The sequence below is a fragment of the Lontra canadensis genome, unplaced genomic scaffold (genome assembly GCF_010015895.1).
Source record: "Lontra canadensis isolate GAN:19392208 unplaced genomic scaffold, GSC_riverotter_1.0 scaffold77, whole genome shotgun sequence".
NCBI lineage: Eukaryota > Metazoa > Chordata > Mammalia > Carnivora > Mustelidae > Lontra > Lontra canadensis.
Genome location: NW_022631071.1, coordinates 1131099 through 1275277, shown reverse-complemented (window position 1 = coordinate 1275277; position 144179 = coordinate 1131099). Strand labels below are relative to the sequence as shown.

The following is a 144179-nucleotide window of genomic DNA, read 5'->3' as shown; positions in this document are numbered from 1 at the left end:
ACTCTTTCATTCCTGAAGGGTGTGGGCCATTAGTAGTCCTGCCTGGATTGGTTTGTTGTAGTTTTCCATCGGCTTCACTTTTTTTTTTTACCTGTTTTTATGAAACAATATTTATTACAAATGTTTACAACAATATGCATACAGAATATAATACAATTAGAAAATTCAGAATATGGGGGCGCCTGGGTGGCTCAGTGGGTTAAAGCCTCTGCCTTTGGCTCAGGTCATGATCCCAGGGTCCTGGGATAGAGCCCTGCATCGGGATCTCTGCTCAGCGGGGTGCCTGCTTCCTCCTTTTCTCTCTGCCTGCCTCTGCCTACTTGTGATCTCTGTCAAATAAAAAAAAAAAAAGAAAATTCAGAATACAACAAAAAATCCCACACATCCACCAAATAGCCTTATTAAATTTTAACTTTCCTTGTCTCAAATCCATTCTTTAACCAAAAAAATTGCATATAAAAACGAAGCCCCGTGTATTCTGATATCATTCCTTTCCTCTCTCCTTCCTTCCCAGAAGTAACCACTATTCTATCCTGAATTCTTTTATCAGCTTCATACATGTTTTAATACTTGTACTATAGAATGACTATATCTATGAACAACATATTAAAATTTACCAGACTTACTGGTTGTTTCTCACATAATTTCAAACTGTATCTAAATATTGGGCTTTAGGTAACCTTCTTTAACTTGTGGGGTTTTTTAAATTAACATAAAATGTATTATTTGTTTCAGGGGTACAGTTCTGGGATTCATCAGTCTTACACAATTCACAATGCTCACCATAGCACATACCCTCCCCAATGTCCATCTCCCAGCACCCCCATCCCTCCCACCCCACTCCCTTCCAGCAACCCTGTTTCCTGAGATTAAGAGTCTCTTCTGGTTTGTCTCCCTCTCTGGTTTCATCTTGTTTCATTTTTTTCTCTCTTCCCCTATGATCCTCTGCCTTCCACTGACTTTAATCACAAGGCATGGTTATACTAAGAGACATCCTAACAGAATGACTGAATTCCAGACATAATTACCCTAAGTTCCCTTGTGTAGTAGTAATCCAATTTCCCCTTGATAATCAAAAACAATCACCCCAGGCAATGCCATAACTCCTTTCTTCGTCTATTGATTCAGAGGCATGAGGAGCCCAAAGTAGCCAGGTGGCAGTCTTAACCTTCAGCTCGTTGGAATCATTGTTGTGTCTCCCAATAAAAGCTTTCCTCCCTCTGACACCAAAACCTCTAGGCCAGCAGAACACAATATCATGAGAACGGGAAGCAAAAATTTTGGTAGTCAGTCACTATGATAATAGTGAGTGATGCACTTTCATTTCTACCCCTTGATTCCTGGACCTGTGAATCCTGGCTATTGGAAAACAGCACCATATACTGGACACTTATTCAGAGCATCTACAGTTTTCTGGAGAACCCTACCCTGGGCCTGCAAGGTATTGCCACCTAGCTGGTACTATAACTAAATCTTAAAAAGGTCATTTCATTGTTATATTAAGCAAGCTGCTTCAAGATGATAGGGAATAGGGGCGCCTGGGTGGCTGAGTCCATTAAGCACCTGCCTTTAGCTCAGGTCATGATCCCGGGGCCCTGGGATGGAGCCCCACGTCAAGCTCCTTGCTTGGTGGGAAGCCTGCTTCTCCCTCTTCCCTCTGCCCCTCCCCCCAAAAATAAATAAATAAAATATTTTTTAAAAAGATCTTAAAAAAAAAAGATAGGAAATATAGTAAGACCAGTGAATTCCATAAGTATGAGCCCACTGTCATACTTCTTTTGCTGCGAAGTGAGTTCCTTGATCTGCAGGCAATCCTCTGTGAAATACCACAATGGTGGATAAGGCATTCCTTAAGTCCACAGATGGTAGTTTTGGAGGAACCACTGCATGCAGGGTAGGCAATTTGTATCTAGTATGTCTATTCCAGTAAGGACAAATGTTGCCCCTTCCATGATGGGAGCAGTCCAAGGTAATCAACCTGCCACCAGGTAACTGGCTGATTATACCAGGGAATGATACCATATCAGGGGCTCAGATCTGGTCTCTACTGTTGATAGACTGCACACTCAGTGTTAGCCATAGCCATGCTGGGCTTAGTTAGTGGAAGTCCATGTCACTGAGCCTATGTATAACTACCATCCTGCCACCACAGCCACTTTGCTCATGAGTCCACTGGAAATGACAGAAGTGGCTGGAAAAAGAGTTGAATGGTATCCACAGAATGGGCCATCCTACCCACTTGATCATTAAAATATTCCTCTGGTGAGGTAATCAAACCATTGGTGAGCACTCACACAGGCTATAAATATCTTCACATCTTTTGCCCATTCAGACAGGTCTATCCACAGACCTCGTTCCTAAATTTCTTTATCACCAATTCTTTAATCATGTTCTTTCCAAGTCCCTAGCCCTTGGCCACAGCCCAGGAACTGGTATATAATCACATGTCTGGTCATTTGTCTTTCCAACATAACTGAACAATCAGAGGTACTACCTGAAGTTCTGCCCACTAGAAGGATTTCCCTTCACCAATGTCATTCAGGGATGTCCCAGAGAGGGGCCACAGTGCTGCAGCTGTCCACTTTTGAGCAGTACCCGCATACCATGCAGAACTATCTATAAACCAGGTCCAAGTCTTCCTGCCAATTGATTGTAGGGAACTACCGCATGAAGCAACAGATATAGGCTAGGAGGAAGAAGGCAGTATAGCAGGAGTGGGGACCATGGGCATTTGGGCCACTTCTTCATGTAACTTGTGTCTTTAGGGCCCATCTGGGCCTGATCACATATATATCACTTCCATTTGATGATGGAGCATTGTTTTGCATACCCAGCTTTAAGGCTTGCTGGGTCAGACAACGCTCAAGTTCATGAAAGGCAGCTAAGGTCATGTGGTAACTTGGTGGCCCATGGTCAAGTGTTCAGTCTCAGGCCCAGTAGCAGGTCAGAGCAGTTTCTCAAAAGGGGAGTTATTTCCAGATGATGACAGGGTCTTGCTCCAAAATCTTAAAGGACTACACTGCAATTCACCTAGAGAAGTCTACCAAACTCTTCAAACACCATCTCTGTCACTAACACTTCAAGCACCTATTGGATCTTCTGGATCATATGGCCCAAGTGCGGTACACCTTGCTAAGTAGCCTGGACTGCTGCAAATCCTTCTCTTGTTCTAGATTTCAGTCAAAACTAGCAACTTTCCAGGTCACTCAGTAAATGGGCTAGAGTAACACACCCAAATGAATATGTTCCTTCCAAAATTCAAAGAGGCCCACTAGGCACTGTGCCTCTTTCTTGGTTGTAAAAGGGACCAAATACAATTTATCCTTCATCTTCGATGTCTCAGCATTGGTGCCCCACACCACTGGAGCCCTAGAAATTTCAGACAGAAGACCCCTGAATTTTAGTTCAATCTATTTCCCACCCTCTGAGCACAACTGTATCACCAATAAGTCTAGATCAGTTGCTAATTCTCACTCACTAGGTCCAATTACCATAATGTCATCAGTACAATGAAACAGTGTGACATCTTGTGAAAGGGAAAGGCAATCACATTCCCTGCAAACTACATCACAACATAGAGCTTGACAGCTGATTTACCCTTGAAGTAAGACAGTGAAGGTACATTGCTGGTCTTGCCAGCTGAAAGCAGACTGCTTCTGGTGGATCTTATGGACAGGTATGGGGGACAAAAGTGCATCTGCCAAATCAATAGCTGCATACCATGTATCACATAATCTTAATTTGCTCAAGCAATGATACCACATCTGGTACAGCACCTGCAAATGGAGCCACTACCTAGTTAGGCTTAAAATAATCCATTGTCATTCTCCACCTGTCTTCTGCATAGATCAAAGATATAGAAGAACTGAAGAGGGATGTGGTAGAAATCACCACTCCTGCATCTTTCAATCTTCCATGGTGGCACTAATCTCTGCAATCCCTCCAGGAATGTGGAGTTTTGTTTTTTTTTTTTAATTTATTACTGAAGTATTTTTGATTTATTATTTCCTAAGTAGAAGCAGTTCTAATGGCTTCTACTTGGTCTTTCCCACCATAGTAGCCCTCACTCCATAGATCAGGAAACAGCTGGGATTCTGCCAGCTGTTATGTGTTTCTATTCCAGTTATATATTCTGGAACTAAGGAAATAATCACAGAATGGGTTTGAGGACCCACTGGACTCCCTGTGAGATAGACCTGAGCTACAACTCCATTGATCACCTGATATCCATAAGTCCATATTCTGACTGCAGGACCACAGAAATCTTTCAGGCCTCCTAGAATTAGTGTCAGTTCAAATCCGTGTCCAGCAGTCCCTAAAAGGTCTGATTATTTCCTTGTCTTCAATGTGCAGTTACCTCAGTAAAAGGTTGTAGGTTCTTTTGTACAACAGAATAACAGTATAAATTCTCAATAGTGTATGGGGGTCCTTCCTCAAGAGAACTGGCCTCTCCTTCCTTCAAGAGTTGTGGGCCTGGGCACATGGGTGGCTCATTTGGTTGAGTGACTGCCTTCAGCTCAGGTCATGATCCTGGAGTCCTGGGATTGAGTTCCACATCAGGCTCCCTGCTCAGCAGAAGGTCTTCTTCTCCCTCTGACCTTCCCCCTCTCATGCTTACTCTCCCTCATTCTCTTCTCTTTCAAATAAATAAATAAAATCTTTAAAAAAAAAAAAAAGAGTTCTGGGGCTACAACCTATCTCAGTGTGGGAATTTACTGAGAAACTGTGATTCTTGGCTTTAGGATTTGAGTTAGACTTTAGTTCATGTGACCTAAAACTTTTCTGTTTATACAGATCAAATAAGAATCTAGTAGGTTTTCTATTTATTTCACTTTTTAGAACACAATAGCTAGCCAGTGCCATAAGTCTGCATGAATCAGAAAAATCTGCTGTTTCGATTATACTGCCCATTACAATAACCACACCCACCTTTGGTGTTTGAGTGCCACCACTTGGCCCCCAGGAGTCAATTATTCCCATTACATTTAGTTTTTCCAACTGAGAGGCTGTGGTTCCCACTATAAGGTCTGGCCCACAGAGAAGAGCAATCACAGAGCTCTTTGAGGATGCTAGGGCTCCACTCACAAAAGTATTTCTCATAGTATTAGTAAATTTCTCATAGTATTAGTAGTATTAGTAAAATTATTTCTCATAGTATTAGTAAAAGGTAGGTCTTCTGGACCCTCCCAGGATGGATGAGTACATCTTAAATGACAAATCCACTCTAATAGTCTAATCTCTCTAAGCCTTTCAACTCCTTCCTCTACATTAAACTAAGGGAGATGGGACATTTCCAACTCACATAAGGTGGGCCATCTTTTGGTTCATATTTCAGCCAACCAACCAATTAAAGCCCTAATTTCCCAAGCTACATCACACTACAGAATTACATTACATGCAGAATCTCTGCTTAGGGAGCTGTTGGAGGTCATTGAGAGGATGTGACCACTGGTTGACACATGAACTAAACCCAAGAAATCGGATGCACAAAATTGTAACTAATTGAAGACTTTTAAGATTTGTATTTGCCCTTGATGAATAATCTTATGGAAACTATACACTACATTTTGGGGAAGGAAGCTTCAATAGCAGTCGGTATTTTAGAAATTCATCTGTTTCATTCTCAACCACAAAATTCTCCACTTTGTTCTCCTCAATTTCCCAGTGATTCCACCTCTTAATGTCTCAAACAAGCACTCAAACTTTAAGCCATGGCAGTTTGTGTCCTCCTGGCTATGCAAAGGTCTCCAACTTCTTATTCTGCTCTCCTACCTTGTCTGCTAGCCCCAAAGTTAGTTGAGTAGTGAATAACTCTGGTTAACATCCTTCTCTACCTTGGCCCTTCTGCCAACTTTCTAACTGGAGCTTCAGCTTCTAATTGGGCTGAAATGCTTACAGTAGAGACCAGCTCAACATAGAAGTAATCTGTTTCCTTTCTTTGCTGCAATGCACTGTGAAAAGTTTCTCAAACAAGCACATCAAAATAATGAGCATTTTTAGAAGTCTCTGTACTTAAGCAGTGATCAAGCATCTAACATACTACTCCCACACACAAACACACAGGTTGATGGCCAATTCAGGACTCCCCACCCCCAAAGATGCCTCTTTCCCAAGACCCATTTCTGCAGTCTCCTGGCTGGCTGACCAACCGTTTATTCACAAATGGGCCCCATACACAGAGGACTAGGAGAGAACAAAGAAAAAGACCATTCCAGACTAGTATGTAGCAGTTTTAATAAGTGAGGGAACTTACATGTAAGACTTGTCCTGGGCAGTCACAAGATGAGTAAATCTCTGCAACCAACCATCAGAGCCTTACAAGTTTATTTAGTTAACTGCATCAGTCACATATTCCCTCCAGATGGACTCAGCAACACACTGCTCTCTCAAGGCTGCATCCTTGAAAACAGCTCCTACTGTGAGAATGGTGAACCGAATGTACATTCCAATGATAGGGGAGGAGGTAAGGAGCCGCTAATTGTCCAGGTCCAGTTTGTGGGTTAACTGGCAGTCACGTCCTCTCAATTACCTCCTCCTATAACAATTCTAGTTATTTTAGAAGTGATGTTACAGTGGGGTGCCTGGCTGGCTCAGCCAGAAGAGCATATAACTCTTGATCTCCAGGTCATGAGTTCAAGCCCCACGTTGAGTGTAGAGATTACTTAAAGAAATGAGATATTTAAAAAAAGGATGTCACAGAAATAATCAAATTCCCTTGTCAAATGCATTATAATGAACTCTCATCAGATCTTTATGCACAGCCACTTGTAAGTCTTATGTCATTTGCGGACAGTTGTTTTACTCTGATGCTTTGCAAAAGTGTTCCTGCAAACCTACTTTATCCTTAAGGAAATTCATGGAAAAGGATCTGACAAGTAAAGGTTTTTGATAACTAAGATCATTCCACTGAACTAAGAATTTACAGAACTCTAATGGAAAAAAAAATTAGATGAACTCACTAAACTGCTAACAAAAGATCAAAAATTATATGGGACTAGAGAATGATTATGATTTTTATGACTTTTTGTTTAAAACATTCTTTGTGTGTGTTTTACACATTTAAGATAAACTTTTCCTCTTTTCTCTTACACTACTGGCAATTTGCCAAGATATACCTTTGTCAATAATGATAAAAACACTCGTCTTTTTCTCCCTACCTGATCTCTTTAGAATTCAGAAACTCTTAGTGATTATTCTTACATCCATGATGCTAACAGTTATTTGCCTAAGTTCCATGAGAACCTGTTCTCCTTATAATGGGACACAAATGGAAACACTGGTTATGTTACCAGGGCTTTGACTAGAATGCCATATTCCAAAATGTACACAGAATCAGATATGACTAGACAGCATTAAGGAACACATTATCAGGGTAATAACTTCCCTTCTTACCAAGTGATGGATTGAGAATATAGCCCATCAACCCACCTCTAGATACCCAACACCATGAAAGTGTATAATGGTATGGATCACAGGAGATATCCATTGTCCAGATTCTTACCATGGATCAGTGTGCTATGCTGCTGAGAATACCATGCCCCACCATGCCTGGGAAAGGTGTTAACTACTAAAGTTTGCAATAGGACATCCCATCAAGATGGGTAAATTACTTTGCACCCCTGGTTCACAGAGAACTATTCAATCTCCACTGGAATCTCATTGCCCTGGTACAAGCTGGACCTACTGAAACACCATACACCTGTAACAGAACATGCACCGTTAAAAGAGTGGTAAAGGTGGGAATTCTGCTGTGGCAGATCCCACCCCAGTCCCTCTCTTCACACCTGCCAGTCCTGCCTCCCCCCGCCAATATGTATGGTATGTACAACCAGGTCAAATTCCTAAAGCTGCACTCACATTAACATCTGAGGTTCATGCCACAAGTATAATTCTTATAGAAGGGGAAGACCTTCCCATACAAGTTCCTACTAAATATCTGTCTTTTCAACCTTAGATTTCTGCTGCTTCTGTAGGATCCAGTCAGTGGATGAGCACATTCTGTTTTCTACCGATACAATCATTTGGCCACTGTCTATATACCCTCCATTGGCCTGGAGGACCTTATAGCACACATAGAAGCCCTCATTAAATTCACCCAATAAGACTTAAATGATAGACAGCAAACCTATCTTCGTTGAACACTGAAATATTTGTAATAAGAAAAACTGTCCTCCAAAATAGGATGGTCTTGGGACATTATTACTGCCTCACAAGGAGGCCTCTATGCCATTATCAAAACAGAATGTTATATGTTCATATCTGATGACTCTGCTCATGTATCATCTTTATTAAATGACTTGAGGACACAAGGGAATGTCTGAGTGATCCAACCCCTAGCCTAGGGGACTTAAGAAATCAATGGATTATGTTGCTCTTGGTAGAAAAAAAAAAAAAGATGTTATCACGGGCTGTACCTGGACAGTCAGAGGCTCCTTACCCTGTACTTTGGATATATGTTCTGCCCACCATTCCCACACTAGATGCCACTTCAAGGATGCAGCCTTGAGATAAGACCATCTGGAATGTGTATGTGACTGAATTCCATTAAGAACTCTATATAAACTTTGAAGATTCTAGTGGATGGGTACAGAGACCTACTCCTCTTGCAGCCATCCAAGACAAGCCTCATAAGTAAGTTTCCTTGCTTATTAAAACAACCTCCTGCCAAAACTAGAGCAGTCTGCTGCTTCAGTCTCTCCAGGCCCCCCCCGCCCCAGTTCCAAATTTCACCCAGGAAACTCCCAAGGTTCGAACCAACATGAGCCTGTATCAATAAATTTGGACTGATCCAACTTTATATTCTTTCCACCATTATTCCATACTCTGAGTACACATTCCCACAATTTCCTTGGATTTAGGCATGTATAAATTACTTGAAAAAACTCAAGTACTTCATCTGAAGTACAGTGCACCACCCCATGGATCACATTTTATACCACATCTTTAGAGGCTTGCTGGGACTTGAGTCTATTTATAGAAGCAGTGAGGGGGGTGATGAGAGTGGATCCTAAGTCTCAGTATTGTCTTACATGGAAACTGCCTCTGGGGAAGCCATTGCCATTTCCTCAAGCAATGCAGTGTTAACCCCCATAGACAGGTGGAGAGGTCCACACCACTATGACTAGGGAGGTGGCTGCTACTGAGGGTAGGGAGGACACTTCTGCTGTAGTTGAGGGAAATACTTTTCCTGGGGCTGGACAGGTTGGTTCCACTGGGAGTGGGAAGACCTCTTCCACCAGCAAAGAAGTTCCTTCAGTACTTAGAAGCTCAATGTTCCTAGCCTCATCAAGATCTTCCTACACATCCTTATCACAATTTACAGGATCCCATTCTTTCCCAATCAATGCCCCTACTTTAACAGAAGATATCCTGCAAGGTTGAGAGTTAAACTTATGTTGTAACTCAGCCAATTACAAGGTGAGGCTCTATATTTGAGTGTCAGCAATTTCAGCGCTGCAGCTATGAAATAAGACTCTCTTTCAAGGCACACATAAGGCTCCTAAGTCATTTACAGGGCATTTGAGCTGGGAATTCAAATCCCTGACCTCATTCCTTTCTTTCACCACTCTGTCCTACAACATTAGGAGCAATGTCATTATATTCCTTAGTTTTCAAAAAAATGTTTAAAAGTATCATATTCTGAGTCACTTAGCTCCTTGCTTCTCAAGAGTGGTTGGTTAGGAGTATCTGGTGCAGAGATTTTGCAAATCTCTACGAATAGTTCCCACCATGGACTATCAGTGTTCTCTGCCCTAATGGAAATAGAGTCATTAGTGTCTTTTTTTAAAGATTTTATTTCTTTATTTGACAGAGAGAGATCACAAGTAGAGATCCCAGGACCCTGAGACCATGACCTGAGCCAAAGGCAGAGGCTTAACCCACTGAGCCATCCAGGCGCCCCCTTTAGTGTCTTAAAATCTAATCAGATTAGAGAGCAAATTCCAGAAACAACAAAACCAAATCCGAAAACATCCTTAAATTTCTATTCCTCTGGAACCACTCTTGGTTCCAAATTCTGCATTGGTCAAGGTTCTCCCAGAAACAGAATAAAACGGATATAGATAATGACATGGGGAGAGTCAGAAAGGGAGGGAAGGAGGAAGGAAGAGAGAGAAGAGAGATTTATTATAGGAATTGGATCACATAGTTATGGAGACTGAAAAAACCTACTTTTGGATATCTGCACTCCCCATCTTCATTGCAGCATTACTTACAAGAGCCAAGACATGGAAGTCACCCAAGTGTCCACCAATGGGTAAAAGAAAGAAAATGTAGTAATACAGAGCAATTCCTCCTGAAGAACTGAGGGCTGACTGAACAGCAAAACAAAGGATAAAGGGACCATACTGAGAATGGCAGGAGAGAAGGAGGCACAGACATGTTAACAATAAAATCCCACCCCCGATGCTGCAAACTATGGTAGGGAGAGTCAGTACTGCAGAAACAGGAGCAGATTCAGTTGCCCTGGAACAGAGAAAAAAGATGCAATTTAGAAGGACAACAGCAATGAAAAGGAACTAACCCTCCTCTAAATGGTGGGAGGCTATTGGAACTCTCTTCAGCGGGGGCTAGCCAGCACCACCTTTTACATCCCCCCTCCACATTTTAAGTGCAGACAGGAGCAGGGTCCAGGTGCCCCAGTGGACTCACTGCCACAACAATCCCCAAGCCCCTAGAATACACCAGCTCCAGACACCTTGAAGTACAGGGGAAAAAAGCTGTGGTTTAAAAGAGCAACTGATGAGCACCTGGGAGGCTCAGTCTGTTAAGTGTCTGCCTTCAGCTCAGGTCGTGGTCTCACGGTCCTGGAATCAAGCCGCGTATCAAGGGAGTCGGCTTTTCCCTCTCCCTCTGCTCCTCTCCCCTGCTTGTGCTCTCTCCCTCTCTCTTTCGCTTTCAAATAAGTAAATAAAAATCCTTTAAAAATAGTAAAAGAGCAATTGAAATATCAAGGAACAAGTCCTAAAACTCAAAGAGCAGGGGAGCTGCAGGAACTCTCTAAAATCAAAGGGACTGGTGGCTCCACTTTATATTCCCCCTCCACCTTAACAGTAAAGATGGGAACAAGGTCCAGGCACCTGAGCCACCTGCTGCCTCAACAAGTAGTGGCCCTTAGCCCACACCAGCCCCAGCTTACCCCCAAGGTGGCCCCACTGCCTCAAACCATCCTGAGCTCCAGCCATCCCACCAAGACAACCCCAGTGGGACACACCCTGGGACACTCCTACTAGACAGTGACCACTACAGCTCCAGCCAACTGACCAAGGTGACACAAGTACAAAGAACCCTAGAACATCCCAGGCCCACACCTAATTCAGCTCCAGACCACTTGCCAGGTCAATCACTGCATGAAGCACCATGAAACCTCCCAGCCCACACCCACCTCAGCTCCAGTTACCCACCAGGGCCCCTATTCGGGAACATCACAAGCCTCCCAGCCTATAGCCACTTCAGCTACAGCCATTCTGCCAGCGTGTCCCATGTACACAGTACCCTGAAATCACTCAGCCTGCACCCACTTTGGATCTTGCTATCTTGCCAGTGTCCACTGTGTGGAGCACCCCAGAACCCTGTGGCCCATGCATGCTTCAGCTCCAGATGCCCTGTTAGAACACCCACTGAGTGGAATACCCCAGGATCCCCAGGCTGCACCCACTACAGCTCCAGCCAACCAGCCAAAGCAACCAGGTACACACAGTCTATACAGGGGCTGTCCCTACACAAGACCATTCCTTCAACTCTAGAAGTAGCTAGTCTGCATAATTCACAGAAAGAATCACAAAAAGTCAAACAAAATGAGGAGAAAGAGGAATATGCTCTGACAGAACAAAATAAAACCTCAGAAAAAGAACTAAACAAAGTGGAGACAAGCAATCTACCTGACAAAAAGTTCACAGTAACAGCCATAAAGAAATTCACTGGATGTGAAAGAAAAGTAGACGAACTCGGTGAGAATTTCAACAGAGAGAGAAAATATAAAAAGAACCAATCGCACCTGAAGAATATAACCGAAATGAAAAATACACCAGAGGCAATCAACAGCAGATTAAGATAAGGAGATCCAGGGGATGCCTGGGTGGCTCAGTCAGTTAAGCATCTGTCTTCAGCTCGGTCTTGATCTCAGGGTCCTGAGATCGAGCCCCACATGGGGCTCTCCACTGAGCAGTGAGTCTGCTTCTCCCTCTCCCCCTGTGATCTCTCTCACTTTAGCTCTCTCTCAAATCAATAAATAAAATCTTTAAAAAATAAAAGATAAAGAGGAACAGATTAGTGATTGGAGGCCGGGTAGTGGAAACCATGCAAGCAACACCACAAAAAAAAAAAAAAAAAGAATTTTAAAAAACAAGGACAGATTATGGGAGTTCTGGGGAAACATCAAGCATACTAACATTCACATCATAGGGGTCCCAAAAGAAGATAGAAAGGGGCAAAAAACTTACTTGAAGAAATAATAGCTTAAATTTCCCTATTCCAGGGAAGAAAACAGACATCCATATCCCAGAAGCAGAGATGCTCAAATAAGATGAATCCAAAGACATCCACACCAAGACATGTAACTATGAAAATTATCTAAACTAAAACATAAAGAGAAAATCTTTAAAAACTTAAGAGAAGAATACTTACATACAAGAGAAATCTCACAAGATTATCAACTGATTTTTCAACAGAAAGTTTGCTGGTGAGAAGAAAGTAACACGAAATATTCAAAGTGCTGAAAAGAATCTACAACAAAGAATACTCTACCCAGCAAGGTTATCCTTAAGAATTGAAAGAGAGAGGGTGCTTGGGTGGCTCAGTGGGTTAGCGTCTGCCTTCGGTTCAGGTCATGATCCCAGAGGCCTAGGATTGAGTCCCATATCAGGCTCCCTGCTCAAAGGGGAATCTGCTTCTCCCTCTCCCTCTACCCCTACTCTCTGTTTGTGCTCTCTCTTTCTTTCTCTCTCTGTCATATAAATAAATAAAATCATAAAAAAAAGAATTGAAAGAGAGATAAAGAGTAACCCAGAGAAACGGAGTTCATCACCACTAAACTTTCATTATAAAAATTGTTAAAGGGACTTCTTTATTTTTTTAAAGGGACTTCTTTAAGCAGAAAACAAAAGGCAATAATTAGAAGTAAAATTATGAAAGAAAAAAAGATTCACAAGTAAAAGCATGCATACAGGAAGGATGGTAGATTAATCAATTATAAAACTAGTATGAAGGGGGGAGCACCTGGGTGGCTCAGTGGGTTAAGCCGCTGTCTTCGGCTCAGGTCATGATCTCAGGGTCCTGGGATCGAGTCCCACATTGGGCTCTCTGCTCAGCAGGGAGCCTGCTTCCCTCTCTCTGTCTGCCTCTCTGTCTACTTGTGATCTCTGTCAAATAAATAAATAAAATCTTTAAAAAAAAATCTAGTATGAAGGGTGGGTGCCTGGGTGGCTCAGTGGGTTAAGCCTCTGCCTTCGGCTCAGGTCATGATCTCAGGATCCTGGGATCAAGCCCCACATCGGACTCTCTGCTTCCCCCCCTCTCTCTTCCTGCCTCTCTGCCTACTTGTGATCTCTCTGTGTCAAATAAATAAAATCTTAAAAAAAAACTAGTATGAAGGGTAAAAGACAAAAGTAGTAAAATCAATTATAACTAAAAAATCAGTTAAGGGACTCATAAAATAAAAAGACGTAAAATATAACATAATATACATAAAATATGGAAAGGAAGTAAAAAATGAAACAGACTCTTAACTATGGAAAACAAAGTTATGGTTACCAGACAAGGGTGGGGGATGGATGAAATAGGTGATGGGGATTAAGGAGTGCACTTGTTATGATGAGCACCAGGTGATGTATGGAATTTATGAATCACTATATTGTAACCTGAAACTAATATGTAGGTTAACTCTCCTGGAAATAAATTTTTTTAAAATGAAGTTCTTTTAATATGTGTTCAAATTTAAAGAACCATCAACTGAACACAGAATACTATATACTTAGGATATTATATATAAACCTCATTATAACCACAAACCAAAACATGTAATAGATATGCAAAAAAACAGAGATAAATCCAAGTATATAACTAAAAAAACTCATCAATCACAAGGGAAAAGAGTAAAAGAAGGAACAGAGAACAAAACATCCAGAAAAGAATGAATTAAATGGGATTAACTACATACCTATCAATAATTACTTTAAATGTAAATGGTCTAAATACTCCACCAAAAAAATATATGGTGAATGAATAAAAAAAGCAAGATCCATCCATAACATGCCTAGGAAAGACTTCAAACTGAACAACACATATAGACTGAAAGTGAAAGGATGGAAAAACATAATTCCATGCAAATGGTAGTGGGAAAAAATGTGCAGGTAGAAATACTTAGATCAGGGGCGCCTGGGTGGCTCAGTGGGTTAAGCCGCTGCCTTCGGCTCAGGTCATGATCTCAGGGTCCTGGGATCGAGTCCCGCATCGGGCTCTCTGCTCAGCAGGGAGCCTGCTTCCCCCTCTCTCTCTCTCTCTCTCTCTCTCTGCCTGCCTCTCCATCTACTTGTGATCTCTCTCTGTCAAATAAATAAATAAAATCTTTAAAAAAAAAAAAGAAATACTTAGATCAGACAAAATAGATTAAAACAAAGACTAAGAGGCTGGGAAGATGGCAGAGTAGGAGGACCCTAAGCTTGCCTCCTCCCAAGATACAACTAGATAACACTTAGATCAGTGTAAATAACCCAGAAAACAACACAAAGATTAACAGAGCAGACTCCACAACTAAAGACAGAGAAGAAGCCACACAGAAAAAGGGAGGAGACAGAGTCTGGGAGTGAAACAGACTATGGAAGTCTACAGTTGGAAGGGAGCTGAGGGCACAGAGAAGGACAGGAAACAGACAATAACACTGCGGAATACACATGAGAAGAATATACCGTATATACATGGTTTTGAAAGGAAGAGGGGCCAAATTTCCTAAGTTGTTACAACGAGCGAGACTGAAGACCTGGAATTCTAAAAATCAGTGAGCTCTGCTCTAGGAGTACACAGAAGATGTTAAGAAGCTGAGCCCCCTCCATGGGGTGCCTGGGTGGCTCAGTGGGTTAAAGCCTCTGCCTTTGGCTCAGGTCATGATCCCAGGGTCCTGGGATCAAGCCCTGCATTGGGCTCTCTGCTCAGCAGGGAGCCTGCTTTCTCCTCTCTCTGCCTGCCTCTCTGCCTCCTTGTGATCTCTGTCTGTCAAATAAATAAATAAAATCTTAAAAAAAAAGAAGCTGAGCCCCACCCTTACAGACACAGCATGACAAACACAGAGATATAGCCTATGAGGCACATTTAAGGGAGAGTGATTTACTCATCTCAGAGCTTGTGCTAGCGAAGCAGGAATCACAAGAAGCCCCCTCCAGAACAAAGGAGCTGGAAGGTACCATGTCCATACCCCGCCCCTCAGCATAAACACACAGCCACCTACAGGAGTCAGTGTGGTGCCAATACTCTTCCCTAACTTGCTTGCACAAACCCTGTGCCCTCAATTGACAGTCTGCCCTTTTGAGTCATGCTGGCCTCAATCTCTTGCTAAAAGGCCCCTCCCCCAGAAAAACCTTGTCAAAGACAAACCTTGTCAGCCTCCCATCCCATATATTTTGTGGGGCCTCAATTCTGATGATGGCTACGACAGCAACTGCCACTGCAGTTAGCAGGCCCTACTGAAGCCTGAGGTATGCCTTGTTAAGGTTGCACACATGACCCATATGGACTTTGCTGATCCCCTTAGCCAGCCCAGTCCCAGCAGTGGGTCTCATTTCAAAAGCAGAGGGGCAGGTAACTTGTTAAAATTAACCCAACACAAGCCAGGGACCAAACACAGCTCGCACAAAAGACAGCTACTGCACACAACTGGACTGAATGAAAACGTGTCCAGGACAAAACAGGGAACTCAGAACATACATAGGAGAAACCCCTGAAGTGCCAGGTCCTGGGGAACAGGGACATTGCACTGTGGGCACTACAGGACCTCTACTTCATAAGGCCATTACCTTCAAGAGGAGGAGACATAGGTGACTTGTCTAACACAAAGAAACAGACGCAGAGTTACACAAAATGAAGAGACACAGGAATATGTCCCAAATAAAAGAACAGGGGGTGCCTGGGTGGCTCAGTGGGTTAAGCCTCTGCCTTCAGCTCAGGTCATGATCTCAGGGTTCTGGGATCGAGCCCCACATTGGGCTCTCTGCTCAGCGGGGAGCCTGCTTCCTCCTCTCTCTCTGCCTACTTGTGATCTCTGTCTGTCAAATAAATAAATAAAATCTTAAAAAAAAAAGAACAGGAGGAAAAAAAACACAGTAAGGAACCTAAGCAAAACAGATATAAGTAATATGCCTGATAGAGAGTTTAAAGTAATGATCATATACTCACTGGACTTTAGAAAAGAGTGGAGGACATCAGTAAGACCCTTAACAAACACACAAAAAACAGCCAGTCCAAGATGAAGAACATAATAAATGAAATTAAAAATAAACTTGATGAGGGATGCCTGGGTGGCTCAGCCAGTTAAGCATCTGCCTTCAGCTCAGGTCATGATTCCAGGGCTCTGGAATCAAGCCCCATGTCGGGCTCCCTGCTAACCCTAAACCTAACCCTGGGATCGAGTCCCGCATAGCTTTCCTTACTCAGTGGGGAGCCTGCTTCTCCCTCTACCCTGCTCATGCTCTCTTTCTCTTTCTCAAATGAATAAGTAAAATCTTTTAAAAAATAAAATCAGAAATAAGACAATAATGCCCACTCTCACCAGTTTTCTTAAACATAATAGTGGAAATCCCAGCAGTAGCAATCAGAAAAATAAATAAATAAAAAGCATCAGTTAAACAGTCACTCTTCACAGATGACATAATACTATACAGAGAAAACCCTAAAGACTCCACCAAAAAACTATTAAAAATAATACATGAATTCAGTAAAGTTGACACAAAATTAATATACAGAATCTGTTCCATTTCTACACACTAATAATGAAGAAGCAGAAAAAGAATTAAGAAAACAACCCTGTTTATAATTGTACCAAAAAGAATAAAATACCTAGGAATAAATTTAACCAGAGGTGAAAGACCAGTACTCTAAGAACCATAAAACACTGATGTAAGAAATTGAAAAGAACACAAAAAAGGAAAGATATACACGCTCGTGGATCAGAAGAATTAATATTGTTAAAATGTCCATACTACCCAAGGTAATCCTCAGACTCAATACAATCCCTATCAAAACACAAACAATGAATCACAGAACACTACATCAAAAACTAATGGTGTACTGTATGGTAACTAACATAACCTAATAAAAAAAATTAATAGTACCTTTCACAGAACTAGAAAAAATAATGGTGAAATTTGTATGGACCACAAAAGACACCAAATAGCCAAAGCAACCCTGAGAAAGAACAAGAAGATTGGAGGTATACAATGCCAGACTTCAAGATATACTACAAAGCTAAAATGATCAACAGTATGGCACTGGTACAAAACAGACCAATATATAGATCAGTAGGGCAGGACAGAGAGCCCACAGAAATACACCCACACTTATATGGTCAATTACTCTATACAAATGAGGCAAGAATATATAATGGCAGAAAAGACAGTCTATCCAATAAATGGTGCTGGGAAGAGTGAACAGCTACGTGTAAGAATAAAACTAGACCACTTTCTTATACCATACACAAAAATAAAGCCAAAATGGATTAAAGACCTAAATATAAGACTTGACACCATAAAACTCCAAAAAGAAAACACAGGCAGTAATCTCCTGGACATCAGCTGTAGCAACATTTTTCTGGACCGTTCTCCTCAGGTAAGGAAAACAAAAGCAAAAAATAAACTATTAGGACTACACCAAAAAGAACAACAAAAAAAACCACCAATAAACAAAAAGGACACCTACTGAAGATATTTGTAAATGACAGATCTGATAAGGGGTTAATATCCAAAATACAAAGAGAACTTTATTCAAGTTATCACCAAAAAAACTCAAACAATCCAATTTAAAAATGGACAGAGGACCTGAATGGACATTTTCCCAAGGAAGACATATAGATGGCCAAATAGACACATAAAATGAGCTCCATATCACTAATCATCAGGGAAATGCAATCAAAACCACAATGAGATCACTTACACCTCTTAGCATGAAGACAAGAAATAACAATTGTTTGCAAGGATGTGGAGAAAAGAGAACACTTGCATTACTGGTGGGAAGTAAATTGGTGCAACTACTGTCGAAAACAGTATGGCAGTTCCTCAAAATGTTAAAAATAGAAACATCATATGATTCAGTAATTCCACTAATGGGTATTTACCCAAAGAAAATGAGAACACTAATTCCAAAAGACATATATGCCCCTCTGTTTATTGTAGCATTATTTATAATATTCAAGATATGGAAGCAACCTATGTGTCCATCAATAAATGAATGGATAAAGGAGATGTCATACACACACACACACAGAGAATAGAACATTACACAGCCCTAAGAAAGAATGAGATCTTGCCATTTGCAACAACATGGATGGACCTAGAGGGTATAATGCTAAGTGAGAGACATCAGAGAAGACAAAAACCGTGTAATTTCACTTATATGTGGAATGTAAAAAACAAATGAACAAAGAAAACAGAGACAGAATTGTTAAGTACAAAGAACAAAATCAGGTTTGCCAGAGGGGAGGGGTTTGGAGAGATGTGTGAAATACATGAAAAGGATTAAAGAGTTACAAACTTCTAGTCATAAAACTGGTAAGTCACAGGACTAAAAAGTATAGCATAGGGAATATAGTCAATAATATTGTAATATTGTATGGTGACAGACGGAGATGGTAACTACACTTTATCATGGACAGAATTATTAAATCACCACTGTACACCTGAAACTAATACAACATTGCCCATCAAATATAGTTCAAAACAAGGGAAAGAAAATATGGTAAAATATTACAATGGAATGTAATTCAGCCATAAAAAAGAGGAAATCTTGTAATTTAGGATACCATGCATGGACTTTGAGGGCATTATGCTAAGTGAAGTAAGTCAGACAGAGGATGAAAAATACCATATGATCTCACTTACATGTAGAATCTGGGGGCGGGGTGGAAACAAACTCACAGAGAACAGATTGGTGGTTGTCAGAGGTGGAGGTGGGCAGTGGGCTAAATGGGTGAAGGGGGTCAAAAGGTACAAACTTTCAGTTTTAAAATAAATAAGTCATTGGATATAATGTATAGCATGGTGACTACAGCTAATAATACTGTACCGTATATTTGAGAATTGCTAAAAGAGTAGATCTTAAAAATTCTCACGAGAAAAAAATATAATTATATGTGGTGACAGACATTAATTGGACTTAGTGCGGTGGTCATTCTGCAACTTATACAATTTAAGTGCTTATGTTGTACATTTGAAACTAGTAATATGTCAGTTACACCTCAATAAAGAAAAAAGAAATGGGCAGAAGTAGCCAAAGGCCACCAAAAATACTTGCAAAAGAAACATTTGATAAGGATTTTAACCCTGATCAAACTACAGGTCAGAGACCTAACAGACACCTCACCAAAGACACACATACAGCACATGAGCATATGAAAGAAGCTCCACATCATATGTCACCAGGAAATTGCAAATTAAACCAACAAATATATACCACTACATAACTATTAGAATGGCCAAATTCTAGAGCAGTGAGTGACAACACCAAATGGTGGTGAGAATGTGGAGCAGCAAGAACTCTCTCATTTACTGCTAATGAGAATGTAAAATGGTATTTAGCCTCTTGGAAACAGTTTAGTGGTTTCTTTCAAAACCATGTATGTTTTTAACCATATAATCTAGCAATCACATTCCTTGGTATTTACCTAAAGAAAACTTACGTTCATGCAAAAACCTGCACACAGATATTTTAGGACCTTTATTCATAACTGCCGAAACTTTGGAAGCAATAAGATGTCCTTCAGTAAGTGAATGGATAAACAAACTGTGGTACATCTAAATAACATAGTATTATTCATTGCTATAAAGAAATGGGCTATCAAGCCATGAAAAGACATGGAGGAACTTTAAATGCTTATTACTGAGCAAAAGAAGTTAATCTGAAAAGGCTACGTGTTGTGTGACTCCAACTATATGACATTCTAGAAAAGGCAAAACTATGAAAACAATTAAAAAAGAGATCAGTTAGGGGTTGCAAGCAGGGGTACCGAGCAGACATTATTTTTAAGGCAGCAGAAATACTCTGTATGATAATATAATGATGGACATGTATAATTCCATATGTTTCCAAACCCAAAGAATTTACACAAGAATGAACTCTAAGGACACCTGGGCGACTCAGTGGGTTAAGCCTCTGCCTTCAGCTCAGGTCATGATCTCAGGGTCCTGGGATTGAGCCCCACATCGGGCTCTCTGCTCAGCAGGAAGCCTGCTTCCCCCTCTCTCTGCCTGCCTCTCTGCCTACTTATGATTTCTCTCCCCATCAAATAAATAAATAAAACCTTTAAAAAAAAGAATGAACTCTAAGGTAGACTATGAGGTTTGGGTGATTATAGTGTGTCAATGTAGATTCATCAATTGCAACCAAAGTACCACTACGGTAGGAGATGTTGAAAATGCAGGAGGCTATTTAAGTGTGGAGGCAAGGTGTATATAAGAAATCTCTTCACCTTTCTCTCAATTTTGCTGTGAAGCTACAACTGCTCTAAAAAAACTAAGTCTTGGGGCGCCTGGATGGCTCAGAGGGTTGAAGCCTCTGCCTTCAGCTTAGCTCATGATCCTAGGGTCCTGGGATCAAGCCCCGCATCAGGCTCTCTACTCAGCGGGGAGCCTTCTTCTCTCTCTCTCTGCCTGCCTTTCTGCCTACTTGTGACCTCTGTCAAATAAATAAATAAAATAAAATAAAAATCAAGTCTTTTAAAAAACCCACAGGATAGAAGAAAATAATAGCAAATAAGGGTAAAAAAACCCACAGGATAGAAGACAATAAGAGCAAATAAGGGTCTAGTATCTATAATACATAAAGAACTCTTATAATTCAACATCAAAATGACAACCCAGGGGCACCTGAGTGGCTCAATCAGTTAAGTGTCTGACTCCTGATTTCGGCTCAGGTCATGACCTCAGGGTTGTGAGATCAAGCCCCGTATCAGGCTCCACACCAAGCCTGCTTAAGATTCTCTCCCTCTCCTTCTATCCCTCCCACCCAGATCACACTCTCTCAGAAAAAAAAAAAAGACAACCCAATTAACAAATGGACAAAGGACTTACATATTTTTCAATGAAGAATTACATTATCTCCAGTAAGCACATGAAAAGGGGCTCAACAGCATTATTAGAGAAATGCAAAATAAAATCACAAGATACCACTTTATACCCACTAAGCTGCCCAAAATTAAAAAAAAAAAAAACCCAGAAATGAGTATTGGTGAAGATGTAGAGAAAATGGAACCTTTGTATACTGTTTGTGGGAATGTAAAATGGTGCAGCCACTTTTGAAAGTTTGAGACTTTGTTAAAAATTGAAACACAGAATTACCATATCACCCAGCAATTCCACCCCTAGGTATATACATAAAAGAACTGAAAACAGGAGTTCTAAAATTATCTAAAATGACTAACAATTGCATGTGTCTGTGATTATAGTAAATATTATTGAGTAGTTTACTATTTTTTTTAAAGATTTACTTCTTTAGAGAGACAAAGCCACTCAGGCACCCCTGAATTATTTTTTGTGAATTATACAGGGATAATATCTGAAAATAGCTGCTATACCCATACACACACTCTCACACATGAATACAGAATGAAATACTGACATATGCTACATCAATGAACCTTGAAATCATTATGTTCATTCAGTTAAAGAAGCCAGTCACAAAAGACCACATTACATGATTCAATTTATATAAAAAGTCTTTAATAGTCAAATATACAGAAATGAACCAATACATTATTGGTTATCCAGGGCATGATGGAATGGGGAATTGGGGTGATTAGAGCTAAAAATTACAGAGTTTCCTTGTGATGTGAAAAAATACTTTTAAACTGATGGTGGTATTGGAGAGGGCACGGATTGCATGGAGCACTGGGTGTGGTGCAAAAACAATGAATACTGTTACGCTGAATTTAAAAAACAATAATATTAATAATAATAAAACAACTCCCCCCCAAAAATAGAAAAAAAAACTGATGGTGGTGATAGTTCCACAGTTCTGTGAATATACTAAAAACAACTGAATTATATACTTCAAATGGGAATTATATGACAATAAACGGTTTTTCTGTAAAAGAGAAAAAAAGAACTGAAGCAGATTACTAGGAGATAAGGGGCTCAGAACTTACACTGAGATAACAAGTTAAAGGTGTCAACTACGGAAGCTCATTCACACATGGAACCCTTGTGCACAGGATTTACCTCCTCTAGTCAACTAACGGACAGGGATAATCTGCTCATACAGTTCGGATCCAGGACTATGTGATCTTATATGGACAGCACAGGATTTTACCACCTGAATATGCAGGATCTGTGTCTTCCATAGTTTAGTGTGCACTTGGATGAAGAATGGCAAAATGAGTTTCTTCAGATCAAACCCACCTTTGCCACTCTAGCTTGGCTACTGCCAGATTTCCTCACAGAAACGCTGGTAGCCTTGTATTTCCAGTGGTCATTGATAATTTCCTAAGGATAATGACAGTGTTTCTCCATCTCTATTTCCCTGCTTCCATGAAGATGGAGATCCTTCCTCAGGAAAGATCCCACAATTTGGTGGACACGCAAAATGCCCCCAGTTCTGATACAACCTTTAACAGGCAATGAACCAACCTTCTTCAAAGTGAAGGACCAGCCCCAGAATTACCCTATCAGTGATGTGCAACAGTTTCAGCTACAAGAGGCATAAAGAAATGAAATGAGGAACAACAGCTGTATTATCAAGTGGGACACAGCCATAGCAAAGCAAAAGAAAACAACGACTACCTAGATTTTCCCAATTATCTTTATCAGTTGTGTATACTGAAAAGAAGAAAAATAAATTCTTCCACACTTTATTCTGTAGGAAATGATGACTCATCCTTTTTAAAAGAATTTATTTATTTGACAGAGAGAGAGATCACAAGTAGGCAGAGAGGCAGGCAGAGAGAGAGAGGAGAAAGCAGGCTCCCTGATGAGCAGAGAGCTCAATGCAGGGTTCGATCCCAGCACCCCAAGATCATGACCTGAGCCAAAGGCAGAGGCTTAACCCACTGAGCCACCCAGGTGCCCCAATGATGACTCATCTTTCATGAGTTTTCACTTCGACTTATTACATTTCTCACATCATTTTCCTCTCTAATTTAAGGCAAGCAATACACATCTTTAAACAGTTTTAAATTCCTAAAGTCCCATACTTTTATTTCTACCACTTTATTATCTTTCTGTATTGGTTCCAGACCTTGGCTTCCTACCGCATCCCCTTCCCCCATCCAATTACATGCAAATAACTTCCTACGTTGTTATCACTGAAATTCTGAGTAAAATCACTCAATATAAGAGCAGTACTTTGTACAGTGAGATGATAAAGGCAAACAATAGAGGTGGTCTGGTTTTATTTTTGGAGAGAAGGATATTTTCTGACTTTACTGTAAAAAGTCACTCCAAATTATCAAACGATGTATTTCCCCAGCACTCACCTGTTACTCTCAAAGTATATTTAGCACCAGTCTGCTACTCCATCTACCTCTAGATTTTTTTCTCAGCGTAGCTATGAGGATTCCAATCATAGCCATAGAAGGCAGCACAGCATGAACTGGGAATGGCAATGTAAAATAATCAATCTCCACAGATTAGACACTGCTTGGTATTATGGACCCCAAGTGGCCAACCATTAAAAAGGTTCCAAGTTCTAAGACTCAGAAATAGCAATCTCCTTGAGGGAACACCTCGCTCTGGACTGAGTTGGAAGTTAATCTCCTATAGTCACAGCCAAGGGATTAAAGAAGGCATAATGAAACTGACTATCTCAGATTTAAGAAGTCCCTTTATTCATATTTGTAGATGACTATATTCGAGAGCTACTAGAAAACGTTTATCTTCCTCCTGATTATCAATAAGCAGATACTTAGTACTATCTTGACTGGGGTATTTACGCACATGTTCTTCAGGAAGATGACAGCATTAATACAAATATTTAGAAGATATATAGGAACATAACCAAATGTTCAACACTTCGAGTATTTACACCATATACATATCAAGGGCCAGTACATTCTAGAGGATAAACAGCAGTGTTCAAAAGGCAGTAAACAGGGAGGTATTAGCACTCCTTGTATTACTCCAGGTGGCGTTTGAAGTTATTTGAATCATAGTCTAGTGAAGAAAAAGATGAGAAAAGAACATGTCATGCACGAAAATCATGGGAGAAGGTTCACAGGTATAAAAAATATGGCAATTTTATGGGGATGCCAACACTCAGGAGGAAGATTTTGGACAGTGCCCGTAGTGAAAGAGGAAGACTCTTTAGGTGAAGAATCACATGATCAAAAGGAAGATAATTTCTTCTTTAAGGAATCACTTAAAGAGCTCCACTAACAAGGATACACTAAATTTGTTAGGAAGATAATAAAAAAATTTAATTCTATTACAAAAAGAGATTGGGGGGTACCTGGGTAGCTCAGTCAGTTAAGCATCTGCCTTCAGCTCAGGTCACAATTCCGGGGTCCTGGAATCAAGCTCCACATTGGGCTCCCTGCTCAGCAAGGGAGTCTGCTTCTCCCTCTCCTTTTCTCCCTCCCCCCACTTAAGTTTGCACTCTCTCTCTCTCTCTCTCTCTCTAATAAATAAATAAAATCTTTTTAAAAAAGAGATCTGATGTTCAGTTCACATTAATATGAATATTTTATATCCGAACAACACAATTTTTTACGGTCTTAAAGAAAAACATTGATAAAAACTCAAGAGTGAACTGAACCTGAATATGGATCTGAGGAAGAGATAACTAGTTAAAGTAAAAGGTCCCTAGAACTGTTATCTACATACACACCCACACGTGCTTCTCCAGTACGAGGCAGTGATGCCACTTGCAACTTCCCTGCGGTGATCTCAAAGGAAAACACACACTGGGTCACATCAGAAGTATTCCCAGGGAAAGAAATACAACAAGGGGGAGCTGAGCAAAAGAGGCATCAAACAAAAATGGTAAGGGTTCATAGTTGTTCATGACATTAAAATAGCTAGTTCAGAGGAGTAAAGAAATAAGACTAGTAACAATAGCTAACATATGAATGCTTACTGCGTGCCAGGCACAGCAAAGCATGTGCTTTATATTATTTAATCAAATTACAGATGAGGAAATTGAGGTTCACAGACACACAATTAAAAATGTCAGAGTTGGCATTTAAACCTAAGGCTTCTGACTCTTAGTTTATGCTGTTAAATTACCTCCGATTGTAAACTACCATTCAGGAGAAAATTGGATTACGACCCTCTGGCTTTCTCTTCTTCTTTGGTCTTGTTAACCACCTCCTATACATATATACCCTTCCAAATGAGTTTTCATTGGCTACTACAATCTATTAGACCTTTCACATATTCTGGAAGACATCTTGATTTACTAAAAGGAACCACAGCTCTTTGGAGAAATGACTGATTCTCCAGTGGCTGAGGCAAGGAATATACAAAATAGGCATCCTGTAGTATAAGAAAGTAAGGAAAGTGCACAAAAAAACACAACAGTGAGGGCATGCCAAAGGGACATAGGGACCAACATGAAAGAGCTTCCAATGGACAAAGCTGAAACAATTGGAGAAACAAAATAAATAACCTACAGAAGAATGTTAAATAATTTATGTAGTCTCTGCCTCTCCAAGAAGTAGAGCTTAATTTTTCCCAATCCTTCTTAACTGTGGTATATGAAGCAGAAAAAGTAATTTTACAGAGCAGAAACCTGTCCAACACTACCTTGGCCAGCTGATCAAGGCCTTGACATGACACAATAAGAATGGTCTTCCTCCCAAACACCCATAAGGCAGTCTAATCATGAGAAAAGCCATCAGACAAATTCAAATGAGGCACAATCTACAAAATACCTGAGTGGTATTCCTCAATACTGTCAAGGTCATCAAAACAAAGAAATTCTGTGAAACTGCCACAGTCAACAGAAGCCAAAGGATCCATGACGAGAACGTAACATAGTATCCTAGACTGGGTCCTAGAATGGAAAAAAAAATAGATTAAAAGTAAGAAAATCTGAATAAAGTATGGACTTTAATTAACAATAACATACCAGTATTGGTTGATTAATTGTAACAAACATAGCATACTAAACTAACATGTTGATAAAAGGAACAACTGTGTAGGTCAGAGGGTGGGTGGATATGGAAACTCTGTACTATCTTTGCAACTTTCTGGTAAATCTAAAATTATTCTAAAATACAAAGTTTATTTTTCAAAAAAATCAAAAAGACTGGAAAAAGAAATATAGTCAAATCCCAGCCTTTATCCTTATTAACTGCATAACCCTGTTCAAGTCACTATCTGGAGCTTTGGTATCCCTGTTTATAAAATAGATACTCTTTTTAGGGGACATCTGCAAGTTGGCAGACTAGGAAGGTCTGTCCAGGCCTTCCATCCCCCACCCACACTGACATTAAAAAAAAAAAAAACCTCGAGGAGACAAGGAAGATGACAAAGTAGGAGGATCCTGGGCTCACCTCCTCCCACAGACACACTAAGGCAATGACTTCATGTAGTGCAGTGCACTCTGAAAACTACCTGAACACAGGCAGAACAGACCCTCCCAACGCCAATGACATTTAAAAAAAGGCGGGGGAGGCTATATTGAGAAGAGTAGAAGGGACAGAGACATAGCCAGCAATCAAATGGCTGGCACAGTGACCCACAAGTAGAAGGTATATCACAGGCATGGAAGTCCTCTCCTTCGAGGAGTGAGGGGATCAAGACCCACACTGGGCAGCTCCAGCCCTGGGGAGCTACAGCAAAAGGAAGAGCTTCCATTATATCTGTCTCTGAAAAAGAGCAGGACTCAAAACTGCAAGACTTGAAAACCAGCAGGGCTTGACTCCAGAAGAGCCACAGGGCTATAGGAAACTGAGACTTCACTCCAAAAGGGCCAGTACTCTCTATCACTCAGTCTGACACTCAAGCACAGAAGCACCAGTTTGAAAAACACCTGTGTTATACATGAAGGAGATTTACTAATTTTAGGTATGTGCTAGAAATAGGGATCTACTGGAACTTTTTCCAGGAAAGGGGATGTTAGTGGGCAGCACCATTTTTCTTGCCCTCCTTTAGTTTAGCTGGCCCAGCACTGGCGGACACCAGTTCTGGCACTCTTTGCCCTGCCTCAGTGTTCCCCTGCAAACCCATCCCCGTGGGAGCCCGTCTAGAGCAACTACTACCTCATCATACCTGGTGGGCAGCCCAGCCCAGGACAGGCACCCCTACAAAATGACTCCTGCCCTGGGGAGGGAGGTAAGATTCCTGCCCCATCTACAGCATACCCATAGCCATTGTGGCCAGCCAACTCAACCAGCTGTACCAAGAGATGGTTGCACCCACTAGCAAGCCACCAGCATCTATAGCCCTGCTTCTCAGCCAGCTACAATGGGAACTAATTCCACCTACCAGCACACCAACAGCAGTTATAGATGGGACTCTCAACCAGCTGTGTTAGGAGCTACCCCACCCAGCAGAAAGCCAGCAACAGCTATATTTGCACCACTCACCAAGGTGCACCAGGGTCCAGCTCTACCTACCAGCATGCTCACAGCAGTCATACCCAGGTCACTGCTGACAACAGGGCTGATGGCCAGCCAAGCCCACAAGTGTACCAGCAGCAGTCATGGCCAAGTCACAACAAGACATATGTTCCACAGAGTGGACACTCCCACAGTGGCTGGTTCTGTTGACCAGGGAGACTGCACTACTGAGCACCACAAGGTGCCTTTTCATAAGGCCACTACTTTCAGGACCAGAAAACATAGATGACCTACCTAATTCAAAGAAACAAACACAGAGACGCGGACAAAATGAGGAGACAGACGAATATATTCTAAACAAAAGAACAATAAAAAGCTTCAGAAAAAGAACTAAATGTAATGGAGATGAGCAATCTATTTGATAAGGACTTCAAAGTAATGGTCATAAAGATATTCATCAGATTTGAGAAAAGAGTGGATGAACTAAGCGAAAACAGCAACAAAGAGATAGAAAAATATGAAAAAGAACCAAATAGAACTGAAGGATAAAATAACTGAAGTGAAAAATATGCTAGAGAGAATCAAGAGCAGATTAAAAAAATGTAGAAAAACAATGAAGCAATCTGGAAGACAGGGTAGCGGAAAGCATCCAAGCTGAAGAACAAAAAGGAAAAACACTTTTTAAAAATGGGGAGAGGTTAAGGGACTTCTGAGACAATATCAAGCATACTAACATTCACATTAGAGAGGTCCCAGAAAGAGAAGACAGAGGGAAGGGGGCAGAAAACTTATTTGAAAAAATAATAGCTAAAATTTCCCTAACATGGGGAAAGAAAAAGACATCCAGGTCCAGCAAGCTCAGAGAGCCCCAAACAAGATGAACCCAAGGAGGTCCACATCAAGACATATATTAATTAAAATGTTCAAAAAAATTAAAAATAAAAGGAGAATCCTTAGAGGCACTTGGGTGGCTGAGTCAGTTGGGTATCCACCTCTCTATCTCAGCTCAGGTCATGATCTCAAGGTTGTAAGATCAAGCCCTGTGTCAGGCTCTGTGCTCAGGTGGAGTCTGCTCAGGATTCTCCCTCTCCCTCTCCCTTTCCCTCAAATAAGTAAATAAAGAGAATCTTTTAAAAAACAAGAAAAAAGTAAATAGTTATGTACAAAGGAAATACCATAACCCTATAAGTTGATATATTAGTAGAAAATCTGTACGCCAGAAAGGAGTGGCATGTTATATTCAAAGTACTGAAAGGAAAATACCTGCCACCAAGAATATTCAACCCACAAGGTTATCATTCAGAATTAAGGGAGAGATAGTTTCCCAGAAACAAAATATACTAGTACATCACCACTAAAACTGCCTTACAAGAAGTGTCAAAGGGAATTCTGAAGTGGAAGAGAGAAAGCCACAACTAGAAGAAAATTATGAAAGGAAAAAATTTCACTGGTAAAAGCAAACCAAATAAAGGTAGTAAATCAGCCACTTATAAAGCTAATATGAGGGTTAAAAGACAAAATCAGTAAAAACAATTGTATCTACAAAAGTTGGCTAAGAGATGCACAAAATAAAAAGACATAAAATATGACATATAATACATACAATGTGGAGTGCGGGAAGTAAAAATGTAGTGTCTTTAGAATGTATTTGAACTTAAGTGACCATCAACTTAAGACAGATGGCTATATATATGCCATATATACATATACATACATATATATATGTATATATAATGTTACATATGAACCCCATGATAACCACAAAAAAAACCTGAAATAGATACACAAAAAGTAGAGAGAGGAATCAAGCATAATACTAAAATCATCAAATCACAAGTGAACAGAACAAGATGAAAGGAAAAGAACTATAAACACAACCAGAAAACAAAAATGGCAGTAAGTACACACCTGTCAATAATTACTTTGAGTGTTAATGGTCTAAATGCTCCAATCAAAAGAAACAGGGTAAATTAATGGATTTTAAAAAGCCCATCTATATGCTGCCTATAAGAGACCCACTTCAAACTTAAAGATACATAAAGACTGAAAGTGAAGAATAGAAAAAGATACTCCACGTAAACAGAGACGAAAAAAAAAAAAAGCTAGGGTAGCAATACTGAGATCAGACAAAACAGACTTCAAAGACCATGACGAGAGACAAAAAAGAGCATTACACAATAAAGGATCAATCCGACAACAGGATATAACAATTGGGTACAGGATATATGTACCCAATAGAGGGGCACCTAAACATATAAAGCAAGTATTAACAGACCTAAAGGGAAGGATTAACAGTAATTCAATAAGAGCAGGGGTCACCCACATACATCAGTTGATCACCCAGAGAGAAAATCAATAAGGAAACCATGGCTTTGAACAACCACCAGACCAGCTGGACTTAACAGATATATACATAACATTCTACCCCAAAATAGCAAAATACACATTCATGTGCCCATGGAACATTCCCCAGCATAAATAACATGTTAGGCAACAAAACAAGTCTCAATAAATTTATGAAGGCTGAAATCATATCAAATATCTTTTCAGACCACAGTGGTATGAAACTAGAAAACAATTGCCAAAAAAAAAAAAAAAGGGAAAAACACAAACATGTGGAGGCTACACATGGTACTAAACAACCAACAGGTCAACTACAAAATCAAAGAGGAAATCAAACATACATGGAGACAAATGAAAATGGAAACACAGCTGTTCAAAATCTTGGTACACAGCCCAAGCAGCTTTAAAAGGGACATTTACAGGGTGCCTTGGTGGCTCAGTCATTAAGTGTCTGGCTTTGGCTCAGGTCATGATCCCAGGGTCCTAGGATTGAGCCCTGCATCCAGCTCCCTGCTCAGCAGGGAGCCTGCTTCTCCCTCTCCCTCTCCCTCTGCCCCTGCTTGTGTTCCCTCTGTCACTGTCTCTGTGTCAAATAAATAAATTTTTTTTTAAAAAAGAGGGAGAGACGTTTACAGCAATACAGGACTACCTCAGTATGAAAAATCTCCAACAATCTAACTTTACACCTAACAGAACTAGAAAAAGAACAAAAAAAAGTCCAAAGTTAATAGAAAGGAGGGGGAAAAAAAAGATCAGAGCAAAAAATAGAATTGATCCTTCAACAGCATGGATTTGAACTATGCAGGGCCACCTTCACACAGACTGTGTTTTGTGTGTGTGTGTGTTTTTTAAGATTTTTTATTTATTTGACAGGGAAAGAGAGAGAGAGAGAACAAGCTGGGGCAGCAGCAGGCAGAGGGAGAGAGAGAAGCAGGCTCCCCACTGAGCAGGGAGCTCAATGTGGGGTTTGACCCCAGGACCCTGAGATCATGACCTGAGCTGAAGGCAGAAAATTGACAGACTGAGTCACCCAGGTGCCCCCAGATTTTGTTTTATAAAGTATAGTACTGTAAATGTCTTTTCTCTTCCTCACAATCATCATTTTTTTAAGATTTTATTTATTCATTTGAAAGGGACAGAGACAGAGAGAGCACAAGCAGAGAGAAAGGCAGAGGCAGAGGGAGAAGCAGGCTCCCCGTTGAGCGGGCAGCCCACTGTGGGGCTCAAACCCAGGACGTGGAGATCATGACCTCAGCCAAAGTCAGATGCCTAACCATCTGAGCCACCCAGGCGCCCCTTCCTTAAAATTTTCGTAATAACATTTTCTCTTTAGCACACCTAATTGTAAGATTAGAATACATACATATTAAATATGCGTCAATCAATTGTTTATATTCTCAGTAAGGCTTCCAGTCAAGAACAGGCTATCAGTAAAGCTATGCAGGAGTAAAAAGTTGTATGCAGATTTTCGACTCTGCAGGGGTTGGGGCCCCTAGCCCCCACAATGGTCAAGAATCAACTGTAAGGGACGCCTGGGTGGCTCAGTGGGTTAAGCCGCTGCCTTCGGCTCAGGTCATGTTCTCAGAGTCCTGGAATCGAGTCTCGCATCGGGCTCTCTGCTCAGCAGGGAGCCTGCTTTCCTCTCTCTCTCTCTGCCTGCCTCTCTGTCTACTTGTTATCTCTCCTCTGTCAAATAAATAAATAAAATCTTTAAAAAAAAAAAAAAAAAAAAAAAAGAATCAACTGTAAATGATGGGGTGCCTGGGTGGCCCAGTGGGTTAAAGCCTCTGCCTTTGGCTCAGGTCGTGATCCCAGGGTCCTGGGATGGAGCCCCAAGTCCCCCCACGGGGCTCTCTGCTCAGCAGGGAGCCTGCTTCCCCTTCTCTCTCTGCCTGCTGCTCTGCCTACTTGTGATCTCTCTCTCTGCATTAAATAAACAAATAAAATCTTTGAAAAAATAAATACAATTAAAAAACTTTTTTTAAAAGAATCAACTGTAAATGAAATAGAGCCCCCAAAACAATAAAAAATATAATGAAACTCAGTGCTGTTTTTTTGCATTTTTTTTTAATTTAATTTAATTTTTTTTCAGTGTTCCAAAATTCATTATTTATGCACCACACCCAGTGCTCCATGCAATATGTGCCCTCCTTAATACCCACCACCACACTCACTCAAACCCCTACCCCCATTCCAAGTTTGTTTCTCAGAATCCACAATCTCTCATGGTTTGTCTCCCCCTCTGATTTCCCCCAACTCACTCTCCTCTCCATCTCTCAATGTCCTCCGTGTTACTCCTTTTGCTCCACAAATAAGTGAAACCACATGATACTTGACTCTCTGCTTGACTTACTTCATTCAGCATAATCTCAGCACTGGTTTTCTGAAGAGATAAAAGTGATAAACCTTTAGCCAGACTCATCAAGAAAAAGACAAAGAAAACTCAAATAAAATCAGAAATTAAAGAGAAGTTACAATCAACACCAGAGAAATACAAATGATTTTAAGAGGCTGCTACAAAAAATTATATGCCAATAACTGGACAACCCACAAGAAATAGAAAAGTTCTTGGAAATATACAATCTTCCAAAACTGAATGAAGAAATGGTAGAAAATGTGAACAAACCAATTACTAATAACAATATTCAATCAATAATCAAATCCCAGCAAAAAAAGTCTACAACCACATGCTTCACAGGTGAATTCTACCAAACATTTACAGGAGAATTAATCACTATCCTTTTCAGGGGCACTTGGGTGGCTCAGTCAGTTAAGCATCTGCCTTTGGCTCAGGTCATGATCCCAGGGTCCTGTGATCGAGCCCATGTCTGGCTCTCTGTTCAGTGTTCTCTGGCCCTCTCAAATAAGTAAATAACATCTTTTTTTAAAAAATGCAATGGAATACCACTTCACACTCATTAAGGTGGCTATTACTCCAAAAATAAAAATGTAAATAACAAATGCTGGTAAGGATGAAATGGGAATTCCCAAGCACTACTGATGGGAATGTAAAATGATGCAGCCACTGTGGAAAATGGTATGGCAGTTTCTCAAAAAATTATACAAAGAATTACCACATGATCTAGCAATTACACTTTTGGATACATACACAAAAGAATTCAAAGCAGGAACTCAAACAGGTATTTGTACTCCTATGTTCATAGCATTATTCACAACAGCCAAAAGGTAGAAGTAACACAATTGTCCTTTAACGGACGAGTGGCTAAACAAATTTTCATGTGTACCTACAATGGAATATTATTCAACCTTAGAAAGGCAGGAAATTCTAACACATGCTACAACACAGATGAACCTTGAAGGCACTACACTAAGCGAAATACACCAGTTACAAAGTAAAAACAGTGTTAAGATTCCACTTATATAAGGTACCTAAAGTAGTCAAATTCATAGACACAGAGAGTAGCATGGTGGTTGCCAGGGGCTGGTGGGAGAGAATAATGGGGGATTAATATTTAATGGATATGGAGTTTCCATTTAGGAAAATAAAGAAGTTCTGCAGATGGATAGTGATGATGGTTGCACAATGTGAATATACTTAATGCCACTGAACTATACACTTGAAAATGATTAAAATGGTAAATTTGGGGGTACCTGGGTGGCTCAGTGGGTTAAAGCCTCTGCCTTCGGCTCAGGTCATGATCCCAGGGTCCTGAGATGGAGCTCCACATTGGGCTTGTTGCTCAGCAGGGAGCCTGCTTCCTCCTCTCTCTCTCTCTGCCTCTCTGCCTATTTGAGATCTCTGTCAAATAAATAAATAAATAAAATCTTTTAAAGAAATGGTAAATTTTGTCATGCATACTTTGCTATAATAAAAGAATACAGATAGCACACTAAAACAATCCCCCAGGTTTTGTGAGACTGAAGATCTATGTAGAAAAGCTTTGTAATCGATACAGCCCTTCACAAATACCAGCTCTTTTTAATCATTATCACCCTGTTTACACCAACCTGATACCATTACCTGCATGTTCTGTCCAGCCCTGTTCACCCAGCAGCACACTGTTGGAGTTTTAGTGTGGTACAAGTGATATCCACCTTTGTTTTGCTAAACCCTGGATTCCACACATCACTGCAATAGTTTCCCAGAGTTCTGGTTCTGAAAAAGAACAAGGCTCCCCAAAAGACAAGTTTTAGACAAGCCTGATTGGATTCTAGAGAAAAAAAACTCAGAGACTTCCTCCTCTTACCCAGTTCTCCCCAATGCTTGCTTTGGAAGCAGTCCTCATTTAGCAGCAAGAGATCACCATGCCATTGCCAAGATCAAAGAAAATCTTCCTCCAATTCAGCTAACCAGCTAACTCCCTGGCCTACTACCAAACAATGTATCTCATAAGGCAGCCCTTGAGCAGGTGAACAATCAGGAAACTTCAGGGTTCTAGGAAACGAATATAGGAAATGTATTCATTGAGTTTGAACTAAGAATGAAAGTAGTGAGATAAGAAATAAAAAATTAAGTTTGCCTGGGTGGCTCAGTTGGTTGAGTGTCTGCCTTTAGCTCAGGTCATGATTCCAGGATCCTGCGATGGAGCCCCTCGTCGGTCTCCTTGCTCAGAGGGGAGTCTGCTTGTCCCTCTTCCTCTGCCCCTGCTCACTCTCTCGCTCACTTTCTCTCAAATAAATAAATAAAATCTTTTTTAAAAAAGAAATAAAAAATGAAAATGCTAAAATCAAAAGACCAGAATGACCACCTTCAATGGACTGCACAATTGTCTATACTGTAGCCTCAGAGCTGAACCCTCAAAAACTCACAGAAAGTATAAATATTACTGCAGAACAGGTGTGATAATACAGTAGTGCAAAACGTAGGAGTAATGTTTCTTTCTAGAAAGCAAGCCAATTGGAACCTACACCCAGATACTGACCAGGATCTGTGTGGCCCTTCAGGTGCTCTCTGAGCTCCCCAAGTTTCCTTAGCTATTACAGGTGTTGTTCCTTGAGAATTTCTCCTAACATGAGTAATGCTACAGTGCCATCTGGAATCTTTTTCATGCAATGATGTATATCCAGGAGTTGCTGCCTTTGCAGATATTCCCTGGAGACCAAAGAGGGATTTTATTCCATGGCTCTGAGGAACTTAAATGTCGGCCAAACATGAAGTAGTACTTACCACAGCCTTTTAAGTTTGACTGCTATGGCCAAGTGTGCCCTCACAATCTTGAATATCTTCACTTGCTTCACTTTTACGTTGGCCAAGATTCTTGGTATCGTCAACAAGACTAAATAAGAACTTGGGACTTTTCCATGAAACTTTCTGCCAATGCCCCATAAATTTTGACTATGGTTTCCCAAATTCTTTGATTCTCCACCAGGTATCCTTTCTCTTCTATGCAAATCCCCCAAATAACACTTATTCTAAGTATAGTCCCACTTTTGTAGAAATGCATTTTTCCTAGTTCCCCCTCACACACCTCTTCATACTGCATTGATATTGTTAACTGAGGTTCAGTCATGACACCTACAAAAACACCATGAGACCCCCTACCTTCTGCCGTCATTTTGTTATAACCTATAGGCTAAAGATATGTATCACTCTGAGAGTGTTGCAGTCAAGGAAAACAACTCTGAGGGACAACAGGCACTGAGGCAGGAATCACTAGAACAGGGCCTATAAATTAAACCCAAATATACAAAAGCAAAAGCTTAGAAACCATCCCCTGCACACACCTCCTCCTTTATAACCAGTGGAGTAGGGTTGATGGAGAGACCAACAATCCATTCTCTACAAATGACTGATGACAGCACAAGTCCCTGGTTATAGGTGCCTCAACCTATTCCTGAATGGTTCGTTGTTATGAGCCACCGACCCAGTATCACCAAGTCAAATGCTCTAAGTTCTCTTCCAAAAATGGTAATAAAATATGCCGAGTCGCTCATATTCCCGCAGTTATACTGGGAGACAACAGCTACGGGGGTTAAACATTCAGTCTCCGAACCAAAGCAATCTGAGTTCAAATGCTACTTTAGCCGCTTGCTGCGTACCCCAATCAATGATCTTTTCTGATACCCCGCTAGCCTATGCCCTCCGCCAGCTCGCTCTTTCACCACCACCAAACATAAGGAGCTGAGGGGGGCTACACAAGAACAGACAGGAGTCTGTTCTCCCTTTACCTCCCCATCTCCTTGGCTATGGTGATGCCTTGAATCTGAGCGCTCCTCATTCTCTCATTCACTAGACTGCCGCGACTCTCTTTCCTCATATTGCTTGGTACACTCCAGCTTTTACAAACTCACCGGCACGCCGCTGGGGCGGGACCAAGCACTTCCCTTCCCTCATAGGGAGGAACTAAAATGTAAGGGCCAAGGTTGTTAGCAAATGACTTCCCCGTTACCACGGTAAAGCGGCTGCCGCCATCTTCATTGTGGCCGATGATTCTTCGTGTTGGTCTAAGCAAAAATGAATAATAAGGAACTCTGCAGACTAAAATCCTGCAGATTAGTCTAGGACCGCACAAGCCTAAATCGGAACCGAGTTATATTCCGGTCGCAAACCAGCCCGGAGTGGTTAGCTCTTGGGGATGGAGGGCGCGCCAGCTGCGGACGCAATGACGTCAGGGGAGGGGCCATGTGCGCGCCCTGCCCAGGTGCTTCCGGCTTACGCGCCCGTACTGAAGCGTGTTTAGCGCAGAGCTCAGGCGCCGTAAGGAAGTGTGCTCTGGCGCACCGGAAGCTGCCGGAAGACAGCGATGGCGGGTTTGACTGTGAGAGACCCCGCGGTGGATCGTTCTCTGCGTTCGGTGTTCGGTAAGAGGAATTCGTGGAGCCAAGCGTCGGGGAGGGATAGAAAGAGACAAGGAGCAGCAAGGAATACCCCCTGCACCTAATGAATTCCTGCAGGAGCTGGTGATGGGTCGGGCTTGCAGCTCTACCTGCCCGTCTTGTGGAACGGCCGCTCTAGTGGACTCGCGGGCAAAGTGAGGCTCCCTTCCCCTGAGGTCTCACAGCCTTTTCATGATGTGGCTGAGAAAGTTAAACTAGCGTTCAGTTTCTATGCGTTTCTCCTTTCATGAGCTTCTATTATTATCTAGAATCGAGGGCGCCTGGCAACTGTCCCGTACTACTCACTCCCTGTCCCAGAATACAGATTATATGATGAGTGTATAGAACGCTGTGTCCATTTCCCGCCCTCTCATAAGGACTTTCAGCCTCTGTTTTTTACTTGTAACATTTTGGTTCGATACTGGTAGTGGCCACCTAGAGTCTTAAAGTGGATTGTAAATGAATGAATGAACGAATAGATCTCGTCGAAGAAATTTTAAAGAGGATCAGGTCCATTCTGTGTAATCTTTTCACATGAAATAAGGTTTTTTAAATTTTTTAAAATATTTTATTTATTTATTTGACAGATCACAAGTAGGCAGAGAGGGAGGCGCAGGGGGTGGGGGGGAAGCAGGCTCCCTGCTGAGCAGAGAGCCCGATGGGGGGGACCTGATCCCGGGGGTACCTGATCCTGGGACCCTGAGATGACCTGATCCGAAGGCAGAGGCTTAACCCACTGAGCCACCCAGGTGCCTGGAAATAAGTTGTTTGTTTGTTTGTTTGTTTGTTTGAAGTCCGTGTGGTGATTTTAAAGCACCTTTTGGAATGGAATGGCCATAACAAAACAGTTCAGAATAATTTTTAAACATCCTTCACTACATTCATGGTTATTCTTTGAGTTTGTATGTATGTGTGGAAATATAGAAATAATATGCCAGTTTTTAAAATATCAAATACATTGGTATTTTTAGTAGTTGTCGATAAGACTTGCAGATCTTCAAGTAAATACCAATGCCAAAGTATTTATTTTCACCGAAGGTAAGGAAAATCATAACACTTGTAAGATAAGTCTGAGAACTGATATTTTGAAGTGCCTGTGCCTTTTATATTTAATCTTAGTAGTTTGTTTTGTAATTAAAGTCAGCAGACAACATTGAAATGTTATCTGAAATACCATGGAACTAGCAGTGTGGGAACACTATTTTGAGGTAGTTGTTACATTTTCAATGATGTAAGTACTGATTCGTTTTACTTTCTCACAGGGGAAATAGGTTACATACTCAGACTTTTAATCTGTTGTCTATTTTCTTCCATAGTGGGGAACATTCCATATGAGGCTACTGAAGAGCAATTAAAGGACATCTTTTCTGAGGTTGGACCCGTTGTTAGTTTCAGGTGAGATTCTCCTTTGATTACTTGGGGTTTTCTTTAAAATCACAAATTTGGCCTTTAGCAATAATAGCAAGGTTTTTACTGGTGATTTTTCACATGCATCCTTCTGTTTGTAACAGCTTTATTCCAGTATAATTCACATACCATACAATTCACATTTATTTTTACTAAAAGATACATTTTTTTAACTTTATTTATTTATTTGAGAGAGAGAATGAAAGAGAGAGAACATAAGAGTCAGGAGGGTCAGAGGGAGTAGCAGACCAGACTCTCTGCTGAGCAGGCAGCCTGATGTGGGACTTGATCCCGGGACTCCAGGATCATGACCTGAGCCAAAGGCAGTCGCTTAACCAACTGAGCCACCCAGGCGCCCTTACTAAAAGATACATATTTTTATTTTAAAATGTTTAAAAAATATTTCAGTGAAATAGTCAAAGTGATAAAGTTATTTGTCTTAGAGTGGACCAAATTAGAACATGCCCATGTTAGCAAGAACCCTATGTATATGTAACATTTGTGCCTGATACTTGGTTCTGCTTCTCCAGGTTGGTATATGATAGGGAGACGGGAAAGCCAAAGGGTTATGGCTTCTGTGAATACCAAGACCAGGAGACAGCACTTAGTGCCATGCGAAACCTGAATGGGCGTGAATTCAGTGGGAGAGCACTTCGGGTGGACAATGCTGCCAGTGAAAAGAACAAAGAAGAGCTGAAGAGTGAGTATAAACCTGATTTGTATGCAACATGAATTAGTAAAGATGTAACGATGAAGATGTTTCCATTTGTGATATGTTTTAGCACCTGTTAAAATGGTTAGCCACTTAGGTTCTTGACCCCGTTGAGGCTCCTGCATTAGGGAAGTATATATCTTTGAGAAACAAGGTAAAGTTGACTTTAGAAGTCCTTTAGTTACAAAGGAGTTGATTTACAGTTGAAGATGAATTCAGGCTCACCAAGCCATTAGTTGCACGAACTATGTCATTAGGTAACCGCTGCTATAACTGTTTGTCAGATCTGTAATTGGTGGGATTACTAAGGCATCCTGGCTTTTTTCATGAGGTACCAGATCAGGAATTCCATTCTTAATTAGCATCTTTTTCTGTTATTTTGTTTTTAAGATTAGCATCCTTATCTCTTGTTTCGCTTCTAATGACTTGTCAAAAGGAAATCAGTATGCCTCATCCCTAATTTAGGTTAACATTGTCTACCTATGTGATCCTAGTCCCAGCTTTCTTCTGAGAACAGAAAATACTTCTGTCACTTTCCTCTACAGAAATAAGAGACTTGCAGATCACTTACTTCTCAGTTCCAGATAATTTAAAGTTATAACAGGTCCTGGAAAGGAAGCAGCCCTGGAAAGTAGATACTTGAAATGATTTAGCTCATAATTTTGCCTCCTTAACTTTTTGTACTTTCTTCCCGATCAGGCCTTGGCACTGGTGCCCCTGTCATTGAGTCACCTTATGGAGAGACCATCAGTCCTGAGGATGCCCCTGAGTCCATTAGCAAAGCAGTTGCCAGTCTTCCACCAGAGCAGATGTTTGAGCTGATGAAACAAATGAAGGTGGGAGGAGGCATTAGGTTAAGAACAAATCAAATCACATCAAATTTTTGAGGAGTTAATCAAGTGAATGGAAATGATTCCCTGAACTCAAATATAAGGTGTGCCTGTTGACCACCATTTCTTGCACCTTCGATATGCCATATGTGCACAGCATATTTTATATTTTGTGCAAAGAGCTTTCCATTTTTTACACACAAACACAACTATACAATCTGGCTTTTTGTGGCCCATAGATATCAGATGTAGATCTTCAGATGTGGCTTTTCTCCTAAACGGTGGTATTATGGTATTTGAAATGCCTCTTCCTTCTCTTGCCTGTCATGACCGAAATTTTGTGTGCTATACAAAAACCGATGATAGCTTAAAAAGCTTCTTGAGTATTATATTTCTCAGATGAGAATGGCTCTAAATCACTATTAATTTCTAAGTATTAAGTATTGAACCTGATGATGAATCTCTTTATCTTCCCAGCTTTGTGTCCAGAATAGTCCCCAGGAAGCACGGAACATGTTGCTTCAGAACCCTCAGCTGGCTTATGCTTTGCTACAAGCGCAGGTAGTGATGAGAATTGTGGATCCAGAGATTGCTCTGGTGAGTGCTTCTTATTTGTTTATGGAAACACCATGGCATACCTTGAGTGGGGTAGGAACTGCCTGATTGCCTTGTTAAACAGACAACTCATAGATTTGTCTTTTCATTTTTTAGAAAATCCTGCATCGCCAGACAAATATCCCAACACTGATTGCAGGCAACCCTCAGCCAGTCCACAGTGCTGGGCCTGGCTCAGGATCCACTGTGTCAATGAACCAACAGAATCCTCAGGCCCCTCAGGCCCAGGCTTTGGTAGGGCTTTATCTCCTATAACGTTTCTTTTGCATGTTTTGAATGCCATTTTCATGTTAGGAAGATATACTGAAAGAAGAACAGTCAGGAGCTGAAGATGATAATTTCAGTTCCCAGGCATAAAAGCAGTTTTCATTTTGCAGAGTACATGGCATCTGAATGAACATAGATTTGGTGCCAAGTTTGTGAAACAAAGCGATCCTTCATGTGTGTCCTTTTATTTTTTTTTAAGATTTTACTTATTTATTTGATAGACAGGGATCACAAGTAGACAGAGAGGCAGGCGGCGGTGGGGGGCTGGTGGGAAGCAGGCTCCCTGCTGAGCAGAGAGCCCAATGCAGGGCTCGATTCCAGGACCCTGGAATCATGACCTGAGCTGAAGGCAGAGGCTTTAACCCACTGAACCACCCAGGGGCCCCTGTCCTTTTATATATAGGCTAATTTTGGTATTTATGTGCATGTGTGGTACTATGGTTGGCGCTTTGTTATTCTACATCCATTATCTCATCTAGGACTTACAGTAATTGTATGAGGTTGGCATTCTTACATCTCCTTACCAATGGAAAAAAGTAAAGCTTGCTTGCCAAGCATGACACAAAACTGAAGCCATAGAAAATCAGTACATTTGAAAACTGAAAAATTTCTGTATAGAGAAATAGAAATAAACCCCAAAGATAAATGACAAATTGGGAAAAAGTATATGCCACACACATGACAGACAACCGGCCGATTACGAGTCCTTGGTCACGTTCAAGAATGTTTATTGCCACATTATAATTGTGAAAGGTTAAAACATCCTAAATGTACATCAGTGGAATAATGGGGAAAATGTTGTATATTTATCCAGTGAAATACTCTATAGCAGTTAAATAAATTACACCTGTCGCCATGAATGACTTTCAAAAACCTAATTCCATATAGTAGTAAAGAGGAACTAGGATACATGGTGTAACACAGGTAACTCAAAAGTTACAGAAGTGAAAATGAGTGAATGTAGAAGCCTTCCCAAAATATGGCATATTTGTATTTGCACAGATCCCAAAAAAATGTTGAATGAGTAGCAAATATGTTTAGTACGTAATGATTTACATGCAATTTTTAAATGTCTGTAAAAATTCTTAAGTGGTTGTCTTAAGAAGGGGACACAGGATGCAGTTAGGGAAGACCAGAGGGCAGATTTCAAGTGTATATAATATATTTATTTCCTAAACTGTATGTTTATTTTCTTTTCTATACAATTTATATATCTGGAGCTTTTCATAATAAAAGTGTTCAACCTCAGGGTAAACGTAAACAAAAAGAACAGTAATCTACCATTTTTACCATTCAGATTGGTAGAGGTAAACAACTTGAAGTCAACCGTAGGTGCCACATATGGCCTCACAACACAGGTCAGACCTGTCAGTGTCTGCTTTTAGAGAACATGGTCCATCTTAATTGTGTTCTATATAACCAGGCTCATGTGTGTTGTCCAAAGGCATATACATACCATTTTTATTCTTTATATTTTTTTATTTTTTTTATTTTTGTTTTTATTTTTGTTCAGGGTGGAATGCATGTCAATGGTGCACCTCCTCTGATGCAAGCGTCTATGCAGGCTGGAGTTCCGGCACCAGGACAGATACCAGCAGCTGTAACAGGGCCTGGTCCTGGTTCCTTAGCTCCTGGAGGTATGTTTCCTTTACAGTCTCCACCATTTTGGTATTTTGCTAAAGTTTTGTTGTAGCAAATGGTATAATGTCACCAAATTATTATGTGGTAATGAGATCTTGATATAAAATTACATAGCTAGGAAGCATATATCCTAGATGGAGGGAATAGTTAGTCTCTTATACACAGAGAGAAGGGAAAAGGACCACAAAATGGAAAAGTGAAGTAAAACTTCCAAATTAGCAAGGGGGAAATGGAATGAATGGAAACTAGCCAACAAAGCCAGCAAATAGAGGGAAAAGAAAACAACATTGTGAAGTAAGTAATAATAAACGTAGAGTAAAGAGAAAGGAATAAAGTTTCACGTAGCCGTTACTCTGCTAAATGTGAATGGACTGAATTTTCCCACCAAAAGCCAGAGACTTAGATTAGGCTGAAAGGCACATTAAAAAAAAAAGATACCAAACACATAGTGACATTTGTTTTACTATATTTAATAGATATGAAATTGCATTTCATTAAATATAATCAGACCAAACAACAAAAGGAAAAAAGAATTTTTGAAACGGTACATTTTGATTGCAAGTATGTATGTAGAAATTATTAATGGGTATTGCTATTATGCTTTTGTTCTTTGTCATTCAACAATCATAACTAAGAGTTACTGAGTGAAATAGTGGTTCCCTATATGAAACTCCTATATGAACACATGATAGATATCAATATTTTAAGTTTTTATGCAACATATTTTCCTCTTGTTAATTAATCTGGGTTAGATTGACTGCAACACTACTCAGTGTTGAATCTCAATTGTTCTGTTTTGTAGAGAAACTGGTCTACAGAGCTAAGTTGACAAGGAATAGAGGAAGGGATTTTAAAAGAAATTTCAGCAAATTCATGATTTTTATTTACCTATAGAGTAAATATCTTTCAATGTATTGTATTTTATACATTTTTGAGTTATGGGTGCCTAATTTAAAAACCTTAAGATAAGGGTGCCTGGGTGGCTCAGTTGGTTAAGCGACTGCCTTCGGCTCAGATCATGATCCTGGAGTTCAGGGATCAAGTTCCAGGATCAAGTCCTGCATTGGTCTCCCAGCTCCGTGGGGAGTCTGCTTCTCCTTCTGACCTTCTTCCCTCTCATGCTCTTACTAGCTCTCTCTCTCAAATAAATAAATTCTTTTTTTTAAGGATTTTATTTATGTATATGACAGAGATCACAAGTAGGCAGAGAGGCAGGTGGGGGGCGGTGGGGGGAAGCAGGCTCCCTGCTGAGCAGAGCCTGATGTGGGGCTCGATCCCAGGACCCTAAGATCCTGACCTGAGCTGAAGGCAGAGGCTTAACCCACTGAGCCACCCAGGTGCCCCAATAAATTAAATCTTTGAAAAAAAAAACTTAAAATATCACAAGTCGAAATGTGGCCCCACTACACATGACAAGTATGCAACCCATGACATAGGCAGCTCATAATGTGAGTTGAAAAACACCCAAGTCATCTGTAGTCTGTTCAGTGACACAGGTGCCCTGATCATGCAATTAGATGTCACAGAAGCATCAAACTGCTGTAAAAGTTTCTAAGTGCTCTCCATTTCTGTACTTACAGTGTCATTAATTGTTAACATACAGTGTGTGGATCAACATTTCTGTGGACCACACTTTGAGTACCTTTGTACTAATAGATAAAAAATAAGTAAAAGATAGTGAATAAAGTAGTGGAACCAGTAAGCATGACTTATTATGGGAGATTTAGGTCTTTTGACTAAAGAATACACTTCTGCCCCCAAAAACCTTGGAACAGTTAAAAAACACATACTTGGGCATAAAATAAAAACAAGTTTAAAACGTAGAGATTTTTCAGGCCATGTTCTCTTATTATAAATCAGTAAAATTAGAGAAGTAATTACAATGTGACTGAAAATAACATTTACTTGGAAAAATAAGGGACATAACACTAGGTAATCCTTGAATTAAAGGGGAAATAAAGAAGGGATTGATAAATTATCCAAAAGGCAACAAAAAGTATACAAAAAAGTATGGGAAACAGTACTTAAAATGAATACCTTCAAATGCCTGTGTTATTAAAGAATAAAGGAACTCTAAGTACTAGTTTTAAAAGAACTAGGAAAATACTTTTTATAAAGAAACAAGATACCAAAAACAGGAAATTAATAAATATAGAAGTTGAAAGTCGGTGTGAAAGGAACTTAAAGTGATATTTTTATAAGTCTGTAGCATTTCTATTTCTGAAGTTATTAGAACATCAATCAGATGTTTGAAATACCCTGTACAAAACTCATTGACAGTTGGTGAGAAGGGGAAACAGCCTAGTAGCAAAGAAGGCAAAGAAAATGAGTAGGCGCTTCGTAGAAGAGCAAATCCAAATGGCAACAAAGACAAATGCATTTGTAGTCATGGACTTACAAATTAAATTACAGGATCTCACTTTACTTAAACCCATCAATCTGGCAAAAGTTTCAAAGAGAGATGACACTATTAGTGGGGAAAGTGGTATCATAACTTGTTACTGGAAATGTGAAATGTTTTAGCCTTTTAAGAAAGTAGTCTCACATTTAAAATCCATGTACCCTTTTACCCACCAATTCCACTTCTGGGAAGCTGAAAGTGAAAGTGCCATCGTGTGATAGTGTATAATATGAGAAATTATGCCCATATGTCCTTCTGCCACCACTTTCCTCAGATCCTAAATGTTTACATTGTTTTAGTGAATTGTCTGAATAAATCATAGAATGGTTTGTGATTAGAAGAGACCTTTGAAATTCTGTAGACCGGCAGTTCTCAAACTTTAATGAACACCTGAGGAGCTTATTAAAGTGCAGAAGCTGGTCCCCACCGCCAGACTTTGTAATGCAGCAGGTCTGAGGTCAGGCCCTGGAATTTGCAGTTCTAACAATTTTTGGTGACACTGACACTTCTGGTCTGAGCAGCACATTCTGAGAACCACTGGTTTAAACCAGCTCATTCACTTTACAGATGAGTAAGCATGGGCAAATGTTAACTTTATCAAATCACTTGTTCAAAATCACAGTTACTTAGTAAGGATGGGGCTAGCACAGGTTCAGGTTCTTAATCCATGGCTCTTCGGTACCTGGCATATTAAACAGACTAAGAGAATATAATGTGGGGGCACCTAGGTGGCTCAGTCAGTTAAGCATCAACCTTCAGCTCAGGTCATGATTTCAGGGTCCTGGGTTTGAGCTGCACGAGCCCTGCACGGGGCTCCCTGCTCAGCAGGGAGTCTGCTTCTCTCTCTCCCTCTGCCCCTCCCCACCATTCACGCATGCTCACTGTCTCCCAAATAAATAAATAAAATCTTAAAAAGAGAGAATATGATGTGTACTTGATCTTTTAGTTAAGTATTAATGAACTGCAAACAGCAGCTCGTCTTTTCTTCTTACATACAGCATATATATATAGTTCCTTTGAGGAAAAGAGAATTATTGCTATATAGAAAGGATGAGACAAGGACTTGTGGTACGTAATTATTCTTTGTATAGCAAAGAATACTATCCCAACTGGTTAGGGTAGAGCAGTGGTTCTCAACCCTGTTAGACCCTGCAGGCTCTTTTCATAACATTTTCATAACGTATTTCATAATGACTTTTTACTATCCTGGAATGAAATACACAGATATAACTTACTTAACATGAGTTCCCAAAAAAATATAATGCCCTTATTATAATATAAAGGAGAAATAAAAGGAAATAAACCTATAATATAAAGAATATTTTTAATATGCATGTGTTCAGGCACAACTAGACAAGAAACCAAAAGGTAGCAGTCAGATGTTTGCTCCTATGCCATCAGTGTAAAAGCTACAGATGCAGACAGATACAGGTATGGTGTTTTCGCAACTCAAATACCAGAGGGACTGTTGACATTAGTGTTATGATTTTCTCAGATGGTGGAAACTTTTGGTAAAGTTCTTAATGAAACAAAATGCAATACCTGTAATTGACTCAGTAATTGTATTTCTGGAGAATTCAGTTTATATGTGTACAGATATAAATAGGGTAAAAGAGCTTTTTTGTTTACAAGTACAGCAGACTTAGGTTCTAAGTTCAGATGAATGTAAACAGATTTTCATTTGTGCTAATGTTCACGAAGACATCTGAAAATTTTGCAAGACAAGATAATTCTGGATTATGGAGGACTATCTCAGACATTGGATTTCATCTAGTATCCCTGTTGGCTTCTCATGAAATGCCAGCCATGCCCCATAAATCTTTTCACAACAAAAACCCACAAATTTACAAAATACCTTGGAAACAATATTGCCTCCTCTGAGAGGAGTTATGTGGGCAAGTGCCATTGTTCTATATCACAGAATTTCTGCCAAGGTTTTAGTAACCAGGGTGATTAAATATTCTCATTTAACTCACTTTTCTATCACTGAACCCTAGAGTTTACTAACAAACTTTACCTTCTGTATAACTGCATTGTTTAGTGCGAGTTATGATATTTTTTTGTAGTTTTCTGCCTGTGAGGCAGAAGGGAATTTGTTAACTCAGCCACTGTCCTAATTTTTTCTCCAGTGTCCTAATTTGTGTTTTTCTTTCCTTCTCTTTATCTTCTAGGAGGAATGCAAGCCCAGGTTGGAATGCCAGGAAGTGGACCAGTGTCCATTGAGCGGGGACAAGGTAAATAAGTACTAGTATCTGGTTAATGTGGACTAGACCTGGAAATGTTGTATATCTGCACCGTTTTAATATGGCAGCCACTAACCATATGTGGCTGTTTGAATATTAAATTCACTGAAATTACGTAGAACTTAAAATTCAGTTCCTCGTTCCCACTAGCCACATTGCAAGTGCTCAGTGGCACATGTGGTTATGGCACCACATACTGGATATGGCAGATAGATAATATTTCCCTTATTGCAGAGTATTTTGTTGCACAGTGTTAGTCTAGACTTTCCATCTAGTGGCTCAGAGCCCAGCTCTACAAGAATCAATAAAGCAGATGGATCTTTTGTTTCTGTTTATGTCACCTTTTCATAATAATCTAATGACACTGCTGACATGTCCTCTCTCACTCTGTGGATATCTGTTGACTGATTAAGGAATTTTAATAATGAGCATATAACATGTAGAAGCCTAATCTAAACCACAGAGAAGACTGGGAGGGGATCAGAGGTCTGTGAAGCCTACTTGGTAAGGGTATGTTACACTGTGGCCGTAACACTGGCTACCACAACAATGGCCACTCCAGAATCTCCAAATTATTTCCCTCTGTTGCTAGAGTTTGAAGAAACAGAAAAATGCAGTGGTCTGGTTGAAAACATTAGGAGGAGAGAGTGAGAAAACAGAAGGAACTAACAGTAAAGTTGAGCACATGCTGTAGGCCAGGCACTTTAATTTTCATCAACAACTGTGTGAGTTAGGGGGCAGCACCTCAGTATTCAGATAAAGAGATTTAACCTTTAAATCTCAGTTTAAGCTCAGAGTTTTAAGTTATTTCTTCCTGGGCACATGGTAAGTAAATACTGCTGAGTAATGTGGACAGGACTTGGGGCACTCATCTCTCCTAGCTAGTAAGTGGCAGAGCAAGGTGCTGAAGTCTCTGACTAAAATCTTAACTCTTTCTGAAAATCCTTACCACCTCTATTAACTTCCACAAACACTCTTCAGTGTCTTCTGTTCTCAGTCATGTTGTCATCATGATGAGAAAGAACAGCTTTGGGCAGCACAGAGAAGCTTAAGTTACTTCTTAGCACATGGCCTATAAATGAAACCCATTTTTTAAAAACAAAATATTAAGATAAAGGCCTCTGTCCTATATTTTCTTGTCTACAGTTTGTTCACTAAGGTTGGGTGCTAAAGTGACAGAATGGATCATCTGATCAGATGTTTGACAGTGGAACAAGCTCTTGACCAAATGCCTCATCTAAGTAGCCTGTGGTTTTGTGCTGTTGTGCCCCAATGCCCTTGACCACTCTCAGTAGATTGTACGTGTACCCAGAGTATTGCTGCATTAGGGAGAAGGCATTGGGGTTCCAATCATATTTTTCTTCTTCCCAAGCCATCAGTCAATCAAACTTGAGCTGTTTAATATGTATTTCCAAAAGACCTCTTCTCTCCTGCTGTAGTTCTTATCACCTCTCTGGGTCCAAAGTTAGCAAAGGGAAATAACTAGAGTTTTGAAGATACATCAGGTGTGTCTTAAAGAGGTAAAGGAGATGAGTGTTCTTTTATAGTTTTTGTTCAGTACTCAGCAGAGGAAGCAAGAATCTTTCCACTTGTACCCAGTTTTCTTTCTTTTCCTGGAATCCATGCTTCTTATGCACATTTGTAATGGTAAAAGGAGACAGTGAGATTAGTTTAAGAAGACACTTCTTTGCTTCTGCCACCTCTGTGTAGTGTTGGCTCTCTTTTCATTTCATTAGTCTTTGTCTGCTGTTGTCATGGTGTTTGCTTATCACCAGAGACTCGTAGTGGCAGAATATTTTTTGAGGAGTGATGTTCTCTTTCTTTGTCTAAAGATCATTCATTGCATTTCCCACAGAGATTTTTGTGTAATAAACTACAGCAAAAACAGCACAGTCCACTTCTTTCAGAATAAATCTTGCCTTCCAGATTCAATACAGTGTCTTTCATGATTTGCTTATGAAAATACGTCTATGTTCTTTGCCTAACTAGAGATTCAGAACTGCCTTATTTCTTGTAACGGTATAAGGAGATTTAGATGGACTCCGTAGTAGCAGAGGTGGAAATTCAAAGTGGCTGAACAAAATCAGTGGCCCACCTGTTTCACTTTAGGAGGCAGTCTCATTACAGCAGAATAGTTTCAGATCCCAAAGAAGCTACTATGGTTTAGGAAGACTTTGTAGCACTCTTGGCTTTTTAACTTACATGTGTAAATCTTGAACGTCTGTATGTGTATGATTCTGTGTGTGGGTGTGTGCATGCTTGCGTGCGTGTAAGTTATTTAAGTGTCTGCTCTTTCTTCTTTTGAACTTACTGCTCACCTAGGAACCCTACAGCACTCGCCCGTGGGACCCGCCGGGCCTGCATCAATTGAGCGAGTTCAAGGTACCCATTGTATCTACGGGTTTCCTTTTGCTCGTGGTGTTCAGGGTGGGACGTTGAGAGGACAAGGGCTGCTTGGCAGTCATCCTCACGTTCGGAACCCAGAAGGGTAGCGTTTTGGGCTTTTGTTTTTAAATTTTTTTCCTGTTGGGGCCACAAGCCTAAGATTGACCTCTTCACACAGGGCAGAGAACATGGATGATATGGGCATCTGTCCGAGGCTGTACTCCCTCCCTACTGGTGTCAGGAGGCTTGGATGGAATAGCAGTCTGTAAGGAGACAGCAGGTTCTTGCAGAGCCATGGCAGTGTTCCCATATGCCAAGACCCTACCTCTCTTTTGTGACTCTGGTCCTTGAACTAAGATTGATTTTAAGGAAAACCAGGAGCATAAGGTTCTTCAGGTTGCAGTGCTAGTCCTCAGCAGGTTGCTCCCCACTTTGTTCGTTATATAATTCCATCCATACCTCTGACATGGCACAGATGCTGCCTACACCCTGCTTCTGTTCTTGAGCTGCAAGAGGAGTCTGCTGTGGTGAGGTTTCACCCGCTCTCAGGTGTCTGAATTATGTTGTCAGTGGTATATAGAGTCATTTCTTGTTTCCTGATGTGTCCTTCACAACAGTAACTCCCTGTTTGTTTCCCTGTCAGTGCCGATGCAGGACCCCAGAGCCGCTATGCAGCGTGGGCCCTTGCCTGCCAACGTCCCAACTCCTCGAGGTCTATTAGGAGACGCCCCAAATGACCCACGTGGAGGCACTTTACTTTCTGTAACTGGAGAGGTAGAGCCTAGGTGAGCACTAACAAAGAAGGAAAAGACTGGGGGAATCCAAATTTTCCCTTGGTCCGAGAACACCATCTTTCTGTACCTCTTTGCCTACTTCAACAGATAAATAAATATACGTGGCCACTATCTAAGACTAAGGAAGCACTTCTCCTTGGGAAGAACTGTATCTGTTGAGTTTGTCATTTTGAATGAACGAACTGTGGTTACCCAAGTCATATTTAGAAACTGGAAATTCTAGCACATGTCTAAACAGGAAAAACTTATATTGCTTATCGGTAGTGGCAGTATCAACAGTAGCAGTAATAATAAGATCATGATGACTGATATGAATGGGGATTATGCCTCTGACTCTGCTGTGAGTACTTTACTTAGCTCATCTCATTAAATCCACACAACAGACCTGTGAGAGTGACACTAATATCAGTCCTGTTTTACAGATGAAGAAACCGAGGCATAGAGAAGTTAACTAAATGTGCCCAAGATCACACAGCTAATAAGTGATAAAGCCTAGATTTGAACCCATGCAGTAACCCACGTTCTTAAGCGCTGTACTACATACTCGTTCTATACAATGGAATATCCGTTACCTTCTCCTTAATTATGAGTGCCCTGAGCAAATATGAAATTCTAGAATACATGCATTTGTATCTCCATAGCTTTTTTTTTTCTGCCTATTCAGTTCATTCTCCTTAGCATTTGTAGACTGATGTTTGCATCGGTTCTTTTTTTTTTAACTTACTGATCTTCTGCTTGGCATTTCTTTTATTGTTCTGTTTTAAAATATCACATTTTTCTCCATCTCTAGAGGTTACCTGGGACCACCTCACCAGGGTCCACCCATGCACCATGTCCCTGGCCATGACAGCCGTGGCCCACCCCCACATGAGATGAGGGGAGGGCCATTAGCTGAGCCCAGACCTCTAATGGCAGAGCCAAGAGGACCCATGCTAGATCAGAGGGGTCCACCCTTGGATGGCAGAGGTAAGGGGAGACCATGTCACAAGGCCGCCTGGTAGTTGTGGGCCGATAATAAACCCAGCTGTCTTAGGTTCTAATCTGGGATAAAGAAGGCTGGGGCAGTGGGGTTGGCAAACATTTTTAAGGTTTATCTGCAAACCTGTAAAACTGGGAAGGAGAAAGCAAAAGCAGTCTTGTTTACAGTTGATCCTTGAACAACACGTTTGAACTGCATAGGTCCACTTAGACATTGATTTTTTGTTATAAACATAGTGCAGTACTAAATGTATTTTCTCTTCCTTAACGGTTTTCTTAATAACATTCTCTTTTTTCTAGCTTACTTTGTTATTAGAATGCAGAACATAATACATACAACATACAAAACAGGTGTTCATCAGCTGTTTTATTATTGATGAGGCTTCCAATCAGCAGTAGGCTACGAGTAGTTAGGTTTTGGGGGAGTACTCCAATCCTCACCTTGTTCAAGGGTCACCTGTAGTTGGGGGGAGATGTGACCAAAGGAATAGATTTCTTTCTTTGATCATTGGTTCTTTTCGCTGTGAAGATGAGCAGCTACACAGTGGTTTTCTTACAACTTTCTTTACAGGCGGAAGAGATCCCCGAGGCATAGACGCACGAGGAATGGAGGCACGAGCCATGGAGGCTAGAGGATTAGATGCCAGAGGATTGGAGGCCCGTGCAATGGAAGCCCGTGCGATGGAGGCCCGTGCGATGGAGGCCCGCGCGATGGAGGCCCGCGCGATGGAGGCCCGCGCGATGGAAGTCAGAGGGATAGAGGCCAGAAGTATGGATACAAGGGGCCCAGTCCCTGGCCCTAGAGGCCCTATGCCTACTGGAATCCAGGGTCCCAGTCCAATTAACATGGGGGCAGTTGGCCCCCAGGGATCCAGACAGGTATGTGCGATAACACACTTCTTGCTTCTACTTGAAATCTTGATCTATTCAGGAATTGGCCCTTGAGCCTGGCTGTGAGTGCTTTCTGATTTGGGCTATTTCTCAGCTTGTTAGAACAGGAAGATCTCCCTTTTTCTAGTTTATCTGTCCCTTAAGATGGTTATTTTCTGGCCACCAGGATTGTAGCAATCTTATCCCACAATTTAAGGAGTTGTTCCATTCAGAGCAGAGCCCCTGCAGATTTAGGAGGCAGTGTATATCACTAGAATCTAGGCATGGATAATTTGAAAACCTCCCCCAAGTGATTCTAATGTACAACCGTAGGAACTGCATTAGAGCATATGAAGAACTATTAGCAGTCATTTCGATAATCTTAGTTTTGCAGAAACCTATTTTAATTTACTTTCATCATGTAACCTAAGTGAACGGTGGAACATGAAAGGCAGTTTTTACTAACGTTCACCTTAAAACCTGTGCAACTGAATTATCTTTTCTTCTTATTTGGCTCTCTCTAGCTATGTGTATATGGCAATCTGTAATCACCTCTGTGTTGTCATCTCCCTCTTCACACACAAATGTTTGTGGGGAGATGGTATGTGTGTCTCTTCCCTGAATTTGTATGTGCTGGCACCTTCGTCTCCCTCCTGCTCCTCCTTCCTCAATGTACTACTTCTGTCTCTCTTCGCTCTTCCATATGTTTATGTGTCTTGCTCTCGTTTGTGTGTGTGTGTATGCGTGAGAGGGAGAGGGAGAGTGTCACTGGAATGGAACATGTTAGTCATCCAGTTCTCTCATTTTATAGGTTCGGAAACTGAGATCCAAGAATTCAGGTGACTTGTCCAAATTCACACAACTGAAAAGTGGCAGAGCAAGGAATAGAACCCACTGTTTTTTTCAGTGTACCACTCAGTCCTGTTATCTGCACATCATGTATGTGTATATGTGTATCTGCCTCCCCTTCTTTAATAGGAAATACGAATATGTTGTTTTCTGGTGTGTAAAAGAAAACTATTCTCTTTTTTTCAAATTGTGCTTTTTAAAAATGTGTCTGGGGGCCTTGATGTTTATTCTGCCCTCTAGGATCAGTAGCCTTAAAATAGAAACAGTTTTTATTCATTTATTTAGTCAGTCAGCAAATATTTATTGAGCACCTATTGTGTACCAGAGAGAGCTCTAGGTACTAAGGATATAGCAGTGTGAAAAAAACAAAGTCCCCGCCCCCACGGAGCTTGCATTCTAACTAGAGAGACTGACAACAAATAACTACCTGATGTCGTTATATAATTCTATCAATAGTTTTGTGGAGAAAGACATTGAAAATAAAGGTTGGAAGACCATTTCTGGATAATGTCTTGCTTTCCTGTCTCTGCTAGTGCTTAAACTCATTACTCTGTAATATTAGGTTTATATAGTTTTCATTCGTAGATTGTATAAAGCGTGTTAGATTTGAGTGAAAAAAATAAAATTTTTATCTTCAAATCTTTTTTATATTGTTTAAATTAATATGTTCACTCATATGTAAGAGATAGACAGTGGGAACCCTGCTTCTTCCCCTGTATCTGTCTCCCCTCTGACCCCATCCCCTACAGATCATAGCTTTTATTCAATTTTTGATGGATTTTTCTAACAAAGAAGAATATATTATTAGAAAAAAATGCATCTATATTTCCTTTCTCTCACTGTTCTGTGCTTTGTTTGTTTTTAACTTTATAGTATATCCCTAATTCATAATTTTAAATCATATTTTAAAAAATTAATTCCAGTTTACCTAGTTGGAAACTTGTTAGTTAAAAGGCTTATTATGGGGCACCTGGGTGGCTTAGTCATTAAGCGTCTGCCTTCGGCTCACATCATGATCCCAGGGTCCTAGGATCAAGCCCTGCATTAGGCTCCCTGCTCAGCAGGAAGCCTGCTTTCCCTCTCCCATACCCCCTGTTCGTGTTCCCTCTCTCGCTGTGTCTCTCCCTGTCAAATAAATAAATTAAGTCTTTAAAATAAAAATAAATAAATAAAAGGCTTATCATTACTAGGGTGATTATGTGACTTATCCAAACAGGGACATGTTTGCAAGTGAGAGTGCTATTAGTTACTCTGGGGCAAAAGCATAAACTGGGACTATCTTGGGCAAATCGTGACCGTGTGGTCACCTGTATTGTGACTTGTCTGCCTAGAGCAGGCATTCCTGGAAATTTTAAATGGCCATTATTGAATGTTTAGCTCATGATATAATACTTCAAATTAGTATTAACTGTGAAGCTTCAAACTTGTTATTTTCCTAATGTTTCAGATCTGTAACGTAACATTAAGGTTCAGACTGGTCTCTAGATTCAGTATTGATAAAGAACAGAAAGTGATAATAAAGTGTACTGTGCTTTCTTCCCTTTTTAAACAAGATAATGAAAAATGATTTTTTACCATTTTTGATTACTCAGGGTCATCATTGAATGTGCCTATTATATGTGCTATAATAGAAAGTGTAGTTATCTCCTGTGTGGTTTCCAATCTCCTTCACTATAAGGCTGTCGACTAGCTATTCACGTTGCTGTCATGGCATCTGTTCTTAACAATGTATCCACATTTCTTTTTGTGCTTTGCTGCTTCTGATCAGCTGGGGAAGCAGGTAACTAAGCTTGTTCACAATTTGTGTTTCATAATAGTACCTAAACTCTGGGTGAATGCCTGAGTGTGAACATAATGTAAGGACCTTTAGCAGTTATTCTTGGTGCTCTGAGGCCTTTTCTTTGGGTTCTGATAGTCTTCCCAAAGATCAAACTCACCGAAGATCATAAATAAGTATGTTATAACTGCATTTTGTTCTTTTAACTTGGGTCAGTCCTATTTCTTGCTCTGTATTTAGCAGAAAGCATCTGTTGCATATTTTCTCTGGGAAGGTATAAAAAGCAAATGTTGAGCTAATAGCATTCTTTTCCCCAGAGGCCTTCCCCTCTCCTTCTGCCACTGCCATTATGATCATCTCTGCCTTACTTGTGGGATAGGGCTCTTTGGGATGAGCTGCCTATGTCTGATTGAACTAGAGGTAGGCAGTATCTCTGTGAATGTCGCTTCCCCAGTGAACCAGCATACATTATCTCTAGAATCTGCTGGCTTTCATTGCTGTTTCCACTGAGCACTAGTTTCTAGGATGCTCTCAGTTTTCTCTCTGCTCATGCAGCTGGATTTTGCTTGATTTGATGGTACCTGATTGAGCTGTATGATATTTGTTAATGATGCTAGAGCTGCTATAAGCAAATGTGTCTAACTCTAGTTGATCTCTTGCTAAACCCTGCCTTCTGCCATTGCTAATGGTAGAAAGTGATCTTCAGAGTCATTAATTTGCTTTTTTTTTAAACTCCTATCCATAATCAAACCATATCTTTCACATTGCTGCTATTGGATTCTGAATACTATATGAGAAGTTCTGAAAACTCTCTCCTCTCTCTTTGTGCACATAGGTCCCAGTCATGCAGGGAGCAGGCATGCAAGGAGCAAGCATTCAGGGTGGAGGTCAGCCTGGGGGCTTTAGTCCTGGCCAGAACCAAGTTACCCCACAGGACCATGAGAAGGTAAGCTGTCTGTCTCCATAGCCACACATCTTCTGGATTCCTCTTTTATGATGTGGAGGTCCTGGGTCTTTGGAGTTCCTTTGGAACTGATGTTTACTCTTACAACTCTTTATGATCTTGTTATCTGAAAATCTGTGGGCCTGGTCTTAAAATTCTTGAATGGATGTATATAAATGGCAGCTTATGTTACATTTCAGACTCATCAGGTGATAACGGTTGTTTTCTGCAGACCAGATTGACCTGAAAATCTGATTTCCTTTTTTCCCTCTCCCCTTTCTGCTTTATCCCTAAAAACATAGCAGATTCCCCATGAGTACATCTGTTTCTATATTTGACCATTGTGGGGAGCTCATATCTGATGGGAGGACTAAAACTTTTGAAAAAGATTTTTAAAAGGGGCGCCTGGGTGGCTCCATCCGTTAAGTGGTTAAGTATCTTTCTTCAGCTCAGGTCATGATTGCAGGGTCCTGCTGGGATCAAGCACCGCATCAGCTTCGGGCTCCCTGCTCAGCATAGAGTCTGCTTCGCCCTCTGCCTTTGCCCTCCTCCACCCACTCACACTCTTGCGCATGCTCTCTCTCAAATAAATAAAATTTTAAAAATCTTTAAAACAGGATTAAAAACTGAAGACTTCCAAGGTTCACAGATAGCATGTTAGTCTGTAAGAACTTTGGGTTCGTGCAGGCGTCTGTCTGATTTGAGTCTCCTAATCTTCGGTATTATTGTATTTGAGCTTTTCATTGTGCCTTTTCTTGCCAGCTGGTTTGGGTTTGATTTGGTTTAGGGTGGGTTTTTCTGCCTGTAGTATTCTATGTGTGAAGTATCCTTCCTTTTTGGACGGAAGCTGGTGGTGGTTTCTTAGCCGCCATCATTAAAACTCATTCCCCTTTTTTTTCTTCTCTTCACAGGCTGCTTTGATCATGCAGGTCCTTCAGCTGACTGCGGACCAGATCGCCATGCTGCCTCCGGAGCAGAGGCAGAGTATCCTGATCTTAAAGGAACAAATACAGAAATCCACTGGAGCACCTTGAAAGGTGAGCAGACTTAACCTGCCTAAGTCAGATGATCTCCTTGTGCATTTGGGGTATTAGAGACTTTCAGCCTTAACCCATGGCCCTCTCAGCTGATCTATGAAGACTGTCCAAGGCCCACACTCCCTTTGGCTAAACTCTTCACCCTTCGTTAGGTCAGCTTCTGTCAGGATGGGGAAGACAACAGGGTATCTGTTCATTTGTTGAGTTGGTTGTAAACTTTTTTAACCTTTCTTTCCTAATGGCAAAAGTAACATCACTTTTACGAATTTAATCAAATACAGAAATGGAGAAAGGTCGGAGTAGGAAGCTCTGCTTCCTTAATCTTCTTCCCGGGACAACCTCTAAATGTGGTTTGGTGTGTATCCTTCCAGGATCAGTGGTGTTATTTTATTCCAACTGTGCCATCAAAATGGTGAAAATATAAAGCATTTCAATAAAATATATAAATATTTTGGTTTCCAGTATTTATTTAATATTGACTCTTTTGATGTTAAATTGTTAGAGCACATATTCCAGGGTTATGACCATCCACTATCACCATCAGTCCCTTTACATTTTAGAGGTTGCTATACACTGCTGCCCTTTTTCTTTCTTACCTGTCAGATAAAATGGATCGTAATCATGGAACCATCTGATTCCGTGTATTGGCCTTTCTTTTAAAAACCATTTTCCTGGGGCACCTGGGTGGCTCAGTGGGTTAAAGCCTCTGCCTTCCACTTAGGTCGTGATCCCGGGGTCCCGGGATCAAGCCCTGAGTCGGGCTCTCTGCTCAGCAGGGAGCCTGCTTCCCCCTCTCTCTATGCCTGCTTCTCTGCCTACTTGTGATCTCTGTCTGTTAAATAAATAAATAAATTCTTTGAAAATAAATAAATAAATAAATAAAAACCATTTTCCCCAACATCTTGTATTTCATAAATAATTTTTTCTTGGGGCATCTGGGTGGCTCAGTGGGTTAAGTGTCCACCTTCAGCTCAGGTCATGATCTCAGGGTCCTGGGATCGAGCCCTGCATTGGGCTCCCTGCTCCACAGGGAGTCTGCTTCTCCCTCGGCCTCTGCCACTCCTGCTGCTTGTGTGCACTCTCTGGCATGCGCACGCACGTGCTCGCTCTCTCTCTCTCTCTCTCTCTCTGTCAAATAAATAATCTTTAAAAAATAAATAATTGGGTCGCCTGGGTGGCTCAGTGGGTTAAAGCCTCTGCCTTCAGCTCAGGTCATGATCCCAGGGTCCTGGGATCAAGCCCTGCATCGGGCTCTCTTCTCAGCAGGGAGCCTGCTTCCTCCTCTCTCTCTGCCTGTTTCTCTGCCTACTTGTGATCTCCGATGTCTGTCAAATAAATAAATAAAATCTTTTTTAAAATAAATAAATAAATAAATAAATAATTGTTTTCATTTTTCTTTAAAGATTTCTTTAGTTTCAAGTAATCTCCACCCAGCTTGGGGCTCAAACTTACAATGCTGAGATCAAGAGTCGTATACTCTACCAACTGAGCCAGCCAGGCACCCCAAAAATACTGTTTTCTAAAAACAACTTAAAATTTACATTGGCCCAATATCAGCTGGAATATCACCTTTTGAATTTTTACTTGTTACCCCATCTGTGTTATAATTCCCATCCATCTAATATCAGATAATAGTGAGCTCATTTACACTAATTAGAAGTCTTTACAAATATATTGTGTTTTAATCCATATTTGCAAAGTCATTAAAACATCCAAACTGGAAACATGCTTCATATCTGTATTTAGACTTTTTTTTTTTTTGGTAGGTGCTCAGGTTTATTTATTTATTTATTTTATTAACATATAATGTATTATTAACCCCAGGGGTACAGGTCTGTGAATCGCCAGGTTTACACACTTCACAGCACTCACCATAGCACATACCCTCCCCGATGTCCATAATGCAACCACCCTCTCCCTACCTCCCTCCCCCCGGCAACCCTCAGTTTGTTTTGTGAGATTAAGAATCTCATGGTTTGTCTCCCTCCCAATCCCATCTCATTTCATTTTTTCCTTCCCTACCCCCAAACCCCCCACACTGCCTCTCAAATTCCTCATAGACTTTGTTTTTTTAATAATTTTTTAATTTTATTTATTTATTAGAGAGAGAGAGCGCACAAGCAGGTGGAGCTGCAGGCAGAGGGAGGGGGAGAAGCAGGCTACTGCTGAGCAGAGAGCCCAACACAGGGCTCAATCCCAGGACCGTGGGATCATGACCTGAGCCAAAGATAGATGCTAAACCAACTGAGCCACCAAGACATCCCTGTATTTAGACTTTAAATGATTGGACTATAATGAGAAGCTGTCATAGATGGATAGCTAGCCAGACTTTTGGTATGACCAGTACTTTATCTTTTTAGTCCAGATACCCAAAGACATTTTTTTAAGTAAAAGTATAGACTGTTATAGTCAGAGCAATAGATGAAAAACTACGCCCCTCTTTTACTTTTTCTAATTTATTTATGTCAGAGAAGACATTCCCTACAATATGAGGAAATTACTGTTTCTAGATAGTGAAGAGAAAAATGTTTCTGAACGTTCTTTCGTTGTGTATTCTAGCTTGTAAGATAATTCAAAGCCTTTCACATAAACCACAGGGCAATGTTTTTTGTTTGTTTTATATTTTATTTTGAAATAATTATAAATTCACAGAAGGTTGGGAAAATAGTACAAAGAGCCTCATGTACCCTTCCCCCAACTTCCCCCAGAGATAACATCTTGAGAAGCTGTTACGCAATACCTTTTTGATCTGTAGTACAAAACCAAGAAACTGACATTGATACATTACTGTTAACTAGATTACAGACCTTTTTCTGTTTTCACCATTTTTTAAACCTACATTCATGTGTGTGCATGTGTGTGTGAGAGAGAGAGAGAGAGAGAGAGAAAGATGTGCTGTGTGCTTGTAGGTCTATACCGTTTTATGTGGCCAAGGTTTTAATGTGTATTTGTTGTTACTTGTACATAATATGGCCAAAATGTTGGCTCTCCGTCCATGCTATACCTTGCTAGTTGTGATCCATATCTGCTGTCACTTCTGACAGGCTTCTATTCTGTCAGATCAATGGTTCTCAACCAGAGGCAGTTTTGCTCCCTGTAGGACATTTGGAAATGTCTGGAAACATTTTTCATTGTCACAACTTTAGGGGATATGGTATATTATTGGCATTCAGCAGGTAGAGAGACCAGAGATGCTTCTAAACATCCTATAATCATAGGATATCTCCCCCACCCCTGTGTGCATAACAAAGAGTTATTTGTCTCCAAATGTCAGTAGTGCTGAGGTTGAGAAACTCTGCTGTAACAGGTGATCCCTTTGGGGATCCTGGAGGCAGACACCTTAGGAATCTCTCCCTGGTGACTGGCTCTTTTGCATAGCCTCCCTCCCAACTTTAAAATTTTAAAAAACTTTAAATTTTTTTTTTCCTGATGTTTGGGAAAGAGAACTTTGTCTCCATTTCTAATGGCTTTCTCCCAACTTTTCCTTACAGGTTTTCAAAAATACCTGGCAACAAATCGGAAAATTAATTCCATAACTTTGTTGAAATGTTGCAAAAAGATGACTTCTGCATCCTAACCCTTGAATGACTCAAATTGGTGCCAGGTGGAGGATTCCCATCATCTTCTCTCAGAACAAAATCAGTTTATTCTGTTGTCTTAGTTTGTATATTTTCTGTGACTTGAAATAAACTTTGAACACAATTTTAGTATACTGCAAATTGATATACACGACCTTTTTGCTTTTAAAAAGCTGAACACCAAGGTTGAAACCTTAGGTGTGTTTTCAACCCTTACCGCAGTATTGTTCTTTAATGTTATATTGCCATAGTTCTGTTTTTCCTTTGAGTTAACCACTTATTCTTCTTGGTCATATTTGAGAATTTCTCAGAAGCAGTGTTTTCTGCAACTTAGTTTTTGCTTTGTTTGCTTCCAGCAGGAATAATAAGATTTGCCCTTTGAGAACTTGCTAGAACTTCTGAGTTTACTGGGAGAAAATAGCCCCTGCTTAGAGCTATAAAATGGTCAAAAGACCAACAAAGCAAAGAGCCTAGCAGAGCAGTGTATTTAGTTTAGAAAAATGCAATGATCAAAATGCACTTTTTTTTAATCAATAACAGGTTTATTCACATGCACAGTTAAGAGCTAAGACAATGTTGAGTTGGCACTGGTTGGAGTGTGTCAGCAACACAGGAGACTGTTAACATTTACCTGTCTGTCCTAAAATTTTTCAGTCTCGGTAGTCAACCTTAAAAGTTAAAGAAGCCACTAATTTTTCACATGTTCAAGATGAAGTGAAAACTAAATAAAAATCAAAGGAACAATATACATTTCACTCTGCCTTCTAGATAATCATGAACTTACAGCCTTCCCCCATAACCAAACTTATTCTGGGAAATTAAAACATAGAAAACCCCAAAACTTCTACATTCTTCTCATTTATTTTAAGAGGACCAAATGTAGATCACAAGCAGTCAGATTGCCCATTAGGCCTGCCCCTGCCTGCTTCCTTGCAGATACATGTGGCAGTAATTAGTGGCACTCGCTCTAACCTGTGGCTCCTCCTGCCTAGTATTCTCTATCTCATAGTGGCATTAAGGAGGAACATGATTTCTCTCCCATCAGGCCAACCTCAAGATGTTAAGAGATGCCTTAATAATTAGTAAAGTTCCACTGGAACTATTATTTGAGCCTATTTATATTTTCAGAACCCTACCCTCTGGGTGAGGATTACGGTCAAGTGAATTAAAAGCCTTCCATAGGCTTAGAGAATGTAATAGCATATTGCTTACATGTCAAGCAAAAGAATGCAATGATAATCGACTTTATGAGAGACATTGAAATTGAGGGATTTTCTATTCTGATATGTAAACATTTACTATGACAAAAATTTGCTAAATAAGCTACTTCATATTATAACCTAGGAAGTAAAACGTGCTCAAAATAGCTGAGGAGCTTTCTGGGTATCCTGCTCATCCCCAATTGAGACTTGGATGTTGATTATACCTAGGATTTATTATCAATACTTTTTCTGCCTACTTCCATGAATATTCTAGGCCTTAACATATTGATTTTCAGCAGCAGTCTTCTCTTGAAGTATCAATACAGGTAGACATAGAAACAGAGTGAAGCCTTTCTCATTAGGAACTCATTATGTAAGTTTCAGGGAACACTAAGATTCCAAATCAAAATCAATGAAGATCAAATTCTATGGTCAGCAATTATCTAAGAGGAACCACGTCATCCAGGTTCCGTTGTGCATTTTCCTAAAGCCTTATTAAATTTCATTTAGATCATTGAAATCCAGGAAATCGGCAACAGCTAGGATATTCCAATCTGTTCCTACAGAAATAATCCATTACTATTTTTTTCCTGATGTCCAATTAATAAATGAAACGATTAGCTACCATGAGTTCATGACACCTTTGTTTTGTTCAGACTAGTTACTAAAAATTGATCTTACTAATCCTTCAAGTCATATAGGTTTTTGGATCATTAGAAACAACTGTCTATTCATTTTTGGTCACTTAATGGTAGAGAAATAGGTGCTATAATGCTTATTTAGTAAAAACATTCTTACAAATCTAATGAGTTGACTTGTCTTTGGGCACAGTGAAGTATGGGTTTTTTCCTCTCTCTTCAGGTCCCCCCAGTCTTTACTTCTACTGATCACTGTGACTACTAACATCCCAGAGCCAGGTGGATGGAGGAAAAAAAGCATTTTGATAGGAGAAAAAGACATCTTGCTTATGTCATTAAGTGAATGATTCCTCAATGAATAGGGAAGAGCCCGAAAAAATGGTATCAAAGTTTTAAATTTATCTTTTTGAGAAACGAAACGTTCATAAACCCCCTTAGTAAAAATGATGATAAAGAGCCCCTGTTGACTAAGTCATCTTAAGATGGAGTTCAAGTTTTTGCAATTATTTCCAACAGAACAATGTAAGCTAATGACAATTATCTGACTTTCAATTATAATATAATTTTACTTAAAATTAAAAGAGTTCCAGGATTTTCTTTCCCAAATGGAGAGCCTAGATTAAGTAATAAAAGTTTCACTCATTAAGCAAAGAAAAAAATCCTTCATTTCTTGACAAGTAAAAATAAGTAAAGCAGAAATTGCTATTCACACTGGATAAGACCATGTTTAAAATAACAGTAAGAATGTACATAGTGTTATATAGGGATGGGGTTCTTGGTGATTTTATGTTCATTGTTTTATTATTTATGCTTATTATTATGTTTTGTCATTAACTCTTCAATAAATTTTTTATTTTAAAAAAATCACCCTAATTACAAATCTTCTTTGGAGGTGAGAGGGAGGGAAAAATATGACCAAAAGCAACACCTGGAATCAACGGTATCACCTGGGGTCAAGTTGTGTAGCTGTCAAACACCACTGCTCTAAGGCCTTGTTGCACTCATGGCGTTCCAGAAGGATTTATATAGTTCTTTCCCCCAAGAAAGGATCCATGGCCTTTGCCATTAGTATGACCTCATGAAGATCAGTGACATCCAAGTTGAATCCAATTAAAAAAGAGATGCCAGGGAATCAGAGCCTGAGAGGCATGTTATCATCCTTTAAATGGCTGTGCCCAAACCTGATCAGACCAAGTAACTTGTTGGAGATTCAGGGGAGAGACTAAATGCAGATTAGCACCCTTGTTCCTATAGTTCAGAAGTTTTCTTTGTTGAAGTAGAATTGAACCATCCTGGGATCCAGACTGGAGTACTGGTGAGAGCGTTTGCTCAGACTCTTCGCCAGAGTCTGAGAACCACATAGGAAGACTCCCACCACAGACCTGCAGGAATCGAACAATCGAAAGGGCTAGAATCCAGCAAAAGGGGCTAATGTCAGTGCGGATGGAGAAACTGCCTCTGCCAAGCCTCTACTACTGCCAACATCCTGCCTATTCAGCTGTTGACTCCCTCACATCATTCATGGTAGTTTTCTCACCTTTTCTGTCTGCAAGCCCCAAATGTGCTCTCAGCCCCTGTCACACTCTCAGCATGCAGCCTTGCCTAGACTGTTGAGAGAACAGAAACTCAGGAGATAGTGCAGGGTAGAGGCAAAGTGCTAGACCCTGGAGCCCTTGCAGCTGGCTATCTGGGTTGAAATTGCAGCTCTGACACTTAGCCCAGCTGGGTGACTTCAGGCAAGTCTCTTTAACCTCTCTGTTGCAGGTATCCCACCTGTAAGATGGGGATCAAAATAGTCCCCACCTCACAGGGTTGTTTTGGGGTTTAAATGAAAAATCTATGTAAAGCAATTCAAAAAATGCCTGGCACACAGCAAGTGGATATGTGTTTGCTGCCAGTAGAGCCATCCACTGTGCATCTGTCCCCACACCACAATTTCTCACACTACAGAGGTGATGAGCCTTCTTGCCAAGGATAATCTTCCTAACTGTGCTCTGGGTCTCACCCTCACCTTCCCTCTCTCATGCCTTCCTCTCCCTTCTTTTTCACTTAATTCAGATATAATTCACATGTCATAACATTCACCTTTTAAAAGTGTACAGTTAGTGCCTTTTTAGAGAGAGAGAACAGGGAGGGGGAGAAGGAGAGAGAGAATCCTAAGTAGGCTCCAAATTCAGCGTGGAGCCCAGCATGGGGCTCGATCTCAGGACCCTGAGATCATGACCTGAGCCTAAATCAAGAGTCAGACCCCAAACCCACAGAGTGACCTGGGCACCCCTACAGTTAGTGCTTTTTCGTATAGCCACAAAGTTGTGTACCCATCACCACTATCTAATCCAAGAACATTTTCATCACCCCCAAAAGAAACCCCATACACATTAGGAGTCAGTCAGTCCCCATTTCCTCCCAACCACCTTCACCCAGCCCCAGACAATCAAATCTACTTTTTATCTCTAGATTTGCCTGTTCTGAAAATTTGACATAAATGTAATCATACAGGGGCGCCTGGGTGGCTCAATTGGTTAAGCATCTGCCTTCGGCTCAGGTCATGATTCCAGGGTCCTGGTATCGTGCTCCGGCAGCAGACTCCTTGCTAGGCGGGAAGCCTGCTTCTCCCTCTCTCACTCCCCCTGCTTGTGTTCCCTCTCTTGCTGTGCCCCTCTCTGTCAGATAAATAAATAAATAAATCTTTTTTGAAAATGGAAAGCTACACACATATCCAGGGCAAGATGTGTGCTCAGGAAAGACCTGAGAAGACACTAGTCTCCCTCCCCTGGCTGATCTCTAGATTCAGTGCTAGCAGGAAGTGAAGGCTGAGGAGTAGAAAGAAAAAAGAATGAAGAATGGTGAACAGAGCCTAAGAGATCTGTGGGACACCATCAAGTAGACAACATACACATATGAAAGTCCCAGAAAGAGAAGAAGAGAAAGGTGCAGAAAGAATATTTTAGGAAATAATGGCTGAAAATTTCCCAGATTTGATTAAAAGACATGAATCTACATACTCAAGAATCCTAATGAGCTCCAAATATGATACTCAAAGAGATCTACCCTGAGGCATAATGAGTCCCATGTGTCAAACTGTTAAAAAACAAAGACAAAGAGAGACTCTTAAAAGCAGCAAGAAAGAAGTGATACAACACATACAAAGAATCTTCAATAAAATTTTTAGCTAATTTCTCATTGGAAACATTGCAGGCAAGAAGTCAGTGAAATGACATATTTAAAGTGCTGGTGGGGCACCTGGGTGGGTGGCTCAATCAGTTAAGCATCTGCCTTGGGCTTGAGTCATGATCCCAGGATCCTGGGATCAAGTGCTGCATGGGGGGGGGGGTGTCCCTGCTCAGCGGGGAGTCTGCTTTTCCCTCTTCCTCTGCTGCTCCCCCTGCTTGTGCACTCTTGTGCTCTCTCCCTGTCAAATAAATAAATTAAATCTTTAAAAAATGAAATAAAATAAATGGAACCATACACTATGTGGCCTTTGGGGTCTGGTTCTTACGCTTAACATGCTATTTTCAAGGTTCGTCCATGTTATAGCATGTGTCAGTACTTTGTTCCTTTTTTTACAGCTTAATAAGATCCCACCGTGTGGATATACCATATGTTGTTTATCCCTTCTTCTGTTGATGGATAACTTGACTTATTTTCACTTTTTGGCTATTCTACATGCATTCATGTATAAGTTGTTGTGTGGCTAGCAAAGGCTGTTTTCAATTCTCCTGGGTATATACTTAGGAACAAAATTGCTGGGTCATGTTGCTACTATGTTTATCATTTTGAGGAAATGCCAGAGTTTTCCCAAAGTGCCTCACCATTTCACATTCCCACAAGCAATGTGGGAGGAACTCTCCTATAATTTCTCCACCTCTTCACCTACTCTTATTGCCCATCTTTTTTTTTTTTTTTAGGTTTGTTTGTTTGAGAGAGAGCGAGTGAGAGAGCACAAGCAGGGTGAGGGGCAGAGGAAGAAGCAGACTCCCCACTGAACAGGGAGCCCAATGCAGGGCTCGATCCCAGGACCCTGAGACCATGACCTGAGCCGAAGTCAGATGCTCAACTGACAGAGCCACCAAGGATGGGCCCCTTATTTCTCACCTTTTATTATGGCCACCCTAGCCCTCTCTCCATTTTTGCATATTTATTTTATTCCTCTCTAGTAGCTCTAAGATCATTGTTAAGTTAAATAAGCATTTTCTGAACCCTGCCACACCTCCAACACTGTTGACCACACTTCTCTAATATTTCCTTCCTTGGCTTCTGAGACACCATTTCTCCACATTCTCCTACTTCCTCCCTGGCTCATCTTTCACCCTTCCCACACAATGTAAGCATTCCTTACTCTGTCCTCAGCCACCCACTCTCCTGGCAATCTCATCCATTCTCACAGCTTCAACTATGGTCAGCTCAATAATTAACATAATCACTTTCGTTTAAATGCTGCTTTACTGTTTACATAGCATTTTTCATGTCTGTGTTGTTTAATGTTTACAAGTCTGCAAGTGAGTAGAGAGGGCGTTTACTAACATAACCCCCATTTCATAGATAAGAAATCAGAAGATCAGAGGACTTTCTAGCTCGAGTTCCCAGAAATGGAAAGTGTCAGAACTAGTGTTAGGACCAAAGATCATCTGAATCCGAGTGACTAAGTGTTCTGACCATTGCCTCGTGAAGCCTGCCCTGGTCACCCCATGTGGGCATAGACTTTCCTTCCCTCCATGTCCATGTACTTGTTTCATGGAGTGCATCATTCTGTTTTGAGTGGATTATATGCACCTCTTATTAAAATGTGTGCTCCTTAAAGGTGAGAACTATATTCTATTTCTCTTTCAACCTCCAAACCTTCTAGAATAGTGAGTGTTGAGCTTATAGAAGGTAACCAGTAATGTCTGTGGAATTGAATTGATCTTCGGCTGCCAGATTGTTCCAGGAACTTATCTAATGATCAGCTCAATCTCCTTCCCCTTGAAATGACTGATTTCATGGCACAAGATTTTCCTATATGCTCTAACATATCTCAAAACTCTTCCAGAAACACAGAGGTCAGGTCATGATTTAATTAGATAATACACTCCAAACCTTTCTTACTTTAACCAGGGATTATTAAGGCCCAAAACAATGCATTTGAATTTTCCCAGTTTTCCATTTTATTTGGTAATACTGATCGGAACTGAATCCCCTTGCCTCACTGTTTGAATGGAGGACTTGTAGGGGCAGAAAACATCTTCTCATCCATTACAAGGTCATACGCTTATTTGGCTAAAACCCCAGATGAAATTTTGTTCAGCTTGAAGCGAGAATCTGAGAGTGGTGCAAACAGTTTCTGCCCCAGAGACCTTTTCCCAAAGAGTGTTCAACATGTTATAATATTTTTCCTAAACATTAACTCTGCAGACTCAGCTAACTAGAGAAGAATATACTTACCTGGGGTGGGCATTAGCTATTGTAGAAAACTCATTGTCCCACATGGGTCTCCCAAAAGAGGTTTTCTGTTTCAGACCTGTCAGGATGTCAGTGGCCTTGTCAAAGTTTAATGCGGCATGACCGGCCTGAAGGCAAAGAAGTAAAAGTTAGAAAAGGCAGGTCCTGATAGATGTCTCTTCCTTCAGCCACTTTTAAACTTGGGGGTGGGGGTGAGGGCAGGTAAGAAATCATAAGAAATAATTATTTCCAATGAGCATGCACGACCTTGTCTGACATTGATCTTGCATCTAACATGAGAATTAGTGTGTTCTCTGAACTCACAATGTTGCTGTCCCATCCGGTAAGGAAGAGACGGTAGTTTAGAAAATCCACTTTGCCTAATTCCTCCATCTCATGCTCCAGAGACGCCAACAGGTTATTGAACCAGGCAAAGGCACCTGTCTCCCTGCACATCCAGTAGAAATAGATCTGGAATCAGCAAGAGAGAACATAACCTTATTCAATTGTCTTTAAGATGTCCATTTGGTGACATGACTATTATATATACTCTCTATTTGTTGGTCACATCTGTGGGTGATCTGAAAAATCAGTTGTACAAAAGCAGCATAAAGGTCCAGAGTTCTTATGACGTCCCTTAAGGAAAAAGACTTCCAACGTCATCTTTGGTTCTAGGTGATTTTAAACTCCAAATTGAAAATGAAGACCCTGGTCCTATGATAAATCTATGGGAATGGATGCCTTGGCAGAGAGAAGAGATCACTCATTCTCATAGCTCCAGGGACCAGTTGTAAAGAAGTTAAGCCATGAAAGCAATGGACCAGTCAGGCCCAGACCAGATGAAAAGAAGTATGAGGGAGTTACCGTTTGTGTTTTAAGGTTGTGATCTGCATGCTGAAATTTGTACCAGATAGATTTTAAGATGGAAGCAAAGGGGGTGACCCCAATTCCTGCGCCGACCAACACAGCCACTTCATACTGGAAGACATCTTCACTGACAGTGCCAAAGGGACCATCCACTTCAATCCTGGCGGCAGACAGAAGACAATGGGCAAGTGAAGTCTCGCCTCCACTCCCCACCTCAAACATCCCTCCCAGGACATAGCTGCTCCCATGGTTCATGCAGTGCCTATTTATTTTAATCATTTCGATTGCACCAGACTTAAAGTACAACAAGGAATTGCTTTCTCTTTTCTGCCTGTCTGCATCTGCTGTGGGTCTCGGCTGCTCTCCAGGACCTACCTGGGAATTGGTGATGGCTGCTGCTCAAAAGCCCTGATGAGATTTTCTGTCCAGTCGCCTTCTGCTCTGATATGAATGGAGAAGAAGTCTTCCTCTGGAGCAGAGGTCAGAGTAAAGGGATGCCACTCCAAGTAAGAGATGGAGGGACAATTAACAAAAATATACTGTCCCACTTCCATACTGAAGCCACACTTGTTCATCTGCAATTCCAGGACTTTGGATGGGTGCATGACAACCTATGAATGAAGCATAGAGGCCAAAGGAGGCAAACTCAAATGGCGACAGGAGCAGGCAGATGAAATAAGTCAGTAAAGCAAGAGTGCTGGCGACGGTGGTGAACTGCAAGCAGTCCTTTCGAAAGAGGGCAGCAGTGACTGTCCAGACAGTGGGTGCTCTGTGGAACCCACTGTTCCACATGGAACTCAATGTTATCAGGTTGCCTGATTCTTCAGTAGAAGACAGAAGGGCCATTTTTCTTTTATTGTGAAAGCCTCCCTCTGGATGTTTAAATGTCAGCAACCAATTCAACTTTCCAAACAATCAGTGTGCAGGCCAACCGAAGGATGTCTGTGGGCTCGCCCAGGCTACCTGTTTGTGACCTCTGACGAAGACCCATGCTGATGATCTTGGCCAAACCCTTTTCCCCATAGTTCTGTCCAGCAATGGAGGAACTAAAGTGTGTTGCCCCAGTTCCTTCTTATTCCCTCCAGGGTGAAAACATGGCAATCTATTCCTATAATCAGGAAGAAAAGAACTCTTATCACAGCTAGGGGAAAGTGCATATTCTTTTTAAAAAAACTTTTTTTTAAGATGTATTCATTTATTTTAGGGGAGGAGGGGTAAAAGGTGAGGGAGAGAGACTCCCAAGCAGACTCTGCACTGAGTTTGGAGCCCGGTGTAGGGCTCCATCCCACAACTCTGACTCAGATCAGGACCTGAGCTGAAACCAGGAGTGGGACGATTAACCGACTGCACCATCCATGTGCCCCAAGTACATATTCTTTTTTTAAAGTTTTTTTTAAATACTCTCTACACCCCATGTGGGATTTGAACTCATGACCCTGAGAGCCAGAGTCACACTCTCCTCCCACTGAGTCAGCCAGGTGCCCTGGAAAAGACATAATTTTTTTTTTAAGATTTTTATTTATTTGACAGAGAGAGATCACATGTAGGCAGAGAGGCAGGCGGGGGGGGGTGGGCGGGCGGGAAGCAGGCTCCCCGCCGAGCAGAGAGCCCGATGCAGGGCTCTATCCCAGGACCCTGGGACCATGACCTGAGCCGAAGGCAGAGGCTTAATCCACTGAGCCACCCAGGCGCCCACATATTCTTTACCTTGGTAATCACAACCTTCTGCTGTGAGCAGTAAAATCGAAGAATCCTTTCAAAGATATAAAGAACTCCTGGTGCAAGGATCCACTTCCAAGACTGCAGAGAGAGAGAGAATAAAGAATGGGTTACATATTAATCTCCTGTTGAGGATTTATATGGGCAGCAGTTCATTTCTTCATTCAATAATATTTATCAAGTTCTCTGATGTGTATCATTATCAAGCCACTAATTTCACCAAATCTTACAGACGGAAATGGAAATGAAAAAATTATAACAGTTTTGTTTGCTAATATGTGACTCATAACGCAGGATCATTTCCTGAAGTTTTACAAGTCTCACTAGGAAGCAAAAGAAAAGCACAGAAATAAAATATGTGGTAATTATACATATAATATATATTATATATATTCTTAAATTACATATAAATGTTAATGTTAAGACTCCAAGACGGTCTTTCAGTACAATTTGTCCAACCTGAAAAACCAACAGAGAAGCAGATGATTAAAAACAAAACTAACAAGGGAAAGCATGTAGTTGACACCATTTGTACCACTACATTAAAAAAAAAAAACAAACTTGGTATTTACCTGTCACCTCTTTTCTCAGGTGCTCAAAACACCTAACATAGTAACATACTTTTTATCTTCTCTACATCTTTTTTAAAAGCAGCCTTTCTAACCCCCTGAGATTCTCTCAAAAGTAGCAGGTTGCTTCCTATGCACAGGAACTACTAAAAATGTATTTCCTAGCAATGCTAAGTCATGTTCTTTCTCACACAACTGCTTCAGTGTGAAACATCAGAACTGTGTGGAATGAGGTTTCTTTTTTTTTTAAGATTTTATTTATTTATTTGACAGAGAGAGACAGCACAAGTAGGCAGACAGGCAGAGAAAGAGGGGGAAGCAGGCTCCCTGCTGAGCACAGAGCCTGATACGGGGCTTGATCCCAGGGCCCTGAGATTGTGACCTGAGCCAAAGGCAGGGGCTTAACCCACTAAGCCACCCAGGCACCCCTGGAATGAGGTTTCTTATGCTGTTTCAGGCAAACAATTTCCTTGGGTATCTCCAGGGAGGAAAGAGGCAGGGATGCAGCAGGTGAACTTGAGAGTGGGTATTATACAATTTTGATGCTACTCCTTATTTGGAAAAAAAAATTCTCCATGTCTTCAGAGAAAACACACAAAAAATATATTTAAGAAGTGGCTAATAACAACATGGCAAAAAAAATTTTTGACCTCAGAAATATTCAGAGAAGTGAATTTTAAACCAAAATAGCACTTTAGTCTCTCAGGCTGAAAAACAACATTAAACAATAATGCCCACCATTAATTGGCATGCAGGGACATGGGCACATTCACATGTGCAATCAGTGGAGGGACAAATTAGTAGCTCTTCCCAGAGAACAATTTGGGGATACATCCCAACAGTCTTAAAAGCATTCCTTCTATTTGACCCAGAAATATCACTTCTAGGAAATGGAGCATAAAGATATAATTAAGGTGTGCACAAAGTATACGAGTATAGGAATGGCTCTATTATTTACTAAGAAAAAAATGACAAAAATGGTATACCACACAGATTTATTTTTGCTAATACCCAACTGTCTTTTTTCATTTTTCTTTTTATTTCATTTTTTGTATTGAGATATAACCGACATATACCATTACATTAGTTTCAGGTGTACACCATAATGATTCAATATTTGTATATATTACAAAATGATCACAATAAGTATAGTTAATATCCGTCACCATACATCATTGCAAAAATTTTTTTCTTGTGCTGAGAACTTTTAATATCTACTCTCTTAGCGAATTTCAAATATGCAATACAGTATTATTAACTAGAGTCGCCATGCTGTACATGACAAACCCATGACTTATTTATTTTATAACTGGAAGTTTGTATTTTGGCCACCTTCACTCATTTTGCTCACTCCCCCACCCCCTATGTCTGGAAACCACCAATCTGTTCCCTGTACCTGTGAGTTAGGTTCATTAAAGTAAGATTCCACATACAGTGAGATCATACAGTATTTGTCATTTTTCCATCTGACTTATTTCACTTTGCATAATGCCCTCAAGGTCATTAAAAATGGTCACATAAGGGTGCCTGGGTGGCTTAGTGGGTTGAGCCTCTGCCTACAGCCCAGGTCATGGTCCCAGGGTCCTGGGATCAAGGCCCGCATCAGGCTCTCTGCTCGGTGGGGAGCCTGCTTCCCCTTCTCTCTCTGCCTGCCTCTCTGGCTACTTGTGATCTCTCTCTGTGTCAAATAAATAAATAAAATCTTTTAAAAAATGATCACATAAAAAATGACAAAATGGTATACCATAGAGCTTTTTAAAAACAAATATTTCAGTGAAACGGCAGAAAGAGAAATTAAGAAAGCAACACCATTTACTATTACACCAAAAATAATAAAATACCTAAGAATAAATTTAACGAAAGAGGTGAAAGACCTATACTCTGAAAACCAAAAAGCACTGATGAAAGAAATTGAAGATGATACAAAGAAATGGAAAGATATTCCATGGTCACGGATTGGAAGATAAATACTGTTAAAAAGTGTATACTGGGGCATCTGGATGGCTCAGTCATTAAGCATCTGCCTTCAGCTAGGGTCGTGGTCCCAGGGTCCTGCTCAACGGGTAGACTGCTTCTCCCTCTGCCTCTGCCCCTGCTTGTGTTCCCTCTCTCACAGTGTCTCTGTCAAATAAATAAATAAAATATTTAAAATAAATGTGTGTACTATCCATAGAAATCTGCAGATTTAATGTGATCCTTATCAAAATATCAACAGCATTTTTCACAGAACTAGAACAAACAATCCTAAAATTTATGTGGAACTAAGAAGATCCCAAATAGCCAAAGCAATTTTGAAAAAGAAAAAACTGGAGGCATCACAATCCCAGACTTCAAGTTATATTACAAAGTTGTAGTAATCAAAACAGTCTGGTACTGGCACAAAAAAAGACACATAGGACAATGGAACAGAATAGAAAACCCAGAAATGAGCCCACAACTGTATCATCAATTAATCTTCAACAAAGGAGGAAAGAATATCTAATGGGAAAAAGTCTCTTCAACAAATGGTGTTGGGAAAATTGGTCAACAACCTGCCAAAGACTGAAACTGGACCACTTTCTTATATCATCCACAGAAATAAACTCAAAAATGGATTAAAGACCAAAATGAAACCACACAAATCCTAAAATAGAGCACAGGCAGTAATTTCTCTGATATCAGCTATAGCAACATTTCTCTAGTTATGTCTTCTGAGGTAAGGGAAATAAAAGCAAAAATAAACTATTGGGACCACATCAAAATAAAAAGTTTCTGCACAGCAAAGGAATCAATCATCAAAACTGAAAGGCAACTTCCAGAATGGGAGAAGATATTTTCCAATGACATACCTGATGAAGGATTAGTATCCAAAGTATATTAAGAACTCATCAAACTCAATCAACACCCATAAACCATTTTTTAAATAATGCAGTTAAAAAAATGAGCAGAAGACACGAGTAGACATTTTTCCAAAGAAGACATACAAAGTGCCAACAGACACATGAAAAGTTGCTCAACATCAGTCATCAACAGGGAAATGTAAATCAAAACTATAATAAGATATCACCTTAGACAAGTTAGAATGGCTGAAATGAACAACACAGGAAACAATAGATGTTGGCAAAGATGCAAAGAACAGAGAACCTTCTTGCACTGTTGGTGGAAATGCAAACTGGTGAGGTCACTCTGGAAAACAGTACAGAGGTTCCTCAAAAAGTTAAAAATAAAACTACCCTATGGCCCAGTAGTTACACTATTTTGTATTTACCCAAAGGATATAGAAATAATAATTCAAAGGGATATGTGCACTGGGATGTTTATAACAGCATCATCCACAATAGTCAAATTATGGGAAGAGCCCAAATGTTCATCGACTGATGAATGGATAAAGAACAGGTGGTAAGTGTGTGTGTGTGTGTGTGTGTGTGTGTGTGTGTAATGGAATATTACTCAACCAAAGAAAAGAATGAAATTTTAAAAAAGAATGAAATTTAAAAAAAGAATGAAATCTTGCCATTTGCAATGACGCGGATGGAACTAGAGGGTATTATGCTAAGCGAAGTAAGTCAGCCAGAGAAAGACAAATGCCGTATTATTTCACTCATATGTAGAATATAAGAAACAAAGCAAATGAGTATAGGGAAAGGAAGAGAGAGAGGCAAACCAAGAAACAGACTTTTAAACATAGCAACAGACTGATGGTTACCAGAGGGGAAGTGGGTGGGGGGATAGGTGAAATAGGTAATGGGGATTAAGGAGTGCACTTGTGATGAGCACTGGGTGTTGTATGGAAGTGCTGAATCACTAAATTGTACACCTGAAACTAATATTACACTGTATGTTAACTAACTGGAATTTAAATTAAAACTTAAAATTTACATATAATACATTTTAATATATATTTATTTAAATTTATTCTATTTTATTTTCTGACTTCATTTAGATTTATTCTGTTTTATTTTCTGACTTCAAGATCTTTCTTTTTTTATTTTTTAAAGATTTTATTTATTTGACAGACAAGAGATCACAAGTAGGCAGAGAGGCAGGCAGAGAGAGAGGGGAAAGCAGGCTCCCTGCTGAGCAGAGAGCCTGATGTGGGGATCAATCCCAGGACCCTGAGATCATGACCCAAGCTGAAGGCAGAGACTTAACCCACTGAGCCACTCAGGCACCCCTTCAAGGTCTTTTTTTTTTTCAATATTTACATTTTATTTGTATATATTACATTCAATCACACCATGATTCTATGTAAAATATAAAAATTTCCAAAAATAGAACTTCAAAGAATGGGATATAATAATGTATGTATAGAATTTCTATTATTATTATTTTCATGCCACTAAATTATGCATGTTGAATGACCACATTCACAATTTAAAGGCCACTGTACAGATAAGTCACAGATCTTAATTTCTCCAGAATGACCAGAATTTTATATTTAATAAATATAAACCATAGACCACATAGATAGGTTGATATTCTACAGAGGAAAAGGAAATATTCCAAATAAGCAGGATTTTTTTAAGTCATCATTCCTAAGGTATAATTTGCATATAGTAAATATAACAATTTCTGGATCGTTTAGTAAATTTTGTGAAAGAACAGACACTCGTAACCATTATTGTCAAGATATGGAACATTTCTGTCACCTTAAAAAACTTGGCCATTCCTCTTTGCTTTTTTTTCCCCGCAATCCCCACCTCAACTACCATTCAAATAAAAACCTGAAGAACTTGATAACTGAATTTAAGTTTTTTCTCAGTCAGAGACATTTTCTTTTGCCTCATGCAGATCATAAACAAGTCCAGGGCAGGGGCATTTCATAGTCCCACGTGAGAGCACAGTTAAATAGAAGCACAGAACTGAAGAGGCAGAAGAGTGTGGCTTCAAACCAGGGTGTTGGCAGATAGAAATATAGAAGAATAATGGGTAGGAAAGATTTCTTAGGTTGTGGGGAAGTGATGGTGTAACAGATGTGGCACATGCTGTTTTAGTTTGAAGGTTTTTTAATTTATTTATTTATTTATTTATTTTTTAAATTTTATTTTTTATAAACATATATTTTTATCCCCAGGGGTGCAGGTCTGTGAATCGCCAGGTTTACACACTTCACAGCACTCACCATATCACATGCCCTCCCCAATGTCCATAACCCCACCCCCTCAACCCCCCTCCCCCCAGCAACCCTCAGTTTGTTTTGTGAGATTAAGAGTCACTTATGGTTTGTCTCCCTCCCAATCCCATCTTGTTTCATTTACTCTTCTCCTACCCCCTTAGCCCCCATGTTGCATCTCTTCTCCCTCATATCAGGGAGATCATATGATAGTTGTCTTTCTCCGACTGACTTATTTCGTTGAGCATGGTATACTCTAGTTCCATCCACATCGTCACAAATGGCAAGATTTCATTTCTTTTGATGGCTGCATAGTATTCCGTTGTGTATATATACCACATCTTCTTTATACATTTGTCTGTTGATGGACATCTAGGTTCTTTCCATTGTTTGGTTATTGTAGACATTGCTGCTATAAACATTCGGGTGCATGTGCCCCTTCGGATCACTACGTTTGTATCTTTAGGGTAAATACCCAGCAGGGCAACTGCTGGGTCATAGGGTAGTTCTATTTTCAACATTTTGAGGAACCTCCATGCTGTTTTCCAGAGTGGTTGCACCAGCTTGCATTCCCACCAACAGTGTAGGAGGGTTCCCCTTTCTCCGCATCCTCGCCAGCATCTGTCATTTCCTGACTTGTTAATTTTAGCCATTCTGACTGCTGTGAGGTGATATCTCAATGTGGTTTTAATTTGTATTTCCCTGATGCCGAGTGATATGGAGCACTTTTTCATGTGTCTGTTGGCCATCTGGATGTCTTCTTTGCAGAAATGTCTGTTCATGTCTTCTGCCCATTTCTTGATTGGATTATTTGTTCTTTGGGTGTTGAGTTTGCTAAGTTCTTTATAGATTTTGGACACTAGCCCTTTATCTGATATGTCGTTTGCAAATATCTTCTCCCATTCTGTCCATTGTCTTTTGGTTTTGTTAACTGTTTCCTTTGATGTGCAAAAGCTTTTGATCTTGATAAAATCCCAATAGTTCATTTTTGCCCTTGCTTCCCTTGCCTTTGGCGATGTTCCTAGGAAGATGTTGCTGCAGCTGAGTTTGAAGAGGTTGCTGCCTGTGTTCTCCTCAAGGATTTTGATGGATTCCTTTCTCACATTGAGGTCCTTCATCCATTTTGAGTGTATTTTCGTGTGTGGTGTAAGGAAATGATCCAATTTCATTTTTCTGCATGTGGCTGTCCAATTTTCCCAACACCATTTATTGAAGAGGCTGTCTTTTTTCCATTGGACATTCTTTCCTGCTTTGTCGAAGATTAGTTGACCATAGAGTTGAGGGTCTATTTCTGGGCTCTCTATTCTGTTCCATTGATCTATGTGTCAGTTTTTGTGCCAGTACCATGCTGTCTTGATGATGACAGCTTTGTAATAGAGCTTGAAGTCCGGAATTGTGATGCCACCAACTTTGGCTTTCTTTTTCAATATTCCTTTGGCTATTCGAGGTCTTTTCTGGTTCCATATAAATTTTAGGATTATTTGTTCCATTTCTTTGAAAAAAATGGATGATACTTTGATAGGAATTGCATTAAATGTGTAGATTACTGGGGGCACCTGGGTGGCTCAGTGGTTGAGCCTCTGCCTTCAGCTCGGGTCGTGATCTTGGGGTCCTGGGATCGAGTCCCACATTGGGCTCTCTGCTCTGCAGGGAGCCTGCTTCCTCCTCTCTTTCTCTCTCTCTGCTTGCCTCTCCACCCACTTGTGATCTCTCTCTGTCAAATAAATAAAATCTTAAAAAAAAATGTGTAGATTGCTTTAGGTAGCATAGACATTTTCACAATATTTATTCTTCCAATCCAGGAGCATGGAACATTTTTCCATTACTTTGTGTCTTCCTCAATTTCTTTCATGAGTACTTTATAGTTTTCTGTGTATAGATTCTAGGCCTCTTTTGTTAGGTATATTCCTAGGTATCTTATAGTTTTGGGTGCAATTGTAAATGGGATTGACTCCTTAATTTCTCTTTCTTCTTTCTTGTTGTTGGTGTAGAGAAATGCAACTGATTTCTGTGCATTGATTTTATATCCTGACACTTTACTGAATTCCTGTACAAGTTCTAGCAGTTTTGGAGTGGAGTCCTTTGGGTTTTCCACATAAAGTATCATATCATCTCATATCATCTGCGAAGAGTGATAGTTTGACTTCTTCTTTGCCAATTTGGATGCCTTTAATTTCTTTTTGTTGTCTGATTGCTGATGCTAGGACTTCTAGTAATATGTTGAATAGCAGTGGTGATAACGGACATCCCTGCCGTGTTCCTGACCTTAGCGGAAAAGATTTCAGTTTTTCTCCATTGAGAATGATATTTGCGGTGGATTTTTCATAGATGGATTTGATAATATTGAGGTATGTGCCCTCTATCCCTACACTTTGAAGAGTTTTGATCAGGAAGGGATGCTGTACTTTGTCAGATGCTTTTTCAGCATCTATGGAGAGTATCATATGGTTCTTGTTCTTTCTTTTATTAATGTGTTGTATCACATTGATTGATTTGCGGATGTTGAACCAACCTTGCAGCCCTGGAATAAATCCCACTTGGTCGTGGTGAATAATCCTTTTAATGTACTGTTGAATCCTATTGGCTAGTATTTTGGTGAGAATTTTTGCATCTGTGTTCATCAAGGATATTGGTCTGTAGTTCTCTTTTTTGATGGGATCCTTGTCTGGTTTTGGGTCAAGGTGATGATGGCCTCATAAAATGAGTTGGGAAGTTTTCCTTCCATTTCTATTTTTTGGAACAGTTTCAGGAGAATAGGAATTAGTTCTTCTTTAAATGTTTGGTAGAATTCCCCTGGGAAGCCGTCTGGCCCTGGGCTTTTTTTTGTTTGGAGATTTTTGATGACTGTTTCAATCTCCTTACTGGTTATGGGTCTGTTCAGGCTTTCTATTTCTTCCTGCTTCAGTTGTGGTAGTTTATATGTCTCTAGGAATGCATCCATTTCTTCCAGATTGTCAAATTTGTGGGCGTAGAGTTGCTCATAGTATGTTCTTATAATTGTCTGTATTTTTTTGGTGTTAGTTGTGATCTCTCCTCTTTCATTCATGATTTTATTTATTTGGGTCCTTTCTCTTTTCTTTTTGATAAGTCTGGCCAGAGGGTTATCAATCTTATTAATTCTTTCAAAGAACCAGCTCCTAGTTTCGTTGATTTGTTCTATTCTTTTTTTGGTTTCTATTTCATTGATTTCTGCTCTGATCTTTATGATTTCTCTTCTCCTGCTGGGTTTAGGGTTTCTTTCTTGTTCTTTCTCCAGCTCCTTTAGGTGTAGGGTTAGGTTGTGTACCTGAGACCTTTCTTGTTTCTTGAGAAAGGCTTGTACCGCTATATATTTTCCTCTCAGGACTGCCTTTGTTGTGTCCCACAGATTTTGAACCGTTGTGTTTTCATTATCATTTGTTTCCATGAATTTTTTCAATTCTTCTTTAATTTCCTGGTTGACCCATTCATTCTTTAGAAGGATGCTGTTTAGTCTCCATGTATTTGGGTTCTTTCCCAATTTCCTCTTGTGATTGACCTCTAGCTTCAGAGCATCGTGGTCTGAAAATATGCAGGGAATGATCCTAATCTTTTGATACCGGTTGAGACCTGATTTAGGACCGAGGATGTGATCTATTCTGGAGAATGTTCCATGTGCACTAGAGAAGAATGTGTATTCTGTTGCTTTGGGATGAAATGTTCTGAATATATCTGTGATGTCCATCTGGTCCAGTGTGTCATTTAAGGCCTTTATTTCCTTGTTGATCTTTTGTTTGGATGATCTGTCCATTTCAGTGAGGGGAGTGTTAAAGTCCCCTACTATTATTGTATTATTGTTGATGTGTTTCTTTGATTTTGTTATTAATTGGTTTATATAGTTGGCTGCTCCCACCTTAGGGGCATAGATATTTAAAATTGTTAGATCTTCTTGTTGGACAGATCCTTTGAGTATGATATAGTGTCCTTCCTCATCTCTTATTATAGTCTTTGGCTTAAAATCTAATTGATCTGATATAAGGATTGCCACTCCTGCTTTCTTCTGATGTCCATTAGCATGGTAAATTCTTTTCCACCCCCTCACTTTAAATTTGGAGGTGTCTTCGGGTCTAAAATGAGTTTCTTGTAGGCAACATATAGATGGATTTTGTTTTTTTTATGCATTCTGATACCCTGTGTCTTTTGATTGGGGCATTTAGCCATTTAACATTCAGGGTAACTATTGAGAGATATGAATTTAGTGCCATTGTATTGCCTATAAGATGACAGTTATTGTATATTGTCTCTGTTCCTTTCTGATCTACTACTTTTAGGGTCTCTCTTTGCTTAGAGGACCCCTTTCAATATTTCCTGTAGAGCTGGTTTGGTGTTTGCAAATTCTTTCAGTTTTTGTTTTTCCTGGAAGATTTTTGTCTCTCCTTCTATTTTCAATGATAGCCTAGCTGGATATAGTATTCTTGGCTGCATGTTTTTCTCGTTTAGTGCTCTGAATATATCATGCCAGCTCTTTCTGGCCTGCCAGGTCTCTGTGGATAAGTCTGCTGCCAATCTAATATTTTTACCATTGTATGTTACAGACTTCTTTTCCCAGGCTGCTTTCAGGATTTTCTCTTTGTCACTAAGACTTGTAAATTTTACTATTAGGTGACGGGGTGTGGACCTATTCTTATTGATTTTGAGGGGGGTTCTCTGAACCTCCTGGATTTTGATGCTTGTTCCCTTTGCCATATTAGGGAAATTCTCTCCAATAATTCTGCTCCCCTCTCTCTTTCTTCTTCTTCTGGAATCCCAATTATTCTAATGTTATTTCGTCTTATGGTGTCACTTATCTCTCGAATTCTCCCCTCGTGGTCCAGTAGCTGTTTGTTTCTCTTTTGCTCAGCTTCTTTATTCTCTGTCATTTGGTCTTCTATACCGCTAATTCTTTCTTCTGCCTCTTTTATCCTAGCAGTGAGAGCCTCCATTTATGATTGTACCTCATTAATAGCTTTTTTTATTTCAACTTGATTAGATTTTAGTTCTTTTATTTCTCTAGAAAGGGCTTTTATATCTCCCGAGAGGGTTTCTCTAATATCTTCCATGCCTTTTTCGAGCCCGGCTAGAACCTTGAGAATCGTCATTCTGAACTCTAGATCTGACATATTACCAATGTCTGTATTGATTATGTCCCTAGCCTTTGGTACTGCCTCTTATTCTTTTTTTTTTTTTTGTGGTGAATTTTTCCGCCTTGTCATTTTGTCCAGATAAGAGTATATGAAGGAGCAAGTAAAATACTAAAAGGGTGGCAACAACCCCAGGAAAATATGCTTTAGCCAAATCAGAAGAGATCCCAAATCGTGAGGGGGGAGAAAGGGATAAAAAGAGGTTCAGAAAGAAAAAAAAAAAAAAGAAATAATTAAAAAAAGAAAACCAATAAAGAAAAAATATAAAAAGGAAAAATATATATATATATTAGATAAACTTTCAGAAAGTGGTTGATTTTCTGTTTCTAGAATTGCTGTTCTTCTTCTCTTCGATCTCCCGTTGGATTTGTAGATGTTTGCAATCTTTAGATAAGCTATCTAGCTGATCTCCTGCTACCTGAAGTAGTCTCAGCCTGCTACTTCTCCGCCATCTTGACTCCTCCTCCCTGAAGGTCTTTTTAAAGCTTATTAAGGGAACAGTTTTTGCAGTCCTCCAGTATTAGAAAAAAAAATTCCCAGGTGGTCTTAGGATGCTTTTATAATTTCTTTCCTTTCTTTAATATTTAAATCCTTGATCCATGCATTCCTGATTCATATTTTAGAATAAAGTGTAAAATCAAGATTCAGCTTTTCTTCCTGGATGGATAACCTATTGTCCTAAAAAAATTGTTGAATGATATATATTTTTCCCAACTGATTTGAAATGCCAACTTTAGGGGATTTTTTAAAGATATTATTCCCATTTTTTATGAGGACCAAGATATTGCTCTTAATTCTGCACTGATTTAAAGACTTTAATCACCCTCAGAGCATTTTGAGACACCACAAGTCAACCTTTTCGTTCCATTTATTCCTCCATCTAACATATTTTATGAGCATGCAAAGGTAAACCATGATATCCACAATAATTTTCCCAAGGCATACCTTGAGTTCCCTGGAACCCAATTTCTTGATTGTCCACTATTTAATAATTTCCAAGCATGTTCTTATAACATCAAAGAAAGCTGACTTTGAGATTGCTTCTTAAAAAAAGCTGAACTCATAGAAACAGAGACTAGGAAGGTAGGTAACCAGGGCCTGAGACAGGAGGTGGGAGAGTGATGGAAAATGCTGGTCAAAAGGTATGTCACTTCAGTAATAAGATGAATAAGCTCTGGGGATCTAATGTAAAGCATGGTGACTACAGTTGATAATACTGTATAGCATACTTAAAATTTGTTGAAAGAGTAGATCTTAAGCGTTCTCACCACACACGCACAAAATAGAAACTATGTGAGGTGATGGATGTGTTTGTTAATTAATCTCATTACGGTGATCATTTCACCATATGCATGTATCACTCCCCCCAAGAAAACTGATTGGATTTCAGTGGTCAAGAGCACAATCTTTAGAATCTGGAAAGCCTGGGCTTGAATTCCAATTCCACTAGTTACTTACTGTGAGAACTTGACAGTTGAATCTTCTTGAATCCCCGTCCTATTGTCTCACAATGGAGACCAAAAAAATACCTACCTCATCGATTATTGTTTTGCATAAATGAGATAATCCATATTACACAACAAACCTGTCCCGTGGTAAACACTATTAATAATGTGAGGTTTCGGGATGCTGGGGTGGCTCAGTTGGTTAAGCGGCTGCCTTCGGCTTAAGTCATGATCCCAGCACCCTGGGATGGAGTCCCACATTGAGCTCCTTGCTCAGCAGGGAGCCTGCTTCTCCCTCTGCCTCTGCCTGCCACTCTTTCTGCCTGTGCTCACTCTCTCTGACAAACAAATAAATAAAATCTTAAAAAAAATAATGTGAGGTACCATTATTTTGGAGAGGGTCTCACAACATGCAATAACCATTAGTCCTTCCTCTTCAGGATCTCCTGTTGATGGTAATTCCCCAGGCTGTTGCCAGTGATACTGGAGTCCCTTGATGGTAGGAACCTTGTGAATATATCCTCCATAGGACTCAGCACAGTGCTGAACTAATAACAGTAACAATAGTAAGAGTAATAATAACCACAACAATAACAGCTTCCAGCAAGAGTCTACCCTTGCCTATGGGGTTCTTACCTCAGCAGGGAGCCCTTCAAATTGGGGATGCTTGCGGTGGGACTCCTGATCATCCCAGTGCTTGAAAGATTCTGCACACCTGTGAGGATGACTCTCATTCAGGCTCTCTTCTGTTTGAACCCGGACAAGTCCACTGAGACAGAAAAAGAAGGACAGTTTGGGGCAAAGAATTATGCAAGGTCAGTGGCTGGGGCATGAGAATGAGGGTTTGAGGACCTTACCCAATGCCGTGAATCCCTAAACCAATGATATAGATGATAAAAATATGGTGTGTGTACCAGAAGACCTCAAAATAACTCCTCCGGATAAACTCCATAGCTGATGTCACCATGAGAACCAGAGCTACTGTGATGATCAGGCCAGTGAGACCAGCAATGCTGGTAAATGTCACATACTCCACTGTCTACAAAAGGAGAAATTTCAGCCTGACACAACAGGTGCCAATCATGCCATGCCCTTCCATACTCGTGACCAGATCACAGATGCTTTGCCATTGAGTCAACTCACCATGTTTGGAGACTGGAGAGGATTTAGCCAAGAATCTTCCCTTTTCTCTTTATGAGATAGGGTGGAGAGAGCAAAGGCAAGGGACCCATCTCTGGCCTGTCGGCTTCTGCTGTAGTGTTCAAAGTTGAACAGGTGTGCAATGATGTGAATGGCTAAGTGGAAAGATGATGGTGAATTGAAATGTGTCTTAGAAACATCACTTCAGGCATGCCCCACTAGCAAAGGAGAATCCTATAGATAGTGTCTAGCAGAATTCTGAGTCCACGGGAAGTGCCAGATAAATCTTGATTGCAGCGAGAACGAAGATCTTTTGTATTCATTCTGTTCCCAAAAGAATCAAATATAAGTTCCATGAAAATAGGCCTACAGGGGCACCTGGGTGACTCTGTTAAGTGTCTGCCTTCAGCTCAGGTCATGATCCCAGGGTCCTAGGATCCAGCTCTGCATCAGGCTCCTTGATCAACCTGCTCAGCGAGGAGCCTGCTTCTCCCTCCACTACTCCCTCTGCTTGTGCTCTCTTGCTTTCTCTGTCAAATAAATAAATAAAATCTCAAAAGAAAGAGAGAAAGGAAGAAAGGAAGGAAGAGAGAGAGAGAAGGAAAAAAAGAAAGAAAGAAAGAAAGAGAGAGAGAGAGAGAGAGAAAGAAAGAAAGAAAGAAAGAGGAAGGAGGGGTGGAGGAAGGAGGGAAGGAAGGAAGGAAAGAAGGAAGGAAGGAAGGAAGGAAGGAAGGAAGGAAGGAAGGAAGAAAGGAAGGAAGGAAGGAAGGAAGGGAGGAAAGATGGACTGCCTACGGCAGTACCTGGTAAATAGTTCCAGGTGTTTGAGAAATACTTTCCGTATGTCTAAGTGTGGAGATGAATGAAACTATACTCTGAATGCTCACGAGCTTGCACATTTGTGGTTTGCATCAGTTACCTGTGAGTAGGCAGATCATATATGCTACCAGCTTGTAGAAGGTGAGGTTGTGACCCAATTGCTTTCTCAGGGTACACCTGCAAAACTACAAATGGAAAGTGATCAAGGTCAGGTGTCTCCAGGCAGTTTATAAAATTCAGTAACCAATAACCAACATGTCTTAAAGCATACCAATACCCACCCACCCTTGCCTACCCCCTTGGCTACCAAAGGAGACCCCTGGTTTCCCTTCCTAGGAGTTTGAAGGTATTGGGTTGCCCCACTGAGGGGTTCAGGGTCTCTTGTCTTTAATGTGAAAGTTGACCTAGGAATGGTTGGGACTCACTGAGCAGGTGCCCCTCAGGAAGGACAGCAGATTTCGACACACAGGAAGCAGGATCAACATGCTGTTAAAATTCAGGCAGCAAGCAGAGGCTCGGGCCCAGGCCAATGCCAACTAGAGCAGAGGAGAGAAGAGATCATCAGCTGCTTCATCCCATCATCTAGGAAGTGAGAACAGCCCAGTCCACCTGTCTGAGACCTGGAAAAGGGCGACATCTTCTTCACCCCCTTCTCAGTAGCCAGCACACTAGGTCTAGGCTCTCTGTTTGCAAAATGACAGAACATTTGCTGAACTTAACAGTAAATTGAAAAATTCTCATGACAAGTTGCTTGGAGATATTTGACTATACATCTAACAATACAAAAGAGAATAGGATTCAATAATTTCACATTAACAAATACATCCTATTGATGTAATACTTTGCAGTGAGTATCTTTGCTTAATACACTCAATTATTGTTGTGCCTGGGTGGCTCAGCTGGTTAAGCGTCTGTCTTCTGCCTTTGGTTTGGGTCATGATCTCAGGGTCCTGGGATGGAGCCCCTGTGTCATCGGGCTTCCTGCTCATCAGGGAGTCTGCTTCTCCCTCTACCTCTGCCCCTCACCCCTGCTCAGGCTCTCTCTCATTATCTCTCTCTCAAATAAATAAATAAAATATTGAAAAAAAAAAACACACTAGGGTGCCTGGGTGGCTCAGTCAGTTAAGTGGCTGCCTTCAGCTTGGATCATGATCCCAGGGTCCTGGGATTGAGCCCCGCATTGGGCTCCCTGCTCAGTGGAGAGCCTGCTTCTCCCTCACCCTCTGCCTGTCGCTCTGCCTACTTGTGCTCTCTCTCTATCAAATAAATAAAATCTTTGAAAAAATACATTCAATTATTATTTTACTGTCATTTGCAAAACAATCTTGAAGATTGTATATATTTTTATTTGCATTTTAAATAAAGTTTATATATTTAGAAGTATAATTACAGACGGTGACTATTTTTTCTCTTTTCTGTACTTTCTAATGTTGCTATTACAAGCATGTACTCATCATGTAAACAACAAAAAATTTAACCATTTATATTTAAGTCACCTTTAATGATTGAATACAGCTTAGGCAAAACTAGTGAACCCCTAGAGCAAACATTTTAAACTCAGGCCAAGATTTGAGAAAGGAGAGCTTCTGAAAACAGAATTTCAAACTGATTTCCTTGGGTGGCCAGGCAGCATACATCAAGATCAGTCTGCTCCAGCAGTACAAGTTGCCGGAAAAAGAGACAAGGAAGCCATGCTTCAAGCCAAGTACTTAGGCCCCAAACAGGCTTGATTAGGTATCGGTCAGACAGAACATGCTCAACTCCATGGTGGTCAAGTCCAACTTCCCTCCTTGACTCTGTGCAACTGGTCTCTGAATCAGCTCCCTGTACTTGGGGCTGCAAGCTATAGACTGTGCCAATGTCATAACAGCCAGCCTTACACGTGTGCCAATCAGCGACTCACCAAAAGGAAGAATATGGGTCAGATTGAACGATTTCTCCTTTTTTTCTCTCTTTTCCCCCCTAAATTTTTCTAATAATATTTTTAGCACAAAAGCTCATTTTCCATGAGACACCTAAACCCAGGGCAAGGTGACATCAAGCCAAGTCAAGATCTGCCTGACGTCCATAATGGCTTACCACATTCGGCAGCGCAGTGAACAGGAGCTGCTCTACTGTTTTCCATTTCTGGCTCTTCCATATGACCTGTGTTTTCTCCCTCTACTGAGTCATACTCCGACTGTTTTTCAGAGAGACATTCTGTTCCGTTTCTGAGTAAATTTTCTCTGCTCATCTTAAAGATCCTGCCTTTCCACATTGGTTTGCGCAGCTTGCTTATTTGAGACACGGAGGTTTCTTAAAGCTAAAATCAGCAATTGAGTGGAAAATACAGGACTACACTTTCACAGTTCCATATTCTGGAGGGGCTATCTGTATGGGATGAATTCTTTTTAGAGGAAATCTTCTTTCCCCATTGCAGTGCACCGAAATATCCCGATTTATGTGCACTTCTCAGTATCAACACCACCTGATGTTCCAGTTCAGCTGCTGCTGTCATTAATGTCTCACTGGCTATGAATTTAAACTGCTTCTCCTGTTACCTATTTGCTCTGCTTCATAATGAATCAAATAACTTTCTGTATTTTCCTAGAGAAAGCACAAATTCAAGAAATAACTACAGAATGATTAAATAAATTATGGCACATCAATGCCATGGATGGTTAGGGTCTTCAAAGGATGAGAGCTATATGCAGGGGAGTAGGAGTGGTAAATGTTTAAGAACCAGTTTTCCAGGAACGCCTGGGTGGCTCAGTTGGTTAAGCGGCTGCCTTCGGCTCAGGTCATGATCCCAGCGTTCTGGGATCGAGTCCCGCATCGGGCTCCTTGCTCAGCGGGGAGCCTGCTTCTCCCTCTGCCTCTGCCTACCACTCTGTCTGCCTGTGCTCATGCTCTCTCTCTCTCTCTCTCTCTCTAACAAATAAATAAATAAAATCTTTAAAAAAAAAAAAGAACCAATTTTCCACGGAAGAGAGGAGATCTTGATTTCCAGCCTTTGCCAATTTGCGTGATGTCAATACCCCTGTCATGGCAGATTTCAAGATACCAATTTGCTGTAACTGAACACCATGAATACAGGGCTGGGAAGAGATGTACGCAGAGGCTATTGCAAGCTGGTACGAGCTAGTTCCAGCACATCACTAGTTACATACCCACATGGAAAGCTATCTGAACTACATTAAGTGTAAGAAGCAATTTCCAGCCAATATCAACAATACGATCCCTTTCTTGGTGAAAACAAAACAAAAAACCCTCAAACACACCAAAAAAACAAACAAAAAGACTTCTTTGCTATAGTGTATGTGTTTTTCCAAATTCATAGAGTGGTATATACACCCAAAAAAAGGGCAAACTTTACTCTAGGCAGGAAATTAAAAAGTGAATAAGAATAGTATCCACCTCAAAAACAAAACTTGTGTGTCTGATGCATCTGTGAACTTACATCAGTATATCTGTACAGACACACACAGAAACTATTAACAGTGGTTATCTCTGGGGAATGGAATGGGAGGACAATTTTCACATTTTTGCTTACACATTTCTGTATCATTTGCTGTCACAGAAAGTAGCATTATTTATAATTAAATCTTTTTAATAGAGAAGATTTTAATAAATGAAGTGAATGAAATGTCCACAGGATATCAGCATGATTCATTTTTCTGCTGTGGAGTTTTTGGCCATGAGCTAATTAAGCTCTTAATAACTAGTCACATGTATTGCATCACTCTCTTACTAAAAAGCTATTTTTAAAATAAATTAACACTTCCTTTAGAGTTATGGTTTCCAAAGAAGGATCAAGGAACAACATTTAAAATAGAAAACAGCAGGGTGAAATAAGCCATGAACAGAACATTCAAATTGGTTGTGATCTCAACATGGATCCTTTGATCATAGAGAGAAAAGAAGTATCTTTTAGGACAAACTCTTTAAACATGTACCTTGGACAGGTCTTTGTGGAAAGCCAATGATCTAATCAAGATGAAAGTGATTTAACCAAATCCCTTACCTGCTATTGAAAAACTCATTAGAGTTAGCAGTCAAATTTGCTTTTCTAAGACTGATAAGCCTATGAGACAATCAGTCTCACCTCCATGCTTCTCTCTGGTCACCTCCACATCAACGTGCCCTATCCACTCCGCACCCTCCCTCTTCTATTCCTCACCTACCACTTCCACAGCCTTCTCCATCCTGCTATTCTCACCTGACCCCTGCCTTTCTTCAGGTCTTGAGTTCTGCCGTGCTACTTACCCCACAGACCCCCTATGTATCCCTCTTTTTAGATGGAGAGGTGTTTTTCCGTGAGATCAGTCCACAGCGGTGGCTTTCAAGCTGTTTATTTACTTGTTTTAAACCAAACTCTTTTTGGAAATCATAAGCAGGAGTCCATAAGACAAATAAAGGCTGAGGGGCGCCGGGGTGGCTCAGTTGGTGAAGCCTCTGCCTTTGGCTCGGGTTGTGATCCCGGGGTCCTGGGATCGAGTCCCACGCGGGACTCCCTGCTCAGTGGGGAGTCTACTTCTCCCATCCCTTTCCTCCCACTCATGTGGTGTGTGCTCTCTCTCTCTCACACACACACACACACATAAAAATGAATAAATAAATCTTTTTTTTTTAAAAAGGCAGGTAAAGGCTGCTTTGAATGAAGTAGGGGCAGGGGCAGGAGGTCTATTCAGCTTTCCCCTCACACCCCATGGTAGTACTTGAGTCATTTTAAAATGACTGCTTAATAGTTTTCTTTACTGTGTGTTTTTATCATGGGGTCTGGGGAGTGTGCCTTACATAGAGCTGTCAGATTTAGTGAACAAAAGTACCAGATGCCCAGCTAAATCTGAACTTCAGATTTTAAAAAGTGAGTAATTTTTTTTAGCATACCTATGTCCCAAGCAATACTCAAAATATAGTTATACCAAAAAATGATTTATTTTTCTGGAATTCAAATTTAACTGGGAGAGGGGGGCACCTCGGTGGCTCAGTCGTTTAAGCATCTGCCTTCAGGTCAGGTCATGATCCTGAAGTCCCGGGATCCAACCTCCCCGCACCCCTCGGGCTCCCTCTTTCTCTCCCTCTGCTCTTCACCCAGATCATGCTCTCTCTCTCTGGGCATCCTGTATTTTTTTTCTGGGTACCCTAACCCTAGCGGAAATTGGGGCATTTGGGTCTCAAAGGAGCCAAGGTAACAAATAACCAAAAAAAAAAAAAAAAAAAAAAGAACAAAAAAAAAACAAAACAAACAAACAAACAAAAAAACCTAGAGATTCTCCATATCGAAAGTGTGATACTCACCCCCAAGATTTCTCTTGTATAGTAGTACTTATCGGCTTTCTCATATGACTGGAAGGCATGCACAAAGAGGAAAATATTCAGCCCCAACCAAGTAGCCTGGAAGAAAAAAAAAAAAACAAGCAAAGAACCAAGTAAAATTTGGATATAGGAAGGAACAGATAAGGGATAGGAAATAGTGTCACCATTTTGGCTCTTTTATGTTTATCTCTTTTCATTGTAAATGAATACAATCCCTCTAGTACCCAGCTTACTTTCAGAGAGAGTTAGCACTTCAAGACATGCATTTGTCAGATGCTAATGACCAGGGTCAGCAAACCAAGGCCCATGGGCCAAATCTAGCTCACAGTTTATTTTGTACAGCCTACAAATTAAGAATGTTTTTTACTTTTTTGTTTGTTTTCACATATTTATTTTTTAAATATTTTATTTATTTATTAGAGACAGAGAGAGAGCACAAGCAGGGGGAGCAGCAGGCAGAGGGAGAGGGAGAAGCAGGCTCCCCACCAAGCAGGAAGCCCAATGCGGGACTTGATCTCAGGACCCCAGGATCATGACCCAAGCTGAAGGCAGACGTCTAACCAACTAAGCCACCCAGGTGTCCCTGTTTCCCCACATTCAAATGGTTGGAAAAATCAAAAGAAGAATAACACTTCATGATGTGACAATTACATGAAATTCTAATTTCAGTGTCCATAAATAAAGTGGTACTGGAACTTAGCCACACCTACTTATTCTTATATTGTTTATGGCTGCTTTCATCATTCAGTGAGTAGCTGTGAAAGAGACCATAGGGCCGAGCAAAGCCTAAAATACATTCTACCTGGCCCTTTGCAGAAAACATTTGCCAACTTCTGGACTGGAAGCATTCCAACCATTGTAACTAAAAGATGGCAATAAGTGAATAAATGGATTTTTAAAGAAACAAAGAATAAATTTAACATCTATAACAATACCAATGTGGAAGGACTAAACGATTCCAGATGGGCCTGCCTCTTTAATTACTCCCTGACACACATTTTCCTGTTTTTAGATTGTGAGTCTCTTTTCAAATTAACCTATCATTGCTCTGGACTCATCTGAGCTCCTAAGACTGCTTTTGTCTATTCCAGGCTCTGTCGCTGCACTGGCAAAGGGGAATTTGGAACCCACTGCCCTATTGCCTTGGAGACCAACCAAGGCAGCTCTGACCCAAGCTTTGAAGTGCTACTTTGTAACTCAGAAGAACTCTAGGGCACTGGGAGGCCCTTAATATATATTGTTGTCCCCAGGATGCATCAGAACCAACTCAGCCCGACAAGTAGAGAGCCTTTAGCTTAGGGCATGGCTTGTTCAGATTCCCTAGATCTGGACCACTCACTCACACACCTCCAGCAGCATAAGCATAGTGATTTAAAGTGATATTGGAGGGTGCCGGGTGGTTCGGTCGTTAGGCATCTGCCTTTGGCTCAGGTTGAGGTCCTGGAGTCCTGGGATGTAGTCCCACGTTGAGCTCCCTGCTCAGTAGGAAGACTGCTTCTCCTACTTCCCTACACCCCCTGCTCATGATGCATGCCCTTCCCCTCTGCTTTCTCTCTCTCTCCCTCAAATAAATAAATAAATAAATAAAATCTTAAAAAAATGAAGTGATAGTGGAGTCAAACTCCTTGGGCTCAAATTCTAGCTCCACCACTTTCTAGCTCTGTAATCTTAGACAGATACGTTATTTAACTTCTCTAAATCTTAGTGTATTCCATAAAGTGAAGAGAATAATGATATCTACCCTCAGAGCAATGCTGTGAGTCTTACATGAAATAACTATGCAGAGTGATTAATACAACAGTCAGTGCATAGTAGGAGCTCAATAAATGCTAACTCCAGATCTAGGTTATTACCAGTATTCACTAATCCATTTCTTCCTTCATCCTTTGCTCAGACTCCATTTCCAGTATTGAGTGTCTTTCAGAGATTCTTGATCCTAATAGAAAAAGAGCAGTGACAGCCACAGACACCTCAAGAGTTCCAAAGACAGAGAGAGCAGAACAATTTCAAGATCTGAGAGTTCTTTACCTCTGTGTCAGACCATCACCAACTGTAGGCAAGGTGAATACAGTGACATCTGGGAGTAAGGCATTCTATTTCCCACCTTCACTATCATTTCCTCCATTATGGGTGGAAAGTGAGGTAGAAGACCTGGCCAAGAGGGTGGAGGTAAGAATGTTTTTTGAATAATTTATTTTTTTATTTTAAAAAATAGTGCCAGGGGTGCCTAGGTGATGCAGTCTGTTAAGTGCTTGACTCTTGGTTTTAGCTCAGGTCATGATCTTGGAGTCTTGAGATCGAAACCGAGACCAGCTTCCTGCTCAGCTTAGGAGTCTGCTAGAATCAATCTCTCTCTCTCTCTCTCTCTTTCTCTCCCTCTCCCTCTGCCCTGCCCCCCTGAATGCTCTCTCTCTCTCAAATTAAATAAATAAATCTTTTTTTTTTTTTTTTTTTTTTTACAGTGCGGGGCATCTGGGTGGCTCAGTTGGTTGAACATCTGCCTTTGGCTCAGGTCATGATTCCAGGTTTCTGGGATTGAGCCCCAAGTTGGGCTCTCCACTCAGTGGAAAGTCTGCTTCTCCCTCTCCCTCTGCCCCTTCACCTCCCCTGATCATGCTTTCTTGCTCTCACTCTTGCTCTCTCTCTCTCAAATAAATAAATAAAATCTCTAAAAAATAATGCATTAAGTGTATATGTCAGAGATAGCAGGAAGTCTGAGCTTGCCAGCAAGTTCGGTAGGGGGTGGAAATTCAAAGCTACATAGTTAAATGTGAGTCACTATAATGGGTGATGAACTCTCTGAGCAAAAACTAAGAGAGAGATACAAAATGCAGAGGATTTTAGAACTAGAAGCAAACTTAATATTTGTATCTAATCTAGTTATTTAATTTATCACACACACACACACAGATGACCCAAAGTCTAGAGAGAATAAATAATTTGATCAAAATCCCTCAATTAACACCAGAAATGAAACTTATTTCCAGGTTCCCTGTTTCTTCAACTAGTGCAAACGGAATTAAATATACAGGATCGAGTGTTGAAAATATGAAGCATAGGGTAACCTGCCAAAATAAGCACTGGGCCTTTTGTTGAATGCAAAACAAACAACCTTCCAGGGGAATATGATTGCTCTTCACACCTTTTTCCCTCGAGCACCTGGGCCATCCTAGGGGACCCAAAGGAAAAAGATGGAAGAAAAGAGATTACCCCAGAAGGGGTTGACACAAAGATCTAGGAAAGTGAGAAAGGACAAAGGGAGTTCCAAGCTCGGGGTGGCTCAGAAATGGAAGAAAGAGTGGGGATAGGTGTGTGTGTGTGTGTGTGTGTGTGTGTGTGTGTGTGTAAGGAAAAGGAGGTTGTGCATACGTGGCATGCAGGGTGAAGAATTTCTGGCCTGAACACTGGGAAGGCGGATTTGAGTGATCATTCTGCAATCCATTCACAGTGTGACATATGGGTCTTATTTTCCTTGTGAAAAATAAAGGAGCTGCTTTATAGCTGCACTAGACAATGCCGTAGCCACTACCCACATGTGATCACTGGAAATGTGGCTAGTCCTAATGCAGATACACTGTAAGTGCAAAATACATATCGGGTTTCGAAAACTTAGGAAAAATAAAAGACATTAAATGATCTCATTATTATTTTCTTTTGTCTTTTTTTTAAATTTTTTTTGAGTGGAAAGTTTATTGGAAATTATGTGTCAAGCATAATTAACTATATGTTAGCTAACTGAACATTAAAAAAAGATGAAAATTACTTAAATTAAAAACATCTATAAAAGTTCAGGACATTCGGTATTTTAAGATAAAACTAGGAAAGTTATAGTATCATGGTTAAGAAAATAATATTTATGAGAAGCTATACATTTTTAAATTATAGAAAACATTAAAAACAAATATCTAGCAAAATGTCTTGCCATTGCTCTGGGGGAGAAGATGAGGACAAATATTTTTATTTCATTTATATATAGTTATTAAAAGATTTCCCATATGACATTTCAAATAGTCCCATTTCCCTTGTATTTTGGGAATACATGAATTCACACAAAGGAGATGGAATAAATAAAATTACAAATGTGGTAGAAAAGTAAACCACATCACACCCAAATATGCTGTGAATTACTGCCAAGTGCGTAACCTGAACATGTAAGACATATCAGTTTTAGAAAAAGAGCACTGCCCACCCCCATCTTGTTAATATTTTCAATATTGATTACATGTTGAAAGGATAACATTTTTAAAAGATTGCTAATCTATTCATTTGTCAAGAGAGAAAGAGCACAAGCAGAGGGAGCAGGAGGCAGAAGGAGAAGCAAGATCCCCTCTGAACAGAGATCCCGATGCAGGACTCAATCCCAGGACCCTGGGATCCTGACCTGAGCTGAAGGCATATGCTTAACCAACTGAGCCACCCAGACACCCCGAATGGATAACATTTTTGATATATTGGGTTAAACTAAATAAACTACTGGACATTAATATCGCCTACTTCTTCTTACCTTTTTCAACCTAAGTACTAGAAAAATTTTTAATTACATATGTAGCTCACATTCCATTTCTAAAATGGAGAGCACTGGGCCATTATCACCAAGAATATTTCTATCTCAAACATTCAATTATTTTATGAAATCTTGCTGTTGGTAGTATGGAAAGGATGAAGAGAAACGAAGGCTGCATGGCAGTAGTTAGAAGTGACATGGAAGAGAAAAAAGATGGAAAATGAAAACACTGAGATTCCAAATACTTGAGGTTTATATCATTTGTCTCTTTACCAACCAATTTCTGGAGTTGGATTTTTTTCCCTTTTCTAAAATGATGAAATACATCATATATACAAGATTTTATAAAACATGTGTAATCTCAGAGTTGGGCTTTTAACTGATAACTGGCCTCAATGGGCCCCATATTGGCATAGAATATTTCCATTTCAAATAACTTTAGAAATATTAACAAACAGGGGCGCTTGGCTGGCTCAGTTGGTTAAGCATCTGCCTTCAGCTCAGGTCAGGGTCCTGGAGACCCAGGATCTAGCCCCATGTTGGGCTTCCCACTCACCAGGAAGTTTGCTTCTCCCTCTGCCCCTCACCCGACTTGTGCTCTATCTCTCTCTCTCTCTCAAATAACTAAATAAAGTCTTTTAAAAAAGAAATATCAACAAATTACTCTGTTTACAAATTACTCAAATTACTCTCTTAAGAATAATTCATAGATAGGAAACATTACTTACCAGAAACAAAACTGAGAACCAATGGTTAACCACCCAGTTGCCCATTGTCAAGAGCTGGTTTGGAGACTCTCTAGGCAGCAGGGAAAATTCAGCAACCTGGATTCTGGAGATGTTCTTCAGGGTTGGGACCTCTGTCTAGCTCAGAGTATGTGAGTCTTTAAAGAAATGAAAGATGCACAATTACCCAGAAAGCTTCAAGGAGTGAAATAAGTGCATTCTGCCTTCCTCCTCTAGACAGAACTATGTTATCAGCTTGAGGAGACCAGCCCTACCTATGACAACTGCAGGGGTTTTCCCTGGTGGGGTTTTATCCCTTCAGGAAATAGCAATCTTCTTGAGTGAGAATATTCTCTCTTCGTCTTATCAATATGACCTAATATGAGGCATTGCTTGCCTTGATAAGCCATTTGCAAAGGTTTCTCACTAAAGGCTGGGGCTATAAGCAGATGGCCTCAAGAGAAACAGGGCAGGAAGCAAGCTCGTTAAGCTTTAAGGAGGGCTTTCAGAAGAGCTGCCACAGCTGCCCACTGCAATTTGGACCTCAGCCTGGCTAGCTCAGAAATGTTGCTATATACGTTCTCCTGAAGGATGATCTGGCTCTGGGGAGAGCTTGACTGACTGGGAGGACAAGGGGAAAAATGGCCAAATAAATAAGAGAAAATTTCAAAGATATAAAGGCATACCTCGGTTCAAAAAAAACCGAGACAGAGGAGCACCTGGGTGGCTCAGTCAGTCAAGCGTCCAACTCTTTATTTAGGCTCAGGTGGTGATCTCAGGGTTCTGGGATCCAGCCTGCTTCAGGCTCCACCCTCAGCAGGGAGTCTGCTTGAGGATTCTCTCTCCCTCTGCCCCTCCCCCTGTGCCTGCATGCCCATGAGCGTGCTCTCTCTCTCCCTCTCTCTCTCTCAAAATAAATACATACATCTTTTTTTAAAAACAGAGACAGAATACTCAAAATGAGAGAGGTGATAATTTTCTAGTATGGATTAACTAGAATTGTGTGTTCAGTTCTGGGCAGTATTTTTTTTCCTTTTCTAAAATGGCGAAATATATCATACACAGCAGCAGCATAAAACATTTATATGTACTTTAAAGAATAATTTTAAGGAATGACTATTTATGTACTCACTACCCAGGTTTAAAAAAATAAAATATTTATTTCTTAAAACCCTCTGTGCATCCCTCCTTGATTACAATTCCCTCCCCCATCAGATGTAACTACTATCTTAAAATTTGAGGTAATTATTTCCTTGTTTTTCTTCATAAGCTGACTGACTGTATGTATCCCTAAAAAAATATACTATATTGTTTCCTTTTTCTGTTTCTGAGCTTTTTAATACATGGAACCTAGTTGTTTGTATGTATATATGCTCCTGTGGTTTGCTTCTTTCACTCAGTATCATATTGGATGATGACAGAACAATGTTAACAAAATGATGTATATGCACTGCGGTTCCTGGGTCCTGGGATTTACACATGTTCAACTTTACTATTTAATGCCAAACCTTTTTCCAAAGTGCTCACATAAATTGTATAATCCAATGAGCCATGGATGAACATTCCACTTCCTCCACGTGCTTACCAGCACTTGGTATTTTTTTTTTTTAGATTTTCTTTATTTATTTGAGAGAGAGAACGAGAGAGAGCATGAGAGGGAAGGAGGTCAGAGGGAGAAGGAGACTCCCTGTGGGGCAGGGAGCCCGATGTGGGACTTGATCCCGGGACTCCAGGATCATGACCTGAGCTGAAGGGAGTCACTTAACCAACTGAGCCACCCAGGTGCCCACACTTGGTATTTTTTATTAGACTTTTTTATTTTTATGATTCCAGTGAGTATAAAATACTACTTTGTTGTGATTTTAATTTTCATTTCCTTGATTACTAAGGAGGTTGAGTATCCCTTTTTTTAGAAAGATTTTTTTAACTTATTTATTTATTTATTTGACAGACAGAGTGAGAGCATAGCAGGGGGAGCAGCAAAGGGAGAGGGAGAAGCAGGCTCCCCGCTGAGCAGGACTCAACCCAAGGACCTGAGGATCATGACCTGAGCCAAAGTCAGACACTTAACTGACTGAGCCACCCAGGCACCAGAGTTTGAGCATCTTTTAACTCAACTAGTGACCCTTTCAATTTTCTCTTTTCAGAAGTGACTCTTAGTTTTTTACCTATATTTCTATTGTTTTATTTTTCTATGTTTATAGAGTTTAGTTCTCTTTAGAATCTGATGCTAATTCTTGATTGGTTACATTTATGGCTTGTCTGATCACCCTCTCAATAGTGTTTCCTGTTAAATAGAAGTTCTTAATTTTCATGTATTCTGATTCATCAGTTTTTTCTTTTGTAAGTTATGCATTTTTGTGTCTTCTTTTAGAAACCTTTTAATACCCAGAGATCATTAAGATATTCTTTTACATTTTCTTCTAAAAGTTTTATATTTTTGCCTCTCATATTTCTTTTGACTCCATCTGGAGTTGATGTTTTTAGGTATGGTGTGAGGTAGGGGCCCAATTTACTAGTTTTCCAGATGGAAAACTAATTGTGCCAGCACCATTTTTGAAAAGTACACTTTCTTCACTGATCTAAAATGTCAGTTCTATATACAGGTGGTTTTATTCTTGAACTCTCTTCAGCTCACTCCATGCCACAGCCTTAGTTCCTATGGTTTTATAATAAATCTCGATATTTGATAGGGCAAATTTCCCCACCTTGCTCTTTAAGATGTTTTGACTATTCTTGACCTTTTGCACTTTTATGTAAATTTTGTATTCAACTTCCCCTTGCACCTCCTTTGTTACATTTGTTGCTCAACACTTTGTTATAGGATTGTAAATTATACTTTTTAAATTTTTAATTGTAGCTATTACATAAAAGGACAGCTTATTTTTACATATTGATTTTTATATCCAGCAATGTTGCCCAACTTACTTATTAATTCTAATAATAGTTTTGTATGTAATATTTTGGATTTTTTATAAACTAAGTCATACTTTTGGTATAATAACAATTTTATTTCCACCTTCCTGATTCTTATATTTTTAAATTTCTTTTTCTTTTCTTTTCTCTCTTTCTTTCTTTCTTTTTTGGCTTCCTGCACTCACTATAACTTCCAATACAATGTTCAGCAAAGATAACAATAGCAATCTCCTTGTCTAATCCCAGTCCCAAAGAGAATTCTTTCAACATTTCACCCTTTTTAAAAGATTTTATTTATTTGAGAGAGAGAGCAAGAGTGTGCGCAAGAGCACAATCAGTGCAGAGAGGCAGCAGGAAAGGGAGAAGCAGGAGCCCAATTCAGGACTTGATCCCAGAACCATGGGACCATGACCTGACCCTAAGGCAGACGCTTAACCAACTAAGCCACACAGGTGCCCCAACATTAAACCCTCAAGTATGATATTTGGTATAACTTTTTGTAGATACCTGGTTATATGTTCTGATTTTACTTTACACACAGAAGTGAATATTTAAAATAAGAAAATATAACATAGCACATTTTTAATAGCTTTATTGAGCTATAATTTATGTACCATAAAGTTTCCTCATTGTAAGGGTGCAGTTCAATGCATAGCATATTTTATATTTTAAGAAGCTGAAAAATCTCTTCAATATCACAAAACTCATAAAAATAACCCTTTCGGGGCTCCTGGGTGGCTCAGTCATTTACGTGTCTGCTTTCAGCTCAGGTCATGATCCCAGGGTCCTGGGATTGAGTGAGTCCTACATCAGACTCCCAGCTCAGCTGGGAGTCTGCTTCTCCCTCTCCCTCTGTCCCTCCAACTGCCTTTTCTCTTTCTCTCTGTCGAATAAATAAATAAAATCTTTAAAAAATAAAAAGATTTTAAAAATAACACTTTCATTATCTTTCTAACACACCTGCAACTTAGTGTCACAATGCTCCATGAAATTAACACAGTAGGTCTTAAGGGTATTCCTGGAAGCCATTCCTACACTAAGATAGCTAGAAATCAGTCTATATATATACCACATGATATATATTCTCCTAAAACCAAACTAAATATACCACCAACACAACTTCCCCTTAGATTTACCCAGAAATGCTCATGGCCTCTCCAGTGTGGCTCTATATGAGGGGAAGTATGACAGAGGGGAAGGAAGAACAGAAAGTGACCATCATCTTAACCATGTGTGATAAAAATATCTTAATTTTGCAAATTTTACAAAAGCACTTGACCATGCCCAAGACCATACCTTAAAAGAGAAATGAAAACCTGTCCTTGGGAGGGTAACCAGAATGATGTAATGATTTGAAACCATTTTATATTAGGAGGTGTTAAAGGATTTAGGGAATTTGACTTGGAAAAGAGGTTTGTCCAGAGCATGAGCTTATCAACGTTTGGGTGTTGGGTTTTTTTTTGGGGGGGTATTTTTATTTTTATTTTTATTGAGGTTTAGTTTGTCTTATATGTGGTCCCAAGAGGTCAACCTAAGACTGAGGGCTCTAAAGTAGTAACACATTTTTGTTCAATATAAAGCAGAATTTTATAACAAAGGTGTTCAGAGAAGTGAAGAGATAATGAGTTTCCTGTTATTTGAGATGCTTAAGGAAAAATGAATGACTCCTCTCCAACTATTTTATAGGGGGAATTTCAGCACCAGATGGATGGTTAATTAAATGTCTTTGAAGTATCCTCCAATGTTGAGATCTTGTGATTCATAAGAGAATGGTTTATAATCTAGGTGACAATTGATGTATTATCTAAACGATTATACATACAACACTGAATGGAGCCTTGTGTCTGTGGTGAGGGGCCCCTATTCCCAATATAAGAGTAGTAAGAAGTCATTTAATAAATTGGCAGGCATAAAATCTGGGCAAAGAGAGTCTGATGATCTTAATGGAATATTATTAAACCACAACAGCAGGATCAGTTGGGCTCTTTCAGAATTGGACTATATTAATCCAAATAAAATATCCATGCCCCGAATCTGAGGCTCCTCTTTCTTGGGCAATCCTGGACACACTAAAATGATTCTTACTGTCAACCTCCTTTTTTTGGTGAATTACCTAAGAATTGCTTTCCTTCTTCTGGCTGTAGACCTTATAATACCTCGCCTCCCTTCTCTTTTACCAGACTGTCTTAATGTTTGCATTTCTCAGGTTTATAGATTTTCAAGTTTGATGTTGGCTGCTTCCTGGAAACCTCTAAGGAGTACTTAAGTGTCATCAGTAACTTATCCACGGTTACACTATAGGCTGCAGTCTTTTGGAAAGACTTCCTGTAGACAGTTGATCTCGCCCATGGTAGGTAGATTTTTGTAAATTGCAAGCAGAGCCCCTCCCTGACTTGATTGCTCCGTCTTCTTCCCTGATCACTCGGCCTCTGTCACTGTATGTTCCAAACTTACTTTTACAATGGTAACTTTTATACACTCTTTCCAGGAATTAATACGTAACAGTAACAGTCAGTATTGAATTACTTAACAGTTGAAACATGTGCCTTGGACATCCAGAAAAATGCTTTTGAGAATTCTTTTAAGACTTTGATTGTTGGGGGGAGGGATACAGGAGGGATACCTGGCTCAGGTGGTAATATTACCATAATATGGTGCCATATTACCATTAATAATTATTATTACATTGGTTGTAGAGAGGACTTCAAAAAATAAAAATCTTAAAAAAAAAAGAATTTGATTGTTGGTTTCCAAAAAGAAAAATTTAAATGGTCACGATGAAAAAAAAGGTATTTATATTTATTTTACCATTTATAACTATAATTATTATTAATTGTTTTTCATTTAAATCCACAGAGGATGGTTTGGGGAAGACAGCCTTCTCTTTTTTAGAACTTAGAGCCTCTAAAGGTATTAATCTGGCCTTGACCACAGTGTCTAAAAATAAAACACCCCGTACTGATAACGTGGTATTGTTTGAAATAAATTGTTTTTATTTATTATTCTCCTAAATTCTTTTCCCTATGATGGATCAGAACCAGACCTCACAAAGGGGCCTCTATTAAAGACCAATATGGTGTGATGGAGCTGGATTTAACTCCCAGCTCCTACTCACCAACAAAGTTGCCTTGGAAAAGCTTTACTTTTCTCAGCCTCAGTTCCTTCCTCTGTAACTTAGTGTGTTGGTTCCTCATAGCAAAAGTGTCCAAGTAGTAGTCTTATATTAATAGGCAGAAGGTGAGGTGATGTTAGGGAAGAGGCAGTGATGCACCAGTGTGGTATAGTGGTTAGAAACACAGATTTCAGAGCCAGTCTACCAGGATTTAAAGTCTGCCTCATTTGATTTATCGATAAAATGGGTTGGTGTAAGAATTAAATGAGTTAAAATATGTAAAGCAATTATAACAAGGCACTCTATAGTTGCTTGCTGCCGGGATGATGATGATCCCTAAGAAAATAGCAGAGGGCCTGAACCCAGTGGTATTTTCTTTTACCACTGGAAAAGAAAGCAGAAATCATTAGAGGCCAACATTATATAAACTTTATAAGATTATGGGACATTTGCCACTCCCGTGTATCTATTAGCTTTATCTCTTGTTTCTCCAGAGTGGTTAGCAGATAAACCTTAAAATAAAATGAGCCTGGGGGCACCTGGTTGGCTTAATCGGTTAAGCATCTGCCTGCGGCTCAGGTCGGGTCCTGGGATGGAGCTCCGCATTGGACTCCCTACTCAGTGGGGAGTCTGCTTCTCCCTCTCCCCCTCCCACTGCTTGTGATCCCTCTTCTGAGGTCTCTCTCTCTAATAAATAAATAGAATCTTTAAAAAAATTAAAAGAGCCTGTATGCTTGGCTTCACATGCAGCAAGGAAGTGGGGGAGGTAGAGAGACTGTGTCTCATTCTGCATTTAGGCTTAGAGAGACTGCTACCAAAAGGAGAGAAAACAGGGGTTTCCCTGTGGCTCCAAGGAAGAAGGAACACAGGGAACAGACCTAGACCTGGAAAGGGGCTTGGGGACTGAGTGATGGCAAGGTTCATGTGCTTCCCTGCCCTCCCTTCATCCCTCATGGGACTGTGGTAAGCATCAAATGAGCTTCTGACGTGCCTTTTAAGCAGATAAGTGTTACAGAGACATCACGTTAAATTGCAGTGAGTACGTTCATTTTACAACTATTGCATTGGAAAGCTGACCTCAAAACTGTGTTGTTAAAAGATAAACTGAGGCATGTTAAAAATATTGACAGTTTATGTGAACAAAGATCAATTCTCATCAGGCAGTACCAAACCAGAAGTGGTTAGGAGCCCTCCTCTGGCAGGAGCTAGGGGAGTAACTCCCGTAGAGAAGGTACAGAAGCAAAGAAAGGAAATTATTGGATGGACTATAGCTTAAAGCCTAGTTGGCTATTTGTGATTGGTTGTCCTCACGTTTCTATTTCTTAACCTTGAGGCATTTACAGGCAGAGGTTTAAGTTTGTTCATATAGGCCACCAAAGCGTTTGAGCCTCCTCAGTCTAATGGCCTCTTCATTTAATTAAATAGTATGTAAGACCTGTTCAACTGGGGAACGTGGGTGGCTCAGTAGTTAAGTGTCTGCCTTCGGCTCAGGTCATGATCCCAGGGTCCTGGGATCCAGTGCGGTGTCCAGCTACTTGCTCAGAGGGAAGCCTGCTTCTTCTCCTGCTCCCCCTGCTTGTGTTCCCTCTCTTGCCGTCTCTCTCTCTGTCAAATAAACAAATAAAATCTTTAAAAAAAATTTTTAAAAACCTGTTCAACTCCTTAAACTCAGTTCAGTGTTTCAATATTGTCGGGACCACAGTCAAACTTCCTTTAAGACCGACTGAACAAGTTCTGCCTAGTGCAGGAAGCCTTCTCTGACCGTATCAACAATCACACCACACCCTCTTTTAATTTTCATAGGAGTTCCTCTTATCTTCCTGCAGCTGCTGAAACATTCTATTGTGATTTTTACCTTGCTCTGAATGAGTCCTGTCTCATCCAGATGGCCCCCTAAGGCAGAGCAGAAAGCTTTCTATTCATAGGTGCTCAAAAAATAGTTGTCAAGTGATGGCATATGGTAGGCAGTATAAATGGCCCCCCAAAGACGTCCACATCCTGATCCCTGGAACCTGTGAATATGCCACCCTATATAGCAAAGGGGAATGAAGGTTGCAGATAGAATTAAGGATGCTAATCAGGTCACCTTAAAACAGGGAGGTTATTCTGGATCATGCAGATGAGCCTGATGTGATCACAAGGACCCTTAGAAGTGGAAGGAGGAGGAAGAATGGGTCAGAGTTACATAACATGAGAACATGAGCCTCTGTTGTTGGCTTGGAAGTGGATGGAAGGGGCCAAGAGCCAAGGATCGTGGGCAGCCTCCAGAAGCTGGAAAAGGAAGGACATGGGTTCTCCCCCAGAACCTACAGAAAGGAATGCAGCCCTGACAATACCTTGCTTTTTGCTTAGTGAGACCCACTGCAGATTTCTAATATCCAACATGGTAAGCCACCAAGTTTGTAGTACTTTGTTTCAGCAGCAGAAGGAAACTAAGGCAGATGGCAAGAAATGACTTTTCTGTGACTGTATTCAGTGGCCCTGAACTTCCTAGTCAGCCTAAGAAGATAAAGCCTCAAGTTTTCAGGGCTCAAGGTTGAGAGTCTATACTTCCTATTATTAACATAACCTGTGCTATGGGGGAAATGAGTCAGAACTATTTTGAAGCAAAGCAAGATACAAATAATAGATCTTTTTAATAAGGAAAGGTAACTGCTTAAAACAAAGTTTTTAAAAAAAAAGTTTTCCTTTGTTGTATTAAAAACATTTAGCTCATTCTGGGGGTAAGGGAACTCTCCCAAAACAGGATGCAAAAATTTGCCCTCCCTTCCAGAAAGCAGGAGATGAGATTACCTAAATTTTGAAAACTGAGCTTTTCTTGCTGTCAGGAAAAGGATTTTTGATTGTTAAAAGTTGGGACTCTGGTTACAGGCTCTTCACCATGGGTTATCAGAAAACAAACCTTGGTTTTCTTGGTAAAGAAAAGAGAACTGGGGGCATCTGGTGGCTCAGTCGGTTGGGTGTCTGCCTTCAGCTCAGGTCATGAGCCTGCTTCTCCCTCTCCTCCCAGCTCTTAATATCTCTGTAGCTATCTCTCAATAAATAAATAAAATCTTAAAAAAGGAAAAAAAATAGAACTGGGTATGGGATAGAAAGGAGGCATCTTGAAACCCAGGGAGAGGGCACCTGGGTGACTCAGTCGGTTAAGCGTCTACCTTTGGCTCAGGTCTTGATCCCAGAGTCCTGGGATTGAGCCCCACATGAGGCTCCCTGCTCAGCAGGGAATCTGATTTTCCCTGTGACCCTCCCCCTTCTCGCGTGCTCTCTCTCTCTCTCTCAAATAAATAAAAAAACCTTTAAGGGGCACCTGGGTGGCTCAGTGGGTTAAGCCGCTGCCTTCGGCTCAGGTCATGATCTCAGGGTCCTGGGATTGAGTCCCACATCGGGCTCTCTGTTCAGCAGGGAACCCGCTTCCTCCTCTCTCTCTGTCTGCCTCTCTGCCTGCTTGTGATCTCTGTCTGTCAAATAAATAAATAAAATCTTAAAAAAAAAAACCTTTTAAAAAAAAACAGATAAGGAAGAGAACTGCTGGGTATGTTAGGGAAAGTAGCCCAAATGCTCTGGGGCTCAGTCCTAGAAAGATATCCCCCCACCTATAGTCAATCAAGTGCACTAAGAGCCATAGCAAAAGGCAAAACCTGTACCCAGAACCCGTGCCCACCGGTATTCCAGTCTGCATGTGAGTAGGAACATGATTCCATTCTGCCCAGGGCTTTACCAGCCAGCCATCCTGTGGGAGGAAGCAATGCCTGGAACTCAGTAAGATTTTTTTTAATTGTGGCGAAATACACCCTAACCTAAAATTCGCCATTTTAACCATTTTAAAATGTACAGCTTAGTGGCATGTAGTACATTCACAACATTGTACAACCATTACCAGTCTCTGCCATCATTTCACAATGTATACAAGTATCAAATCATCGTCATGTGTACACCTAAAAGGGATCTGTTATATGTCAATTATACCTCAGTTGAAAAAAAAAAAGATTTCTCTCTATCACCAACCACTTTTCCAGGCGAATATCTCCCCACAGTACCCACAAACACCACTTGTTGGAGCTCCTCATCCAAGAATCTCATGCTCCTACAAATTTTGCTGGTTATGGCAAGGATGCAAAGTCCCAATCTGCTCTTTGCCCAAGCTGTTTCTCAGAATTTTATTTGCAGCAAGCAGCCTTGAGAGATGAGGTAATATCTCCCCACAGATTAAAAAGTCAGCTTTCTTCTGCTTGCTATAAAGCAGCAAATCCCCCCAAGCTGAGTGTTCCTTGGCCACAAAGCAAACCCATTCCATGCATAGCATCTGCCTGCCCTACCCTAACCTGTTTACACCTCCCTTGTATGACTTGAGAGGCATGAGGAACCCACACAAACCCACATGAAGCTTGTGCTACTTGCTGTGCTGTGGGTAATAAAGTCCAATGTCTCTGACCCAGGAGTCTCAGGTCTTTGCCAGCATCCATGATACCTGCCATCTCACTTATTAGCCTATAAATAAGGAAAAATCCTGGACTCTTCAGTTCCTTTTTTTAAGATTTACTTATTTGAGAGAGAGAGAGAGAGCATGAGTGGGGGTCAGAGGCAGAGGGAGAGGCAGACTCCCAACTGAGCAGGGAGCCCAATGTGGGGCTCCATCCCAAGACCCAGAGATCATGACCTGCGCTGAAGGCAGATGCTTAACTGACGCCACCGAGGCATCCCGTCGACCATTCCATTCTTGACACCTATAAGCCTTAGATATCTATTAGGGTAGTAAGGATAAGCATACACATCTCTTCTGGGACAGAATGTGAACAGAGCAAACTTAAACCCTAGGGCTGGAAAACAACATTTGGTATTTTAAAATGTCTCTCTATGAAATATTATTTAACCATTGAAGTCTTGCATATTTTTCTGTGTCTTCTTAAAAATTTATTTATTATTGCCTGACAATTTGATCTTTTAGATTTCACTTTTATCTGTTTGTCATCTATATAGGATTCAAATGATATATTTATTTTGTATACAAGAACCTAGCTCAATTTTTCAAAATTTTAATATCTAATCTGAACATTCTTTGGATGTTACAATGTGAAAGTCAATGAAGTTTGTGGCCACCTTATAAAAAATTATTATTGGGGTGCCTGGGTAGCTCAGTTGGTCAAGCCTCTGACTCTTGATTTCAGCTCAGGTCATGATCTCAGGGTCATGAGATCAAGCTCTGTGTTGGGCTCCACACTGAGCAGGGAGTCTGCTTGAGATTTTCTCTTCCTCTCTCTCTTGTTCTCACTCTCCCTCTGCCCCTCCACCCACCTGCATGTACTTGAGTGCTCTCTTGTGTGCTCTCTCTAAAATAAATAAAAACTTTTTACTTATTTTTTTAAGATTTTATTTATTAGAGAGATAGAGAGAAAGCATGAGCAGGAGCAGGGGAGAAGCAGACTCCCCACTGAGCAGGGAGCCTGATGCAGGGTTTGTTCCCAAGACATTGAGATTATGATTTGAGCCAAGGGGAGACACTTAACCGACTGAGCCACCCAGGCACCCCTATTTTCAGGTGTATTTTCTCTGTTATTTTTATGGATTACTTTCCCTCTCATCTCTATGCTGTCTCTGTTCTCTCACCAATGTTCTTGAGAACAGAATTTGATTGACTGAGACTTTCTTACACTATAGGCCAGATGTGTGTGGTTGCTGGGCATTCTGTTGGATGGATTGCCTACCCTTGGGTTATGTTATCATCCAATCAGTTAATGTAACTATTAGTGCAGGACATGGCCACTAAAGCAGGAGGAGCATATGAAAACACTACAGATATGGCATAAGTAGAACAGACAATCACTTACCTCTCTAATATGCAAAATTATCTCTTGAGGAGCCCATTTTTATTCCTATAAATGGACATGAGAATAAGCCATATAGAGGCACCTGGGTAGCTCAATATGTTAAGTGTCTGCCTTCCACCCAGGTCATGATCTCAGACTACTGAGATCGAGCCCCAGTTTGGACTTTCTACTCAATGGGAAGTCTGCTTCTCCCTCCGCACTCTGTCTCTGTCAAATAAATAAATAAATAAAATCTTTTCAATTTTTTTTAAAAGAGAGAATAAGCCATGTAAAATACTCTGTGCTGTAAGTTGAAGGCTAAATCAATCGTTTTTAAATAGTTTTAATTCTACCAAAATGAAGAAATTTAAGAAAAACTATTGGGTGAAATACTGGGTAAACAGTATGAGGATTCTTTTTTTCTTCCCCTCACTGTTAACCAAAACGCTTTAATTACTTTACAACTTTCATGTATGATATGAAGTCTGTACTTGCTTGAAATTCTCACCTGGTTCTTGTAAAGAGTGCAGGCTACACTTTGAGTCTTCATCATCAGAAAGGATACCTAGTTATTCATTGGCCCACTGGGAAGGATCTGAATATGGAAAGTGACCCAGCACAAGATCCGAGTCATCCGCAAAATGCAAGGGAGTCCAAAACCACATGATCGTACTGAAGAACTCTGCCGGGGTCACCTGAGGTCTGGTCAGCAGGGGAAACTGTGTCTATCATGGCTCGATATGCACACCACTGCCAGCAAGACTGACTCCACCGCCTTCGGCTGCCATGGCGCCACCTCTCAAGAAAAGGCCTCCAAAGTGAATGAGAGATGCCAACATGTCAACCTGCATTCCCACCACAGTCCCCAGGCCGCCAATATCAGGATTCTTTAACTTTCAGTAAATATCAAGCAACATACTATCATGTGTAGGGAAACTTCACCTAGTTCTTTTGCTTCTCTTGCTTTGGAATTGCAACTCCTTTGTATATAAATAGGAAATAGCTCGTCATTTGACAGTTTCGTGGTTCCACTTCTAAAATAAGACAATGTTGTTTTTAATGAGACCAGCACAGATGAGAGGTAGAATAGAAAATATAAGTAGGTCAGGTAGTCAGTCTCCTATGGTGTATAATATTTTGAGAAATTCAAAATTATAGTGCTCCTCGCCACCCCACTAAAAAAATAGCATTTTAATTAGTCTGTTACAGGGCAGGAAATTCTTACTATTGCTTAAATTGCATTGTTACCTTGTGCTGGTGGGGGAGTGGGTGGGGTTGGTCTTCTGCTCAAGAGAGAGAGAAAAAAGTAACTAATCAAGCCACTATCACCAACTATTCATTATACTTTCACAGAGGGCAGGTTCCAGAGAGAAAAGTACCTAAGACAGGTAAATTTGAAGGCAAGGTCGAAACAGAAAGATCCGTAACTGGGGCTTCTGGCAAAAAAAAAAAAGAGGGGGCTGGTAGTTAAAATAGGGTATGGTAGTAGAGAGCTTTAGAAAATGGGTACCTTTGGTGTTTGGAGGTGGGCTGAGCCATAAGTGAGTGCCTAACAGGGGAAGCTTGAACACTCACTTGATCTACTTTATAATGCCCTCTCCAGATCTGCTGAATCAGAATTTTCATTTTAATAGGATCACCAGGTGGTTCATGTGCACATTAAATTTGAGAAGTATTGCTTTAAGGGGTCTGCAGCCCACAAGGGCTCAAACAACCATTGACTTAAGCAGTTTTGGAAAAAAATTAAATGGGAAAAAGCTGGAAATTGATCTCACAAAATTGTCTAATTAAATTCCTTCTCCCTTTATTTGAGAAATTTGTCTTTTAAGAAATAGTTCAGAAACTAAATCTCCTTCGCCTCTGCTTGAATCTTCCCAGATCACAAACCACAAACGATCCCCTTTTTTATTACAGGAGAAGTATAAGTTTAGGTGAATAAACATCAAAGATTCCGGTTAGAGTCCTCTTATGACCGTTAAGGAAATATGAAAACAAATAGACAAAAGCCCCCAAGAGACTTTGTTTAACTATCTCTTTATCTTAGCACCTGTCATAGCTCATACAGCCCAGAGTGGGGTGGCAGGTGGGAGGTCATTAGTTTGAACCTTTGCAAGTCAGAACTCAAAATGTACAATTTTTTTTAAAAGCCTTGGAGAACAAAATACAGCCATTGCTCTGACTTAAGGCTCTAGCATTTAGGTATCTCAATTAGAAGTCAGCTTGGTTTCTTGGTCTTTTCTGAGCAAGTTGATCTAATGAAAGGGGTCCCCTTTTTTTCTTAATAAGCAGCCCAGCCACACCCATAAATGTGTGCCTGCTGGACCTGAAAATAACTAGCCAGGCTGGAGAGAGAGCAGGAAGTGGACAATCTTTGAGGAAAGATTGAAAAGGTGCCTCTGCCTTGGAGCTGACCTTTCTTCAGTCTGTATTTTTGCTACCCTCAGGTTATTTCCTGGTAGTCCAAGCAGAGGGAAAACAGGTAACTCTGGGAGAGGGGAGTAATATTATTTTATTTTTTTATAATTGATGTCTTACAGAAGATTAGTTAATTCCAAAGTGGGGGTTGTATGTGAGTATCTTGAGGATTATCTTGGGATAAGTTCCATTTTCTTAGGGAAAACTTGATTCTACTGGGCTTTCCAGAGACTATATCAGATAATCTCAAAGTGAGCATTTGCCCATTCAATGTTCATGCAACAAACATGTCTTATATATTTACTTTCTAACAGTGTTATGTGTTGATGACATAGCAGTAAATAAGATGAACAAGCTCTTTGTCCTCATGGAACTTATATTCTGGTGGGAGGGAGAGATTTTTTTAAAAAGTAAAAATAAATCTAATAAATCTATTTCAGGTAGAGATGGATGCTACAACAAAAACTGAAAGAGGTAAGGGAATAGAGAATGGTGTGTGTGTGTGTGTGTGTGTGTGTGTGATGGAGGGGCTATTTTAGATAAGGTGATCAGGGAAAGCTTTTTTGAGGGGACGACATATGAGATGACACTTGTATGCTGAGAAGGGAACAATCATGTTTCTTTGGGGTTCTAGACAGAAGGACTAATATGTATAAAGTACCCGAGATGGAAACGAGCGTGGTATGCTAGATGAACAGAAAGAAGGCCAATATTATGAGTTGAGTTGTGTCTCAAAAAATTCATATGTTGAAGGCATAACCCCCAGTTAACCCACATGTGACCTTATTTAATGTAGTTAAGACGAAGTGGTCCTGGAGTACAGTGGGCTTTTTATACCATGTGACTGCTGTCCTAATAAAAAGGGAGAAATTGAAACCCAGACATGCACACACAGAGAACACCATATAAAGATGAAGGCAGAGATCAGGGCAATGCTTCTAGAAGCCAAGGAATATCCAAGATTGCCCCCTCCCTCCCAAGACCCCAGGAGCTAGGGGGACAGGAATGGAACAGATTCTTTTTCATAGCTCTCAGAAGGAGCAAACCCTGCCAATATCTTGATCTCAAACTTGTAGCCTACTGAAGTGTATGACAACACATTTCTGCTGGTTAAGCCACTCATCGCACTTGGTTTTGGCAGCCTAGCAAACTGATACAGCCAGCGCTGCTGAGAAAAATTGGGAATAGGTATTAAGAGTGGAGGTCCAAGAGGTAAATAAAAGTCTGATTATCTAGGGCCTTGCAGGCCTTTGCAAATGTGTTGCGAATGGACCTAAACCTAGTGTTTTGGGTATATTGAGGTAACCTCTGAAAATTTGAGGTAGGTGAGGGCTGTAGATCACCTCCCATACAACCTCCTTACTTCTGTATATTATAAGGAAGGTAACTGTCAGGTGGAATTCTATGACCTATACAGTTACTAGCAATTAGGGACTGAAACAGTCAGTACTTTGTCTCTGACCTTTAGGAACTCCAGCAAGTTCCTCCCATGAAGGAGTTACTGAAACAAATAGCTTCATCAAATGGTAGGTAACAGGATCTGCCTATCTTCTGGGTGAAGCAGGAAAATCTTCTCTCAAGTGGTATATATTAGTTATCTATTGCTGGGCTACAAATTACCCCCCAAAATTTAGTGCCTTAAATCAACAAACATTTATTATCCCACATAGTTTCTATGTATCATGAATCTGGAAGCATCTTAGTTGGGTGATTCTGGCTGAAAGTCTCTCATGAGGTTTGGAGTCAAGATGGTAGTCATCTGAAGGCTTGAATGGGCTAGGGTATATCCTTCTAAGGTGGTTCACTCTTATGCCTAAAAAGTTAGTGTTAGGCATTGGCAGATCTCAGTTCCTTACCACATGTTATAAGAACATGAAAGTTCAGGGCAATGATCCAAGATAGGGTAAGACAGAAGCTGCAATATCTTTTCTAACCTAGCCTTGGAAGTCACACTCTGGCATTTCCATAATATCTTAGTGGTTACACAGTTGTCTCTACTCCGTGTGTGAAGGAACTACTCAAGGAAGGAAGCACTGTGGACCATCTGGCCAGCCGGCTACTACATAGCAGGATAGAGAACTCCGTGGAGTCCAAGGCAAAGACTTCCACTCTGAAGAGTATGGAGCTGTTGGGCAGACTTACCAGATTTTTAGACTCTCTTCATACAAGGGTGGTAGGACCTAGACATTATTTCTAGACACTCCACATATTTTGAACACAATATATTTCACCAGTGAAATAATACTTTTTATATCTCTTACACTTATTAATGGAGTCTATGGTGCAAGATTTCCTCAGGTCCTATGGATCGAATTCAGGGGGACTGTGGACTTTGATGGGAAAAATCATGCCTTTATTTTTTTTTATTTATTTGACAGAGAGAGAGATCACAGGTAGGCAGAGAAAGAGGGGGAAGCAGGTTCCCTGCTGAGCAGAGAGCCCAATGCAGGGCTTGTTCCCAGGACCCTGAGATCATGACCTGGGCCGAAGGCAGAGGCTTAACCCACTGAGCCACCCGGGCACCCCTATGCCTTTATTTTTATCGATTTCTAACTGAATATAGTCAACAAACCATAGTCTTATTAGCAGTATCTGAGACTTTGTCATCAACACATATCAAAATTTTTTTCACATCACATTACAGCTGTTGCACATATCTCAAAAGTTCATTTATGTTCATCACTATTTCAAAACTATGGTAATTATTATAGCTACAGCTAGCTCTTGTTATTTGCTGGGTTAGCAAAAAGCATATGTATTAATATGTCAAAATTATATCTTTAGTATTTTGACAATTGCTTTACAACACAATTGGTCTTATTTATAATCTTATGTGTTTTATCTTGTGCATTACAAACACGTCTCTCATTTCTCCAAAGAAGACATACAAATGGCCAACAGACGCATGAAAAAATGCTCAACATCACTTGGCATCAGGGAAATACAAATCAAAACCACAATGAGATACCACCTCATACCAGTCCAAATGGCTACAATTAACAAGTCAGGAAATGACAGATGTTGGCGAGGATGTGGAGAAAGGGAACCCTCCTACACCGTTGGTGGGAATGCAAGCTGGTACAGCCTCTCTGGAAAACAGTGTGGAGGTTCCTCAGGACATTAAAAATAGAGCTACCCTTCGACCCAGCAATTGTACTACTAGGTATTTACCCCAAAGATACAAATGTAGTGATCTCAAGGGGCACCTGCACCCTAGTGTTTATAGCAGCAATGTCCACAATAGTTAAACTATGGGAAGAGCCCAGGTTTCCATCAACAGATGAGTAGATAAAGAAGATGTAGTATATATATGTATACACACACACACGATGGAATATTATGCAGCCATCAAAAAGAATGAAATCTTGCCATTTGCAATGACGTGGATGGAAGTAGAGGGTATTATGCTAAGTGAAATAAGTCAATCAGAAAAAGATAATTATCATATGATCTCATTCATATGTGGAATTTGAGAAAACAGAGGATCACAGGGGAAGAGAGGAAAAAGTAAAACAAGATGAAACCAGAGGAGAAAAACCATTGGAGAGACTCTTAATCATAGGAAACAAAGTGAGGGTTGCTGGAGGGGAGGGAGTTGGGGGAATGGGGTAGCTGACTGATGGACATTAAGGAAGGCATGTGATGTAATGAGCACTGGGTATTGTATAAGACTGATGAATCACAGGCATGTAGCTCTGAAACCAATAATACATTACATGTTAATTAGTTGAATTTAAATTTAAAAAGTAAAAATAAAATAAAAAGATGTCTCTGGAAAGGGTTCACCAGTTGGCCAAAGAGGCCCATGGCACAAAGAAAGTTTAAATACTCCTGCTTTACCACAAGTTCAGATAGGAAAAGATGAACATCTGGGTGTAGCTGCCATTGGGTTAAGGATACCTGAGTAGGATCTTTTATCTTTTTTAAAGATTTTATTTATTTGTCAGAGAGAGCACAAGCAGGGAGAGCGGCCGGCAGAGGGAGAAGCCAGGTCCCCGCTCAGCAAGGAGCCGGATGTGGGACGATTCCAAGACCCTGGGATTAAGGACCTGAGCAGAAGGCAGAGGCCTAACAGACTGAGTCACCCAGGTGGCCCCACCCATTCCCAGTAGAATCTTTTAAGTGCTAACTAAACACTCCTGAGTGTCTCTCCCTGAATAGGATAATTCAAATGTTAATCACCCCCCACAGTGTGGATTAAAACTAATTTACAATGAGTTCTGTAAATTGTTTATAAGTATGAAAAATGTTGCCTGTTTCTCCTCCACTCCAAAATATATATTAACATGTTTACCTGGAATGTATTTTAGTTATTTTTGTATATTGTAAGCTGAAGCCTGCACATTTTGTATCTTGTGCTTTCTCTTTCGTAGGACATATGCAGTGTGATCCAGTTGTTTTCCAGCATTTGTTTGTGCTGACCTAGGAATGTTGGTCATATCAAACATTGAATGTTAAAATGTCTGCTCTTTTAATTAAAATCAACTTTTTAAAAAAGATGTATTTATTTATTTGACAGAGAGCACAAGCAGGCAGAGCGGCAGGCAAAGGGAAAGGGAGAAGCAGGCTCCTCGCTGAGCAGAGAGCCTGATAAGGGGCTGGATCCCAGGACCATGACTGGAGCCAGACGCAGACACTTAATCCACTGAGCCACCCAAGTGCCTCTAATTAAAATTAATTTTTAAATGTTTATAGGAATATGTGCTATAAGGTGATCTGAAATTTGTAGTTTTTTTGTCATGAGCTGTACTGTTCCTGATTACTGGAATGTAATAAAAATAGTTATGGTGACTATGATAGTGTATTTTAAAAAACCCCAAAATATATATTAAATCCACCTCTTCTTCCTACCTCCACTGCCCCCACCTAGACCAGTATTTCAAAAGGTCATTTTATAGCTTGATATCCCACTTCATTAAATCATTGATTCTATGAATCCACGACGTCATAGATTGTAAGACCCATCATTCTTTTGTGCACCAAGAAAGAAATACTGCTTTCATTTAAGCTATGTCATGCCATTAATAGTACATTCACCCCAATTTTAGAGGTGATAAAACCTGAAAAAATGTATCTTCAAATAAATAAGGTATATTGCACAGCTGATACTGAAGTGTTTTGAAGTAAATCATAGACAATAGAAAACATTGCACATACACAATATAACATAGAAAGGAGTTTGAATTCTATTTTAAATGTGATAGAAAGCAGTTTTGAGCAGGGAAGTGTTAGGATCTGTTTTCTATTTTTTAATAAGTACACTCTGGTACTGATGCAAAGGACAAATTTTGAGAGAAGGGGCTGTGACCAGAGTGGATTGGTTTAGGGTCAAGACAGTTGAGGTAGGAAGAAAGGGTAGAGTCAGGACATATTTTGAACAGAAGGAACCAGCAATGTTTATTCACACCGATAAATAATTTATACAACTCACTAAGCAAAAACAAAACATTGCTACAATATCTTAATAATTCCCAGAGTTGTTAATGGTTGTTTTGGCATTTTTTTTAAGGTTTGATTTATTTGAGAGAGAAATAGCGAGAGAGAGGACACGAGCCGGGGCTGCAGGGATGGGGGTGGCGGGCGGCAGGGAGAGGGAGAAATAGGCTCTCCCCACGGAGCAGGGAGCCCCCGGAGCCCTGGGAAGCAGGGCCCAATCCCAGGACACGGGAAACACAACCCCAGCCAAAGGGAGACGCTCAACCCAATGAGCCACCCAGGCGCCGCTGTTTTGGCATTTATTTTTTTTAAGATTTTACCTATTTATTTGAGAGAGGTGAGAGGCAGGGGCAGACTCCCCGATGAACAGGGAGTACCACCCCGGACTTGATCTCAGGACGCCGGGATCATGACCTAAGCTGAATGACGTGAGCTGAAGGCAGATGCTTAACTGACTGAGCCACCCAGGTGCTCCTATTTTGACATTTATTAACTCGGTACTGTGGGGTGTCTAACTTCCAGAAGCTCTGCCAATCCCTAATTAGCTGCAGCTAGTTCGACCTCCAGGTGCCAGGACTTCACTTCATTGTAAAGAAAGCAGCATATCAAATTAAGTAATCTTGGGACATGAGTGTCTGGCAACAGCAGCCCCTTGTGTTAGTCTTCCCCAGGAACATCGACATTCTGGCATGGGTGTTTTGTTTTTTTACGCTTTTATTTAAATTGCACTTAGTGAGCAGACAGTGTAATATTAGTTTCAGTGTACAACAGAGTGAGTCCACACTTCCATAGAACATCTTGTGCTCCTCACAAGTGCACTCGAGTCCACACTTCCATAGAACATCTTGTGCTCCTCACAAGTGCGCTCCTTTAATCTGCATTAAAATAAAAAGTAAATAAAAGTAAATAAAAGTATGTGTTTCAGTCTGCATGGGCTGCCTTCACAAAACAACACAGACTGGGTGGCTTAAACAACAGAAATTTCTCTTCTCACAGTTCTGGAGGCTGGAAGTCCACGATTAAGGTGCTCTCAGGATTGGTTTCTGGTGTGAGCTCTCTGCCTGGCTTGCAGAGAGATACCTTCTCCCTCTACCATCCTCATGTGGTCTTTCCTCTTTGCACACAGAAACAGGAAGTGAGAGAGAGAGCTAGAGGAGGGAGAGAGGGAAAGAGTGGGGGAAGACAGGGAGAGAGAGAACTGTGGTGTCTCTTCCTCCCTTTTTTAGATTTTTATTTATTTATTCGAGAGAGAGAGAGAAAGCGCGCGTGTGTGCGCGCGCGCGCGCACACACACACACACGCATGAGTGGGGGAGTGGTGGGGGAGAGGCAGACTCCCCGCTGAGCAGGGAACCCCCCCCTCCAAATGCGGGCTTGATTCCAGGACCCTGGGATCATGACCTGAGCTGAAGGCAGACACTTAACCGACTGAGCCACCCAGTGCCCCTCTCTTCCTCCTCTTTTAAGGATACCAGCCCTACTGGATTAAGGTCCCATTCATATAATCTCACTTAATGTTTTTTACCTCCTTATAGGTCCTATCTTAAATACAGTTGCATTGGGGGAGCGATTAGGGCTACAACGAAAGATTCAGTTCATAATATCACTCTTCAGAATATGTACTAGGGAAATAATGTGAAGTACAGAAAAAAAGTTTATTAATCAAGAGGTTCATTGTTCATTGAAGCATAAGCTATAGTGCCTCCCACCAAAAGGAAACAGTCTAAATGCTCAATAGCAGAAAATAGTCAATTATAGTATACTACATAGTGGAACATTACAGAGCTCTTTCAAAGAATGTAACAGGAAAATGTATATGCTATAAGTTAATGGAGAAAAAAAACAAGCTACAGTGTAATCACTGTTATGTAAAATTTGGCATGTAAAGACACCTGAAAGGAAACATAGCAACATATTAAGTGTGGCTATCGATAAGTGAGTTTCTTCATGATTTTGTTTATTTTTATTCTTCTGAAGTTGCTAAAATTTTATAATGAGCATGCATTGCTTTTTTGTTTTATTTTTATCAAAGTTCTACATTATAATTTATAGAGTTAAATAGTTCTGTGAGTTTTGTTATGAAAACAGTGCTCTCTTTTTCCTTCCCCATAATTTCCCTTTTCTCACAGGGGCAAGACCTTTCAACTCTTTTAGCTGATTCTTTCAGTATTTACCTTGGTTCTCTAAATAACATTATTTTATTGTTACTTCTTTAAGTTTCTGACATTGTCTATTGACCTACCTACCCACACACCCTGCTCCCCACTGCACCCAAAGACTCGTCATCTCCCTATATTCTTCCAATATGGGCATGTCGTAATTTGGTTGGACTACTATTCAGTGTTTATAGTTGGTCCAGTAAACATTATTCGCAGCTGAGCCATGAAGTATCACAAATAACTTTTCTTTACTCACACAACTTAGTGTTTTTTCCTGGAGCTAATATTTTTTTTTCTTTAAATAGTTTTCTATTTACTTAGCAGAAATTCAGTTTTAAACTCCTCATCAGTTACTTCCATCTCCTTAATGTGTTCAGGGGTATCAGATATCACAGATATCTCTTCTAATCCTTTGTGACCTGAATGAGCTTGTCACCCTCTATTTCTTCCTGATGTGCAGTTGTCACCCTCAAACCTCCCTTCACCATAATTCTGGAGCTTCTTTTTTGGCTCTTTCTTATGCTGGATCCTTTCCCCAGTAAACCAAACCTTTCCTCTTTCTTGGTTTTAAAATATTGTTTTAACCAAGAGGTGCATGAGGATTAAATTTTTGGTAAACTTTGCTTGTCTGCAAAAGTCTTTATTCTATCCTTACACTTGATTGACAGCTTGGCTGGTATAGAACTCAAGGTTGAAAGTAATTATTCTTCAAAATTTTGAAGACATTTCTAATTATGTCCTAGTGTACACTGTTAATATTACAAAATCCAAAGCCATTCTGATTCTTTTTTTTTTAAACATTTTTTTTAATTTTATTTATTTATTTGACAGACAGAGATCACAAGTAGGCAGAGAGACAGGCAGAGAGAGAGGAAGGGAAGCAGGCTCCCTGCTGAGCAGAGAGCCCGATGCGGGGCTCGATCCCAGGACTCTGGGATCATGACCTGAGCCGAATGCAGAGGCTTTAACCCACTGAGCCACCCAGGCGCCCCAGCCATTCTGATTCTTGATCCATTATATGTGACCTGTTTTTACCATTGGGAGCTTGTAGAATCTCCCTTTTAACCCAATGTGGACACATTTTATGAAGGTGTGTCTTGGTGTGGGTCCATTTTCATTGCTCATGGGATCTTTCAACCTGGAAATTCATGACCTTCAGTTTTGAGGAAAATTTCTGGAATTAATATATTAAAAACTTTATTCCCTTCATTTTGTCTTCTTCTCTCTGACTAGAACACCTATTATTCAGATACGGGTCTTCTTTTTTTCCCTATATAATTTAAAATGCAAATGCATAAAACAATTATAAATCTACATTAAACAAAACACAATGTATAGAGATAATTTGTGACAATGACACCATAAAGAGGGGATGATGGGGCTGCATAGGAGCAGAGTTTTTGTATACTATTGAAACTCAGTATTAATTCAAACTTATTTGTTATAAAGTTAAGATGATAATTGTAATCCCCAGGATAACTACTAAGAAAAAAACTAAAAAACAAAATACAGAAAAAGAAATAAGAAGAGAATCAGATAGGTATACTATAAAATATCAAACACAATATCCATAAAGTAAATGGAATGAACTCACCAATTAAAAGGTAGGGATTGGCAGAGTGGATTAAAAAAAAAAACATGATCCAACTATATGTTGTTTACAAGAGACTCACTTTATTTGTTTTTCCAAGTAGGCTCCACACTCAGCACAGAGCCTAACACGGGGCCTGAATTCAAAAACCTGAGAACTCACAAGACCTGAGCCAAGATCAAGAGTCGGATACTCAACCAACTGAGCCACCAGGCACCCCACAAGAGACTCACTTTAAGTTAGAAGACACAAATAGGTTGAAATAAAAAGGATGGAAAAATATTTCACTCTAATAATTACAAAATGAGAGCTGGGAAGGCTAGACTAATATTACACAAAAAAGATTTTAAGATCAACAATTGCTACAAGACACAAAGAACATTATATACTAACAAAGTGATTGACCCATCTAGAAGATATAAAACTTATAAACCTTTATGCACTAACAACAGAGCCCTCAAAATATATGAAATGAAAACTAACATAATGGAAGGGAAAAATAGATAGTTCTACAATAATAGTTGGAGACTTCAACTGGTGCCTCCTGACAGGGCACGGGAGAAGAATGAGGCACAAACAAGTCAGCTGCAAGAAAAAGGGAGCAGGGATGACAATAGAAAAGACTGTCGCCCCAAACAACTCCTCAGTCTCTTATTTATTTATTTATTTATTTATTTATTTATTTTTAAAAGATTTTATCTATTTATTTGACAGATCACTAGTAGGCAGAGAGGCAGGCAGAGAGAGAGAGGAAGGGAAGCAGACTCCCCGCTGGGCAGAAAGTCCAATGCGGGGCTCTATCCCAGGACCCTGGGATCATGACCCAAGCTGAACGCAGAGGCTTTAACCCACTGAGCCACCCAGGCGCCCCCTCAGTCTCATATTTATTAGGAAGCGAGTAACAGCCAACAAAGAAGCTGGAGTAGATTACACATTGACCATGAGTCGTGTAGATACGTAAGAAGAAAGGCAAAATACGTCTGGTCATGTAGTACATGACCTACAGTGAACAAGCCCAAACTAAAGGATTGTCTAACTGCTGATGCTCTCCAGGGAAGGGGAGATAATGGAAAAATGAAGCAGGCGGCATTCCGCCCTAAGTGAGCCGGGCATCCCCAGCAGCTCAGCTTCAAGGAAATATATTGTCCTCTCCCCCAGAGCCTGTTGCCAGTACATGTTTTTCTTTTTTTTTTTTTTAAAAGATTTATTTATTTATTTGACAGACAGAAATCACAAGGAGGCAGAGAGGCAGGCAGAGAGAGAGGAGGAAGCAGGCTCCCCGTTGAGCAGAGAGCCCGATGCGGGGCTCGATCCCAGGATCCTGGGATCATGACCTGAGCCGAAGGCAGAGGCTCTAACCCACTTAGCCACCCAGGCGCCCCAGTACATGTTTTTCTTAAGGCTATATCTAAGCATGCTTGGTAACTAGTATAATTTCTCATGGGTTATATTTTAAGCAGTACATTGTTCTGAGGGACGGTTACATTCAATACCCCACTTTTAATAATGGGGAGAACAACTAGACAGGAGATCAGTAAAGAAACAGAGGACTTAAACAGCATTATAAACCACCTAAACCTCTGAGAAATATATAGAACATCCACTCAACAACAATAGAATACACATTCTTCAGAAGTACACATTTTTCAGAATAGGTCATATGTTAGGCCACAAAACAAATCTCAATAAGTTTTAAATGACCAAAATCATACAAAGTATCTTATCTAATTAGATGTGGAAACTACAAGTTATAAAAAAGGAAAACTGGAAAATTGATAAATATTTGGAAATTAAACAACACACTCTTAAACAACCAATAGGTCAAAGAGAAATTACAAGTGAAATTAGAAAACACTTTGAGACAAATGAAAATTAAAATATAATCTACCCAGACTTATGGAATGCAGGAAATGCAATGCAAAGAGGGAAAATTACAGCTGTAAATAATTATATTTAAAAAAAGAAGATTCTGGGGTGCCTGAGTGGCTCAGTCATTAAGCGTCTGCCTTCCACTCAGGTCATGATCCCAGGGTCCTGGGATCAAGCCCTGCATCAGGCTCCCTGCTCAGCAGGAGGCCTGCTTCTCCCTCTCCCACTCCCCCTGTTTGTGTTCCCTCTCTCACAGTCTCTGTCAAATAAATAAAATCTTTTTTAAAAAAGATTCTAAATCAATAACCTTAGCTTTACACCTTAAGGAACTAGAAAAAGAAGAGCAAGTTAAACCTAAAGTTAATAGAAGGAAGGAAATAATAAATATTAGAGTGAAAACAAAATAGAGAACAGAGAAACAATGAAGGGGATTGACAAGATCAAAAGTTGGTTCTTTTAAAACAACAAAATTGCCAAGCTTTCAGGCTAGACTGACAAAGAAAAAAAAAAGGCTAAGAGAGAGGGTTCAAATCACTAAAATCACAAGTTAAAGTGGGGACATTACAACCAACTATATAGAAAATTGAAAGAATTGTAAGAGTATTCAATGAACAATTGTAGGCAACAAATTAGATGACATAGATGAAATGGACAAGTTCCTAGAAACACACAAACTACCAAAACTGACTCAAAATGCTATAGGAAATATGAACATACCTATAACAAGTAAAGATATCGAATCAGTAATCAAAATCCTCCCAACAAAGAAAAGACCTGGACCAAACTGTCATAAACCTGAGAATGCTAAGGGAGATGTGACAGTTAATTGTTATGTGGTATCCTGGGTGGGATCCTGGGACAGTAAAGGGCATTAGTAAAAAGCTACTGAAATCTGAATAAACTATGGAGTTTAATTAATAACAGTGTACCAGTATTGGTTTCTTAGTTGTGAAAAATATATCATAGCACTGTAAGATATTAAGAAGACAGGAAAATAAGTGAGGGGTATATGAGAACTCTGTATTATCTTTGCAATTTTTTGTAAGTCCAAAATTGGTCTAAAATAAAAACTTTCTTGAAAAATGACCGCATTGGATTGAAGCATATCAAACATATAAAAATATATGAGTTCATAATGATGCTAAAGGGAAGAAACCTTGTTGATCATTACTGGAGATTGCTAAGACATCAGCTTACTACTCAGAACACTGATAAAGAGGGAAAAAAATGCAGCTTTTATCCTGCCTTTCCTGTATGAATTGTGTCTCAAAGTAAGCAACAGCTGATGAGAGGGAATTCTTATTTATAGAAGAATTCCAGCTAATAAACACGGAAGAAACGTTAGCATTAGAAAAATCATTTTGCGATTCCATAATAAAATAACGGATCTAGGTGATGATTATTAGGTAAAAGTTTGATGGAAGTCTTTAGAATGGGGAGATAAGCTGGCATCATCTGAACTCTACTGACCAATATTAGCATCAGTCAAAATGAGATATGCAGACATAATGCACTTCATGGGATGCAGGAGGAATTAAATAGCACCATCCATCAGATATCATGTCTAAAAATTGACACTGATTCTACTCAAACCTCTCAATCTATTAGTTCATAGGAAATACAGGGGACAGAGGAGCAAGTTAAACAATATCATAAGGAAGCAGTTGGCTAAATCCAGAGTGCAGAACAGTCTACAGAAAAAATGACCCAGTTTCTTCAACAACTCAGTGACAAAAAAGGAGGGGGGGGGGTAGCAGACAATTATAAAATAAGAGAGACTTAAAAAATCGATTAACCAAGTGCAGTGGGTGGATCTTGTTCGGATCCTGATCTGAATAAGTCAGCTGTAGAAAGACATCTTGAAAACAATTGAGAAAATTTGAATATGAACTACGAATTAAGAAATTAGGGGTGCCTGGGTGGCTCAGTCAGTTAACCATCTGCCTTCAGCCCAGGTCATGATCCCAGGGTCCTGGGACTGAGTTCCACCTCGGGCTCCCTGCTCGATGGGGAGCCTGCTTCTCCCTCTCTCTCTGCCTGCCTCTCCCCCTGCTTGTTCTCTCTCGCTCTCTCTGTCAAATACATAAATAAAGTCTTTTAAAAAAGGAATTAAGAAATTAGTATCCCGGGCGCCTGGGTGGCTCAGTGGGTTAAAGCCTCTGCCTTCGGCTCAGGTCATGATCCCAGGGTCCTGGAATCGCGCCCCACGTTGGGCTGTCTGCTCTGCAGGGAGCCTGCTTCCTCTTCTCTCTCTCTGCCTGCCTCTCTGCCTACTTGTGATCTCTGTCTGTCAAATAAATAAATAAAATCTTTAAAAAAAAAGAAAGAAATTAGTATCCATCTTGTTGAATATGATGATAGCATAGTGATTCTGTGTATTTCTTTATGTCCTTTCCAGTTATAGATTGCATGCCAAAGTAAGTATTGTAAAATTTTCCTTAAAATCCTCCAGCCAACTTGGTGCAGCCACTGTGAAAAACTGTGTGGAGGTTGTTCAGAAAATTAAAAATAGAATTATGGGGGCACCTGGGTGGCTCAGTGGGTTAAAGCCTCTGCCTTCAGCTCGGGTTATGGTCTCAGGGTTCTGGGATCGAGCCCCGCATCGGGCTCTCTGCTCGGCAGGAAGCCTGCTTCCCCTTCTCTCTCTGCCTGCCTCTCTGCCTACTTGTGATCTGTCAAATAAATAAATAAAATCTTTAAAAAAATAAAATAAAAATAGAATTATGATATGATCCCACTACTGGGTATTTACCCAAAGAAAACAGAAACACTGATTCAAAAAGATATATGCACTCCAATGTTTATTGCAGCATTATTTACAATAGCCAGCATATGGAAGTAACCCAAGTGTCCAACCATAGATGAGTGGATAAAGATGTGGTATGTATATATACCACATACATGTATACATGTAGATGTGGTATATATACATACATATATGTAGCACACACACATACCTGTATACACAATGGAATATTACTCAACCATAAAAAGATGACATCTTGCCATTTGCAACAACATGGATGGATCCAGAGGGTATAATGCTAAGTGAAATAAGTTAGACAGAGAAAGACAAATACCATATGCTTTTTATATGTGGAATTTAAGAAAATAAAACAAATGAACAAAGGGAAAAGAAGACAAATTTCAGACTCTTAAATGCAGAGAACAAACTGGTGGTTGTCAGAGGGGAGATGGGTGAGGAAAGGGGTAAAATAGATAAAGGCGATTAAGAGATATAATGTATAGAAATGTTGAATCATTATATTGTACACCTGAAACTCATAGAACACTTTATATTAATTATACCTCAATAAAAAATAATAATCAAAAAAAACAAAATACAGTCCTCCAGCCAGTTGAAAAAAGACTGGGGGCTAGCTAAAATAAGAATGGCAAAATGATAATTGTTGAAGCTGGGTGATGGCACATGGTACATGGTTTGAACATTTTCATAAGAAAGAGGTGTGTTGTTGTTGTTGTTGTTGTTGTTATTGTTGTTTAAATCTGAAGTAGGGGTATGAACCCTGGCTTCCATTCTGGTTTGCCCTTAATTATCTATGTGATCCTGGCCAAGTCACTTCATTACAGTACCTCAACTCTCTCATAACACAGAAATAATAACTGATTAAAATTTATCATGTCTGCCACATACTAGAATTATTCTGAGTAGTACAAATGAACAAAAAAAACCTGTATCTATCCTACCTATTCTTCTACCTATTCTCAAGGCATCAGGGTGGGGGACGAGGAGAAGGAGGAGAGGAAACAGGGCTTTGGAAATGTAGAATATTCTAAAGAAGAAAATTGTCACCTCTAATTCCACCATGCAGAAATAACAAATTAAGGCCTTAGTGTATATTTGACACCTTCTAGACATTTTTGTCTGAAAACGGATCCATGTCTTTAAAAAAAAAAAGACATTTGAACAATACTACATGTCTTCTTTCATGGCCTGTTTTTGTTTTGTTCAGTTTGTTTGTCTTTGTGTGTGTGTGTACCATTATATCCTTTGGGTAATCATACTAAAGTACATCAAAACATTGTAGATATAAAACATGACCTAGTTTAGTGCCATTTTCTTCCCACAGCTGTTTCATTAACCACAATCAGCCTTTTAATGAATATGTACCACATGTGCCAAAGAAATGGTCATCTCTGGTTTGAACTCTTGCAGCTGGTTTCCTGGCTTCTAGTTTTACCCTACTCTAATCCATCCTTCACACAAACACCGAACTGATCTTCCTGAAATACCTCTATGTCACTACAATGCTCAAAAACCTTCTAGAGGTTGTGTTCCCTATGATTCCATTTATATGACAGCCTCAAAAAGACAAAACTATAGGGACAGAGAACAGATTAGTGGTTGCCAGGGGTTGGGGGTGTTGGGAGGGTGTGACTGCTGTTCGGTGAACATATATGTTCATGTGAACCTTGATACCTGTGTGTCTTTGCTTGTAATGTTCCCTCTGCTAAAATACATCCCCATCCACCACCAATGGCAGCCCTACTTGTCCTTCAAGGCTTAGTTCAAATCTCCCATCCTCTGCAGACCTATCCTCAGCTCCTCGGTCAGAACTAGAATCTCTCTTTCCTCAGTGTTCCCACAGCGCTTTGCTTAGATCTCATAGCCTGACACCACCAGGTATTACAGGGAAAGTGCAAGCAGAAGCAGACTCCAATGAGTAGGCAATAAAACCCCAAACCTCACGCAGAAGTATTCACTTAGCGTCAAGCATATGCATTCCTTCTTTCCTTTCCTTGGTGCCCAATGATTCACTGGCGTCCAGGCCAGGCTACAACTGTAGATTTTAGATGTGCCCTGTTATTTACTTCCTCATCCTTCAAATCCCATCTTCAACTTCATTCTCAAATACTCTTTTCTTCTCTGGCACTGAATTCCTGGCTTGGCCCCGAGCACATGATTCTTCCATGCCACTCCCAGGGATAGCCTAGTTTTCTGACCTATGCCTGTTCAATCCTACTCTCCTGGCTGGAAGACAAGGGACCTTGCCTAACAGGTGTGGGTACCTAGGGCTGAGGCTGGTGAGAGGAATGTCTCATTGGCAAGCAAGCCAATCCAATGGGGAAGAGCAAATTGGAGAGCCAGGTGAGGCAGGCAGAGGTTGAGTAAACCAGAAAATCAGAGCCAAACAAATTATGTCAAGAAAGCCAGGAGGGACTAGAGCCTAAAGCCAAGAATATGAGCACATATGGATGGCTGGGAACTATATTAGAGCAGGCTAAGCCATAGGCTAGTTGGGTAAATATTAGAGATAGGGGACCTTTGCCTGTTCCCTACTGTTATATGTGAATGCACCTGCCCCACTTAAAGAGCAATAAAAGGAGTATAAATACCCACCTTCTTCAGTCCTACCCAGTCCAGACCATGCGACCCAACATCTATGGGAGGCAGTGTGGTAGACCGGAAAGAATATAAGCTTTGGAATCAGAAAGACCAGAGATTAAATTCTGGCTCTTTCCCCTTATTAGTTGTGTGACCTTGGGTAGTCATTTGGCTTCAGTTTCTTCATCTGAAAAATGGAGATAGCATCTACCTCAGAGGATCATGATGATGATGAAATGAAATTATGTAAATGAACCAATATAGACATTTGTATCTAATAAGCGTTCAAGAAGCCCATGTCTTTCAAGGGCACCTATCATAATTTGCCTCATATTTCTAGTTAGTTGTATACAATACATGTCTCTCTTTCCAATCAGATCTTAAATTTGAAGGCAGACACTGTGTATGAATCATTTTTTACATGTATTTGCTTTTTAAATATATTTTCTGATTGCAAATACCATGTAAACTCATACAAAATTTAAGTATTGCAAACTATCTAACACTGAAGAAATCCCCCTCAAACCACGCCCCCCAACCAGAGTGCTCCTGTAAAGAATTTGGAGCATTTTTCTCTGGCTCCCCCAACTACCATATTGTTTGTTTTGCTTTTACAAAAATAGGATCCTGTTAAAATATGATTCTCAGAATGTGTTTTTTTTTTAAGTTTCATCCAAATAGAGAGTGAGCATGTGTCAAACTTTAATTTTAACTCACAAAGGAGGAAACCAGCAAGATGGTAAAGTTAACTCTAAAGAGGATATGAGGACTGGTATTTTTTTAAAGATTTTATTTATTTATTTGACAGAGAGAAAGGGAGAGATCACAAGTAGGCAGAGAGACAGGCAGAGAGAGAGGGGAGGAAGCAGGCTCCCTGCTGAGCAGAGAGCCTGATGTGGGGCTCGATCCCAGGACCCTGAGATCATGACCTGAGCCGAAGGCAGAGGCTTAACCCACTAAGCCACCCAGGTGCCCGAGGACTGGTATTTTATAGTCAGTTTAAAAACAAAGAAATGTTAAAATAATACTAAAATCATATGGCTAAGTTAGAATTAAAGCTGGTTAATGTCCTACAAGGCACTAAGGACCAACATCATGCTTTAGGTGGATAGAAAATCTTGTTGCATTTTGTCAGTTTTAGAGATTTGTAAAATGACTGAACCCTAATCACTTGTGCCAAATTATCATTCTCTAGATGTAGAGAGGCAGATGACCCTCAGGCCTGTTAGAAAATGCTCTTAAGGTGACATTAAAGCATCAAGTAATCATCTTTTCCCTTAGTATTAGTTTCTTAGTGCTGTTATAATAAATCATCACAAACTGTTGTGGCTTAAAAAACACATATTTATTTTCTCACAGCTCTGGAGGTCAGAAGTCCAAAATCAGTTCCACTGGTCTGAAATCAAGGTGTTGGCAGGGACCTGCTCCTTCTGGACACTCTCCAGGAGAATCTGTTTCCTTGTGTTTTACAGCTTCTAGAGATGCATTTGTCTGTGGCCCCTTCCTCCATCTTTTAAAGCCAACAGTGTAACATCTTTAATATCCCTGTCTCCACCTTCACATCAACTTCTCTCTCATGAGGACCTTTATGATTACATACAGCACACCCACATAATTCAGGGTAATCTCTCCATCTCAAGGTCAGCTGATTAACAACCTCAATTCCCCACTTAATTCCCCCTTACCATGGAACATAACACTTTCACAAATTCTGAGGATTAGACGTGGAGATCTAGAGGGTGACACTATTCTTCCTATGACACTCTTGTTCCCAGGTTTTCAATAATTCTTCATAATCTCATCCTATACATTTTGTTTTTCAACTTGCTTTTTTTTAACCAGTCTTTTCACTTAGCACATACTGTATACATCTACCCTATTTTTTTTAGTAGACACACAATGTTACATTAGTTCCAGGTGTACAATATTATGCTTTGTTCACAAGTGTAGAATCCATCTGTCATCATACATCACTATTACAATATTATTGGCTTATTCCCTATGCTGTACCTCTTATTCCATGACCTTCATTCTGTAACTGGAAGTCTGTATCTCCTTTTCCCCTTTGGCCCCTTTTCATCCTTTGGCCCAATCCCCCACTTCCTTCCCTTCTGACAACCATTAGTTTTTTTTCATCATTTATAGGTCTGATTTTGCGTTTTGCTTATGCATTTTTTAGATTCCACTTATGAGTGGAATCATATGGTATTTTTCTTAGTCTGATTTATTTCACTTAGCATAATACTCTCAGAGGCCCATGTTGTCGCAAATGGCACGATCTCATCCCTTTTTATAGCCACATAATATTCCATTACACACACACACACACCCCTTCCTTATCCATTCATCCATTGATGGATACCTAGGTTGCTTCCATATTTTGGCTATTGTAAATAATGTTATAATAAACATAGGGGTATATATATCTTTTTAATGGATGGACAGTATTCCAATGTTAGAAATACCAGAATTTAATCATTTCCTTATAGGTGGAAATTTAAGTTGTTACCAACTTTTCACTGTTACAAACTGTGCTATAATAAACATTCCTGTGCACATCTTTTGCATAAGTGTATCTATGTTGCCATAGGAAAAATTCCTAGAGGTTAAAATTCTGAGACAAAAAGTATGTCCATTTAATTTTGACAAATACTGACAATGCCTTCCAAAAACTTGCGCCAATATTTTGCTCTCATACCAGTGATGACAACCAGTGGCTATTTATCTCCAGTATCACTGAAACTCAATATTTGGGATTTTCTTTTGAGTCTTTCAGCATCTATAAAGCACTCTGAAATATCCATGTAGGTTTCCCTGGCACAGAATGAGTTTAATAATTGTTTAATAAATTAAAGGTTAGAACATTGCAAATTCATATGTACAGCTCAGAGGGCTTGTCCCAACAATGATACAATGTTAACAGAGCTAGTATGTATCAATGCTCTTCGTATATAGTACAGTGCTATTCAGATGTTATTTTCTCTATACATGAAAGTATATCGTTTTCACACTTAGTTCCCATAGCTCACACAGGTTGGCCTTGCTACTTCCCGGTTTCACATGGTGTGTGCTTTGTTGCCAAGGCTCATATCATACTTTCACTTTGCACCCCAGAGGCTCTAAGACCTAAAGTGTATGACTAATGGTGTTGGTCCTTCAAGAGGAAAGGGTAAGATTCTGCACATGTGTGTCCCCTGAAGATAGTAATGAAGCCCAATAGCAAAAGTTTCATAGAATGAGGATCCCCACTCTTGGGTAGATAAATATTTCGGAGGGTCCAGAGTCCTTTGCTTTATACTAAAGGATTTTTCAGAAATGGAACTCCACAGGGGTTTGGGTTTTGTTTGTTTAACATTTTCTTTTTAAGGAATCTCTACACCCAACAAGGGGCTCGAATTCACATCCCCAAGATCAAGAACTGCAGGCTCCACGGACTGAGCCAGCCAGGTACCCTGGAACTCCCCAGGTTTAGATGGAATGTCCCGGTGAATGTTCTACCCTTCAGCTGCTCACACCACCCTTACCCTGGAAGTAGCAATCAACTCTGAATGCTGAGGACCATCACCTAGAGAGGTGCAGGCAGGAACAGGCTCGCTGAAAGGGCACTGAATGTTGACTTAGGCTCTCAGGACTGTGACAGTACGGGGAAAGTCATTATTCTTCCACATCCTTATCCTGTGGCCTGCTTTAGAATCAGGAGTCAGCTTCTCAAGAGGAGTAAGGGCAGTGTTGCTAAGAGGAAGTATAAGAGAGTCAGCTTCAGCACTCCCCTGCTGTGATTGATTGTTTGGGGGGTTGGGCGGGGGGAAAGATTCATACAAACCTGGGTAGTAATTGCTCCCTCCAGTTTTATTCCCATGAATAGGATCTGGAAGCTGTGTGTTCAAGAACACACAGGAGACAAAATCCTGAAACTAGAAAGGAAATGTGTCTATCTACCTCTCTCCCCGCCCCTTATCCCCCCATCATTACATGTAAACATTAAATATAAGTACATGTGAACATTAAGTAACATCAACCTATAAGTACAGGTGAACACATACTCCATTTTCATCCCAGGCCTTTTAGGACTTGACCTTTTTCTCTCGAGTAAATCCAGTGATGCCCCTTGATTACAGCCCAGAAAAGATCCCTGGAATCACTAACATATTAAACTAACTCCACAAAGGACCTAAGAGGATTTAGAGGCTTGTGTCATGATGAAGAGTGTGAGCTCTGGAGCCTGAGTGCCCAAGACTGAATCATGGCTCTGATAACTAGCTGTGACTTTGGGCAGGTCACATCACTGTTCTATGCCTTAGAATCTTCATCTGTAAAATGGGGGATAATAGTACCTATCTCATAAGGGATTGTTTTGAGAACTGAATGAAATAATGCATATAAAGCACCATGCCAGGCATATAGTAAATGCTTATAAATATCAACTATTATTTAATTCTCCTACAGTGCTTCCTAGTTCTAGGCCCCAAAGTCTTTAAACATTTGTGGAACAAATGAAATTGACAAGTATGAGTTTATTTGATACATTTCCTTAACATGTTCATTTCCAGGTACTTACTGGGGTGGGGAGCAGGGGGACTGTGGCTACAACAGCCTCTCTTTACCCCCACACTTCCTGGTTCTGCCTTCCTTTTCTAAGACCCATTTCCTGGCCCCATCTCTGCCTCCTCTCCCAGGAAGGCTGGCCCCTACACAACTACCCTGTGTCACTTAAAGATTTCAAAGGGTAAAAAGAAAGTAGTCAGTTAAAGAGGTGTTTGCAGATGGGAGCACTTCCCTTGCCCATCCACCATATTTTGAAATTTCTCCTTTTTCTGTGTATCTAGAAGACTGCTGTGGAAAAAAAGAAAGGCCACCACATACAGGATGTTCTGAGAGTTCATTTGCATAAGGTATCACTAGACTCTATTCTCCTCGGGTAAGGGCAGCAGGTTTTTCAGGTCCGAAAGCTGTCCCACACCCCTCATCCTGAACTCCCTGCATTCCAGAGATATTAAGTCACAGAGGCTGGGGAGGGTACGTGGGAAAAAATATGCCTGGTCTAGTACCAAGGCACATGTTTCTGCCCTGTGTATCTCCACTCTAGCTCTAATTGGCCTGCTTGGCTTAGTGTGTGCCTTAAGTAGCTGACTCCCATGGCTTTTATGGGCCAAATTACAGTTCCACACTGCTTCTTATTTTAATAGAAGGGAATATTAACCAGTAGAGAGAAATTGTTGTTTGAATTCCAAAGAGACAGCGTGTTCTTCTGGAGGCCTAATAGATTCTTTCAAATTCACCTTAAATAACATAGTCAGAAGATAGGAGTGTGAGCGTTTTCAGACACCAACCTAACTAAGTCTCTCCATCAAAGATAAAATGAGGGAGTTGGATTGACAAAGAAAGTCTTCACTGCTCCAAAGCAAGTCACTTGACTCTCCTTCCCAATTAACGATTCAATCCTTTTGGCCCCCAAACAGTGGTTGAAGATGGGAAACCACACTAGACATGCCAGGAAATAGGACTATTCTGGCTAACAGCCCTGCTACTTGAAAGAGGGAGCTCTTCCACCATAATCTCCTGACACTGGATAAGAGGAAGGGATAAGGCTAAAGATAAACTCTTAACATGATCTCACGAGTAAAACTGGATGGGGACAAGAAACTTTAGGGTCAGATCCTTCACAATTTCTCAAAACATTGCGGCAGCAACAATTAGTACATACTGCTAGGAATTCTCTACTTTCCTCATCTGTAAGGGGTGAGCATTAGGTAAATGCTGGGATACTAGGTCCCAACAGGCAGTGGCCATACTAACCTCAATTCCTTGGTTAACTTAGAGGCATCTGAGCTGACATCCCCATCAAAATACCCACGGATATGAGATTCATGAGAAAGGGAGATATGCATTCATTCATTGGGAGTGTGGGAATGAGCAGAAGATTGATAAACATTCCCTTATTAGAAAATAAAGCCCGGTGGTCAAAAACCAGTACCAATGATGAGTTAATGTGATCTGGTTTCCCTTCTCTGTCTTCACTCTACCTTGGAGTATTAGCTGCCCCGCAAACCCCAAACAGCAGGAAGGTAATAGCCCAACTATTATTACCTTTTCTCTCCCCTAGGGGGGAAAAAAAAAACAAGCCAGCAAAATACTCGGAAGAGTAGGAGACACAAAGCAATCTTCATTTCTTCCATACATTAGAAACATTTTCAATTACAGCTCCGCTTCTCTGAAATCTATCTCAAGTAGTAAACTACCATGAGCACAGAAAAACCAGTTTGGAGGGAATTCCTGATAACGAGGCAGGAAGTGAGAGATTTTACTCAACCACTCCATTCCACAAGCTGGATGCCCCTGCAGGTCCCTGAGAAAGAGTCATTCTGGTTTATGCCCTGAAGGAATCCTACTCCACACTCCCTCCTGGGAGTGTGCCTAGGAAGGGTTGCTTGAAAAGAGAGGTCTTTGATTACTATGATCACTACTAAAATTCTAATGCTAAGCTAACTTGTTTGGGGAGCAGCTCTTTTAATAGTGGGGGTTTTCTTCTTAAAACAGAGTTTCTCAGTGGAATTAAAAAAATAAAACCCAGCCATGCTTACAGTTATAATTCCACATTAATCAGACAGTTTCCTGGGAGGTACCCATAATCAACAAATTGTCACATCTCTGATCAGTCAGTATATATTCTGGTGGAATTCTGGGCATTCATCCCAGCCCTAGGAAAGCTCAGTAATGCCCTGGAGCAAAAGAGCAGAGTAACAAGATCACACCAAGAGAGAGCTTAAGGTGCTTGGAGGTAAATTATCCCCTTGGGCAGCCAAAGAGCTGTCCTGGGTGGGAGGGGAGCGGTTCACAGTATCTCTGAACCTTCTTGGTAAGCGAACCTTCTTAGCTACCCTGGGTTTCCAAACATAGCAGTCAGTCTTAAAGAAATAAAACCTATTTGGGAGTTGCTCTTTCTTCTTAGAGGCTTACCAGAAATTTCAAGAAAATGTCCCGGTGGGTACTCACCTATGAGCTTCATCCTCTCCTTCAATTTCAAAGTTGTCTTGGCCACCCCCAGCCTATCCCGAAGGACCCAGAAGATAGAATCTCAGACAATGCTTTGCCTTGCTTGGGCATCACAGGGTAGCTCCGAGTTCTCAATCCTGCCCCGAAGGTGCCGACGGCAGCAGACACAATGGAGGTAGTCCACTACGTTGTGGGTAAAGAGTGAGCGCAATGGGTGCAAGTATTGGAAGAAAAGGAGCATGAAGCCAATGGAAATCAGATAAGCAATGATGAGCTGCAAAGCAATCAAGGAATGACAGTAATCCAGCAACACTTTCACTCCAAAGAAGTTAAAAACCAAAACCATGACCACGTTCTCTACGAACCTCACACTATAGTGCAGGCCCATATGCCCCCAGTTCTGGCCTTTGTCAACAAGGTCCCTGTCTGCCAATTTCAGCTGCAAAGCTGACCAGCAAGAGAAGTTGATGCCCGCATAGAGAACAGTGATGGAGATCAGCACCACCAGGGTGCCAACCCGGCTGAAATTTTTCTCAATATTATTGGGCATCTGGGCACCACTCCTCCAGAACTTAACCCAGGGCTCAAAGAGGATGATCAGGAAGTTAAGCAGTAAAAATGGCACAGCTTTCAGTTTCAAGGTAGCTGAGAAGAGCACCAGAATCATGAGGCGGGAAGTGATCTCCAATGTCCGCCAAATGGTGATGCAGAGGACTTCTAATGGCCCGAGGCGAATCTTGTATTCATCATACTTGATCTGGATAGCCAACATATTGCAGAGGGTAGCCCCATAGGTGACAGAGATCAGGGAAAAAACCATTAGCACAACTGTAAGAAAAAATATAACAGAAAAAAATAGACAATCAGACTATGTTAACAAAGCCTGAACTCAGACCCGGAGGTCCAGAGAGATGATTAAGTGAGGCTTGAGGGCCCAGTTAAGAACAAATTCACGTATGAACATAGCTATGTTGGCACAGCACACAGCATGCACAGGAAAAAAAATGGAAAGAAATAACCTAAAATATATTTTTTGTGATAAGGACTATATCAGTTTAAAATCTTTTTTTCTATATTTCTCTATTTTCTAAGTTTCCTACAAGGAACATACGTTGTAATACTTCAATAATCATATAAACACACAAAATGAACTTTTTAAGAAGAGTGGACCTCAGAACTAGCACTGAGAGGTCACTAACACAAGAAGAGCACATATAAAGGGATAGGGCAGCACCCACTGCATGAAATAGGCTTCTGAGCAAACAATGAAGGAGGCAGAAGGAATTCTGAAAAAATCCAGTCCTAGGAAATTCATAGGTAATGCCTTTGGTTACAGAAGCCTCTTCTTTGACTTGTATCTTCTTTAAGGAACAAATCTTGTATGTACTTCTAGAATGTGTCAGAATGTATACTGGAAATTCCATGAAGGCAAAAAGGACCATGTCTATTTTGTTCCATACTGTATCCCTGGAGCCTAACACACTGCCTGAGGTATAGTAGGTGCTCAATAAATGTTTGTGGCATTAATGAGGCACTCTGAGTTTAGAGAGACAGCATGAAATATTTATGATTAGAAGCCCTTGATTCAGTTCTGTGAAAGTCACTGAATATCTACGTGCCTTGATTCCCCAATTCACTGAGATACTCTAGAATTGCTTACATAAATCACTAACAATATAAATTTATCACCCAGGTGCTTTGCTATATTTTAGGAATCTCCAAACTTCAACCAGAATGATTTACAATTTTTTAAAAACCCCACCTCATAGCCCATAACATCCACGCCACTGTATAGAGTTAGGGGACTGAAGGGTCAGGCTGCTCCATAATCAGTTATGCTAAATCTCAACTATAGAGCGCATGGTGTCACTTTTCTTTTATCCTTTTATATCAAAGGATACCAATCACTAAGAAAAATCTACCATGCTCAAGAAGAGTGAGAGGCCTGAGGGGGTAACTCATCCCAAAAAAAAAAAAAAAAAAAAAGGCTGGAACTTTCAGTTCCCCTAAAAATATTAGATCCCAGGGAACTGGAGCCACAGAGATGTCAACTTAATTTGCAAGAAAAGTGAAGACTTGCCCCATGGAAACCCAAAAAGAAGCACAAGTTTGTTTCCAAGATCTTTTTCAGCTCTAAGTGGAGTGCTGGAATCTCAAAGACTAGAGAGACTCTCTTGAAGTGTCTACACTTGGCCTTATTTTTATTTATTATTTTTCCATGTTTGTTGAAATATAATTGACATATAATATTGTATTAGTTTAAGGTGTACAACAAAATAATTTGATGTACTCTTAGCTTTATAAACCACTCTTAGTCCCATCCTTAAGAGTTGATGCTCCTAGTTAGGAGCATCAGAGTATATATACATCTAGACAAGTGTAGTGATGCTGTCCCTTAAATTAGAACTCATTTATTGATAGTAGTGAAATAAAGGAAAGCCTGATGTTTCCAATAAATGTAAAAACACCTTCCATCTGTCCCCCTACAAATAGACCGATGCCATAAGAGATCATAATGCTGTTAGTGAATTTGCTCATCTATGCTGATCCAGATGGCCTCCAAGACAAAAAGAGATTAGAAAAAGGGGTAGCAAGGAGAAAGCAGAAGAATGGATGAAAATGAGGAAACCTAACCCCAAAAAACTGTTTACCAAACTTTAAGAGATGGTACCGGCAGAAAGTTTCTAATAGGAAAAATCACCAAAGAGTTGAAAACAAGGTCTCGAAGAATGTTTCCCTTACATCCTTTGTATAGTGATATAGTTAGAAACATGGCTCTGCAGGTAGGCATCCTGGATTCCAATCCCATCCTTGCCAATTATTACTTATGAAAGCATGGGGGAATTTGCTTAACCTCTCAGTGCCTCTGTTTCCTCATTTGTTAAAATGGGGGTAGTGGGCACCTGGGTGGCTCAGTTGGTTAAGCAACTGCCTTCAGCTCAGGTCATGATCCTGGAGTCCCAGGATTGAGTCCTGCATCAGGCTCCCTGCTCGGAAGGGAGTCTGCTTCTCCTGCTGACCTCTCTCCTCTCATGCTCTCGCTCTCTCATTCTCTCTCTCTCAAATAAATAAATAAAATCTTTTTTAAAATGGGGGTAAGAATTATATCACAGGGTTTTTGTAAAGACTAAATGAAGTAATTACAAATAAGAGGCTTAGAGAAACATTCAGGACACAGTAGATGCTATCTGCTAGCTCCTATCATCATCATCATCACTTACCGTTTCCAAAAGAGTAGTACACACATTCCCCCTACTTAGGTACTATGCTGACACTTAGGAAATCAGGTGATTTAAAAACTAATACCTAGGGGTGCCTGGGTGGCTCAGTGGGTTAAGCCTCTGCCTTTGGCTCAGGTCATGATCTCAGGGTCCTGGGATCAAGTGAATCCTATGTCAGACTCCCAGTTCAGCTGGGAGTCTGCTTCCCTCTCTCCCTCTGCCTGCCTCTCTGCCTACTTGTGATCTCTCTGTCAAATTAAAAAAAAAAACTAATACCTAGAAATGTGCAAAACCAATAGCAAGAAAACTATAAACTTTATCAAAGTACATTTCATTAAATATTTTTCAATGTACTTCGGTAAAGTTCTATGGTTTTCCTGCTCCGGGCTTTGCATATTTATGGCATAGATTGTAGGGATATTTTCTGGATGTATACTTATTTCCAGACTCATCAAGTTGGATATGTTAAATAGGTAGAGGTTTTTGTTAATCATACCTCAATAAAGTGATGTAAAAATACTTAACGAAATGGAGACATACCTCTCTTCTAATATGAAACTGACTGATCCTGTAAATATGTGAATTCCCTCCAAAACAACCCAAATAATTTAATGCAATCCCAATACACAGTCTCAATGAAATTTCTTTTTCTTTTGTTGTTACTGTCCTGCTTTGTTTTGTGTTTTGGTAGGGGAATTGACAAACTGAATGTGGAAATTCATCTACTTGGAAGATTAGGTAAGTTACCTATCAGATAAGAATTGTGAAAGGCCTTCGTGAGAAGTGCACAAGATCTAAAGCAATAAAGAATTTAAATGATAAAAATTTAATATTTAAGAAAGCCAGGAGACCATTTAAAATGTGTGTATGTACACACATGCAAAACACGCAAATGTATACATACACACTTATCTACAGCAGAGGAAGGATTAATATCAGAATAAGAAAACAGCTCCTGCAAATTAATAAGAAAAAGACAACCCACTATAAATCAGCAATTTAAAGAACACAATAACCAAACATGAAAAGATGCTCATCTGGCTTCATAATTAAAAGCAAATTATTTATGTAATCAGTTATTTTATAATTATACAACTAAATGATATTTAGTTTAATATATAAAGAAAAAGCATATTCATACACTACAGGTAGGAATATAAATTCAAACAACCTTTTGGGAGGGCTATTTGGCAGTACTGATAAGATTCCAAACATGTATATCGTTCACCCAGCACTTCCATTGCTAAGAATTTATCCTATGAAGTCTCATTCTGGGACACAGATACTTAGAAAGATGTTCGCTGGAGTATAGTTTGTGATTAGAAAAAACTTTCTTGAATACAAACATCAGAAACAAACTTTAATCCTACCAACATAAGATCAGACAAATAACAAAGAATGATCCAGTTCACATAAGAAAAACATATATTATGTATTTCTCATTTATTATTATATATGTATGTATAAATAACCATTAAAGAAAGATATACTGGCAAAAGACATTGAACAGAATGTTTAATACAGCCCTTTTTGTCAAAAATACATATACGTATATAACTTATGTATATTTACATAGTAAAAAAAAGTCTGGAAGGATATATACTGAATGGTTAACAGAGATTACTTTTGAGAAGTAAAATTACATCTCCTGTTTGATATATGTTCTTTGTGGTTCTGATTCTTTACCATAACCCTGTCTGATTTTTATAATTAAAAAAATAAGGACCAAAAATAGTAACACATGGTCATAGCAAAAATTTTAAATCATATAAATTTCAAACCATACAGAAGGGTATAAAGTAAAAGGTAAAAGTCGACGACTTCTCATTTTCACTCCCCAGAGGTAAATGATTTCTGACATATCTTTCCAGAAATTTTCTATGCATATACGATTACTCGTGGGTCAACTGGTTTGTGTATGTATTACTTTTGTAAAGTATACATATTTTAATTAGATGATTTGATGACCTTCAAAATTCTCAGGAAGAAAATCATCATTTCCTTTTCTCTTCACACTACTGTCAATCCTAGGTACGTAAAAAGCGTGAAGACCAACAATTTCATGAACAATTCTTGGTGGAGGAAAGGAGAAAAGGAGACAAATGCCCTCCTTACATTCATTTGCACGATGGGGCTTTGGCAAGCAGGATCGCCATTTAACAAGAAGGAAATGGTTCAAAGTTGTACCCACAGCTCTACCAGCTCCAGCCTAACTAGATGAAGCTAATGTTGAGCTGTTAAAACTCATTAACAGTACTTTATCTTGACTTTGAAAACATGACTCACATTTCCTCCTCTCCTAGAGGTCTTACTCATCTAAGGATCCGTCTTTTACCAGAGGGAAATTAAGACTGTGACCTCTTAGATAACTTCCTCCAAAAATCACACAGAAGGTCAGAACTGGGACCAAGCCTCATTCTCATCTGTATTCGTTCCACACCTACATTTCTTTCTCTCCACCGGAGCTGGGAGAAGTAATTAAATCAGTGGTTCCCAAATGTGGCTGATCAGACTCAACTGGGGCATTTTTTAAAAGATTTTATTTCTTTATTTGACAGACAGAGATCACAAGTAGGCAGAGAGGCAGGCAGAGAGAGAGAGGGAGAAGCAGGCTCCCTGCGGAGCAGAGAGCCCGATGGGGGCTCCATTCCAGGACCCCGGGATCATGACCTAAGCGGAAGGCAGAAGCTTTAACCTACTGAACCACCCAGGTGCCCCCAGCTGGGGCATTTTTTAAAAAGTACAGATTCCTGGCCTCCCCACACTCAGATTGAGTCAGGTCTGAGTAGATGTAATTTTTTTAAAAAAGATTTTGTTTACTTATTTGACAGAGAGAGAGAGAGGGAGAGAGGGAACATAAGCAGGGGGAGTGGGAGAGGGAGATGCAGGCTTCCCCCTGAGCAGGGAGCCCGATGCGGGGCTCCATCCCAGGACCCTGGGATCATGACCTGAGCAGAAGGCAGACTGAGTGCCACGTCTGAGTGTTACTCTCAGTACCACTGAGAGTGAGTCTCATGATTCACGACTGAGCCACCCAGGTGTCCCATGAAGATGTAATTTTTTTAAGAAGGAGTTTTCACCCAGTAATATGTTTTCTCATGATCAGTAATATTTGGGAATCTCTTCTTAAAAGATGGCCATCCCTAAACCAAAACAAACAAACAAAAAACCCTCAGGATAATTTAAACACTCTGGGCTAGGGAAAGTGTCCTACTAACTGCTGGTATTACCAGCTGTTTCTGGGCCCAGAGAGGGCTTATCTCTGGCACTTTAAGGCTTAAATAGTTTACCCCCATTAAACAAATCTGGCAGGCCTAAGATGTCTGGCTTCCCAAGTTGTTTGACTATCTACCAGTGCTATCTAATACGGTAACCACTAAGCACACATGGCTACTGAACACTTGAAAAGTGGCTAGTATGACTGAGGAAGTAAATTTTTTATTTCATGTTTCATTTTAATATAAATAGCCCCTTGAAGCTGGTAGCCAGTGCACTGGACAGTTCAGGTCTGTATTTCTAAGACCCTTGATTTAAATGGAGCCCTCCCCTCTCCTGACCCTACTCACCTCTACCCAGGGGGACCTCTGCAGAGATCAGGGTCACATAAAGCTGATAGGTCAGCTGGGGCACTGAGCCCAGGAAGGCTTGGATCTGTGACATACGTTTGTAGGCATTGCGGTGCATAGCCAGGGTCCGGATGGAGTGGCCCACCTCCCATTCTATCAGCACTTCCTCGCCATTTATTAGCATCTTCTTTCGGGTGAGGCTGACATAGGGCTCCTCCTGCCCCTCTTTCTTCCACAGTGTGAGGTACTTAATCATGGCCTCCAAACATCTGCAGAAGTAAAGCATCACGGGTACTTAACTAAAACTGTCCTGGGAAGAAAGGTTGTAGTGGGGGGTGGGGGCGGGGTGGGGCGGATAATAATACAATTCAGGGAGTTTGTGCTGCTTTTTGCCATTCCTTAATTACCATTCTACTCATTCCTCATGAGTCAAAGAGTTGTCATTCCTTCCACAAGTTGAGTCTAAATCCTTTTTTGTTTGGCTGGTTATCTACTGACCTGAGCACACCATTTCAGTGTTTCTTTGAGAATTTAAGGAATTGCTTTGTCTCCTTAAGAATAGGCCTGTGGTAGAAAGGCACCTTGAACACAAAGATATGTAAATAATGTGCTGAGAGAAAATGATGAAGGTTCTTAAAGGCCCTGGTTTTCATAACACCTCAAGTTGCTAAGGTAAAGCATTTCTTTATGCTTTATGCAACGCATTCAGCTTCATACTTGGGGCTTTTGAGTTCAGCTTTTTTCAAGACAAGCCCACAACTATAATCGTCTTTCCAAAAAGTCTTGGAGGGGAGCTTGGAAAAAACCTCACATCTATACAGTAATGCCATTCAATCACCAAGGTACTTAAAGACTTGTCAACTCAGAACTGAATGTGCTACATACCCAGGGAACATCAAAAGATCTCTCTAAAGGTTATTTTTGGGGCCTCTTGATCTGTTTGGGGCCAAGAGCCTTTGAAACTTCCTTCTTTCTTTACAAAGAGGAAAACATCCTCTTAAGGATCGCAAGCCTACTACACTTGAAACAGTGATAAGACCTCATTTCTTGCTGTACCTCTCCCACATACATCAGAAGCCTGTAAACAGTTCAGATGTGGTGACTAGAAGAGAAGAAATCAGAACATTTTGTTTTGGAACACCTGAGTTACCACTTCCTCCACTACCCTTAAATGAATGGAAACTGTGGACTATTATAATAAGAAAGAAGAGTTGTGGTGAAAATGAAGCCATCTTTCCTGCCTGAGGGCATGGGTTGTATTCATCTTGGGTATTTGATAAATATTTTCTGCGTAAATGAAAGAGTAAGAAGGAAGAAAAGATTATAGGGTGAGAAACGATGGGAGGAGAGGATAATAATAATGGCAATGTAATTTAATGGAAAAATAGGCTAAAGACAAGCTCAGAGGTTTATGTGCTTTTTAGGCCTTTGGCTCCCAATAGGAAGGTTCAAACATGTGCTGGCTGCCATTCTCCACAGGATCCCTCGGAGACTAGGGTATAGGGGCCAGTCTGAAGCATGGAGTTTTCTCCCTAGAAAGTGGACATTTCAAACTCTAAAACCTGGGAGAGGAAAACGTGGGAGGAGGAGAGAACAGGGAAGAAAAAAAGCCAAGTGCGTTTCCAATAAAAGATTTTAGATTTTAACCCAGGCCCATCAGTGTTATTGCTGAAGAAAATACTGGGGGAGGTAGTGGCAGGAAGCATTCTGTTTATGCTTCTAAAGGCTATTTACTGATTTAAGTAAGGGTGTTCGCTTTGGTTATAAACCTCAGTAAATTAGAGTACATTTTCATTTTCAGAAGTAGTTTGCATTTCATATAAGGGAGCCAGATCCTCCAAACACCTTCATATGCCTAATAGCACTAATCAAGTTCCTACCTGCCCATAAAGTAATTTGCCTTGAACATAAGCATATCAAGGATATAATATATGGGCTTTTAATTATTTCTTCCCTGCTGTCAGGCTATTATAAATGCTTTCCAATCATTTCTAGTGGAAGCTAAATAACAAAAATGAAATACAGTACTCAATACTCCATATGGTGGGGCCAAATTAAAGATGGCTTGGGAAGCCACAAGGCAAAGGAGGGAAGTCTAAACTCTGGACTGGGGCAGTACCTGCTGAAATTTGCACTTTGAGTGCACTTGATCTGTTAACTCAGTATATCTCATTGGAAAAGGCTGATAAAAGAATGTTTTCCTTGTACCTCTGGTGACAGCTCTTAATTTGTGGGGTTTTCTCTTTTTTTAGAGAGAGAGCATGAGTGATAGCGTGTACATGCACAGGGTGGGGAGGGGGAGAGGGAAGGGAGAGAGAGAGAGAATCTTAAGCAGGCTCTACACCCAGCATGGAACCCCACGTGGGCGCAATCTCAGGACCCTGAGATCATGACCTAAGCCGAAATCCAGACCAACTAAGCCATCCAGGTGCCCCAACATCTCTAAATTTCTTGGTTCCAAGTTCAAGATGAGGTCTTTCTTTTACAGCTTAACTTCAAAGATTTAGAATTGGAAAGGAGCTATAGATTGCCTAGTACAAAGGTTACATATAGGCCAGCTGAGTCACATCTGACCAACAGCTGTGGTTTGTTTGGTCCATACTGTGTTATTTCGTCAGTCAAGCTGCCAAGATTCAAACTGATATTTCATATAAAATCCTGTCCTGGAAGGTTCTCTTGAAAAGTTAGGGCATGTGGCAGTATTGGGTCTGGATTCCAAGAGTGAAACGATAGGGATGGAATTACAGAGTAGCTGCCTCTTTTAGGCAAATCGTGTAGACTCCAGCTTGCCACACTATTCACTATTCTCCATTATTCCTCTAACACTAAGACTTCATTTTCATTTATCATCACACACGAAGCTGCTGGTTTTCTTGTACTTGGCCTGCTTCACTCATATATGAGACCTGCCTGGCCCGTTTAAGCGTTTGCATTTGAGACCCATGATCTAACCCAACCCATTTATCATGCAGATGAAGAAACTGGGGTCCAAGACATCTTCAGCGATTTCATCAGAGCCATGCAACTAGTCAATGACAGAGGGAGGACCAAACTCTAGGTCACTGGAATTTCAGGCTACTGTTTTCTCCAATGGAGCCTGACCAATCCCTCCTCGTTTGAGCATATATTGATTAAAAAAAATTTTTTTAAGGCAGAGGAGTTCCATCCTTGAACAGTTTCAGACTGCGTTTAGTTCTCTAAGGATGAAACATCTTCCCTCTGCAATTACAACATCAACACTCTGACACATATTCTTCAGCTGATTGCAATCAAGACAAACTTGGTCCATTCTTTCCTCCTGACTTCGTTAAGTTTTGCAACATCTCCCAAACTTGAAAATCCCATAGTATCCAGATGAGACAGCCGACACAGATGCCTGTCTCCCTAAGATAAGGCACGTTCTCATCCCTTCAAGGCAATCTGAATAGAAAGACTGGATACTACTACAATGAGTTACAGCATTCAGATGGAGAGATGACCTATCTTCCTTTGTCCCCTCTAACCATGTACCTTTATAGCAGAAAGATACAAAGAGATAAACAGGAGACTGATGAACCAACAGAAAAAAACAAACGACAATGGGTTGGGGTACTAGATGACCACAAAGAGCTGAAAATATTTTCCAGATGTCAAATAACTCTGGAAAATTTGAAAGAGTCATGACCACTAGCTCAAGCAGCTCAGGATAAAGAAATTGAATGTGAGATACAGTTTATACAGTGTCTAAAAGGCAGAGTTAAAATAACACACTCTGAAGCTATGGCCTGTGTGCACAGGTTAACCACATCAGCTGGTCCCATACCAATTTTCACAATTCAAATCCAAATAGCAAACACTGTCTGATGAAGTCTTACCAGTGGTACCATACATGGCTTTGGAACACAAGTACACACCACATGTTCACTGTGGTGGCACTTAAGGTTTCAGATAAGATTTTTTGGATGGTAGGCAGGGCAAGGAAGCCAAGAGTGGGAGGGAATGGGAGAACTGATTAGAGGCACAGTACCAGTCTTGTAAATATTGGCTTCATCTTTCTCTGCACAAACCCGGGGACGGGGTAGAAATTAAAAATTGCTCACCTGATAACAGGTCCCAAGAGGATTAGATGCATAAATAATGATAGCGGCTTGTCTTTGGCCAGATCTCTGTGAACAAAGATGAGGGTCAACTGGACCATAATGGATGAAAACATAAAGAAGGATAAAGTGTATGCCATCCAGTATGTTTCGCTATTCTTTCGATAGATTCTAACCATGTACAAGGTAGATGCAGCCTCCCCACAGTACAAAAAGGTGGAGAAGAGGATGCCAAATGGGAAGGTGAATCGCGGGTTGGCCCCACGGATGACATCTTCCTCCAGAGATGAAATTGGATCCACGTTGGACTCCTCAGGAATTTCATAAACTCGGTCCATTGTCGAGGTTCTGAGTGTTGCAGTCTGGTCTTCAGAGCAAGCCCCACCCCCGCTCAAGAGAACCCTGGAGCCACTGCAGTCCAAGTATCTAAGAGAGCGGTCAAGGACAATTCCAGAATGGAGATCTGCTAGTTAGACCAGAAGACCCCTCTCTCTAGTTTCATGTTACACTTGTTGGAGTATGGGATGGAGAACCCAGGAGTACCACTTCGAACTTGACTCTTCATTGGCCCAGGCTTCCAATTGTCAACAGACATGCTATGAAACCTGGACAGGACGAAAGCAAGCATTTTAGCGCCCAGTCCGGAGTCCAGTTCCAGGCACGTGAAAAACTTGGGGACAGCTGTCTCCTCCTTTCGCAGCCCCGCAGGGAGTCGGGGTAGCCACTCTGTCGGGGCACGAACACTCAGCAGCACCTCTCGAGGAGTTCTGACCACCAGTACGCCCTCTCAAACCTGCCGAGAACTGAACCAGGGCAGAAGAGGGGGTGCAGCCTGAGCGTCCCTTCGGGGGCTCATTTCAGTGCGTAGGCACCCTAAGCTATCCTTAGGCTGTGCCTATCAGCTCGCCCGCTCGCCGCTGCTCTCTCAGGACCCGCGCGGAGTCGAAGGCTCTCCAGCTGGCT

At 40.4% G+C, this 144179-nt stretch overlaps 3 protein-coding genes and 1 long non-coding RNA gene across 6 annotated transcripts; 1 reads left to right on the top strand and 3 right to left on the bottom strand.

The window, feature by feature from the left end:
• Positions 1-32387: 32387 nt before the first annotated feature.
• LOC116881753 lies at positions 32388-36570 on the bottom strand. Its single transcript, XR_004385482.1, has 3 exons — positions 36287-36570; positions 34017-34151; positions 32388-32417 (listed from the first exon to the last, which is right to left on the bottom strand). It is a non-coding gene; the product is annotated as an uncharacterized LOC116881753 (long non-coding RNA).
• A 100-nt stretch (positions 36571-36670) lies between these two features.
• Positions 36671-60262, top strand: CSTF2 (cleavage stimulation factor subunit 2). Of its 3 annotated transcripts, XM_032881770.1 has the most exons (16): positions 36671-36796; positions 38128-38206; positions 38749-38918; positions 39630-39766; positions 40238-40357; positions 40472-40609; positions 42156-42279; positions 46856-46918; positions 49250-49309; positions 49491-49577; positions 49956-50097; positions 50897-51072; positions 51656-51963; positions 55416-55526; positions 56435-56560; positions 60052-60262. In XM_032881770.1, exons 1-15 carry the CDS (start codon positions 36739-36741, stop codon positions 56555-56557), a joined length of 1896 nt encoding a protein of 631 aa, XP_032737661.1. In that variant the 5' UTR covers positions 36671-36738; the 3' UTR covers positions 56558-56560; positions 60052-60262. The 3 variants fall into 3 exon arrangements, with proteins under 3 accessions (XP_032737661.1, XP_032737662.1, XP_032737663.1); XM_032881771.1 differs by lacking the exon at positions 49491-49577; XM_032881772.1 differs by lacking the exons at positions 49250-49309; positions 49491-49577 and having other exon boundaries at positions 36672-36796.
• Positions 60263-60416: 154 nt separating this feature from the next.
• NOX1 (NADPH oxidase 1) lies at positions 60417-101314 on the bottom strand. The gene is made up of 14 exons (XM_032881773.1): positions 100744-101314; positions 94716-94870; positions 89466-89561; positions 84611-84721; positions 84286-84370; positions 83370-83521; positions 83084-83265; positions 82863-82995; positions 69971-70063; positions 68639-68874; positions 68261-68423; positions 67721-67867; positions 67400-67524; positions 60417-63360 (listed from the first exon to the last, which is right to left on the bottom strand). The coding sequence occupies exons 2-14, from the start codon at positions 94758-94760 to the stop codon at positions 63234-63236; spliced, it is 1695 nt and encodes a 564-aa protein (XP_032737664.1). The 5' UTR covers positions 94761-94870; positions 100744-101314; the 3' UTR covers positions 60417-63233.
• A 26851-nt stretch (positions 101315-128165) lies between these two features.
• On the bottom strand, positions 128166-143901 carry XKRX (XK related X-linked). Its single transcript, XM_032881774.1, has 4 exons — positions 143220-143901; positions 139141-139409; positions 132354-133181; positions 128166-129092 (listed from the first exon to the last, which is right to left on the bottom strand). Exons 1-3 carry the CDS (start codon positions 143552-143554, stop codon positions 132436-132438), a joined length of 1350 nt encoding a protein of 449 aa, XP_032737665.1. The 5' UTR covers positions 143555-143901; the 3' UTR covers positions 128166-129092; positions 132354-132435.
• Between the last annotated feature and the right edge of the window lie 278 nt (positions 143902-144179).

Excerpts from the sequence above, each read along its gene's own strand:
- XKRX (XM_032881774.1), bottom strand. The coding sequence starts at position 143,554 with ATGGACCGAGTTTATGAAATTCCTGAGGAGTCCAACGTGGATCCAATT. Across the intron at positions 139,410-143,219 it reads CTCTTGGGACCTGTTATCAG|ATGTTTGGAGGCCATGATTA; the intron begins GTGAGCAATTTT and ends TTACTTCTGCAG. Across the intron at positions 133,182-139,140 it reads AGAGGTCCCCCTGGGTAGAG|TTGTGCTAATGGTTTTTTCC; the intron begins GTGAGTAGGGTC and ends TTTTTCTTACAG.
- NOX1 (XM_032881773.1), bottom strand. The coding sequence starts at position 94,760 with ATGGGCAACTGGGTGGTTAACCATTGGTTCTCAGTTTTGTTTCTG. Across the intron at positions 84,722-89,465 it reads ATACAAGAGAAATCTTGGGG|TTGGCATTGGCCTGGGCCCG; the intron begins GTGAGTATCACA and ends CCTCTGCTCTAG. Across the intron at positions 70,064-82,862 it reads TTGAAGGGCTCCCTGCTGAG|TCTTGGAAGTGGATCCTTGC; the intron begins GTAAGAACCCCA and ends CTCTCTCTGCAG.
- CSTF2 (XM_032881770.1), top strand. The coding sequence starts at position 36,739 with ATGGCGGGTTTGACTGTGAGAGACCCCGCGGTGGATCGTTCTCTGCGT. Across the intron at positions 46,919-49,249 it reads GTCCATTGAGCGGGGACAAG|GAACCCTACAGCACTCGCCC; the intron begins GTAAATAAGTAC and ends CTGCTCACCTAG. Across the intron at positions 51,073-51,655 it reads TCCACCCTTGGATGGCAGAG|GCGGAAGAGATCCCCGAGGC; the intron begins GTAAGGGGAGAC and ends CTTTCTTTACAG.